Source organism: Amblyomma mixtum, chromosome 9 (assembly GCF_055824585.1).
Source record: "Amblyomma mixtum isolate Tamu chromosome 9, ASM5582458v1, whole genome shotgun sequence".
NCBI classification, from domain to species: Eukaryota; Metazoa; Arthropoda; class Arachnida; order Ixodida; family Ixodidae; genus Amblyomma; species Amblyomma mixtum.
The window spans coordinates 60832630-60949785 of NC_143020.1; the positions used below are offsets into that span (position 1 = coordinate 60832630).

Consider the following 117156-nt stretch of genomic DNA (forward strand, 5'->3'; position numbering starts at 1 on the left):
TTTTGCTCATTTGTTCCTTCGTGCGCCTTTGCAAGGGTGTTTTCATCTTCTGTATCAGCGTTTCCGCCACAGCTACGATCATTTCAGCGGGGTAGCCAGAACTACCTAAACGCTCCACTTGGGTGTGGAAACTTTCTTTTGCTTTATGGTGGCAAGACTTCAAGAGCGCTGCACGAAGACATGATGTAGCTATCCCTCTTTTGACTAACTTGGAGTGAGCTGAGTCAAAAGGAAGCAATGCCTTTTTAGAACGTGCCGTATACGCCCAGCGCACATGTCCAGGGTCATTAAAAAACAAGCGAATGTCTAAAAACTGCAACGACTCAGATTGAGGTAGTGCAAGGGTAAATTTTAGGCTTGTCGAGCACCTGTTAAACACATCTTAAGTCGAGGTAGCCAAGAGGTGTAAAGTGTCCCCCGGCTTCACGTGAACAAGAACAAGAAAGTCATCAACGTACCTATAAACTTTTACAACAGGTAGGTCGTTAAGATTGTCTAGAATCAAGGAATCTAATTTAGCTAGATAAATTTCACATAATACAGGTGCAATACGAGAACCAATGCATATGCCGTCCTTCTGCAAAAAACAAACATCTCGGTACCTCACCAAAGTACAACTTAAGTAACAGTCCAGCAGTTCCAAAAAGGCTTCCGCTGTAATGCCACAGGAGTTCTGGAAATCCACGGTGCCAGTCCTATCAATAACTTCACTGACGGCTGTCAAGAGTTCCCCGCGAGGTACAGAGTAGAAGAGGTCCTCCACATCCACTGAAAAGGCGCAGTTCGCTCCGGGAAGACCTTCCTTGAGCTGTTCAACCAAACGGTCTGCACTTGCAATCGTGTAGGGATCGTCCACATTAAGGGTGTTCAGGTGTGACAAGAGGAACCTGCTGACGTGTTCCTGCCAGCTACCCCTTTCGGACACGATTGCCCTGAAAGGACAAAGCGGTTTGTGCGTCTTGGCAGCGAAAAATAGTTTCAGGACATCAACCTTGGTGGCACGAACACGTTTGGCAAGTGAATCAAGGTTGAGCTCCTCAAACAGAGAGAGTGCTTTTGATTTCGCTCTTCCTGGCCGTATACCTGCTGGCTTGAAATTCTTGCTTACAGCCTGCGTGGCCTTTTCCTCGTATAAGCCCTGCGACATGACAGTAAAGCCGCCCTCCTTGTCAGATAAGAGGAGTGACAAGCCGGAGTCCTGGAAATGGCTAGTAATGTCACGTAGAATAGGACGACCACCTTTCTTCCTGGGGTATGTTCTTGGCAATGCGTCAACGCCCTCTGAAATGCAGCGTGCCTTCTCCTCTACTGGTGCTTTGCTAGCTATATTATGAACAGTTGCTAAAAGAGTCACTTTGTCACCTGGGTCTTCCACGCTGAACTTAGGACCTCTTTCCAGAACGCCGCCGCGGTGGCTCAGTGGCTATGGTGCTCGGCTGCTGGCCCGAAAGACGCGGGTTCGATCCCGGTCGCGGCGGCTGAATTTCTTTGGAGGAGAAATTCGAGGCCCGTGTACTGTGCGATGTCAGTGCACGTTAAAGAATCCCAGGTGGTCGAAATTTTCGGAGCCCACCACTACGGCGTCTCTCATAGCCTTAGTCGCTTTGGGACGTTAAACCCCATAAACCATCCATCCATCCATCTTTCCAGAACGCGTTGAACTTTGTTTGGGAGTGAAATGTCGCCCATGTTGTCCACTGGAACGATGCCAGCTTTCTTCTTGTTTGGCTTAGGCAAACTGCGGATAACTGTCTTCCAAAGGAATTACGTTGCATCTTCAGCCGTTTTCCTGTACTCTCTGAAGCGCTGTTGCCCAGAAAAGCCAAGGCCGCACCACTTGAAGCAAGCCATTCGAAGCCACTCCAGCAAGAACCGCACTTGGCGCCAACATTCAGATTTGATGATTTTGCACATTCTTTTCCAATGCCCGAGTGAAGGTAGCAACACTCCGAACAAAAGAGCGATATCCGGGGGACACTGACCTTTCCTGACGCAGAAGGCGAGGTGGCGGGCGTTGCACGTTGAAGAGGCAATGAGACTAGCACAAACGGAACACTGCTCGCTAGGGCGTAGGGAACACAAAAAAGAGCCCAAAGGAGAAGGAATATAATTCAGCAGAGTAGTAATTTGGGCCTGTTGGTAGTTCATGATGAGGAAGTCGGAGCACAAAAAAAACAAAGACAAAGTGGAGACGTGGACGGGACAAGCGCTAACTTTCAACAACTGCTTTATTGAAGTGCGGGAAGGGAACCTAACGGGGCCGCCGCGTATGCGCTAAACCTCTTGTCTCCCAAACTTGCTGTTGTTAAACCCTGAGGCGAGTGTGCAGAAGGTGGTGAAGGCATACATGGTTCAAAATAGTTAAGATTGTACACATTATGATAACAAAAATTGATGTTCTTTTGGAGTCATGTGCACTGAGGGCGTGCTGATGCATAGATCGTGATGAGCGATCTTAGCGGCTTCAAACAGCTCACGTTCGAGCCTACCTTGATGCCTCCCGATTACCGAGGTGCTTTTCAGCAGCGGTAGACATTTGCAGTCCTTACAATGGGGTGGGAGATTACACCTTTTGGCTACCTCGATTTTAAATGTTTTTAACAGGTGCTCGACAAGCCTAAAATTTACCCTTGAACTACCTCAATCTAAGTCGTTACAGTTTTTAGACATTCGCTTGTTTTTTAATGACCCTGGAGGTATGTGCTGGGCGTACACGCCACGTTCTAAAAAGGCATTGCTTCCTTTTGACTCAGCTCACTCCACGTTAGTCAGACGAGGGATAGCTACATCATGTCTTCGTGCAGCGCTCTTGAAGTCTTGCCACCATAAAACAAAAGAAAGTTTCCACACTCAAGTTGAGCGCTTAAATAGTTCTGGCTACCCCGCTGAAATGATCGTAGCTGTGGCGGAAACGCTGATGCAGAAGATGAAAACACCCTTGCAAAGGCGCACGAAGGAACAAATGAGCAAAAGCTTCGCTGTCATGCCTTACGTGCACCGCGTGTCGCATAATGTGAAGAGAATTGCGGCTAAATTGCAGGTTAATGTTAACTTCAAGGCGCCATGCAAGCTATCCAAGTTATGTCCCATGGTGACTGGTGAGTGTCAAAAGAATCCTGGGTGCAATAAGAAGCACGAAGAAAGATTTGTTTCCTGTTAAGAAGGCGTTATCTATCATATCCCTCTTAGCTGTGGTCAAGTCTATATCAGTCAGACAGGTCGCTGTCTAAACGCCAGATTGACGGAGCACGCCAATTCACTAGATAAAGGCTACGGCTCGAACCTCCCACCCCATTGTAAGGACTGCAAATGTCTACCGCTGCTGAAAAACACCTCGGTAATCAGGAGGCATCAAGGTAGGCTCGAACGTGAGCTGTTAAAAGCCGCTAAGATCGCTCAGAACGATCTATGCATCAGCACGCCCTCAGTGCACATGACTACTAAAGAACATCGATTTTTGTTAGCATAATGTGTATAATCTTAACTATTTTGAACCATGTACGCCTTCACCACGTTCTGCACACTCGCCTCAGGGTTTAACAACAGCAAGTTTGGGAGACAAGAGGTTTAGCGCATGCGCGGCGGCCCCGCCAAGTTCCCTTCCCGCTCATCAATAAAGCAGTTGTTGAAAGTTAGCGCTTGACCCGTCTTCTTCTTGTTTTTCTTCTTCACCTCTTTATAATGGCACATACCCACGTGGGGGGATTGGCCAAGGTATAGTGACCCGTCCACGTCTGCACTTTGTCTTTGTTTTTTTTGTGCTCCAACTTCCTCATCATGAACTACCAACGGGCCCAAATTACTACTCTGCTGAATTATATTCCTTCTCCTTTGGGCTCTTTTTTGTGTTCCCTACGCCCTAGCGAGCAGTGTTCCGTTTGTTCTAGTCTCATTGCCTCTTCAACGTGCAAGGCCCGGAACCTCGCCTTCTGCGTCAGGAAAGGTCAGTGTCCCCCGGATATCGCTCTTTTGTTCGGGGTGTTGCTACCTCCACTCGGGCATTGGAAAAGAATGTGCAAAATCATGAAATCTGAATGTTTGCGCCAAGTGCGGTACTTGCTGGAGTGGCTTCGGATGGCTTGCTTCAAGTGGTGCGGCCTTGGCTTTTCTGGGCAACAGCGCTTCAGAGAGTACAATAAAACGGCTGAAGATGCAACGGAATTCCTTTGGAAGACAGTTATCCGCAATTTGCCTAAGCCAAACAAGAAGAAAGCTGGCATCGTTCCAGTGAACAACATGGGCGACGTTTCACTCCCGAACAAAGTTCAACGCGTTCTGGAAAGAGGTCGTAAGTTCAGCGTGGAAAACCGAAGTGACAAAGTGACTCTTTTAGCAACTGTTCATAACATAGCTAGCAAAGCACCAGTAGAGGAGAAGGCACGCTGCATTTCAGAGGGCGTTGACGCATTGCAAAGAACATACCCCAGTAAGAAAGGTGGTCGGCCGATCCTACGTGACTTTACTAGACATTTCAAGGACTCCGGCTTGTCACTCCTCTTATCTGACAAGGAGGGCGCCTTTACTGTCATGCTGCAGGGCTTATACGAGGAAAAGGCCACGCAGGCAGTAAGCAAGAATTTCAAGCCAGCAGGTTTACGGCCAGGAAGAGCGAAATAAAAAGCGCGTCTCTCTGCTTGAGGAGCTCAACCTTGATTCACTTGCCAAACGTGTTCGTGCCACCAAGGTTGATGTGCTGAAACTATTTTTCGCTGCCAAGACGCACAAACCGCTTTGTCCTTTCGGGTAATCGTGTCCGAAAGGGGCAGCTGGCAGGAACACGTCAGCAGGTTCCTCTTGCCACACCTGAACAGCCTTAATGTAGACGATCCCTACACGATTGCAAGTGCAGACCGTTTGGTTGAACAGCTCAAGGAAGGTCTTCCCGGAGCGAACTGCGCCTTTTCAGTGGATGTGGAGGACCTCTTCTACTCTGTAGCTCGCGGGGAACTCTTGACAGCCGTCAGTGAAGTTATTGATAGGACTGGCATCGTGGATTTCCAGAACTCCTGTTGCATTACAGCGGAAGCCTTTTTGGAACTGCTGGACTGTTACTTAAGTTCTACTTTGGTGAGGTACCGAGATGTTTGTTTTTTGCAGAAGGACGGCATATGCATTGGTTCTCGTATTGCACCTGTATTATGTGAAATTTATCTAGCTAAATTAGATACCTTGATTCTAGACAATCTTAACGACCTACCTGTTGTAAAAGTTTTTAGATACGTTGATGACTTTCTTGTTCTTGTTCACGTGAAGCCGGGGGACACTTTATACCTCTTGGCTACCTCGATTTTAGATGTTTTTAACAGGTGCTCCACAAGCCTAAAATTTACCCTTGGACTAGCTCAATCTGAGTCGTTACAGTTTTTAGACATTCGCTTGTTTTTTAATGACCCTGGACATGTGTGCTGGGCGTACACGCCACGTTCTAAAAAGGCATTGCTTCCTTTTGAATCAGCTCACTCCAAGTTAGTCAAAAGAGGGATAGCTACATCATGTCTTCGTGCAGCGCTCTTGAAGTTTTGCCACCATAAAGCAAAAGAAAGTTTCCACACCCAAGTGGAGCGTTTAGGTAGTTCTGGCTACCCCGCTGAAATGATCGTAGCTGTGGCGGAAACGCTGATATAGAAGATGAAAACACCCTTGCAAAGGCGCACGAAGGAACAAATGAGCAAAAGCTTCGCTGTCATGCCTTGCGTGCACCGCGTGTAGCATAATTTGAAGAGAATTGCGGGTAAATTCCAGGTTAATGTTATCTTCAAGGCGCCATGCAAGCTATCCAAGTTATGTCCCATGGTGACTGGTGAGCGTCAAAAGAATCCTGGGTGCAGTAAGAAGCACGAAGAAAGATTTGTTTCGTGTAAAGAAGGCGTTGTCTATCATATCCCTCTGAGGTGTGGTCAAGTCTATATCGGTCAGACAGGTCGCTGTCTAAACGACAGATTGAGGGAGCATGCCAATTCACTAGATAAAGGCTACTGCTCGAACCTCCCAGCCCATTGTAAGGACTTCAAATGTCTACCGCTGCTGAAAAACACCTTGGTAATCGGGAGGCATCAAGGTAGGCTCGAACGTGAGCTGTTTGAAGCCGCTATGATCGCTCAGAACGATCTATGCATCAGCACGCCCTCAGTGCACATGACTACTGAAGAACATCGATTTTTGTTATCATAATGTTTATAATCTTAACTATTTTGAACCATGTATGCCTTCACCACCTTCTGCACACTCGCCTTAGGGTTTAACAACAGCAAGTTTGGGAGACAAGTGGTTTAGCGCATTTATTTATGAAAGATCTTGAACTGTCAGAACAAGATGTGTTATTGCAGATAACCTCTTGCGAAAATCGCGTTGCACTGGAGACAATAAATTCTAAATTTCCATATAATTTGAGAGACGTTTACAGACTATATGCTTAAGCCGTTTGGAGGAGATGCTCGTAAGAGAAATAGGCCTTTATTTATCTACGTCTGATGTGCTCCCACTTTTGTGAACCGGAATTATTTTGGCTTGTTTCGAGGCTATAAGAAATGTTCCCCGAGTAAGCGAAGATTGAAAGGCTATGGCAAGATATATAGCGACCCATTGAGCATACCTATATAAGAAATTATTCAGGATATTGTTGGGGCCTGTAGATTTCCTAGTGTTAATGCGCTGAAAGAAAGCTGAGGACTCCTTCCTTGTTGGTCAGATTGTCAGCCGCTGAAGAGCGATCATAGCAGTCATAAAAGTATGGAAGTGTATCATCATCTTTGGTGTAGACGGAGGAAAGAGGAATTGAAATTTTCAGTACGCTCTTAGATATTTTTTTTCATCTACAGCTGTATGTTGTTTCTTTGTAGGGCTTACATATATCCAATATTTACCAGGTGCTTCATGAAGGGATTTTTTTCAATGTTGCATTAAAGACTCTCCTTGGATTCCTTGACAAGATGGTCTTAATCTAACCTTATTTTATGAAGTCTTGTTCTGGCCATTTGAAATTCTAGAACAAGCTTGCCGTCTTCTTTTAATCTTCGGTTTGACATAAAATATTTTCCTTGCAATCCATGGGTTTTTCTTTTGCATTTTTTGACGCGCTTAGGTGTAAATCACCGGATACAGTTCATCGTAATGCTGAAAAAAAAATGCCCCAGAGGTCATCACTGCCTCCGTAAATAGACCTGAAGTTATCAAACGACCTTTTAGGGTAATCCAAAACAATAACATCATCAGCAGCTTGAAAGTTTAGATAATGGATGCTTGACTCCTAGGTGCAAGCAGCATGAGGACATGTTCGAGGATAGATTAACCATTTCGTGGTCGTCCCGATCACCCACCATCAACAACACAATCACATACGCTGTCAAAGCACTAGGTTAAAACAAGATCAAGTATTGATCCCCTTGTTGCACACGCCTTAGTAAATTTATGAACCAGCTCAGTTAAATTGCGAGAAAGTATCAAATGCAAAAACACCTCAGAAGAAGCAACAACTATGTCTCAGGCCACATATCAATCCCATTCAATAGCCGGGGGGTTAAAATCACCCTGTAACAATATACTGCCTTGCTCTTTCATGTACGGTTTCGTTTGTTTTGTGGGGGTTTAACGTTCCAAAGTGACTCAGGCTATGAGGGATTTCGGCCACCTGGGGTTCTTTAACGTGCACTGACGTCGCACAGTACAGGGGCGCCTGGAATTTCGCCTCCGTCAAAATTTGACCGCCGAGGCCGGGATCGAACCCGCGTCTTTCGGGTTAGCAGCCGAGCGCCAAAACCACCCAGCCACTGCGGAGGCCCAAGACGTCTAGAATAACAAAGGCTCTCAGAGCTCAGAATGACACTTCTCCTACCCTTTAGAGTGGTCTTGAGGAGCTGGGTCTCGTAGATGCTCCACTACCGTGTTCATAAGCACGCCCCATAGTCTGACAACTTTAGACGCGTCCTGATGGTGACAAGAGTGAGACAATGAGATGGTTGGCTTTTCATGGTGAACATACAATGCAATGCAAAAGTGACAGAAACAGTGAAATACATACACGGAGGCTGACTATTAACTGAATTTTTTTTTCGAAGGCACAAACAGTCATCGTGTACCACGTACGCCCTTCTTCGACTGCACATTGTTTGTGCCTCCGAAATAAAATTCACTTCATCGCCAGTGAACGTGTACGTTTCTCACTGTTTCTCTCACTTGTCCTGAGGTTTTCGTTGTACATTCACCTGTTGCTGGCGTTTCAGCAGTAGTGATTTCAATGCATTGTCCATGAGGAATTAAGTGGACAGTGCACGCTGATGTATACAGGGTGTCCCAGCTAAATGTAACCAAGCTTTTAAAAAAGACGAAGCGCCCTAGCCCAGTGAGGCCAGCTGAGGGTTGTTGGCAGTCGCGTGTCCTAGTCTGCAGAATTTTTTTTATTATGCAAACGTAATTAATTAGCAGAAACTAATTAGCTAACTTTTTAATTAATGCCTTCAGGAAGAAAGTGTCAATGCAGGAATTGTAGATCCCATAGAAAAATAAGCGGTTGCCGTGTTTGCAACCAAGTACCACTGATACAGCTCCTTTTATTTTTAAAAGAAAGCCCGCGAAATACAAAAAGAACCATGTGATAGGGGAGCAGTTTCAGCGCTCCCAGACGACCAATCAAGCAACGACATTCGCTTGTCTTTGCAACGCTCTTCCGAACGGGGTTCGGCGTTTTGCGATGGTTGCGAGATATAAGCCAGCACCTCTCGCATGGCGACCGCGTCTTCAGCGCGTGACGGTGCAAGTTCGGCGGGGGTTTCGCGTGAACAAGCGCTCCATGCGAGCCGCGCTTCACTTCCTTGAAAAGCAGCGCCCGCTTACTTTCCATGACGCATAAGCAGTTCCTGGCGCATATCTCGCCACCACCTCAAAACGCCGAACCCTGTTCGGGACAGCGTTGCAAACATGAGCGGATGTCGTTGCTTGACCGGTCGTTTGGGAGCTCTGAAACTGCTTCCCTATCACGTGGTTGTTTTTGTATTTCGCGGGCTTTCTTTTAGGGCAATAAAAGAAGCTGTATTAGTGGTACTTGGTTGCAAACACGGCAGCTGGTTATCTTACTATGGGATCTACAATTCTTGCATTGACACTTTCTTCTTGAATGCAATAATTAAAAAGTTAGCTAATTATTCTCTGCTAATTAATTAAGTTTGCATAATAAAAAAATACTGCAGACTAGGACACGCGACTGACAACAACCCTCAGTTGGTCTCACTGGACTAGGGCACTTCGCCTTTTTTAAAAGCTTGGTTACATTTAGCTGGGACACCTTGTATATATGTGCCACGAGGGGGACTTTGCTGTTATTAAGCGAAAATAGAATAGAGAGCTGGATATTTTGCGGCTAAACGTAGTTGTTCACGATTTACTATGTTGAGACCATTTAGCAATGCTGAGCTCCAGTTAGTTATGCGGTCGAGAACTTCTGAAGAGCGATGTCTTCGTTAACTGAGCAGATTTTGGGCTAAATAATGCAACTATCAGTGATCAATCTGATGAGCAAGTTAAGTCTTCAAAACTGACGGTGGTGATGGTGAGAACTTTGTTAAAACAAAACTGATGGTTTTGCTTATGGATCTGTGAAAGCATCCTTCAAGCCCCGTATCTGCGTCAATACAGAACCTTCGTCCTCACTTTTCAACGCCTTTCGATGTTTAGAGGTGGCTCAGACGGTTCAAAAGAAAACCACGTTGCTGGAACACTTTCGACCAAGGCTGCTGCTCCAATTTTATCCCTCTACCCTTTACACTGCTACGTCCCGTCCCTTAGGGAATGTCATTGTGCTCCTTTCCTTCCTTGCCTGCTCAATATATGACAGTACAACCGCTCTATCCAGTTGCAGTGTTGCTGATATCGCATTTTCAAGGTGCTGGACAGCATACTAGTTACAACTGGGTTTAAGGCATTCGGATAGGCGGCAGTAGTATTCAGGGGGGGCATTCATTCAGGGGACTATCTTCATAACATTCGCCTCATGCATTCGCATGGTCCGGTGCGTAGTACTTTAGATCTGAAAGCTGCGCACAGGTTCTGAGAGATAACGTTGTGAAGGGCTCCGATTAATTTTGACTACCTGATGTTAAGGTAAGAGTTTCAAAATCCCACTTGCTGCCAAGTTTTCTCAGGATCGCCCAATATTACAGTATTGGACTCCCAATACTAAAATTCCAATTTTCGTCCAATATTTAGGGGAAATCCCAATGTTGGGACTTCCCATACCTTAGTGAATTCCACTAGATATTGAACTAACACAATCCCGACTCAGAGTGATTAATCAGTTCACTCTCGTCCGATCAGATGCTAGCTGTCCCTGTTAACTTCGTTGGTTGAGCGACCGCTCCGGGAAGCCGGAGGTTCTTGGTTCGAACCCCGAACCAGGACAAATTTTCCTGAAAGTACAAGTTTTCTGTGGAAGCTTTATATATTTCTTAGTAGCCGTATGGCTGCGCTGGGGCGGATGTCAGTTAATAATTACTGCCGCATTGATGGTCGCTTCAGGCCAGAGATCACGGCAAGTGGAATAGCCACCAAGACGGATCATACATGTATATGCTTACAGATAAGATGAGGAATGCATCAACCGCGCGTCTAGTCTCGTGAAATTTTCTTGTTCGTGACGATCGAGTTGCTTTCCAGCGATGGGTTTGTGTACGTCGCGCTTGAAGAAGAAAATCCAAACTAAAAAGTTAATGCGTTTCCGGCTTTATGCTTCGAACTTTCATAACACACACACACAGCCCGAAAAAGCAGCAAGATTGTGCAAAATTTTCTTTATTACCCACTTCTTTTCTCAAGTTCAGAGCTTAGCTTAGAGACCATGCTCTATATAGTATAAAGCGCAGAAACGGCTCGATGTCATTAAAGACCGTGTACCCTTTTTCTTACATATTGCTAACAGTTTCATGAAACTAGGGGCTAATTGCTTTATACAGCCTCAGCAAGAGCGGTGTGCCTGACACAAGTGGAAAATAAACATGCGCTAACTGTGGTCGAACATAAAGAAATGATGTTGTTGCTATTGTACGAGATATGTGTCCTGAATTCAGAGTCAAAGATTTGATTGTGATTTGTTAAAGTATTTGACTAGAAGCTCAACGAAACAGGCCCTCACGGAAAAAAATTGGTCGAACTGTTCTCAGTGATTCAGGTTGTGTTCAGGCTGAAGGTTGCATCAATGCCAGCCGATTTATGCGGTGATTAAGTATTCGTCAACGCGCCCTCGTACAAGTGTAGCTCAAGGCCGCACCTCCCACTTAATTCGAAGCTGATCTCCATTGACGTAGCCGTCGCGCGAAAGATTGGCAAGATTAAGCGATGGAAGCAGGAAGACAACTGGTCGGTTTTTCGGCGTTATAGGCTTTTGAAAGTGTTCAGCTGAATGGAAAGGCTCAACTACAAGCTGGCGTTCTGGCTTTCCTCCTGGATGTATGATGCTCAGCTTGATTTTCTGCTTGAATGGCCACTCAACATCGTCGTCCGCGTAACCTTCGTGTAGAACCAACTGCGCACATAGGCTCTGAACCAAACCTGCATTTATCAGTCTAATTCCAGGAGACATGCAGTAGCCACGCAGAACTACCGGCTCGCTCAAGTAGTCAGCGTAGCCAAGCTCCAGCGCCTTTTGTTGGAGGGATTTTCCCCTTTTACATCGAAGACTGTATAGGCTGCTGGTAGCTCAACACGTCGGGGCATTGTACTGACGCAGTCCAGTGTTTTCTGGCTATTTGCTTTGACTTCTTGGATGAATGACGTAACCCGCGAGCAGATGTCAGAGGCTTGTCTTGTTGCGTCCGCCAACTCATCTTTGAAAATCTTTTCCAGCGCATATAAGCTTGTGGAAAGATCATTCCGAGTTATCAAATGCTCTTTCATCCTCCCATTCGCAGTGCTGATTTCGCGTTCACTCTTTGTCAGACTCTCTTGAATGTGCCGCACTGCTCCTGTTAGCTCTTCAGTCAACGCTTCTTTGAAAGTGTTCATGTTGTGAGACATTTCGGCGAGTCTGTCACCATGAGTGCCGACATCGCTAACCAACCGCTGCAGATGCATCCTGATCTCCCCAGCCTGCTCTTCTAGGGCTTCCCCGAGGGACGGTGAGTGTGCTGCGTCTTCTCTGTCACTTGGCTGACGGCCCCGTCCGGATGCCAGAGGCGACGCAGACGCTGCGCAGTTAGATCTCAGGTGCGCGCACACATCGCTGCAGAGAACCGAGGCCGAGCACCTTGGGCAGCGAGCAGGGTGGTGTCCGCACTGACGCTGGAAATGCTGCCAGATCTCGGAGGCAGCCATGACAGCACCGCAACCATGCTCTTCGTTCCAGCAGCGGACCTGAAAAGTAAGAAAATAGGCAGGTGCAACAAAATGGCGCAGATGCATTTGTAACACCACGCTGGCTGAAGTACGGCACGTTTCATTATGTAAACATGTTGGCTAGAAACGGTCAATTTAGAGTGAATTCCAGGGAATATAACTGGAATTTTACTGTTAATTGCATTTTAGGATTACTTATTTATTGTCGTTGAAGACAGCGGCGATTTTATGATCGGATTAAAACAAACTTTCGAGGCTTTGCCTTAACGAATGTGAAGTATATGAGGGGCGCGCTAAGTAAAGAAAAAGCTAACAAAAGCGACAGAGAAAGAAAACGGCCGGGGTACTAGCCTCTGCTGGCAATATACATGTAACACATGGTTTGAAGGCGGTAGTATTTGATTTATTGGGGTTTAACATCCCAAAGCGACTCAGGCTATGAGGGACGCCGTAGTGAAGGGCTGCGGAAATTTCGACCACCTGGGGTTCTTTAACGTGCTCTGATATCGCAACAGTACACGGGCCTCTAGAATTTCGCCTCCATCGAAATTCAGCCGCCGCGGCCGGGATCGAACAAGGCGGTAGTATTGTACACATAAACGTATCGTTCACAGGTCCAGACTTATTGCATGTATATTATAAAAAGTAACAGCATTTACCACATTTTCTTATTCTTTACGTAATGCTGCCGACACTAGCCTTATATATTTCAAGTATTTAATTGTTTACGCCACAGATTTGTTGTATTTGTGTTGTACCATCATGCTCTTATTAGCAATAGACCGCTTTCCTCTTGACTTAACTATGCCTTCCTGCCACAATCCCAAATGTGATGAACAGTATTTATAAATAAATAAATTAATAAATATAGCGTGTGTTGTCGTCACTCAAAGAAATCATTGGATATGCGTCGGCCATATTTGTGAACCGCTAACTCCTGCAATTTGCATGCCGAATATTTTCAGTATTTCTGCGCGAACGTTATTTATTCTCGAGATCGCAGTGACACCCGCTTAATGAATACTTCCAGAAACGAAACTTCCTCTTCTCAGTAGATGTCACAATAGCGAACGAAGTTGCGCTGAATACAAAGTGACGGGGCTTGCGTCCGGCACGCATTAAGAGTTCCAACTTCCACCACGAGAACTCCAAGCTCCGAGTCAGCGACACGCACTTCGTACTTCGACCGCGTGATGGTAGGAAAATAATGAAAGCTTTGTCGCGTAATCATTATCTGCGTTAAAGCGCAGACCACAGCTACGGAACGCGACTGCGGCCCTCCAGATCTTCTTGGGAACAACGCGGAACCTGAAGATACCGTACGCCGCCAGCGTTCAGCGAAAACCGACGCAGAAGGGACAGCGATCCAGCCGTGCGCCGATCGATTCTATCCTTTCGCCGCGGCCGAATATGGAAAGCAACGTTCCACCTAAAGTCTGGAAACTATAAACGAGACAACGATTGCTGGGAGTGCTAAATAAACGCCTGGAGGTAACTGTAACCAGCTCAGAGGGAGATGAATTCAACTCATTCTTCTTTCGCCGGCCACTTTATTCCAGTTCCGATTCTATTCTAATCGCGGCTATGGAGCTGCGCGAAGTGTGCCGCACTGCTAGATCGCGGCGAGTCCTAGTACTACTCTTGGCCCATTGGAACAGCCACTGCCCTCAAAGGTGGCTCTTTCAAACACAGCCACAGGTGGGGATTTTCAGACCTACGAGGTTGCTCTCTCCGAAGAATGCGGGGAGAGAAAGCTCTTCCCCAAGCCTAATTTTTGCAAAGGTAAGTCTTGCTTGGTTAACTCCCTTGTTTGAAGCCCTCCATGATATAAGCAGCCGGCCGCGGCAAGAATGCCAGCGCGGCCGTAACGGCGTGAAGGGCAGGCTTGAAGCCGGCGCCGTGTTAGTGACCGCCGAGCAGGACACTCCTGTATTTTGCCAGCGCATGCGCAGTAAACGGTTATCTGGAGCAGAGGAGCCGACGTGAGATGGCGCTGGCTTACTCCGCAGCGCACCGACGCAGCGCACTAAGCCAGGCTAATCAGTTCTGTGACAAAAATGCTTCACTGTAGAGAAATGACCCGCTCTTAGGAACAACACGCATGAATCTCCTCCAACCCAGGTTTGCACGCTCCACGCTTACCTCTCTTTTAAGCAGATCCACGGCGGCGTATTCCTTCCAGTCGATGTCGTCATCCAGGCATTTCTCGCCGTCCAGAGGACAAACGCGAACGCCTCCCTCTCCGCACTGGTCGTAGCAAGACCCGCACAGGACGTGCATGCACGGAAGCAAGGCGTTCAGCTTTCGCACAAGTCCGCAGGCGCTGCATATTCTGTTCCTGGGAATCGGCCTCACGAAGTGCAGTGGTCTCCAGTCCAGTTCCTCCGCAAAGCCGACCAGCCTGTAAGGCGTGCTTGCAGGAGGCATGCTGCCGCGCGTGCGCTTGCTACGGATCGCTGCAGGAACTGTTGTGCCGCTCAGATAAGGCATGTCCGCCGTATGTCTACCTTTATCTCTTCGTCAAGGGTGCAACGGCTTCCATATCAACTGCACGCTATTGTCTTCGACGCAAGCCGCCGCCTGCGGTGCAAAATACCGGCCGTGAAGCGCCAGATCTCTGGAAGCTTGCATGCAGGCTTGGATAACGTTATAGTGTTTTAGAAGCGGGCTGTGAGTTCAGGGAGCGCTTGCGAGTGAAAAATCTCCTGTCGACGATGGAATATGGCGCCATCAAAGCATGGGCTTTATGAAAGTGTCGATACAAAGTCCATTAGCTGGGCAAAGAAGGCTTCGTGTGCGGCGTGCAGGACAGAAGTTGAGATGTCTACCGCAGTACTGCATATGATACTCCGCATAACTACCTCCGAACCCAAACCGCAAAAAAAGGGGGATATGGTATAGTTGCGGACAAAAGTATGGTCGCGGACAATAGCCGCTATAAACGATGCTGATAGCTCCAGTATTTGGATCGAGACCACACTTGTGGAGGTGAGAGCCATACTCACGTTCCTTACTTTGTAAGGTTGAAATGATGTGATCACTGGCAAACACGGTGTCTGTGGGCCTACATCGCTTTCCGAGCGTCCTTCAGACTTTCGTCCGAGGTGCAGACTTACGTCCAAGGATCTTAATTAATCAACTAATTAAGCCCAATAAAAATATTTTGAGGAGCGCCACATGATGGCGAACAATTATCGTTGGTTTCAGCGGGCTGCGGTTTACCGTTTTTTTTTTAATCCTTGGTTCAGGTTACGTGAAACACCCTGTATATATACAGAAACACTGAAAAGATAGGTGTTAAGGACGGTGTAGCAGTATATTAAAAGTTGGGTTTACATCTTCCAAAGGTCACGTATTCATTTTGAGAGGTAAAATTCTGTTACTGTGATGACGTTTGTGACTCTTACAACAGCTTCTTGAATTTCACTATCTCGTAAACACAAAATGGAGAGAAATAGATTTCACTCACCATCAAAGCAATGTACCTAAGAAAAAGTCGTCTCGTGGCTTCAATTCTTTTCGCATTGCAAAGAGAGACAGCCACATTCTCGGGAAATACTATTAGATTTTTATTTTCGTGTGTAATTTTTTGTGGCCTGTGCATTTCCCAAAAGGTACAGACCCTGTAATTATCAGTACTACCTTGACAGCGCAACAAAATTTGTTGTTTCAGCAGTGAGCACATTTCCCTGCTGATTGCAGCGCAAGACAAAGCCACAATGTATCCGTCACTACAAAAATTGCATGCAGTATATTGTCGCTGTAAAGCTGCTCTTAGTTGAAGCAAACACTGGTAATTTCCTCTGACTACAGTAGTCGCAAACTTTCTTCGGATTGTCAGCTTTACCAGAAAAATCGTAAATCCGAGTTTTTGTGTTTTAGTGCGCAAGTACCCATAGGATCGTCAGAGCTGAGCAAAAGTCTTGCTTGCGCATATTGATTGTGCATCACTTGTCGCCATAGCTACTATGACGCTAAGCGGCAAGAATTTCGCCCAAGTCACCCCCAAAATTTGACCTAGGCAGATTTGGACCAAAATCGATGTCCGACCATAACTGGACGTGCCCGACACGATGGGGATCTCCAAATTTGACCTGGGACATTTCTAAATGTTTGGTCCGGGCCATCCCGAAAAAGCAGTTCACAGCTTTGAGATTTGTGCCATCTCGTTGCTATGGTGTCGCTCACCCAAGGTCGAATCGGGACTTAGTAGATTTCGCTGCTGTCTAGCTATGTGTCTGAATATAGTATATGTCACATGATAAACCATGATTTTGGTCGATTGGTTAATTATGATGTTATATCTACTAATTACTAGGCTAAATTTCTGTATAGTTCAAGAGCGTTCATATTAGTGTTTCCCACACGTTTTTCGGCAAGCTCTCCTCTCCAGTCCTCCCCTCTGCGATCGCGGCGCCACTCCTGACCCTCACCTCGGGTGGCGTGTATCGAAGCAGCGGGCGCAGGTGAACCGTGTTACATTCCTGCGCTCTCGCCGCACTGTCCCGCCTTCTTTTACGGTAAGCACCCTCTGGATGGTGCCCATTGTTACTACTCTCTGGACAACTACGCTCCCGCATTACCCTCCTCCTTTCACGATAATCCTACTCTCCTTTCAGGCCACCTACCCCCTGGGTGGTTCCTGTGGTAACCACCCTCAGTTGAGCCTTTTATGCATTCGTCATATCCTCTTCCGTCCACGGCAGACCCCTCCGGATGGTTCCAGTGTTGACTACACAGGCTATTGGTTATGCACTAATGCACTCAGGGCATATCTTCCTCCTTCCGTGGCACGATGAGCGCCCTCCCAGTTGTTTCCGTGGCAACGATCCCTCGTTTTACGCCAACTACTGCGACTACTACTGCTACTACGACGCGAAACACAGGAACCGGCGCCCGACAGCGGTCCTGTAAAACTGTTCAATGGACAGCGAACCTTTATACTACAGAGGAGTACTCCGGAAGATTCGGTTGGATTCCTGCGTCAGTCATACTTTGATATCTTCAAGGCACTGGAGGTGAGGATTTCTGTAATTTAGTCTTTATCAAAAATAATGAAACCACAGGGTTTGTTTCTAAACCCTGTATTGGTGCTGTTGTAGCGCCTTTGGAAATACTGAGCTCCGGAGTAGTCTGGACGAGAGGACCTCTCACTACCGACAGTTTTGAAACGCGTATACTGTACACAAAAGCGGCTACACTACACTGCCCAGTAGCGACTCGGTGGGCCCCGATGTACACAAAGGCAGTACATAAAAACCGGTAGCGACCGCCAAGGCATATCGGGGGTATCGACCGATCCTTGGACTACCGCTTCGTCGCTAGGGTGCGCTGACCGTGCCGAAATCCACGCGTTCCGTTGTTCGCATTTGTTTTTTATCGCGATGGTATCCTGCGCCCTTTGCCATTTTCCACATTTAACGAACCTTATGAAAGACCAACTTAGTGTTGATATTGATAATGAAACTGAAACGTACATATCATCAGAGATGATGTTATTTTCCACCCGCCATAATCTTTCGTTCGTATGGCAGCGCGGGATTCCAAGATCAACTTGTCCGTAAGTCAGCAGAGCACAATCATGCTAGCCTGCCAGTGTCGAGACGGCGTATGCAAGGAGATCCTTTGCACGGGGCACGAGAAGCCAGATGATGGGTAAAGTACAGAGGGCAAAACACATGTCTAGAACTACCCAACTGTGTGTTCCACAGCTCCTAAAGCTGCTGCCACTAGGAGCACAAAAAAAACGACGATGAAATCCTATGCGTTTAACAGTATTTACTTAAGTACAGACCATTTTTAACCAGACGTTATCGCTAGATATCGCATGTTCCGCCCGAAACAGGCATAGAACGTGTTATGGAAAAGCGTTTTGCCCTCTGTACCTGAATCTTATAGCACCTCTAATTTCAAGGTCTGCGCAATGCAACTTTTGACCAGCAAATGATCTGTGTGTTCGCCACCAGTTCCGTGCGCTAAAAAAGACAACGCACACGCGTCGAAACGTAGTGAGTCACATTTCAAGATGGCAGACAACAAAAGAACTGCATGCTGTCCTTGTGTTAGCCTTGCAAAGCAGTTCAAAGATATAGGCTATCTGGCCCAGCAACCGTCCCCCTTCAAGCGATATCAAAGCGATTGTAAGCTTTACAGTGGTGTGAAGACAAGATATAGCAAATCACGTAGTCCACATCTGCGACCGAGAATTTCGCGCAGCGTCGAGGAGCAGCGAGAAGAGGCGGGTGGTCGATGGCGACTGCGAGTCAGCGGTACACGCTCGTCGGATTTTCAACCGAGTTGGACTGGAGGCCCCTACGCTTCGTGGAGCCAGTTCCTCCGGTCAGGGTGTGTGGCGCCTGCGGACTTGTGCGACCGGTGACCGCCTCTTTTCCGTGCAACCACATCCTGTGCGAGTCCTGTTACGATCAATCCGCCCAGGACAGTGCGCGTGTCTATCCCCTGGATGGCCACCGGTGCTTCGATTATGATGTGTACTTGCAAGAGGTCCCTACCGACGTCCTGCGGAGAACTGCGGTAAGTAGGGAAGAGTTGGGACAAGTGCTGTGTTCATACGTGTTATTAACCGTCTACAAGCGTTTGCAAGACCGTGAACTGGTTTCAAGCGAACGTTCGCTGAAAGTTAACGCTGCTATTTTCCGGTTTGGTACCGAAAGGCGACAGCTTTTTGCAGTATGAGTGGCAGGGATGAAAACAGGAAGGTTGACAGGAAGAGTTGCAGATGTGGTCTTTTATGGATGCAAGAAAATTTAATCTAGCTTCATCAATCACTTCAGGGCAGGATTGATATGATTAACGGAAAGGTGATAAGGATGGCGTTGGAGGTTTGTGAATATAGATGTTATCAGGTCGTGAAGGAGCGGGTGAAAGATGTTTGCGTGGTATGCGTGGTTCCAAGATATGAGTTTTCTCTGGAAGGATTCCAGAGTATGATTAGCCTAACGCTATGCGAGTCATAGAATTTGGCATTTAAGCGGTACAAAAGGTAAATGGGGAATACTGCAAATATGAAGAGACAGTTATGCACATAGCTAGTCTTCGAGTTAAAAAAAATACAACAGCTGGGCTTATACGAAGAAAGCCACAGGAAAGCTCTGCGCTCTCAGCCGACCTTATTTGGCGTTGATCAGAGCTTAATACGCAGTAGCAGAGGTAGGGATGAATATTCAGAGTAAAAAGTACACGAACAGATATTGCTAAATGATCCATGAAAGTTAATTGTCTCCTTTATTATGAAATGTGTGCGTCACGTATGCCGTTTTTCTTTTCTTCGAGGAAAGCGCTGTACAATGAGCAATACTTTCTACTTTACCCTAGCACCTTCACCTGAGCTCTGCCTTTATTTAGGTTGCTTACTGGCAATTGTTGCTCACGCCGCTTCTATAAGGAGAACATTGTTAGAAGAGTCCGTTAGGATAAGCACATTTGGCCGCTGAGAAAAGGTATGGCACGGTACATAGCGATAAACATACCAAAGGGGACCATCTGCTAATAGGGACACCTTAGAGAAGCTCCGGTTTAATTTCGAATATCTTAGGCTTTTCTAACGTGCGCTGATATCGTATTGTACACCTTTCAATTTTTTTATATTAATACCACATAAGCGACGACCGTTCGCTTAATCGGTGCCCTGTGACGGAGCAAATCGGCAAACTCAGCAAGAGTTTTCATGCACAAGTAGCACATGGCCGTGCGATCGTCGTCTCTTGCGATGTTCTTAAGCTGCGCACAGCAGCCCCTTATTCTTTCTTTGTCGTATCGCATTCCTTGTAATGAGCAGGACAAACTACGTAGCCTGAGCTCCTATCAGTATGCTAAGCTCCTCCAGCGAATCTCACATTCAATGATTAGTTTCTTATATTAGCCCCGCCGCGTTGGCTCAGTGGTTACGGCACTCGGCTGCTGGCCCGAAATACGCGGGTTAGATCGCGGCCGCGGCGGTAGAATTTCGATGAAGGCGGAATTCAAGAGGCCCGTGTACCGTGCGATGTCAGTGCACATTAAAGAACCCCAGGTGGTCGAAACTTCCGGAGCCCTTCACCATGGCGTCCCTCATGGCCTGAGTCGCTTCGGGACGTTAAACCCCAATAAACAAAGTTTCTTATATTAGAAAGGCTTAGCGTAGCACGATCCGCTACCACGAACCGGTTCCTGGAGGCGCGAGCTACGCATGCGCAGTTGCCTTTGAGGAGCGTACACTTGCCGCTGCGCAGTCGGAGCTCAGTTCTCGTGTAAACAGATCACCGTAGCAGATCGCGCAATGCTAAGTCTCTTCTTTTGTTTCCAGAGGTTTACAGGATTGTTTCTGGCCTACTTTTTGATAACTGGGTGGTAAAAGCGCGAAGAAAAAATTTAGTAGGAAAATGAGGGCAACTTAATATCTCCGGTGATGTCGTCCTTTTGTTGGCGCTTGTCAAACAGTGCAGGGTAGGCGCTGCTGGCTTGGCATGGATAAGCAATGCTTAAGCTTCACTACGCAGTCTTACAGCCGAGCGGTTGAAATGCAGGGGCGCGGCGGCGCCAAATATGTCCATCTAAACCGTATACAGAAATCACATTTCTGCGCACAGCTGCTAATATAGGAGCTCGCATTGCATGATTGTGTGTAATATATTCCTTGGCCTGTATCTTGCTTATATTGGCAAGGAAGGGAAGTAAACATATCACGATTGCACAAGCGTGCTATTTCTATTTTCGTTGATTATGTACGAAGTAGATCAGTTGCAAGTTCAGCAGTAGTGTGTGTGTGTGTGTGTGTGCGTGCGTGTGCGTGCGTGCGTGTGCGTGTGTCCGTGTGCGTCTGCGCGCGTGTGCGTGTGTGTGCGCGTGTGCGTGCGCGCGCGTGTGTGTTTGCGCGCGCGTGTGTGTGTGCGGGCGTGTGTGTGTGTGTGTGTGTGCTGCATGCTTATTGTTCCCGCCTGTTCTTTCTGCGCCAGTTGTGAACCTTGGCCCAGCATAACACGTTACTGTAGAATAGACGTTTCAACGTATGGTCAAGTTGTTCATGTAGACAAAAAAAAGCCCGAAACGGTCGGCACAAGTGCAAAATGGACATATACCAGTTTGTATGTTGTGTTCCTAATCTTTTACCGCATGTTATGCCTTTCGATCTTTCCTTGGCAGGTCAGATGCTGGAACGAACAAGCTGGCTGCGAAGCCACGGTGGCTGCTTGTGACCTCGGCGACCATTTCCACAACGACTGCCGCCACCACTCGACCTCCTGTCCCAAGTGCTCGGCGTCTGTTCTCTGCACCGACACCCACGCACACCTGACCAGCGACTGCAGCGCCGCCCTTTTGTACGCACCGCCTTCAAACCAGCGGGGGCCGGACCACAACAGCGAGGCGGCAACTTTAGCAGCCTGCATTGAATTGCTGGACCAACGCACGTCTGTCATAAAAGCTGGGCTAGAGCAAATTCTCAATAACCACAGGGTCCACAACCACACACTGAGCGAAGTCCGGAGCGCTATAGGATCGTTGAACGAGGGAATAAGGGGAGAGCTCGCCGAAACTTCACGCCGTGGCAACGGCAGTTTCGTGGGAAGTGCAGCTGACCTGGCCAGCGTTCTTAAACAGGAAGCGACGGAATCCTTAGCCGCGCCCGGCATGGCTCGGAGCGGAGTTCCTGATCAGATAACCAAACTGGAACAAACACTAGGGCAGGAGTTTCAATCCGAGCTGGGTACAATTAGCAGCAAAGTCCAAGAGAACGCGACGAAAATAGACGCCATACACTCTCAATTGATCGAACAGAGCCGAGCGGCCCTTGATCGTATCGGCATAGTGATGTCACAAACGTCACTAGAAAGGGCAGTTTACGGGTTTGCTGTTGAAAGAATCGGCTATCTCCAGGGCATAGCGGCCAGTGACGGATCGGCCGAATTTTTGACTGACCGCGTCTACCTTCGTGGCTACTGCATGTCTCCCGGGCTGCGCCTGATGAAACACGGCAACACAGTGTCGCTGCACGCTCGGGTTCTTTTGCATAGAGGAGAAAGCGATGACTCTCTCGAATGGCCCGTGCGAATGGCTGTCAGGTTCAGCGCCGTACACCCGGACACTGGTGAAGAACGCGTAGATAACTATATTCACCCTGCCTGCGAACTTGTTTGTTTACCAGGAACACCGCAGAACGAGCCAAGATTACGCGGGTTACCGCCCGCTTTTCTAATGAGCGAGCTTCGCCGTGACGGGTTCGTGAAAGACGACCTGCTTCTTCTCAGGTATGAGCTCATTTGCCGAAGGAGACTTAGTACCTAAGCGGCACTTTCGTTTTTGAATGCTTAGTCACGGTGAATCAATTCCAGGTGACAAGAAATTTGTCTTCATCTGAAATGAACTCAATGTCTACTTGATACTAAACCTTTCATAACCTGTGTTTAATAAAATGTTTTAGTAATTTAACCAGCTGTTAGTATGTTTTAGGAATTGTTTTAAAAAGTGACGGACGATTATATCAAATGGCGTATCAGCTGTGACATCAAGTGGTTTGCCTATCGTGAACAACGGTCATTTGCAAGTGATTTAATGTCGAAGATTTGGTCAACAGGTTCTTCGTGACATTTCGGGGATTGGAAGTGCACATATGCTTTATATTTCCACGAATCTTTGCACCGTTTGTTTGTTGTGTTTATTTGTTCATGCTTCAAGGCTGCCGGCACGCCGCTTTATCGCTTCGTTTGTGACGCAAGACGTGCCTATAGAATTATCTCGATTGATCGCATCCAGGCGGAGGCGATTCTACTTTGTGCCAGAATGTTCTAGTAACTTCCCAAGCTTGATATCGAATGTTCGCTGTCAGCTTTAAAAAGAGCTCGGCCGACAGCGGCGGGCATTCTGTCCGACGACCGCCGAGCACGCTTGTTGCTACGCCGCCGCCGAGTGGTTCAGTTCTTTGCGGGCGCAAGTCAGCCCAAATAAAGAGTTTCGATTCGAGGACATTCTCGCTGTTTTCCTGTCGCCGAACTGCAGTCACCACTACGTGACAATATCTATCTGAATGTCCGCGAACACGTTGAAGAAATGAATAGCCCACTCTCGCAAACGTTAAATGAACGCAGCCTTTAAAATTGCAGTGGACACTTAAGCTCCACCTTAAGGGTATGACGCGATAACTTAGTGGGTTAGGCTTCCATTCTTAGCAGTTCGACACCTTTGAACATACTTCTCATTAAAAAGTTTTTTTTTTAATGAATTCGTAAATTACGCACTAAAATTTTTTAATCAGCATCGTCAAGCATTGGCTTTTCATTATGAGAATTTTGATACCTTCGAACCCCTTTTTGCATTTTTTTTTCATTTCTTCAATCACCGAATTACAATGATTTCATTAACTAGCCCCGATTATAGGTCGCCGGTTCGAATGCCCGCTAACCCTGCTAGTACGTTTATGCTGAATCATGTGACCCCTGCTGAATCTGCTGCTGCTGAATTTATGCTTAATCGTGTGACGTCATCCGGAACATTCTGCGGAAAACGGTTCGCATGGTATGTTTTTTTTTAATGCAGTCTCCGATTGTTACCGACGCGTGTTGCCGAGCACGCCGGCGGCTTTTCGATCGAACGAGCTGCATACGCTGTCCCGTAATGTGTATGCTGCTTACATGTTAGTGAGAACTGGAAATTCCGAATGAAAATGTTTTTGTACGCATTGAGATTTGTAGATAATTTGTTGTTGTGCATATTACCCATTTGAAATGCCTTATCGTCGTGTGTCAAAAAATAGCGGACCTTCTGGCTGTGAAGTCATCATGCTCAGATGCTAGTTCTCTTTTTTCGTAGTGAGACAGCAGTCTTTAATGATGTCAGCAGTTTCATAGCCATCTTCCTCGATAATCACTTTCAGAATATTTTGCTTGAACTTTTCCCATAAGCCCAATCTTACTATTCCTACGTGCTCATTGTGGCGTACTTTTTTTTTGCTTTTTCATTGTGTGACCACTGGATTCTTTGTTTCGTTTTGTCTGCATAGGTTTTGATAGCAATAAAGAAAATGGCTCTCCTCGATGCGTTCTAAAAGTCATGCCCAATTTAATGAAAGAGCCCAGCGCTATTCTCACACCATTTCTTTGCCTTATGCCGTTATGTAGAGGCGTAAAATAGCTTATCCTGCTCTGCGCGTGTAGATTTAAATCTTGTCTCGTGTTCTTGTAAAGTAACCTTTTGCTGCGTAACTACTTTGAGTTTCGTATTGTGATTATGAAATAATACATTACAGTTAATTCAATATTACCACTAGTGCTTCTTATGTAAGAAACAATTATACGAGCGGAAGCCCTGTTAACAATGATCTCCACTGTCTCAAATCAAATGTAAAGGGTCAAGGTCACGTACCCAATGGTCACTCGTATGATCACATTGTCATACAACCATACTCGTAGCTTGGGCCATACCACCTCACAGCTCGGTTTGACCGTGTGAGGCACTGACAGCCATTGTCAATGTGGTACCTAGTGTCTCAAATCAAATTTCAAGGTCAAAAAGGTCAAATGTGAAAGTCACTTGTCAAGGTCAGGTACCCAGTGGTCATAGACATATGATCACGTGATCATACTGACATAGCTTAGGTCATGCCAATACGCAGTTAAGTTCGGTCTGACCTTGCGAATCATTGAAGGCGATCGTTTCATCCGAATCGAAATTGGAAGTTGTAACCCGAGGTGTACAGCTCTCGCTCTGAAACTCGATCAAGACATTCCTCTTGGGGCCGATTGCTCCCGAGTGCTCGCACAGAGTCTCCCCTTGAACTGTACCAGTTGGTACGTTCACACCTGACAATTCAGCGCAACAGGTGAGAAGATGACGAAGGGGGACGACCCAACGAGAGCGACAACTTGTAGAATGTCGTGCGCCCACTACAATTTTCCAGCCAAAAACCCTCGTTCGCCTACGGCAATCTTGCACTTTTGTTCTAAAAGAGAGGGAGATGTTCCTTTTTCTGCATGAGAGGGAAGTTGTTGAAAGTACACAATACAGCAGGAGTGCGAACGCGAGGAGCGGGTCGAGACAGGTACTTTTTCCTAAATATAAAATACTTCCGATTGCCAAGCTATATCATTTTCGTTTATGCCACCCTTTAAAGCGCGAAATTAGTAATTATACGAGTTTTCGCCGTGAACTGGCTAACACTGAGCCAAGGTGCAGAGTACACAGTGCAAGAAACGTCAATCAGTGGCATATTAAATCATAGGGAACAACAATGGCTTTCAAACAATAGAAATCATACTACCACGTATGCTGAATGCCCTTTATTTAGTAATGTTACCCTAAGAACCACTTTGTACAAGAACTTCTTAGAATACTTTTTGCTAAATGACCCTCCATTGCGTTTTCAAAGCAAATTAAATCTATCATTTCGCCTATTTACTTCATGTATGTGGCTTCATTTCTATTACGAGATGTACCTGTTGTGATCTTGTGTAATGTTGTTTAGTACATATGTATAGAAAGTTGTGTGACCCACTGTGTCCATGGCGGAGTCAAGCTATCCAAGATGTGGTGAAATAAACATGTTATTATTATTACTCTTGCCAAGAGAATGCATCAATGTAACCTTTCGACAAATTTCTTTCACACTCTCCCTCGAAATCTGGGAGTGACAGTCGGCGCTTCAGGTTCACGCAGTAGGTGGTGAAAAAACATTTATCTTCTAATAAATTGTTACAAGGAGGTGATTGGGGTTGCGCCCTGTATCTCCTCTCAATACTATTTGAAGCCTGTATTCCGGTGCCCCATTGGCAAGCAACCTCGCCCGCGTCCGTTGACCAAAGGGGGCATCTACCCTCACTTTTTCGAAGATGCGCGACTGACTCATTTCCCTGACGCTAACCCCTTCAGTCAGCAGAGCTGGAAGTGAAGAAGCGGTCGGTGACCGAGGGTTTTTGGTTGGAAGAAACCTTCCTGCAAGTCATCTTTCCTGCAATCTACTTGTTCTCTATTCTGTTGATATAGCCACCACCCGTGCCTTTATTCTTCGTCTTTGTCGTGAGTGTCGCGTTCAACTTCGAGATGGTGTCCACTGGCTCACAGGACACCACAATCGCGCTTCGCTCTACGTGGCTGTAGTGAGAGAAATGTGCGCTGCATACATAGGCGTTCTCAACATTTTGGCAGAAACGCGGGCCTAAAGAAAGAGGCCTGTTGCCATAGGCCCGCAGCCATAGGCCGCTGGCTTTTATTGGGTTCATTAGAGACTTTTAGCAGAGCGGCTATGCCAGTGGAGAGCGCCCAACGAGCTGGAGTGCATAAGGCATAATATTCTTTTTTTTTTATCATACAGATGGATTATCATAGCAATCACCTTATGATTAGTAAGTCTGTGGTTGAAGCTCGGTTTTGAAACGCGGCACTGTTACTATCATTAAGGTCAATGCGTGACTTCGATCTGCGCGGAGAGTTCTGAGTAAAGCCCCCGACTCCCCACACGCGCGTCCCCCGCAAAAGATGCACAAAAGCCCGGAAGTCACTGTCCGCTTCGCAGCGTCGCCTTGCCGGCATTGCTCCTAGCATTGCTCACCGCAAGCGTCCGCCGGGGCACCAACAAAGCATGCCGTCGTAGGGCTCGTTTCCGGCCTCTGCCACAATGAGTCAACGGATAACTAGCCCTGTCGATTACCTAGAACTTGTCATCCTTGGAGAGGCGACACGCTTGAAGTGGGGCGGCGAAAGGAGAGAGAATCGATCGGAGAGAGCGCGGGCTTGAAACATGAACGCCCTAAACGCCCGCGGCGGGAAGAAACGTGAACAACGAAGCGCGTAGGCGCCGCCAGTTTGCTCAATTCCTCTGTGTGACTTATGTTTTGCCCTTGCAAATTTTATGAATATATTTCGCCGTCTCGTTTTCATTATCTTCTGCATTCGTCGTCTCCACCTTCATCATGGCCGAACAACCACGTTTGCAGAGGGTTGTGCCCCTCCGAAACAAGTGCAAAAACAGTTTATAATTTACTCCATCGGTTCAGGATTTCCAATAACGGAGAGGCTTCTCTGTGGATCGAATTTACATCCCTTACTGAAAGCTGTGCTTTCATCAACTGCGGTAAGAGTAGGCGTAACTGAAGTCAGATGTCCAAAAGAAAAAATATCTTTTATGTGAACAACATGAATAAGCCACTGTGGGACATTCAATGAAGAGACCCGTGCATACAAGCATACGAGGGCCCGCGCCGCCTGGTGAGGCCCTGTGATACCAAGAGTAATGCCAAACGCACATGGATAAATGGAAATCCTGTACCAATTTATTTATGGTGACATTTGCAAAGAGCACAAGGTAGCCAAAGAAAAAGTACTGTAGATCTGCACATATGCTCAGGGCGGAGGCCTACGTTGATATATAGGTGCGTCGTGACCCGGAGCCGCATCTTACCCAACATGGAGCAGCTGCACAGAGCGGTAGTGGCGTACGGCCGCAGGTGACACCCCACAGCGGCGGGCTCAGAGCGGACTTTCATCAATGGCGTTCCGCTGCATCAAGGAGACGCAGCGGCAGAAAGGCTGCCTGAAATGCCCAAGCGCGAAATTATTGTGAGAGAACGGCAGAATTTTAAAAATCGCCAGCTCAGTATATCCGCCAGGGGATATACATAATTAGCAGCAAAGAGTACAGAACGTTACCAGAGGAGTGGCTAGGGACAAGGTGAGCGCAGGTGCTTTAGCATGCCACATGCATATAGCTGCAACTTTCCTTCAAGCTGGAGACACACGGCGGACCTTTGAAGCAAGGACTAGGCGTCACGTGACGTCCCATTTCCGATCCCTATTGGGCAAAAATGTCCTTAAGCAACGATGACTAATGCCTGTGAGAGTGCCGATAGTGGAACACAACTCAAGAACGCAGCAGCATTTCCCCGACCCTCTTCCAGCCAATGGCGTCGGCCTGTTCTCATGACCCTGCTAGCGTGACACTACAGGCAGCCCTGCCACAGTGGAGTGAGGTGTCTTTCCCTGACCATAGAAGGACGGGATTATCCCCTTTTAACTACTATTCGCTGCTTTGCCACGCTAGCAGGCCGACGCCACTGGCTAGAGGGAAGAGCCCTTTGATAGGGAAAAACCGCTGCTTCCTTGAATTGTATCCGACTATGGCAAGCTTAAAGCCATCTGCAAAGCGGAAGGGGGGAGAAGGGATATACGGACTGGACATGGGAGGGGTCATTCCCCTCCTGGGACCACGGGGGAGCGGCCTTGATCCATAGTGGAACGTCATGCGGAGCCTGTGCCTTGGCCGAACTGTCAATCGTGTGAATCGGCCACACGCCGCAGCCGCTGCATTTTAATTCAGGCAAAATGTCAAAGTAGTAGCTGGGCCGAAGCCAGAGTGCATCAACGAAAACGCAGCTAGTCCAAGCTCTTATTCCTTTCACGGCGCCATGGCGGGCACGATTGCCTCGGTACAGTTTAGGCGCGGAGAAGTACAGGTGGAACATTAACGAGCTTTCCGGAGCCTTCTAGAAAATATGTAGCCTACTCTTCAGAAATATGAACTCAGTAGGTCTGGATCGTCCTGCACTCGCATCCGAGCAAGAGGCAAAGTTACCTGATACGCTTGAATGCTGCTTCCCGCGTTGCCATGGAAATGACCACGGTAACCGAGTACGGAGGCTAGGGACAGTGAGTGAAGCAGTGGCTGCAGCAAAAAAAATAAATAAATACATTCAAAATGGCCATGGAGAATCATAGGGCGCGCTGGGTATCACACCTCGACGCAGCACGTAGTACATGAAGATCATCGTAATGAAAAGCCACTCACCAAACTGGGCGCCCCGGAGTCCTTCGACATCGCCTATGCCGCATAGTAGCGGGCGCTTCTGTATTTAGCCTTTGCGCCCCCGAACAGATCATGCGACCTTGGAATCGGCGGGGTATCTAAGCAGCAAGTGAAGCAATAACCGCGGCTTTTCTAAATCGCATGCTTGAGCTTAACTTGAATACCGCCCGCAAAAATATACTTAAAGCGCAACCATCCGCGTTATATGCGAATGAGGCCTGCGAATCCATGGGCCGTCCAAAGCATTCCCAATGTGTGACTTGTCCGATACTGCTTACGGGGCACGGCGCGGCTTTCGAGACAATGATGTCATCTTGAGCAGCGACGAATAGAAGTTACTTACGGCCCCTTGCGGATGTAGCCACCATGCACGGGCACAGTAATGCTCTCCACGACGGACGACGCAATGGGTGTCTTCGGGACACACAGCGCACTACAAGCAAAAAGGAGAACAGTTTAGTACGAATAAAATACTTGTATGAATCATTCTTCGCATGCACTAAAAGATGCAAAGTACACAAGAAAGTTAAATTAAAGGAAGACCCGGGCAGAGTAAAAGATGCGCGAAAAGCGTAGGGAACAAAAAAAAAATTGCTGTACTACAAGACAAGAAATAAGCGGCGTATCATTTATACATTTTCTTAAAAGAAGGTAAAGAGACATCGCAGCAATACAAAATATAGTCACAAATAGCAAACAGCAGACTTAGAATCACCGACTCAGATTTTTTTAAAAATATAGGAAGATAAATGATTCCAATGGACAGTCCGTTGAAAAAAAGAACGTATGGAAAGGCATGTGCTAGAGTGGAAAGGCGACATGCTAAATCGATGTCAGTGTCTGAAACAACGTGGTGAGAAGTCCAACGGGGACGAGTTCGCCTGCGGGTTGATATTCAGCTTCTTGGAGTAGAGAAGAAAAAAAAGGATCTTAACCTCTCCATTTTTCGGCATACTTCAGCAGTAAGGATACTATTACCAGCTACCACTGCTGACACAGATGCACTAGGCATGTGCTTAATATTTAATGGACGCTCTCCGCGTTTAGCGCAGATATTTGAAAATATGTTGGGCCAAGATGACGCTTTGGTGTTACTAACTCGATGAGACTAATAACTCCTCACTGCATTAGTGAATCTGCCATTGATCCAGTAAGAATAAAGAAACAGGAAATCTTTGTTAGTCACTCGCAGGAACGCAGTTTCTGCAGAATTTAGTTGTATTTCAGGTTTTGTTTGGACCAGTTTGATCAGAGATGCAACCACTGAAAAAGAGCGCAGTTTCACTGTCGTTATATCACCAACATGCATAAATAGGGGACGGAGCCAATACCATTGCATGATTACCAAAGCACGCGCTCTATGCAAAGTGTGAAGCACCAGGTGAACAGAGATGATTCGTGCTGCCCAAAAGTTAAGATACTGGAGAAAAAGTGCAGGCCTCCGCAGAAAAACTATTGGGGCCTGTAGACACAGTTATGCTGACACGCTGAAGTTCCACCGCATTAGGCTGTAGAAACATTGCAAATATCAGGGAGAAAGTCTGCGAATACTGTTATCAAGGAAATTTCTGGGCACAAGACGAAAAACTAGAAGTTCATACCCTCTCGTATTCCTGCATGATGGGCTGTAGTTAGCCGTCCTTCCTTAACCAGTCGGCAGTAAGTGCTTGAAGAGTAGAAGACACGGCGTAGTGTCCTGGCGCTCGTTGAAAGGACACCCTGCTGCCTTAACCTCCATTTTTATAGGGGGAACTCTCGTGACCTTACAGGTTTAGTTCTAGGCTGTTAGGGGAAGTGCAGGATAAAGAATAGAATTTAGGTCAGTGACCTATAATAGGCCGGGTATATTCTGGCCGGCAGCTATAGTTTTTCAGCGCTTATTTGTAGGTTAACTTTTTTTAGAAAGATAGTTATTTCTTTTCTAAGGGTTCGATCGGCATTTGCGGAAGGCAGAATTTTATTTTATTTGTGCACGTGTTTTCAAGTGCTCTTTTTTGTTTTGAGCCTGTAGATATTCTAGCATTTGGTGGTAGCAATAATCGAGTGCTGCTGAGGTGGTTAAGCTACTGAAGGTTAAATGTAAGGAGTGTGAGGCGTCGGTGAATTTAAAAGAAACGCGGCTCGAATCGGTGGATGAGGCCGAAGGCGCAGATTTTATGTGCAAATGCTGCGTAGTAGGTACACGCCTGGACAGGGCTGAGCAGGCGAACACCAAACTAGTGTTACGTACGGATGCTCTAGAAAGAGAGAGGGCAGAAAAGCGCAAGCTTGACGAACAGCTCGGTCAGTTGGAGTCGAAAATGGCTGACACCGCCATTGGAAACCACACTGGCGGACATTCAGCGCCAGCCGCGTGGATGGGGCTTGCACTGGCATGGACAGCGATAAGCAAGTAAGTCAGACAGGTTCAGACAGGAACATCTACGCACAGGTGGCAGCTTGGAAGTGTAGAGGTGATGGAGAGAAGGTGAACAAGCTAAACCCAAAGAATGAGGTCACAGTTACTGATAAGAGGCAGCAAAATCCGGAAGTTAGGAGGGAGGGGGAGAGTACCCTAGTTCTTATCGCTGGTGACTCCAACTTGAGGAGCTGCAAAAGAGCAATAAAGAGAGCGTGTAAAGGTTGATAGACGGGTAGCAGTTGGGGTATTCCCAGGCAGGACAATAGACGAGGTACTGAGAAAGACAAAAAGTGAACTTTCGGAGAATGTTGCAAGGCCTAACTTGGTAGTGGCAGCGGCAGGGCTAAATGATGTCCTGAATGGTGACGCCCCACAAGTAGTGATAAGATTATCTAAAGGAGTGGACTGTATAAGGGCGATAGCACAGCAAGCGCAGATCGTGGTGTGCACAGTGCCCGAGGGGCAAGGAAGGAATGGAGAGGTTGCCAACGACGTTATGGATCTTAATCTAGAGATAAGGCAGTTCAGCCTCGAGAAAGGCTTTGAGGCGGCAGACAAAAACAGGGAAGTGCGCAGAGCAGGCTTGGGAAAAGGCTTTAGACGAGATGGCATTCATTTCAGTGGAAGGGTAGGAGCAGAGATAGGCTGGTGCCTGGCAGGCCGAGCTGTAGCTTTTTTAGGGGGTCCACGGTGGCTCTGGGCGTAGGGGTAGGTAGAAGCGAAGTAGTAAATGTAACAATGCAGGCTGAGCCCAACAAAATGACTACTAGGAGGCCCAGAAATAAAACTACAAAAAAGAAATTGAACGCTAGGATAAGTTACATAAACATGCAAGGGGATAGAAAGAGAGCGAAATGGCTAGAAATAGAACAGCAGTTCAAGGATGAAGCAGTAGGTGTGTACGCTCTATGCGAGACACATCTGAGGGATCTAGAAGATCCACCTTTAGTCGATGGCTATGTCTGGGAAGGGTACAAAAGAACAATAACAGAGAAGTAGGGAGGAGAAGTAGGTATGCTGATACATCAAGGAACAAATTGTCAAAGAATAACACCAACTTGCAAAGAACATGTCTGGGTATCAGGTAGAATTGCAGGTAAAAGTACATGGCCAGGGGTAGTTTATTTAGGGACCGGGGGCAAATGCAAGGCAAATGCAAGGGGGCAAGAAAACAAGGATCTAGTTAAGTGCCTCAATGACGATATAAAGCAGTTTGGAGACGGTGCCGATATTATTCTGCCTGGAGACATGATTGGCCACATCGAGGATCTGGATGGATTGCACAAAACACATCTGACCGGAACCTGTTCACTGTCCAAGCAAAGCCTCAAGCAGGGCCACTCACGTACCCTGCCGACGCAGCGAAGGCTGCCCTGCCGCCTCTTGAAAGCGACCCGCAGGCCATTCAGTCGGTATCCCTTCAAAGCTTTCTTTCACTGGGAGCGGCCTGCACCAATTACGTACTTGTGTTTTCGGCGGATCCCCCGGGCCTCTATTGAGGCGATGCATACAACTCCCAGTTTGCCCGCGTTGCAGCGGTGGCACAGCCCACTTGAGAGCTCAAAAAGAAAAAAAGAAGGCCTCAATAAAACTAGAAACCTAACGTTTTAAGCGTATGCCCCCTACAGCCGTTAAAGGTGCACTGAAGAGGAATCTGAACTCGTCTTTTTGCCGCCGGAACTCGATCTACACGTTCCCAGCATTCTTAGAAACTTCGACTTATTGCCCCGTGTGCCCGATTTCCCTAATTAAATCGGATTAACGTCAGGCTACAGCCTTTATTTTTTGAATTCTCCCCGTACGATGGATGGAGTCGATCAACGCGCAGAGTGCCTTTCAGCCAGCTCCGTGGAGGCTTTGTTTTCTCTTTATTTTGTTTTTTAGGTTTCCGTGAATAAATAGTTTCATTCGCAGATAATATAGCCACAAAATAAGCCCGCAGAAATAAAAATATGTGCGGACTATTTGCTTCTACGGATTACTACGTATTACTTCGCAGATGAGCGGCAAGCAGCCTCGGGACTGGGTGAAAGGCACTCCACGCGTTGGTCGAATACGCCCACCGTACGGGGAGAATTAAAAAAAAAAAGGCGGGAGCCGGACGTTAATTCGATTTAATTAGGAAAATCGGCCACACAGGCCATAAATCGATGTTTATAAGAATGCTCGGAACGTGTAGACTGAGTTCCCGCGGCAAAAAGATGAGTTCAGATTCCTCTTCACTGCACCTTTAAACATGGCGTTGCCAATACAGCGGAACGGTCGCGGAATATAAAAAGCTACAGCTGAAAGAATATTTCCGTTTTTTTAGTTTCTACTATAACTGATAAAGGCATATTAAACACACAAACCACCCAAACTTTGTACCCTCTTTAGATTATCTATGTCTGTATTATAGCACAAGTCCCATATTAGCAACCATGATTTGGCTCACAGTGCAACTAGGACGGGCCACGAGACGAAAGAGTGACACGAACAAGCGCGGACTATACACTGGTTTTTATTGAAGAACGAAAGGTGTATATTTACAAACATTAAAATACTTATCAAGACAATAGAAGTCATCTGGAAGGCACGTGGGTGGTCAGATAGATCCTCTCCGATAATGCAATGAAAGGGCTGCTGATACACATCGTACCCTTGTGGTGAGTACAGATGGCCCCCATTACCTCGCGTGTTAGTTTATCGCTGTGTCGGAACAGGATGCGCGTGTTCTTGCAATCAGGAGCGGATTCGCGCAATGCAAATGCGTTCCTGATTACAAGAACACACTTCGCTAGCAATATAAATCTGCTTGGGCTGGGCATGTGCTGCGATGGCAACATAACCGATGGTCGTTAAGTGTAACAAACTCAATTCCAAGGAAAGGGAAGCGTAGCAGCAGGGGACATCACAATATTGTATGGGTGGTAGAGATTAAGAAGTTTGCGGGGATAGGGTGGCCGCAGCTGGCAAAGGACATGGTTAATTGGAAATATATGGGAGACGCCTTTGTCCTGAACTGAGCTTAGGATGTTGTTGATGATAGTTCAAAATTAGTTTCGGATGAAATTTTATTTTTCTTTTAATCCTGATAATGTAGGCACTGTCGATGTCTTCATGAGGCGACACGGGGTTTCTCGCCGTTTCTCGTGCATGGTCAGACAACGCCGGATTTGTACTGAGGCGTCATATAAAGCTTTTGGCCTTAAAGACCGTTGTGATTGCAGGCTGACTGATGTGATGTCTAGAGTTCTAGTCACACGTCTCCCATGAGCCATAGGACATTTTTGCTTTGTTGTAAAATCTTATGACGCGATTTGAACCAGCAACGGGTTGTGATGCAAAAGAAACCACGGGGGTTTACAGGGTTCTCCAGCTTGTCCGAACGATTTGCCGCCGGGGTAGTGGTTCTGGTTCCATCATCCGATAGTCCGGCGCCTGGGACTGTTTGTGTATGAAGGTGGACCACAGGCGGAGCGATGAGTGCTGCTCGGGCACACTTTTCGGGAGAACACAATTTAATGATTATAACGGAAACATAGGGCTTTCTGGGCGGTTTATGTGCAAACAATACTTTTTCTTAAGGTAATCCTATGTAGATCAGAAGGGCAACGCTGGTAAAATCAGGAACGCTCACTCGGGCTGACTCACAAAACAAAAGCTTGGTCATCCTACGAGCTCACTAAAACTGACTCGTACAGGCACTCGAGGTCATGAAGAAATTTATTTAGGCTCACAACTAGCTAGGGACCACTCAGATTCACCGGTCATCTGGGGCAATCACTCATAACCACTCACGACTCACTTCGACTCAACTCATTTGTGCTCACTCATTTCTACTCTCGACACACATCAGCATGTGTATGTGGTACGTAATATGAGCTAGAGACAGGTAAATGTAACGTGTGTTGCCGAGCTAGTTGGCTTTGGATTTTTGAGAAAGACATTGGGCTAAGTACACACACAGAAAGACGAGGAGACGAAGGACAGGTGCCAACTACCAAATGTTTGTAGCGAAGTTAAGCACACTGAGCGTGATGGCTACTTATTTAATGCCGGATAGGCTTGTTTTTATTAACGGTGCAGTGCACCAGCTGTTGTTGAATTTAGGATTACATTGCCTTGACACATGGCTGTAAATACTGTATACACAGATTTACTTACTCGAAACACTTATCGAGAAAACAAAATGTCGCCTGATTTTCGTTTTCACCGTTTCAATCTGGCCATCCCGGTTAGGGCAGATATTGCAGTGGAAAGGAGTACGGCATGGAGACATGAACGACTTTAGTGACGCCTGTTATGTCACATTTTTTTAAACTTAAAGTGAAGGCTGCGCCGGGCCATTTCTCGTGTCGTGTTCGTCGTTCGGTGCAATTTCACGTGCACCGCATGCGCCGCGATGCCAGGAGAGAATCGCAATCTGAAACGAATACTGAACCAAACTTTTGGAGCTGCTCGTTTGCATGCAAACAAGAGCTTGACTGCCAAAATTGTTAAATGCGACAAGCATTTCAGAGCAAAAAGCAGATAACACGTCTTTTTTCGCGATTTATTGCCCTATCGTTGCACCTGGCAGCCGCCTGTGGCAGCTGCGACTGGACGTCATAGATCCGCACGCCCACTCTTTCCGCAGGAGCATCACTGCCATCGCAACTCAAGGGTTTTGCCAGTTTTGCGTCGGCAGCGTCAGCGGTTCGGAGCCTTATCGCTTGATGTACCCAAACTGCAGTGCGACATCGCGTTTCGAGTGACGCGACCGATTACCTGTCGGACGACGGTGTCATAACGTCACGCTCTCCACCTCATGCCGACCGGGAGGGCTTGGCGCGCCCTCATAAAACATCGAAAATAAGACCACCCGCTGAGAAATCTGCAAAGTGGCGACTAGATTTTGATGTGACCACATTCCGAGAATCTATTTTGAGCGTTTTTGTTCAATTTTAAGACTATGCTTCAGTATCCGTTTAATCTAGCGTCATGCAGGTTGCAGGCATGGCCGACAACTGAAAGGGACTCCAGTGATGCAGATGACGGCGCTGCGCGATGAAGCAGACAATCCTAGTAGTCCTCTCGAAAGCACGCGACTTCTGGCGCGATTTTCATGCGATATACTTTGTAGTCTCATCAGGCAAAAAAAAATATCAGCGGCGTCCTCAGCAAAATTGGCTTTTGAGGAAAAGAAATGACGCAGTAACTATCTCACATACCTCGGGGACAAGGTACTGTGGGGTGGTGGCAGTGTCATGCGGCTGAGTTAAGATTTTGCTTCAGTATCCATTTATTCTCTCGTCGTGCCAGGCCCCAGACATGACCGGCAACTGAAAGAGACTCCAGTGATGCAGATGACGGCGCTGCGCGATGAAGCAAACAATCCTAATACGTGACTTCTGGCACGTGACTAGCACGTGGCACGTGACTAGCACGCAGAAGTCACGTAGCACGTGACTTCTGGCACAATTTTCATGCCATATCCTTTGTAGCCTCATCAGACACTAAAAAAAACACAGCGGCGTTCTGCGCAAAATTGGTTTTTGAGGAAAGGAAATGACGCAGTAACTATCTCACATATCTCGGTGGACACCCGAACCGCGCCGTAAGGGAAGGGATAAAGGAGGGAGTGAAAGAAGAAAAGAAGAAAGACGTGCCGTATGGAGGTCTCCGGAATCGCCCTGTCATGAAATTCCCTGATTCGCCAAAACGGCTACGAGGTGGTGATCTCTTTTATTACTCCCAAAAACAGGGAACCAGTCCATGGACCGGTTGCGATGGCTTAGAGGAGGTCGGCGGAGATCCCTTGGAATGTCGCGGCCTCCACCGCGCGCTGAAAAAGCCGGCGTTGGTCTGCCGGCTCGGAAGTACGCAGGAGAGACTCCCACGTCTCTGGGGTGTTTGAGTTCACATCGTACCGGGCTGTTACATAACTCAATCGAATTAATCATGAGTAGGACTCAAAACCGTAACGGCACAAACAGTAAGCATCGCTTGCCACTGTATTAGACCCCTACGGATCGCCACAGGCTGTATTGCAGTGCCTTTGAAAGTGGGTCGAAAATATTGAGAGCACTAGTCTGCTACGTTGGAGAAATGCGAAGGAACTGAGTTATTGTTGCATGTATTAGGTGCTTCGTTTGGCTGCTAGGCGCTTCGCTTGTGCACTGTCACGGGACTTTAAATGACTTTGGAACTTTTCTGTTTGTTGTCACAGGGCAGTTATCATATGACCCTTGAATGAGGTTACAACTTTTTCAAGTTCGTTGTCACATGACACTGTCGTATGACTCTTAATTCATCGTCGTCCAGTGACCCTTATCACACGACCATCGGGCACCGTCATCACTCTTTTTTAGTTTTCGCAAATCATCCTTGGTTACATCACACTTGTCACATCACCCTTAGATGACGTCATCACTTCAAGCAACGCATCGTTCGTTACATGAAACATCGTTATAACCAGTTTATACATTGGCGTGACTACATACTATACAGTCATTAAATATAACACATGACAGGTACCACTTCCTGTGGACACATTTTACGGACGCGATCTGCGGGCAACTTCCGATGACGGCTTTTTGATCTCATGGGGCGTTAATTCTTTTCACTTTAATAATGCTCAGGTATGCCTGGGATGTTGAAGAACGCCGCTTCACGAACATCCTAAAGCAACATTTTTAAAATTTCTTGCTCCGCTTTGTAGAAGCTCGTTAATATGTAGTAATAATACCTATATCTGTGAATCGCACCTTTCTCTCTGCTCTAGTGACTTTTTGAGCGTTCAAACGCCGTCGGTCTTCAGCCTGCCCCACCGCCGACCGGCGGGGGAATTCCCTGGCGATCGAAGCACCCTGAACGGGCAGAGCGACGCTGCTTATTAGCCGCTGCAACAGCAGCTGCCTGACATCTGAAAGCATCAAATCAACAGTCATCTCTCAACTGGCATACGTAGGAGGATGCGCTATTTCGATCCTTCGCGCGCTATCGTGGGGGTCTATCCTGCATGTATAAATGTAATATTGTGACGAAGACGAAGCTGGCAGTGGCGCGGGACGGAGAGCTCGCGCTAGGCCAGCGGCCATTAAATCATCTCATAGCCATCGTTCACCACGCCTCATTCTTCGGCTGGCCGCCACGTAACAATATTTAGCTCATGTGTTCATGTTAACGCAATGCAGTGATTGAGCGAGTTGATGAGCTCTGCTCAAGAAGTGCTTCAAAGACGTCTCAAACACTATTATTTAGCAATTCAGTTTCGTTAGCCCCACCATAGCACCTCTCTTGCGCTGTACTGTAGATTTCGGCCTCTTGATACTCTTTCCTCCGCTTCCAAGCACACTATGGAAAAAAGGCCCAGGTAATGGCATCTGACGTGCCTTGAGGTAAGCCTAACGGCGGGAGATTTGCAACCACCGCCGCAGGCACGCGCCAAACAAGGAACGCTTAATACACAAAGTGGGTTTGGTTTGGTTTGGTTTATGGGGTTTAACGTCCCAAAGCGACTAAGGCTATGAGAGACGCCGTAGTGGAGGACTCCGGAAATTTCGACCACCTGGAGTTCTTTAACGTGCACTGACATCGCACAGTACACGGGCAGTGCTATCGCAGTCGGTCGCATCAATTGTATTGATTGTCCCCGAATTTTTTCATGCAGCTGGGATAGCGAGCGGCTCTCCCATCCTTCCCTTTGTAAGACAGGCCTTCGGCTCTCGAACTCTCGGCGGCTGGCGCTTAAGGACGACGACGACAAGTGAAAACCATGTCGATGCTCGTGCTTGTGCTGGACTGATCGCCGCCTCTGGTTTGTACCGGGACTGAGCCGCTAGCCGTTCGCGTCGCAGCGCCTTGAAAGACGTCCTGCACTACGTTTGGTGGAGGTGCCAGCGATCCCCTCACCCTGGAGCTTCGCAGAAGTGTTTTGCCTCTCATTTCCGCGATGCCTGAGACCGCCACCCAACCTGCATCACCACTTCCCTCGGTTGTCATCTGTTCCGGCATAGCGCGGCACTTGACCCAGCCTATTTCAGCGGCACGTATGACACTGATGTGGAGGATTGGTTGGCCTCCTATTAACGCGTGAGTGCGTATCATAAGCGGGACGACAGCGTAAAACTCACCAACTCAATGGAGCGTGGTCTCTGTCAGCAATGTCAGTGCTGAAGGGAAGCTAATTTTACTTACCAGATAAAGGATATGTCCCAGAGAATCCTTCAGTATACTTCCAAGTGTGACATTGGCACAACTAAAGGTCCCGCATCTTGTGTCTTCTGCTATTATTCGATATCCATGCAACTCGGCAGTGGCGACATATCAGACACTCACTTGTAGCGTTCGAGAGAAGACATCCAGTCGCAAAGAGGAAAATAAAAAAAAAATCGAACTTTATACAAAGCCCTCAACAACGGTACAGACAATACGTGCGTAGAAAGGCAGACACTGAACACTCAGCTGACACCTGGCTTCACTCCCAGCTCTGTTTTAGACTTTCCGCTGCGAAACATGTCCCAAAGCCAAAATCTTTACACGCTGCACTCATTTTCATGAAAACAAGCACCTGCTTTTTGCTGTTTCAACAAACATTCGATGACTGTGCGTAACGTGCCCTCTTCTTCCTGGTCAGTCTGCAGGCGCGGGGCAAGTGGATGGCCAGAACCTCGATGACCCTGTTGCGCCACTTCAGTTGCTGGAACACAAGGAAACTCTCGCTGCAGCTTGGATGAAGTGTGTCTCCCAAGCCCTTCGGTCTTACTGGAACCACCTTTCAGCATGGCGCGCCGAAAAAGTCACTGATAAAGCAGCACCCGTGCAGGGCGTTGTGGCACGTACTATGCTCTGTTTTCTTCCCAGCGTTTTCTTTGGTTTCTTCCCAAGATAATACGCTCTTCGATGGTTGATGGCCTCGACACCGGTTCACGTTACCTCGAGCGGCTTTGAACTACGGAATCAACTGCTGCTATACTCATGGAGTGAAATTCGTCGAAGCAGTCTTGTTCCTACTTTAGTTAAAGCAGGTATCAGCGCAGCAGCAGAAATACCACCTTTAGCTGATCATCTTCCACGTAGCCGCCACTGATTAAGTCATCGAGGTCAAGGCAAGTATAACAATTCCATCGGCTCTCATATCTTGATTCCATTGGCCTTTGACAAGAAGAAAGAGGGCCGCTGGCCCGTCCTGCAATTTCGCGGTGTGCCTCTTCAGTTGGATGTAGGACGCGCAGTTTCACCGCATTTCTAAATGGCCACTGGACCAAATCGTCTATTTCACCTTTGTGCAAGCGAAACTGCGCGCGCAGCTTAATTCTTCCGTAATCTAAATTCACTAAGATTCCAGGTGACAAGCAGTAGCCTTGAAGGTAGACTTTATCGAATTCAAAACTAGAGCAGTCATCTTGAAGGGCTGCTTCTCGTAGAGATGCGACGCCTTTTACGTAAAACTCACACAACGATCCCTGCCGGTGCGCCCATCTCACAGACTTTTCGATTCTCTTCATAACATCTTCCAAAGTATTCATCTCTTTCTTAGCTTCCGCGATGCCCTCTCCGATCTGGGAAGCCTCTTCAGAACGCTCTTTCGCCTGCTTTAAAACCTCACTTCTCAGTAAATTTTCTAACCTTTGTACGCTGTTAGAAAGCATTTCCAGAGTGTCGCGGCTTGCAGGCAAACATTCTTTCATTTTCTCATGAACTGCAGTGATTTCATGCAAGCATTTTTCTTGAAAGTCACATTGTCCTTTCACTCTTCGGGCCATATCGCAATTCACCGCGCCTTCCAGCCTGTTAAAGCCTGCCCACAATTCACTTAATTGTTCCTGGCAGCTGTTAAGCCTGTAAACAAGTTCGTTGAGTCGCCTACTGGTCATTCCAAAGCCATTGAGCACTCGCTCCATAAGTGCCTTCATTTCTCCAGCCTGCTCTTCTAAGGTGCGTCTGAGCGATGCAAGAAGCGCCGTGTCGTCCTTTGGGTTGGTATATCCTTCGCGTCCGGATGCAAGGGGCGTCGTAGTAGCACAACATTCCGATCTCAAGTGCGCGCAGATGCCGCTGCAAGAAAATGTGCGCGAACACCTTGGGCAGCGAACTAAGTGGTATTCGCATTCACGAGTGAAGTGATCGGCAATTTTTGATGCACTGAGTACTACTCCGCAGCCTCTCCCTTCGTTCCAGCACATGACCTGCAAGAAAAATACCCGTCCCGATTGAAACACATGGCACTTAAACGCGACAAAAAGAAAGTAGTCCTGATTAGGTAACTTATCCACCGATTATACTGCACCAGTTTTGCTGCGACAAATGCGTGCGGTGACCATCAGTCGTACTGAAAATTCGCTAAAATTTTCCAAACACAATAAGAAAATTTAATCTAAGCCCTCTGGAGCATCACAGATATTTGGAAACTCCTTTGAACTTGCATGGCACGTTCGTAGCCACGATAAATGATTTTCCACATTCCACATATATGCTTTTCCACATCTGTATGGCAGCATGCACGATATAGCACGAATTTGTTGCCCTAAGAACTAAGTTCCAAGTTGTGATATTGCCGGCATATGTTGAGCAATGTTTCTTCGAACTCTTACATGCTGAGGGTGACAACCACACGGCGGTACCTTCGACAAATACGCCCTTCCACTCTTGGAGAGATACTTCAGACAGAATCACCTCACTCGGTGCCACTTTAGATGAGCGAGTTTAGCCCAGATAAAAGAAGCATGCCATTGGTACGCGACTGTAGATCTCATATCCACAAACTGAGGGTTTCCATTGGGTGATTCTCGGTCTCCAATCCTCAATTTTCAAATTGATGCACTCTAAGAGCCAGTCAGGGAATTCTATTTTCGCTCAACTTTTAAACCATGGAAATAAAAGTACTGTCTGCTTTATTATTCTCAACGCGAAGTCAGTAACACATGGTTCTTACATTTCCCCCAGGCAAAAAGAACAAAAATTTAAAACCAGTTCTAACCGTTGAAGAGTTTTGTTCCAAAGTTGGTGCGAATTTTTCAATTAAATGACTGCAGCTTCTGCTAGGGTCACGCCCCATTCCGAACACAACTGGATGCTTGCTTACAGCCTTTTACTGGTTTTTCACCATCATTACACGAAAGCTTTTGTTGCAATAGTTAGTCTCGAAAAGAGACAGCTGGATAACCAATTACCAGAGTCTTTTCTAATGCTCATCTTACTCAGGCGCTCCGTCCAATACGTTGAGAGCATTGCAGCTCTCGATTAGCGGAAAACCCGGCGTGGCTCCGTGTCTCGAAAATTCTCATCGAAGAACTTTTGATCACCGAGCCATCTAAATTTCCGTTTCAAGAAAAACTGCATCGTCAAGAGCTCGAACCGAACCTTGGTCCTTTGGGTCGCGAGCCGGCCAAGCTGCCTCTGCATTAGGGAACGTTTGCTGAGTAAGGATAAACGGAGGCCTTGCACGAACACATCGCCTAGAACAGGGTGCATATTGCAGCAACGCGTAGTTCATTAGCATCCCGAATTCGTGGCGCTAATTAATGTCACTCTATAGCGCTGTTGCTCAACTGTCTTAAGGTGGACTGAAGTCTCTCTCCAGTTTACACTACAGAAGTTACGAACATGAAACCGAAGAAATTTCACTTACCTCCCTCCGCAGTAGCTCGTCAGCATCGGTGTCCCTCAGCTCGACGTCACCTTCTTCACATTGCCTGCCATCCAGAGGGCAGACGACGTCACGGCCCTGCGAGCTCAGCGCGCAGCAAGGCTCGCACAGTGAGTGCCTACAGGGAAGCAAGGCGGCCTTTCTGCGAACCAGACCACAGGCGGAGCACACTGCGTATTCCGGTATGGGTTTCACGAAGCACAGGGGTCTCCAGTCGAGTTCCACAGAGAACCCGACCAGGGTGTACTGCTGGTTACCAGGAGGCATCGCTAAACGCGTCCGCTCGCTGCTCGGAGGCTTGTATGAGTAGACTTGCCGCCCCTTAGCAGCGCGCTCTTATCGCTCGGTCTTTTTATGCTCGCCAGTTGCCAAGACAACAATCGGTGCGCTGTCTGGTGCCTTGCGGTCGTCGCTGGAAGAAAGAAGCACATCAGACAAGCGTCAATCTACTGCCTCAGTAAACAGCTCTGCACATCCAGAATCGCTTTCCCATGCACACTGACCAGCAGAATGTTAAATTTCTGTGGCACGGTTTTGTTCGAATAAGGATTATAACATTTTCGACATTGATGTTTAAACCGGCTACAAAAAGTTAAAATTAGTGTTGCGTACTATTTTCACTATATTATGCGTTAGCTGTAGTAAAGTCATTAACTATTCTGTTTTCTCGGCATCATCGTCCAGTCGTCTCGCGCAAATAGCACAACTCAAGCTTTCTGCCAGCACTTATAGTCGCATGCTTATATCTTATGCTTATTTCTTAAGCATAAACATAACCTTAATACTTATTTTTAATTCTGAGTCGCCGCGGTGGCTCAGTGGCTATGCCGCTCGGCAGCTGACCTGAAAGACGTGAGTTCGATACCGGCGACAGTGGGTGAATTTCGATGGAGGCGAAATTCTAGAGGTACGTGTACTGTGCGATGTCAATGCACGTTAAATAACCCCAGGTGGTCGAAATTTCAGCAGCCCTTTACTATGACGTCCCTCATAGCCTGAGCCGGTTTGGGACGTTAAACCCAACTTAACTAAACTCCTTCTAATAGTGACTTGAATCCTGCATTGTAGCCATTCTTCTGTAAAGTAAGTTCTTAGTGGCACTCAGCAAATAACGGTAATCGCTATGATTTACAGTATTCGCAGGCTTCCGACGAAAGTGTGTCGCAAACAATGAGCAAGTACAAATATCTTGTGGCCAGAACAGAGGCTAGGAGCGTACAGATCTATACAAAGAAGGCGGCATTAAGTAAACAAAGGAAAAACTGAATTACGGTGGAGGGCGCACGCAGGGAAAAGAATGCACTGGCGAAGTGACTTTGTTAATCCGGGCTTGACCCACATTTTTTTATTCTTTACTCTGCTACATAGAACAGCGGGGTAGAAATTATCACACACAGGAAAAAAAATGTTCATCGGAAGAAAACTCCAAAATGCCGACCACAACAATCCATTCTGCGAAACAATGAAAGTTCACTTTGTTTGGCGGAAAAATAAATTCTAGGCAGGCGCAACATCTGGTGAAGTAGCTAATTGAATAATGGAATTGAGTGGGCGAGTTGGTTTTCCATCTTGACAGTGAAAGCGCTCAACAGGACAAGGACGACAGAAAAAGAAAGATATACAAAGCGCTTACTTTCAACTGATTTTATTTCGCAATCATCGCCCGCTCGTGCTATCTCAATGATTGCGTAAGCGCTCCGTCAATTTTGTTGTCGGATAAAGAGATGTCCTATCTTACATCGGGCATGCCGGTTGTCTGAAAGAACGTGCCAGCTATCACTCGTTGGTAATGTTCTTGTAAGCATGCGCAGGTGATTACCATAAGTATAAAGTTGCTTTTCGCATGAAATAAAATCAGTTGAAAGTAAGCGCTTTGTATGTCTTTCCTTTTCTGTCGTCCTTGTCCTTTTGAGCGCTTTCACTGTCAAGAAGTAGCTAAGACGTTTTGATGACAGTGGTCTTGCTTAAATACGTGTTTCACCGTCATCCTGGGCTCTGTACTCGTTTCTTGCTGATCTTTAAGATAGATCGCATTTCGTCAAAACACAAAACATTCACAACTGATCGGGAGCACAACAACGCCGACAAAAAAAAAAAGCCAGAAGCAATTGACTGGGAAGGTGCTGATATCATGCACCTGCCCTGAAGTCTTCAACAACGGTACACACAGCACGTGCGTAGAAAGGTACATAACCAACACTCGGCGGCCACCTGAATGAGCTCGCAGCTCACTGTTGCAAATTTCCGCCGCGAAGCACGCCCAAAGGCCAAAGCCTCTACGCGCTGCATTTTTTTTCATCAAAACAAGCACCCGTTCCTTGCTCTTCCAGCAAACAGTCGATGGCTGTGCGTGACGTCGCCTGTGCCTCCTCATCAGTCTGGAGCTACGGGAAAAAGTGGGTGGGTGGAACATATGTGACCCTGCGGCGCCGCTTTACTTGGTGGAACACAAGGAAACTGCCGCTGCAGCCAGCATAAAGTTGCGCCCGTGTTCCAAGCCCTTTAGGCGTTACTGAAACTATCGGGGGCAGAGCACAACGGTAGGTCTAAAAATTAACTTGCAGAAAACTACAGTATTGTTCAACAGCCTAGCAAGGAAACAGCAGTTCGCAATTTTTAGCGAGGTGCTGGAAGTAGTAAGAGAATATGTCTACTTAGGGCTGGTAGTGGCCACTGGTCCTAATCATGAGACGGAAATAACTAGAAGAATAAGAACGGGGTGGAGAGCACATGGCAGGTTCTCTCAGATCATGAATGGCAGTTTACCATTATCCCTCAAGAGAAAAGTATACAACAGCTGTACCTTACCGGTACTCACCTATGGGGCAGAAACGTGGAGGCTAACAAAGAGGGTTCAGCTTATGTGAAGGACAACGCAACGAGCTATGAAAGAAAAAATGGTAGGTGTAACGTTGAGAGATCGGAAGTAGGCGGAGTGCGTGAGGCAACAAACGCGTATTAATGACATCCTAGTCGAAGTCAAGAAGAAGAAATGGGCTTGGGCAGGGCATGTAATGCGAAGCTAAGAGAACCGCTGGTCCTTAAGGGTAATAAAGTGGATTCCAATAGAAGGCAACCATGCCAGGGCACGGCAGAAAGCTAGATGGGCGGATGAGATCAAAGAGCTTGCGGGAATAGGGTGGCCGCAACTGGCAAAGGACAGGGTTAATTGGAGAGACATAGGAGATGCATTTGTCCTGCAGTGGGCGTAGTCACGCTGCTGCTGATGATGATGTAACTATCTTTCAGCACGGTGGGCCGAAACGGTCACTGGTAACGGTTCTCCCGAGCAGACCATTGCGGCTCATAAAATGTGCTACCTTCTTGGCAGCATATTCAGAACCACGCTGCAAAAGATACTTCTCTCTCCGTGGAACGCGCCAACACTTCATGCTAACTGGAGCGGCTGTAAACTATATTGTTTATTTATTTATTATTTATTTATTTATTTATTTATTTATGTATACAAAATACCCCTAAAGGCCCTCGAGAGGGTATTACATAAGGAGAGCCAAAGGCAATTGATCAAAATAAAACAAAACCGCGAATATAAAACAAGAGAGAGAGAGAGAAAAAACTTTATATACACAGGAATTCGGGGCACGCCCCAGGGTCCCCGCACGACCCACTGCACTTAAGTGTTTATGTTCCGAAGGTCCATAACACTGGCAGCACGCCCGGTGGCGATGGTCTGCAAGGCCCGGTCCTCCGAGCGCAGCAGGGTCTCCCAGTCCTCCCAGGTCTTGAGGTTCTCTAGGTCCCGCGGGGGAGGGTCCGCCGGGCAGAGGGAAAGGATGTGGAGGGAAGAAGCGAAGGGTTCTGGGCATAGGGCACATGCGGGAGTGGGAAAGGAGGGATGATAGTGGGCTAGGTTAAGGGGTGAAGGGAGTGTGTGTGTCTGTAGTCTGCGCCAGAGTGTTGCGTGTTTGTTATCTAGGGAGGGGTGGGGCGGGGGGTAGAGCTGGCGAGAGGCTCTGTATGCCTGGGTCAGCTCACTGAATGAGTGCATGCGCTCCTTCGTGAATCCCCGATCCGAGGCCACCTGCGCCCGGCTTAAAGAACCTCGGGCTAAAAGGTTGGCGGCCTCGTTTCCGGGATTCCCAGAGTGCGCAGGCACCCATATCAGCTCCACTTGGCGGGGCGGGGGTGCGTCGGGCGAGTCTAGTATGCCAAAAGCAGGGACATGGACTCGGCCTCTAGCAAAATTTTGTATAGCAGTTTTAGAGTCACTTAAAATATATCGGGCTTCCGTGCGAGTGATAGCAAGTGCAATGGCGGCTTCCTCTGCAGCCTCTGGGGACGTGTCTGGAGGGAGAGGTAGTGTGAGGAGGGTGGATGAAGAGGAGTCCACGACAGCTGCTGTCGCTTCATCACACGTGCAGGCAGCGTCCGCCCATACGGCGTCCAGCTCGGAGCCGTACGCTTGATGGAGTGTCTTCGCACGGGATCTGCGGCGCTGCTCATGGTGGGACGGGTGCACATTCCTCGGGAGCGGCCTGATGAGAAGCTCCCGATGAAGGCGTCGTGGGATGGCGAGGAGGGTTGGGTCGTTGGCCGGTATTCTGATTCCGAGGGTGTCCAGGAACAAAACCGGAAATAAAACACTTAGCATGAAATAAATAAGCAAAAGAATCAAAAGTATGGCAGCTCTGCAAAGAATGAAAATTGCTACAGTATCAGAACTATACAAACTGAACTCTAATGTAAAAATAATGTTAATAACATACCCTGCAAAAAAGGAAACCATGAACAAACAAAATGACAATGTACGCAAAGAGTTAAGCAGTAGTTATTGAAGATATAAGGTTAAAATATTTATCAGGATCAGTGGTGGTTGCGATATGTGAAGGCAGAGTGTTCCAATCAGATATTGTGCGTGGCAAGAATGAATGCGAATAGCCAGATGTTCTGCCCGTGAAACACAGAACTTTAAAGGGATAATCGCGGTGGTCAAAAATCGAAGGAGGAAAAGAAAAAAAGTCGTTATGAAGTGATGGATGATGTTACGGTTTATGAAAAAGTGACAGTCGTGCAACTTTGCGGCGGAGACATAAATCATTAAGACTTGCGCGTTTCTTCAAGGCTGTGATACTGGTATTACGTGAATAATCTGAGTAAATAAAACGAACTGCGCGGTTATGCAATGATTCAGTGGTATAGGCATCGGCACGGAGGTGAGGAGGAGCATGGTCAAAATTATGCTTTAAGAGACCTGATGACCGATTAGCAGGTGCAAGCATTAGGTTAATATGGTGGTTCCATGTTAGGTCTGAATGAAGGTGAAGTCCGAGCTAGTTATACGTGGTGACTAGCTCGAGTGAACTATTATTCAAGGAGTATGCTGTTTGAATTCGAGACATTCGGTTTGTAAAAGACATAAATTTTGTTTTTCCTTACAGCGCCGACCCCAGCGGGCCATGTGCCCGATGTTGCAGCGGGTGCGAGCACGCCTGTTCCAGCAGGCGTGCTGAGACAGGGTGACGCTGCCGGAAGAAGAGTTCCTGGGACGGTGGAGCAGCCGCTTCATCGTCGCAAGCAGGGGCCATGTGACAGTGCGGTTCCTGCCATACTGAGTGTCGCGTGTCAGTGTTGTGCGCCATGTTTGTGCGCGGAATTGGTGCGCTCTCTTTCTCCCGCGTGCTTCCCCCGTGCGTTTGGACCCTCTTGAACTCTTGTACTTTCGGCACTGTGTTTTGGACACTTACGTTGCTTGTGACTGTATGTGTGCGCACCGGGCGGCATCTGTCGCCACCCCTCCCTAGATAACAAACACGCAACACTCTGGCGCAGACTACAGACACACACTCTCCCCTCACCCATTAAGCTAGCCCACTATTATCCATCCTTTCCCACTCCCGCATGTGCCCTATGCCCAGAACCCTTCGCTTCTTCCCTCCACATCCTTTCCCTCTGACCGGCGGACCCTCCCCCGCGGGACCTAGAGAACCTCAAGACCTGGGAGGACTGGGAGACGTACCCTGCTGCGCTCGGAGGACCCGGCCGTGCAGACCACGCCACCGGCCGCGCTGCCAGTGTTATGGACCTCAGGAACATAAACACTTTAGTGCAGTGGGGTCGTGCGGGGACCCTGGGGCGTGCCCCGAATTCCTGTGTAAATAAATTTTTTTTCCTCTCTCTCTCTCTCTCGCCGTAATGTGTTTTTCTGTTCTGTAGAGGGACGGCTGTCCCTTTTACGCTCCTGGGTCCAAATAAACTTCTCTTCAGTGACAATTTTCATTTTCTTCATTACGGCTCCTCTTTCTCTTTGTTGATTCACTCCGAACTCTCACCGGGCTGTTTTCTCCTCCCCACCTGATCAGGAACCCGATTTTATTCCGGTTTATACGTTCAAAACTATCGCAACCTGCTTACCATTACCAAAACCATTACCATTGCCATTACCAAAACCGACACCCGAAGACTTCGTGGTAGTCCTCAAGCCGCGAACTCGAGTATCATTGCAAGAGGTATTCGAGGAGAACGGATACGGGCGGGCGTTCATAGCCTACCTCGGACCGGACTGCTCGCAATTTTTCACAATTCTTCCGGTACGCGACCAAAATTTAATTCTAATTTACACTTCAAAAGCTGAAATTGCAGATAAAATTATCGGGGACTTCGAGATAAATCTGCAAAATAAGAAAGTCCAACTTACAGGCCACCTAAGGCAAGACGGTGGTAACGTCTGTTACGGCGTGGTAACAGTACGAAATACAGACACAGCGGAATCCCTCCGCTCAAGTCTCGAGTGGCGCCATGGCGAGATTCTGGATATACGCAAATTCGGCACGTCAAACAAGGCGCAAATAACATTTTCCGGAAAGCTGAAGCCGCGCTACGTACATTACGAGTGCATGCTCATCCAAGTCCGTGAATACCAGCGCACCATCCCGGCCTGCGGTCACTGCGGTGTTGTCGGTCACCGTATGGACGCCTGCCCCGGCCCAAGACCGGACAAATGTGGTGTGTGCGGCCAAGAAGCCGAGCTCGTTGAGGGGGTGCGGGTCTCTCACGAGTGCGTTCCAAAATGCTCTCTGTGCGGCGGAGCCCATACCACGGGGGCCCGCGGGTGCGTTGCAAAGTATCGAACCCCCCAGCCCCTGCGCCCGGAGCAGGGACCGACGCACAAGAAGGGCCGCCGTAAACGCCGGAAACGGCGGCCCCGCCAAGCCAAGGACAAGGGAGCCAACCAGCCCCCGAGCAAGCCAGGCGGTCCGTCTACCGGCAAGCCAGGCGTTCCATCTACCGGCAAGCCAGGCGGTCCATCTCCCGGAAAGTCAGGCGGTCCATCTACCGACAAGCCGGAGTTGCCTAAGGCAGTACCACCGCCACCCCAAGCCGACGTGGAGAAACGAACGAGTACCCCCCCACCAGGTTCTTCGCGGACATGGGCGCAAGCCGTCATCCAAGGATCCCAGGTGAGCAGCAAGGGCAGGGCAGCCCCTCCTCATACCCCCCTTCCAAACCGCCGACAAAAACGGCCGAGCAATCCCAAATTTCCGCCCTCAAAGAGGAAATCGCTTACCTACAGAAGCGTCTTGCCCTCACTGAGGCGCGCCAAAATTTTCCAACCCAAAGGCCCACTCCACCCGCGGTGGAGGAGATGGATAGCGACACACCGGCGAACGCGCAGACTGCAACCGTTCAGTCTGCGCTTGAGGCGAGGGTTAGCGCACTGGAGACCCAGATGAACTCCGCATTCTCCGCCTTAGAAATGCAAATCGCAACCACCATCAAGGCGGCTCTAGACAAAATTCCCACCATTATAGCCGCACATATGACGAAACAAACTCTAACTACCAGGCGCTCCGGCCAACTCAAGCGTATAAGCAGCCCCAATATTAAGGCTGGTAGACCAAAAGTCGCACATGAGGAACAGGAGCCCGTCCTCAACCTGCCCAGCGTGACGCAACCTGCTGTCATTGGGGCACCCGGCTCAGAGGCGGGCCCCTTCTCAGTAAGCATAAATTCTAATCATAATCATGGCGGACATTCATAAACCGCGATGGTGCTCACGCAGCAATTCGGCCCCTGTCCAAATTTTACAGTGGAACTGCAGAGGTTTCAAGGCCCGTATTAAGCGGGCCGACCTACGGCTTTTCTTAACAACGTTCCCCACTCCTCCTGCTGTAGTGGCCCTCCAAGAGCCGGGGGACGCAGCCACCCTCACAAATTACTCAGTGTATGAGCAGGATGCGCAGAGCTGCCTCTGCGTACATAAAAATTATACGGCCTCCCCGGTGGACCTGGATTACAAGGCGATTTTCTCGTATGCGATGGTGACGATCCTTCCGCTACGCAAACAGGACCCCCCATTACACGTACTCAACGTTTACAGCTCTCCCAAACTTCCAAACGTCACATTTGCAGACTTATTCAGTCGGGCGTTAAAGGTGGCGAACAGGGATCCCCTCATAATCGTTGGGGACTTTAATGCCCCCAGCCCCTTATGGGGATACATACGTGAAGAAAAACGAGGACGCAAGCTGGCGGAACTTGCGTCAACGTTGGGCCTTACTCTTCACACGGACCCTGCACAACCCACTCGCATTGGGAACTCCGTGGCACGCGACACGTGCCCAGATCTCACCTTTACCAAAAATATTAGATATGCAGAATGGCACAACACCGAGGAAACCCTGGGTAGCGACCACTGCATTCTTGCGACCACAATCCGCACCAAACCCCTTACCAGACCTCACATTAAAGCAACCCTTCCAGACTGGACCAAATTCAGATCCAACTACACTAACCCTACCCCTATAGCGGATCAAGGTTACACTACCTGGTCACAACACCTCATCTGCCAACTCAAAGATACCGAACACCACGTTCAGCTCTCAGAGGCGAACCCGGCGGTGGACAACCACCTCCTTCACCTCTGGGAGGCCCGGCACAGCCTCGTCCGCCGGTGGCGCCGACAGAAGTACAATCGGCAACTCAAAATCCGCATCGCGGAACTCACCCAACAAGCGGCAGAGTATGCGGCCCAACTCGCCGACTCGAACTGGGTAGACCGATGCAACACCGCTGCTCGGCAAATGTCGAGCCGGAGCACGTGGCGCCTTTTCCGCGCCCTCATTGATCCGACCCAAACCCGCACCGAAACACAAAAACATCTTCAACGAGCAATTCACACCTTCAACGGAGACAGCCAAACTGGCTGACGCGCTCCGAGACAAATATCTGTACACAGACCAGGATTCGCGTGGTCCGGCGTACTCTTATGCAGGTTCTGAGAACGCAGAGCTGGATCGAACGTTCCAGCTTCACGACCTCAAAGCGGCCCTGGCCAAAATGAAACGAGGGACAGCCCCGGGCAGGGACAAGGTAACTGTGAAACTTCTCGCTAACCTACCAGAACCGGCCTACGAGCGGCTGCTCGAATACTTCAATGCCATCTGGACGGAAGGTACGCCTCTCCCAGTGGATTGGAAGACGGGTCTCGTCACATTCATACCCAAACCAGGCAAACCTCGCAACACTGACAACCTCCGGCCCATATCTCTCACTTCTTGTGTGGGGAAGTTGATGGAGACCATGGTCCGTGACAGACTATCCACCTACCTAGAAACGCACAACGCCTTTGCAGACACCATGTACGGGTTCCGCCCACACCGGTCCGCACAAGATGTGCTGCTGCAACTTCATAGAGAGATTCTTGATCCCGTCGAGCACCCTAGCGATGACAAGGTGGTCCTCGCATTGGACTTGCGGGGGGCTTTCGACAACGTTACTCATGATATCATCCTCTCCCACCTGTCCCAAGTGAACTGTGGATACAACACATTCCAATATATCAAGCAATTCCTCACAGATCGGCAAACATATATCCGACTCCAAGACAGTGGACATGGCCCGTACCAACTTGGTACGCGAGGGACTCCACAGGGAGCAGTCCTCTCGCCTCTTCTCTTCAATCTGGCCATGATGAAGCTCCCTACCCTGCTGGGTGAGGTCCCGGGTGTGCAGCATGCCCTGTACGCGGACGACATCACCCTCTGGGCAACACACGGTTCGGTTGGAGAAATCGAGGCCAACCTGCAGCAAGCGGCGGCTATTGTGGACGATTATGCACACCTCTGCGGCCTTGAGTGCTCCCCGAAGAAATCGGAATTCGTGCACATACGTCCCAATCCAAGGTGCACAACCAAAATTGCCCTCTCCCTGCTTAGTGGCCCGATACCTGAACAAGATGAAATCAGAGTATTGGGACTCTACATACAAAAGAACCGCAAGATTGACACCACGCTGAAGAAACTCCGCAAGGTGGGGGATCAGGTGGGCCGTATGGTCCGCCGGGTATCAAACAAACGAGGGGGGTTGCGATGCAAAGACGCCCTGCGGCTGGCGAATGCATTCGTAACCAGTCGAATCCTGTATTCGTCACCGTACCTCCACCTGCGCAAATGCGATGAGAACGCTTTCGAAGTGATTCTCCGAAAAATCTATAAGAGAGCTCTCGACCTCCCAATTGCAACATCTAACCAACGTCTCCTCGGCCTGGGGATGACGAACACCTTTGGGGAGCTGCGCGAGGCTCATCTCAGCAATCAATACTTGCGGTTAAGCAAAACACGTGCGTGTAGCCGCCTACTGACCCGCCTCCACATCAATTACACAACCCAAGAGGAGAAGCGGGTATCCATGCCCGAGGCCTGGCGCTTCGCACTAAAGGTTCGCCCCCTCCCCAATAACATGACAAAAGATGCCCATGATGGCCGCCGCCTCGCGCGAGCGGAGGCCATTTCCAAGCAGTACGGTGCTCGACCAGGGGTATTTTACACGGACGCGGCAGGTCCACACCATGGGGGTTGGTACACGGCTGCCGTTGTCCACCAAAACAACCCAGTTCAGGGCCTCACCTTCCGTGCCCCCGACATTACATTCGCGGAGGAAGTTGCTATCGCACTTGCAGCTGCGGATCCAGCGTCCCGAGTCATTATCACCGACTCAAGAGAAGCTTGCCGCAATTTTGAACGGGGCCAAATTCCAGATCGTGCTTTCCAAATTTTACACAGTTGTGAGTACCGGGATTTCCCAACCCGGCGTACCATCACCTGGGCCCCAGCACATGCGGGGATAGAGGGAAATAAGGTAGCGGACACTACCGCCCGGCCGCTTAACCATCGGGCATCGCCTCTCTCGCCGCCTGATCCGGCTACTGATTTTAATCCGGCTATTACTTTTCGGGAGATCTCTCTCCTGTATCAAAACGCTCACGGCCGATACCCACCCCCCTGTAAAGGCCTCAATAAGTCAGAGGAGCGTTGGCTACTTCGCCTCTACACCAACACGGTACTGTGCCCGGCAGTGCTCAAACATTTCAATTCGGCCTTTTCGGGCGAGTGTCCACACTGTGGGGAAGTGTTTGCGGACACGTATCACATGGTGTGGGCATGCCCTGCCAATCCTGCTTTCCCACCCCACCCCCACCCCACCCGAGAGGACTGGGAGGCTGCCCTGCTCGGCTGCTCAATTCTCCAGGACCAACGAGCCCTGGTGACAAGAGCCCGGGCCGCCGCGGAGGCCACAGGGGTCCCGGACTAGGGATCCCTCCTAGTGATTGTGAGGGCCGGGCCCTTCAGGCACGGTCCAAGCAATACCTCTCTTGTATATAGTATAAATAAATGTTTTACACCACCACCACCAAACGGGTGGTGGCGTTCAGTGGACTCCCTGGCAGCGCTACAACACGCTGTCGCGTTCTACTCCTAAAAGCGAAGCTTAAGCGTCATTAACTGGCAGTTAATTAGTATTTAGTAATTAATCAGCAATTAGCCAAGAATTAGTAATTTGTCGTTACTTAATAATTTGTACTTAATTATGTGTGACGCCATCCAGTTGCCACGTCACTAGTGCCTCAGAGGCAGTCAAGGTTGTGCTGAAAAGCTTTCGCCTCTACGCACTTTAGACAGTCAAAGTGCCCCTTGAATTTTTGATGGGGCATTTGACATTCAAATCGAGTGAAACCGTATAGTTGAAACTCCGAAATATTGGCGTAGTAATTAATGCACCGCTTGGTTTACAGTCGAGCAACCTCTTTAGAGGCCCGTTAAAGCAGTGTGGCTCCAAAACTTTTGGACAATACACCGGAGTACGTGCTGCAAAATTTCAACCATTGTGTTGGAAATTTATACAGCTTCACCGTGGTGTGACGTTCGTGACGGTGGTGAGCCTTTGAACAGCCGGTGAACAATTTCCTCTCTGGGATCTGGCCGTAGAGTGGCAAATCCAGTTTTTCGTGAGATGTTTGTATGCGCCAGTATGAAACTTCCGCGTATTTTAAAAATCATGCCTGCATTTTTCGTACCCATTTTTCCGCTAGTGAAGTGGTAAGCAGCCGCGCATTAACATGGGTGCACGCGGATTCGGCTTGAAAAAGAAGAAGTACCAAGAAGCCGTGGCGGCTGTGCTTAGCTCTTCGGTCTGCTTTTGACAAGCCTGGTCCTCTTTCTATGGGTGAGTTGGAAATGTTGCCTCTCGACGACAAGCGTTTTTGAGGAGCAGTAATAGGGCAAGGGGGTCTCCGCCGGGTCTTATACGGGCTGGAAAGACCGGCCGGGGCGCCGATCGATGGATGCGATGCATTCGCGGGCTTGTGACTCTCAGATGGCACGGCGACGGAGTAGCAATAGGCACCAAACTGAACAATCATACCGTCTCCTGGTACTAAATGCCAATATAACCCACGTGTGCCTGTAAAATAAGGGGTTAAAGCACCGCAGTAGAGAATTTCCCGTGTGAGTTTCAAAAGCTCCACATGAAGCATGGAATCCATGCACTCAAGATGGATGAGGAGTGGCTCGAAATGTAGTGCTTCAAACAATGCATGTCACACGGTACCTAAACATATTTTAGATATCAACGGTTTCAATGGCTGGTAGCCCCAACAGAACAGTATGCCCAGAATCTACAACGTACAGCGGCTGTCGTGTGGCTTGCTGCTTCCAGGCCATATCCGTGTCAAAAGTTCCCTTCAAGCTTGGGCACTGACTTCTTGCTCCCGTTAATACTGCCCATGGCTGCTATAAGCGCGAAGGTACTCCAGGGAATGCGGGCGGAAAAAGAGATGCTTCTGTTCCGGAGCCGGCCTTAGGCAAGAGCGGCACCCCGTTTAACGTTACTTGCTCACGTCTAGCCTTTGAATCGCTACCCATTCGTAAAAATTAACTTTCTTTTTAAGACTGTAGAGAAAATACCTCTCTTATGGCTGCGAAGGCTGTTCCCGCAGACCTAGGTGCCACGTTTTACAGAAAGCCTCGGTAGTCTTAGGGATGTGCAAAATCTGCCCTTTTGGATGTTGCCTAATCAGCTGAAGTACTCTGGCCTCTTGTTGAAGAGATCGTCCCGGCAGTTGATGCTGAAGGCAATGCTGCTTCCCAAGACTGCGGCAAAGCATGCATCGTGCAGCAAAGAGATTTAGGTATAAGGTATTGATATATCGTTTTGTCCGCTTTAGAAAGTTGAAACTTTATCCTTGCTTTCTTTATGTAACGGGGCTCAGTTATAGGCGCCTATTTCCACTGGAGAAGTGACGTATAACTAAACTGTCTCAAAAGCATTCGGTTCAGCTTGCTTGCCGTCGGTGCCGCGTGCAATGACGATGTTCGACAGGTGGAACCGCAATGGTTACTAACGCCACACAATGTCGACCGATGATTCTGCTGTACGAGGAAACAGAACCCCGTACTCTCTTTTTATTTAGAGCAGGCGGATGTATGTTGTAACGCTTGTTAGCCTTGGCATGAGTTAATGCTGAAGTTATTTCTCTCATTTCTCGATGAAACCTTCCATCCGCAGGACGAGAACTTTGCATTTTGACGTGGTAACAGTAACGGGGCGACGAGAGGCGCTAGTAGGAGAACTCATGTGCTCGCGTTTGAACCATACATCGCACACTGCTTTCCTCTTGTAGGCTCTTTTCTTGCGTACTAATCATTGCCCACACAGGTTAAATGCGTGCGTGGGAAAGAAACCGAGTCTAACTTTCTCACTGACAAAACTCCAGGTCGTTCATTTGGGTTTCCGACACAAATCATCAAACGTGCGAACAAACAGACCATTCGCTAAGCCAGCAACGACTGCAACATATTCCTAATGTCCTTTGCCAGGATAGCCAGTCGGAAGTTCATTAATTTTTATAATTGAAATTAGCTCAACATTGTATATGCCAGACGATTTCCATTATGCCATTTCGCTAAGCCATACAGACAGACCATTCCATACAGACCATACAGACCATACAGACCATTCCATACAGACCATTCGCTAAGCCAGCAACGACTGCAACATATTCCTAATGTCCTTTGCCAGGATAGCCAGTCGGAAGTTCATTAATTTTTATAATTGAAATTAGCTCAACATTGTATATGCCAGACGATTTCCATTATGCCATTTCATCATAACCTTACAGCCTGGGCGTCAGTTATTGCATTTTACTATGAGAGTTCAGGAATTTACAGTTTCAGCGCCGTCATATCGACCTATTTTCGCAAGACCAAAGTGTTGAATTCCTTTAGTTACTAGAGGCATAAATGTATAAATAATTGCGAGATGTTAGCGCAATAATGTTCACGGTCCACGTGCCCCGTAAAATTTTGTTCTACCGGTTACTGGCTATCATTGCTTGCGTTATCGGAGCTGCGGTAACGTAAAAGCTGAAATCCATATTGCGTAACCAGTCCCAAAGCGCTTTCAGTTTAACACATTGTGTACGGGCTCCGGTTATTTTTAATTACTTGTGTAAGGGTGCGCAGTGGTCGAAGCCAGCCTTCTGAGGTTTTGTGCAGGCCACGTTCCTGCTTTGTTCTGGCATTTCCGCAAGCCTCTATTCGTAGCTGATGTTCACTGCACAATTTCACTGGAGAAAATTTCAAAGAATTTTTTTTTTTTGCGGCAGTGAATATGTGTGGACAAACACTTTCTCATTCTCTTCCAGAGCCACAGCTTCAGTCTCCCGTCGATTCCCGCCCTGAAAGCGAGAGGAGAGGTAAGCTTGTGCATGCGCGCATGACCGTCCTTGAAAGTTGTGGTAGGGCTAAAGTTAAGCTCCCTTTTTCTGCAAATCTTGCCATTCCATGATACTATGTTAGGCGCCCGGGGGCTGTGCTCCTATGCAGATATTTTAGCGCACATGTCTTAGGTGTGCGTTTCGGTATTCCCCGTCGTAGTCGCCGTCGGCGTGGAAGGTAGGCCTGCGATGGGACATTGGGGGAGACTATCGCAAGTGGACACGTGATAATTGCTTCAGCGAGATCTTTTGCCACTTTTTAAGCAAGGCTTGTTTACACGCCTTCTTCTAACTTTCTCTCCCTCTCTCATTACGCCTAGTGGCAGACATCTCGAATAAAAGAAAAAGAAGGCGTAATCAGTTTTCTAAGTGAGCAAAACGCCACCTCGAAAGCGGCGGCCAGGTGCCCGTTGACAGGAGACAGGTAGCAGCAGAGCAAAATGCCACATGCCACAGCGAAAGCCGATGAATGGACAACTAGATGGTGGCTACCACGAGAAGATCCCGGCAGGTGGCTCCACTTGTCGGTGGTGGCAGGTGGTGTGGCATGTGGTTCGCAATAGCGGCTATTGCAATCGTCCGCCATTTTTTTGCAGGCTTGCAGGCATGTTTGAGTTGCGCGCTGCTAGAGGCATCCCTGAGGAAAGAGCCAAACATAACCTCCACCAGACGACGTATTCGTGTAGTGAACACATGGGTCGGTTGTCGTGACAGATTAAAAAAAATATACCTTTTCTTTGCATTTCGAAATGCTGTGCCTTTGTCTACACAGCGCTATGAAAGGCAAGACGTTATGGAGAGTTTAGCTATGGGGAAATTTAGGCAGATAAACGATCGTGGGTACCCAGAAAGGAGTTAGCCTGGTTTACGTCCTTTCTTCTTGTGTGGTGTTTATTTGTCGGCTGTATTTCTGGTTAGTCTTAGTGGCTTTCCATTTTAGGCGCACCTTTTTTTTCCTACATGAGCATAATTTTGCACCAACCGATGGGATTCTCGGAATGCTAACTTATGCAAGGAAGCAGACCCAAGAAGCTCTTAATTTTTCTCCCTCACTCCACTGTCGTGACCTTGAAAGCTAGTTAAGACCGACTCTAAGCTATGAGAATTTTCTTGCCTACAATTTCAAAGTAGTCTATATCCCTCTTCACGATTACTATGTGTGAGGGAAAAAAGTTAAGATCTTTACCATCTTGCCTTATCATGACGAACGACGGCGCACTATAGCACATGGACTTCATCATGCAGGCTCAGCCACAACACCTTGCTTAAATCTAAAACGTGTTCATCCGTGCATTATCCCACAGAACTCTTTAGTGCTTAATTTGAGTCGCTTGACTCTCTATTTTTGTGTGCCGCAGAAAAGCAAGCTCTTTTGCTTTTTCGGCTCGCGTGCTTGGGCGCATAAGCTTGAACGACAAATGTGCTTTGCGGGTTCATCCCACTGCACCAGAGGCGGACAGAAGGTAATGAGTGCCGATATTCGCCTGGGTTTATCTGGCTTTGTCGCTGGCGCTATCTGAAGGAAACTGAATGCAGGAAAACTACTATTTTGCCGCGTAACCCTTGTTTCACATGGCGTTGGCGCAATAGGATATTCCTTCTCTTGTGCACTGGGGGATGTCGTTAACGCGAAAGAGTTAGAGGCTCCGCTACCAGGAAAATAAGACGTCGGTGTTTTGAGCGAAAAACCACGAGCATGACTTCGCCAGGTGGCGCCTAGAGAGCAATCTTGGGGCAGGTTGGCCACCTAGGTCACTTCGCCTTGCGGCGTCGCCACAACCTACTCACCGGATTGTGAGCAAACTGCCCAACGAGCCGGGTGGCTGTTAAGGATTGGTCGCTTGTGAAGAGCAACCTGGGACGCACAAGTCCCACCGCTGGGAGCATCTGCCATCGCAGGGCAGTGCACCACGGCGCCTGGAGGGCCATGAGAGATCCTTGGTCGTAAAGTGGAGAATGGCATTCTGCTTACATGAAATTAGCCTATTGCACTATCGCGTCATACCCTTAAGGTGGCGCTTAAGCGTCTGCTCCAGTTTCCTTCTCAGTGATTATGAACTTGGCTCATTCAATTAAATAAGAACTGGCCGTGCCAAAGCGTAAAAAATCAGATGTGTAGGCTTTACCCTTCAAATGCGATCCCATTCTGACATCAGTTGTAACATGCGACTCGCAAGCTTTTTACCGGTGTATGCTTATTAAAAAAAAATGTAAAGGAGAACTTGGTCTGTGGCGCCAAAAAAAATGCAAGGGCATTTTTTGCGTTCGTTAAGCGTTTATGGTTTCGGTACGGGGCAATCTCATTCAATGAAGTTTACAAGTAGGATGGATTTGTATAACGATATGGAAAGACAATGCCCGGAAAGATGACATCCGACAGGCCGTGAAAACTACAGATACAGAACGAAGAGTTCAAATGAAGAGGCTCCTTTCGGAGAGTAAAGTTATTGCCAGGGATGACGATTACGCTGAAAAGAAGGTGAAAAATAGAAGTTTATGGAAGATAAGAAGATGTTCAAAGTAAGGCCCAGGAAATGGTGCTAAGACGATCTAAAGGTGAATCTCAACAGGAGATGGGTTATTGACAGGGTGGAGTAGAGAGCGCCCGTATAAAACATGGATCCATAAGTAATAACACAACTTTTAGGCGCGAAAATACTCAGCACTGCTGCGTCCATTTTTCTCTTTTTTTATTAACACTTAAGTTTTTTTGTTTGGCTGGCAGAGAGGACTGATCTGGGCTATATTTAGCTGTGTTGTCCTTTTTAGCCGTGCAGGCTGGTGCTAAGGGAAGCGATTATGAAATATTTTATAGAAGAGCATACATGGAAAAGATTCCGCATTTTTCCCGGTCTTGTCCTGGAAAGCAGGAATTCTGGTAATTATGCAGGCCACATAAACAAAAAATGTTTTTCGAAAATCCTTTTTTTTTTCACAGACGACGAAGTACGCCAGTAAGTACTACCGTTCTTATTAATCCTCAAATTAACTATTCTCTCGCAGTTCTCTTCCCGCAAGAGTTATAAAGAAAAACACCCGCAGGACATTGCAGCAATTGGCTTTGGCTAAGAAATTGTATGCCACTCTACCTGACAGGCCTGCCATAATGTACCATCTGAGAACAGGAAAAAAACTTGTGCCCATCACTCGGACTGCCACGTGGTTTCTTGTCTATCCCGCTTTCCCGCTTTCTCTTTTTCTTCTTTTTTTTTTGCACGACCGAGAGGTATTTAACCGGTGAACGTGCAATAAAACGTGATTGATAGTCAGCGTCGTGTCCCTCTCTCTGCTTCGTCCCCTTTAACGCTGTTTTTAGCCTCAGATCATGCACCAGCCAGCCCAAATTTCCACCCTTTTGAAGTACTCGGACTAACTACGGAAAACAGAAATTAACTTTCCAGGTACCATTTGTCATCAACCAAACTTCACTAGAACGGGAATTCTTGTCATCAACTAAGGTATTTAAAAAATGTAATGAAAAATATTTGGAAGAGAATCCTGTATAGTTTTGTGGCTTATGCTCGCTAAAATATATGTTATTGACAACAGTCTGTTTCCATGAAAACGTCCTGCTGCATAAAATTTGTCACTGATGCATTCAATTCATCTTTGTTTGTGTTATATTGTTGTCATATTATTTGGTGTCATTGATGTACTCATTTATGCTTGTTTGTGTCATATTGTTATATTATTTGGTGTCATTGTTTGTCCTGCATAGAAGCTAAAGGCGCTAAAGCTGCCGCCTGTATCAGGGAGCCAAGGCCTACCGCCTTTCGCTTTGGCTTCCCCTTTCATTTTGAAAGAAAATAAACACCAAACCAAATCCAACCAAATGCCACGGAATATTTTTAGTTTAGCACGCCATACATTTGTTTTGCTGTATTCTTCCGGCAAGGCGAGGAGTGTCCTGACGACGGCAGAGACTCGCTTCTGCCTTGAAGGGTTGCAGTCGACTACAAATGTTACTGTGAACAAGCAAGCTCATACAGAGTAAATGTGCCACTGGCGCCGCATGTCGTAGCCGAAATTTTTGGCGGGCATGTGTTGGGAAATAAACCTAAACCCCAGGTGTCCCAGCGTAGTGCGAGTATTGCGGCCTGAGACTGGGTGGACTGCCAAATTTTGTACGAGCGGGGTCGCTCGGCATGAAAATGGGCGCCGAATATTTGATGTTAGAAACTGGCGCTAGCACGTTCAAGCTTTTCAATTCACTGGCTCACTATCCTGAGTAATGAGAGAAGCCAACAGCCACAGAAACCAAGGAGCACAGGGAATTTTTTTTTTAATTTTTTTTTGTGGTGTTGATCAAGAAAGAATATTACTGAATATGTTGCCGCTTAAAGCTAATTGATTAGAAAAGCAGAAGAAAAAACAACCACATGCCGCCGGTGGGATCCGAACCCACGACCTCCGAATTACGCGTCCGGTGCTCTACCTCTGAGCTACGGCGACGGCTGTCAAATCTTCTGCTTTCGGGATATTTATGTTTACATGTAACCTAACCTTGAGAGTGTTCATCAGCGCCACCCGCGTTCATAAGCGGCGGACGTAGAACGTCCTGAGTTACCGCTGGTGTGACGTAGAACGCCATCGAGCGGCGAGGGTGGAAGCTGTGTGAGAACCCTCTTATGCTTCCTATGGCGTCAAGGCTGCCAGAACCGAGACCCTCGCTAAGCAATTAAGCAAACAAGGGAAGGGGATGAGGGGCTCGTTATAAATAATTTATAACGAGCCCCTCATCCCCTATCCTGAGTAATGATTGAAAAACTTGCACACTTGCGGTGCCAGAACTGACGTCTGAGCACATCTAGAATGTGGAAATTCACAAAGTGAAGCACAGTGCGAGTTGCAGCTGCAAGCGTCAGTGTGTAAAAGCAAATGTGTCTTGAAATAGAATGTACATACATTTTAGACTAACAAAAGGTTTCGGTATTTAGAATCAAGCGAGGACATTGAGATTTTTTTAGCGTTTGGCCTGAAAATAATAGCCCTTCTACTCACATCCTGGAACCATTTTGATGCGATCATCTCCAACAGTCATTTGCTGTGGCAAGCTCTTCAAACGATGGGAAATGAAATGGGTTAAAATAGATACATTACGCCCTCCATTAATGCATTCGCCTAGCGGACGGTCATCAACGGTTTCTGGCTAGTGCCTTTAGGCGAAGCAATACATCTTCTTGAACTCTCAGAAAACTATTTCGCGTTACTGGCGTTTTTTAGCAGATATGAGCGCATACTCGATTTCAGAATTGAGACCGTAATGAATAAAAAACTTTTCACAAAGGCACGTCCTTCAACGTTGCGCATTGTTTTCAAACGTTTCTTGTATTCATTGCGAACGCTCAGAGCTTTCTCCATATACCGTCCCTTGAAATGTGTACGCAGTTCTTTGCAAAAACGTTGCCTAGCAAGGCTTTTTTAAAAGCTAATTCTAAAGAACCGCAACGCATTTGCGCTAGATGCTTCCTAAGGCTGTTTACTAAGACTGACCCAAATAATCATTTTGTCTGAAATTTGGGCCCTTTTTTGTTGCGATCCACTGAATTCTACTAGTCATTTGTTAGCCTGCCTTTCGCCGCTGCCCTCTGCGAGGTACCGCGTGCATAAAGACGTTACGCTGGTCGCGGGAGAATCACGCCTGTTGTGCCAATTATTTGCCACACCACATCCGGTGCCCGTGTTGCATTGCCGGATGGTTGTTAAGCTGGCGAATAAGGAATCATCTTACGAGATTTATTGGCGCTAAGCAATCCTCGGTGGAGAAACTTCTACCACGAACTTAATTGATTAGGAAACAGCAAAAGAACCATTACATTCCTAAAATTGGGTCCGGAAGCGCGATATTCTTATATCCCTAACTTTGCTCTGCCAACTGGGCATGGTGGAAGGCAGCCTAGCCTTCTATTCTCTAGTGCATTCTTGCGGCATGTATCCTTGCCTTTAGAGTTTTGATGAGTGCCACACAGTAGAAAGCTGGACATGCGCCGCCATGGCTAAGTAGGTAAAGCCCCTTACGCAGCATACGGAGATCATGGGTTTGAATCCTATTGGTGGTATGTATTTCTTTTGCAATTGCATATAACCTTCACCGAAGGAAAAACCCAGCTCCTTCCGGCGTTGTCCAGAAGATCCTGATTGGCTGCCGGCAGCGACGTAATCAATGACGTGTCCAGAGTGGATAAATACCAGTGAAGGAAAGGTGGTCACGTGATCAGGCTGGAAGTGACGTAACAAGGCAAGGAGGGTGTCTGTGACGTCTCCACCTGCAAACCATGGCACGGGGTGTACGGGAAGTACTCGGGAAGAGCAACCTGGGTTCTACAGGCCCTCTAGTCACTCGTTGAAAAGGAATCAGCAGCTTCAAATGCTATAGCATTCTCAACACAACACACAAGTTTGGGTTCTGGTGTTCATTTGTCTAGTTATCCTTCAGGTAAAGAACGGTTAGTCTGCTAATTTCTCATTGACTAACACCACAAAAAAAAAAAACATTCCCCAATGGTTTCTCGGTTTTGGAGGCCGCTCGCTTCCTTTAAATGTTAGTCATAAAGAGTTCCCCATGTTGTACATACACGCTGGCTCGTTAGCTGACCAGTCTCGGAACATCTGCGTTGCCAAGGACGGCCGCAAATTGAGCCAGTAAACAGGTTTTATCAGCGCCAAGGTGACAGTAATCAAACACGCTGCTGAGGGTTGAGAAATTCTGCAGTTTTTCAAATAAATATTTTAGGAAAATAGGAAAATTTCGGCCCGCGATCATTCTTGCTGCCTGCCTTTCAGCTAACACCACTCGGAATCTACTTGAAAACTGCAGGTGGCATGTTGAGGCTGTTTCTCGCGCCTTCAACTGTTTCGGAACCAATGAGCGCACGGCTATCGCAAGTGAAGCCGTGAGAATAGCTAGGAAGGAACGTTAGTAGGCAGCTGCGGATAATCAACAAGGCTAAGGATTCTCTGTCCGGGACGACAAAGCACCAGACAGCTGAAGAGCTGTCACGATGTCGAGCTGCATCCTTTCCTTTAAAATAACGATTCATTTTTAGTTGTTCGTTCCTAAATGTGCATAGCTATCTTGAAACGAGTTTCGTATTCACTGCGATAAACTTGATATAAAAGCTGGTTAATGATGAGCATCTGACCTGTTTTTTCAATAGTGCCTCAGATACGCAGCAAGCATGGACCGTCATCGGAATCACCAGCGTGGTGGTCGCTCTCTTCTTTTTTACCACCATGTTCTACATTGCTCGAGGTGAGTATCTCCGCATCATGTGACTCTCTCAAGTTGTGCAAGAATTGGAATGGTTAGGTTTATGGGGTTTAACGTCCCAAAGCAACTAATACTATGAGAGACGCCGTAGTGGAGGGCTCCGGAAATTTCGACCCCCTGGGGTTCTTTAACGTGCACTGACATCGCACAGTACACGGGCCTCTAGAATTTCTCCTCCAAAGAAATTCAACCGCCTTGGCCGGGATCGAACCGCGTCTTTCGGGTCAGTAGCCGAGCACTATAACCACTGAGCCACCGCGGCGGTAGAATTGGAGTGATAAAACTAAGCAATCCAAGGCATTAGATAACATAATCCAGTCTACTCACTTCCTTCCAGTAAAACACGTTTGCATTAAATTTGACTCATGGTGCAACGTCCTGAGATTTTTTTTTTATCAGTAAGATACATGAAGAATATGCATCGTCCCAGTCACCTTGTGATTCCTTTTCTTCTCATGGCTACACCCCTGTTTCATTCACGTGAAGAAGAAAAAAAAAACCATTATTTAATGGCTGTACCAGTAGCGGATCTGGATGCCCCATTGGGAATGGGAGAGCACCCGACATCCGGCGTATGACTTGGGAGCATTGCCCACACTAGCTAACGATGCATTGCGACTCGCAAGAAGGCATATTCCGACGTACCAATCATTCTGTGAAAGACCTCCATGAGGTACCGTGGAATGGCCTCTTCAAGCGACACTCAGGAATCAATTGCAAGCGAGCTGTCATGCGCTATTATCCTCCGCTTAGAGATGTTTACTGATCGACGCAAATACCCCTGAAGTGCAAAGGTTCATTCTTGAATTGCAGTTGGGTTTCACACTGCGTAGATTGAAGAAACAGAGCACATTGGACGACAGCAAAAATTCCCTGCTTTGTTTTTATTCTTTTATATTTAGATTTTCTACTACGAGAAGTTTTCTCAACGAAATTGTCCTGTCAGTACGGCAGCGACGCAATATTGCGGGTCGCAAAAGAGTGTGCTGTTTGAAGAGGCCTTTAATATTAAATCCCTGTTTGTTTCCTTTATGCAGCTGTGCGCTTTTCGTGCGCATCGCAACTAATAACCCTCTCTTTCGTAGTTCTTCATTTGTGAACAAATGCCGAAGGCTGTTTTTATTCTCCCCGCGGAAGACATACTCTACTGCTTTTTGTGAAAACTTATCAAGTTTTTGCGTGCGTGTGCTTGAGATTTCTGAGTATTACTTTCTTCTACCATCATCACCTGGAGTGGCCTAGCTAGCAAGAGACTTCACCTCCGCTAAAGATTAGCTTTTTTTCTGACCTTTGCCGCTACTAGAAACTGATTTCGAACTGCAGGAGTCGATGTTCCTTTGAAAAATGGTTTTCCTCTTTTTTTTTTTCAGAATTCCTAAGGCTGAAAGCTGCGGCTACACCTGGTGAGGATTTATTACCCATTATCTGTATTCTCTAAACCATGCTTTAACGTCACGATTGGTGCCAAGTGCTCCAATGTTCGTTTTCAGCAGCGCATGGAAGCACAAGGACAAAGCACATAAAAAACGCAACACTGACTAACCCGACAGCTTGACCTTCAACAATAAGTTTTCAACTACTCAGCCAATATATTGGTCCACTTGAGCAGCTTTGACATATTTTTGCCCCTAATCAGACCTTCAATCTTCATATTTCGATTTAACTGCCTCCTCACGGCCATCGCGTTCATGCAAAGAGGTTGACTTCGCCCGTGTGTTAAATTCAACGACACATGCCTAATCTCTGTTTTCAAAGAGTGCGCCTCCAACGATTTTAAACGATTTCTATTTCGGTAGCACATTATTTTCCAACAAAACCTGCTACAAAGCCAACTGCAGTATATATTGTGGATGTTTATATTGAAATCTTGCCACGCTATGACACGCCACGCTATGACGTCACTAGGCATGGCATGACGTCAGAGGTCATTCTAAATGTCACGCGTGGCTACCGGCCGCCGCTGCGGGACGACTCGACTTTGTAGCGCATCATCATCATCATCAAAACGTTTATTTCCACCGAAATGAGACTCTTTTTTGGACCCCCCGGCACGCAGGCCTAAGGGAGCCCTACTTAGGAGCCTCGCAAACTAAGGTCTGGTGAAGACACATTGTCTCTTCACGGCCTCAGCCGCCAGGCGGATGGCTTGTTGCTGCTTAGCGGGGTCCTCGCTCCGCAGCAAGGTCTCCCAGGCTTCTCTATCTTCTATATTTCGCTCGGCGCCCGGGCTTCCAGCACATTCCCATATGACATGGTCGAGATTGCCCCTCTCCCCGCACGTTATACAATATTGGTCTTTCTCCTCTTTGGAGATTGTTATGTATACCCAGAAGGGGCTTATATGATTCCCCCCTTGCAATCTTCTCCACGCAATTGCCTCCTCTTTTGCGAGGGAACGGTCGGGCGGCGGATAGACCCTCCTGCTCAGCTTATAATGTTCCGTGATCTCGTGGTATGAAATTAGGCTATCTTTCATGTCTATGCGGGAGGGCTGCTCTGCGCATCTCCCACCCTGGTATGACGTCACGCTATGGCATCACTAGGCATGGCGTCACGTCAGAGGTCATTCTAAATGTCACACGTGGCTACCGGCCGCCGCTGCGCGACGATTCGACTTGGCAGCCCATCTCTCACCCTGGTATGACGTCAGAGGTCATTCTAAAGGTCAAACGTGGCTACCGGCCGCCGCTACGCGAAAGGCCGTTCATGAGCGTAGTATGGCTTTCGTAATAAAGAACGAAGCCGACTGAGGTGAGACTTCACCTGACTGTCTGTGTAAGAAAATATTTTCACCAGCAGTTCTCAGCCCCGTTGCTACTATTTTAATATCTTCAGTGGCAGCGCTATTTCTTGTGCTTCAGTTTGCTCCTTTGCGGCATGCTGCTTCCCTGCGTGAACTTCCTTCGGCTGAACGTGCAGCTCAGGGTTCTGGTAAGAGTTTTCCCGAAAACGCCTTGGTATACGAATGATAAATTTTTATGTTCGTGTCAGCACATCAGTAAAGCAGTTCGCAAAGAAATCAAAAACAAAACGTGGTTTCAGGCAATTGTTTACCAGTAGAGAAATGAAACTGACAATATCAGCATCGAATAGCTTCTGAAGCATGCGTGCTAAATGTACGAGCCGCCTCGAATGCGGGAGGTGTGGAGTTCGATCCCTAGTCCAGCAGGGTGCTCACCGGTGATACAATGGGTACAAGCTTTCCCCTGGTGTGGTGCTCTGCTTCTATAGGGTGAAGTGCTTGGGAAATGGGTCTTCGGCCCCACCATGACAAGAATGCACCTTGTGCCATGACGCCCTTTAGCCACAAATGCCCTTGCGCCATAAAAATCCACCATCGTCATCATCATCATCTTCTTGTTGATACTACGACTTACATTACTGGAAAAGAAGTAAGAACTCGCGGCAAACTACTCCGCGAAATCCGGGGCAACCCGTCTCGCATCCGGGAGAATAGCAATGAGTGTCCTTTTAAAGCGAAGTCTTTAGTGGCCTAGTCAAGCCAAGGTCAGCGGCGCCGTAATTTGACCTTCAGGTAGAGAAGCGGTGGGGGTGTGGCAGCCACGTAACATCTTTTCTGATTCCCTCCTTTATCTCTTCCCTTAAGGCGTGGTTCAGGTGTCCACCCAGATGTGTGGCAGATACTGCTGCTGCTTTTGTTGTTGTGACTGTCGGAAGGATGAAAGGGAAAGTCCACGGGCCAGCCCAATGACTCGGGCTGAGAGCCACACTCGCTGCCACGTGCAGAAAGCGGAGAATTGAAAAATGTGAGAGTAAAGATCGAAAGAAAAGACGCGCTTCACAACAACCGCGTCAGCAGAAGCGACGCCGCCGGCTGTAACAAATACCCTAAGCTTCCCCCATTTGCTTTTCTTAAATGCCAAACCAACCAAAACAAGTGGGCCACCGGCATTCATTGAGTTCAGTGACGCTGGCGTAGACAACGTTGCAGAGTCCGTTGATTCCTTACGAAATGAAAGGCGCTCAACTGGCTCCCTTCACCAATGGACACCTGAATCTTACTTCCTTATACCAAGCTTTGGGTGCCCACCTGCAAAAACCTGCTTTCGCTCAATATTCCGTGCTTAGCGATGATAAACCACCAGAAATTTTTTCCCCCTTTTTTTTTCTGTGCTGGGTCCGCAACAGAGATCTACAAGGGCTTTGAATTTTGATGCGTGGCACCGTTTATGACTTCATCAGCAAAATAAAAAAGCTTATTAATAGTTTCCTCCTCCAATGCGCTCTCTGCGGTGTGGCGTCGTCCGCTGTGGTCGGCACGGACTCTTTGGAAAGATCATACAAGTGCTTCAAGGGGGCTGTGTGACGTCAGTATGCCGACACCGCCGCTCTTTCTACGGCCCCATGCTTCTAACTCACTCAACTTTGCTCACTCAAGCTGTTTGCCTTTTATGATTCCGTTGTTGCATTTTGAACGCTGTCCCAAACAGATTGAACCTGACAGTGTTGCCAAGACTTAGTTTCCGCGATGATAGAAATAAAATCTGTGCTTGTAAAGACATCAAACTGTTTCTTTTTGTTATTGTCCATTTTCACTGGAGCTTGTTAGGTTCCGTTTTGTAGTTGTTAAGCTTTGTGGCCACACGATGTTGAAGTTGCAAGTGACGGATGCTCATTCGCCTTCTATGGATGGCGGATACCATCGCTGCGTGGTGAGGTTATTGTTGTAGGTGTACATGTGTTTTCAGTTTCGATCTCCATTACTCGCCTCTGCCATATTAGCTCCCGATAGCCCTCAAGTTACATTGCTAGGAATTGTCCATTGTCCATTAAAGAGCAGGTCTACCCCAGACGGCCGGGTCTAGTTAAGGGGAAACTAATTGTATACTGTATTTTCAGAAACAGAAAATACATATTGCACATGTTTTATTGAGCGCTTCTCTCTTTCTCTTGATGTTTCCAGAGCCCCTGAAGCAGAGCCCAGCGACTACATCCGGTGATGATTTATATTTATGTAGCTGAAAACTTTAGTATAAGGTTGGGCACTGCGACTGCGGCAAGGTTTCCCTATGCAGTCGCAAGTGCTTTGCAGACACACTTGCGCGCCTGTCGAAGTTTTCCTTTAAAATTTATTTGCTCTTGCAAATGCATTTTTCACGCCGAAGAAATTAACTATTTTTGTTGAAATGATAAAAGACTTTTCTACTGCATCCATGCTGCCAATCCGCATGCAAAAATTTTAGGGAATTGTAATTTCTATTTCGACTCCTTTCTAAGAAACGCTATATGTTGTCGCACAAATATCTGCTTTTAAATGCGCTTGCAAAAACAAAAAGCAATGCTAGATAAATGTAGAAATTGAGATTTCCAAATTCTCTCGGTGAACATAACGCTGTTATCGCAGTACTGAGTTAGTCGGTTTGTTGAGAATACCCAGTGGGTCACCAGAATTCTATTTTGTCCATCAGTGTAAAGTACGCTGCTATTTGTACGTTCTGGAAAGGTTCTTTTCGATTCCATTTTTTAAACCTGTGTGAATAATTGGCAGAAAGAAAAGTTGATAATGCCGTTGCGACGCTGAATTTAATGAGAAATCGAGGTATTTAACATTATGCTAATTCTTTGCTCCTGACATTTACGAAGCAAACTCTTGGATATGCGGATATTCCGCCGAATTGCTTCACCTTTGGTTTCCACTTTTAGGAATATTGCACAAACAGAAACGCCAAGAGTATCTGCACCGAAGCGTGACTGAAAAGGTTGTAATTTGGGTTCAGATATGTGGCTTTAAATCTTGTGTAGGGGAGCGTTTGTTAGGCGTCCTCAAGAGACCGAACCGCCGTGCAGGATCTGGCAGCGTAGACGGTCGTAGCCAGCATCAAGAGAGCGGGGCAACTTCGTCGTCGTCAGGTGCAGCGCAGTGTCGGCGCATGGCGGTAGCGGAACCTGTCACAGTTGGCACACTACACTTGTATTATTGTATGAATGTTCTAGCCCCAAAATTATCCCAGCTGTTACGGTCGTTTTTATTTTTAAAGAATATTTATTGGCATATTACGTGACCCTGCAAAAGAGCTTTCCTTCAAACGTCCAGCCCTCCTGCAACCTGAGATAACGAACGTAAAAAATGGTTTCACAACTCAGCACCAGTAAGTTTCATGAGTATTCATGAGGCGTCGGAGGCCTGCCTCAGTATTGATTGTACAGAGTGTGCAAAAACCGGAGCTGAATGCACCCAACCATTGCATTAATCGAGTAGGGCATTTGTGAGCAGGATGCCTTGCTCAATTATTGGTTGTTGATTACAAGATGGGCAAGAGGACTCTGATTTCCTGCTCATGTTTTGGAGGCATTGGCCATCCTAGCTTACAATGCAATCCCGCCTGTAAGGAGTCAGTTGCAGTTCGCATATTAAGGCGAAAGCATTTAATGCCTCATCGTTGTCGACCGAAGGTTGTCAGCAGAGGTGTCACGCTCTTCTAGTCAGACCAGAAAAAAATCTTTGAGCACGGTGGGATTGCAACAACCATCCTTCCGTTCCGCAGCCGAGCGTGCTAATGGCTACGCTACTTCCTGCCAACGCATATGTAGTTCTCCTTGTCTAGGAGGCTGGAGTGGGTTTGCAAAGAGGTGTCCATTCAGGCAGCTGCCTCCCAAGCACCCTCCAGTGTCTCCAGCATTTAAGATTTACAAATAATTGTGTACTTAATTAACATCTTAACCACCCACCAGTGACACAAGCAGCAACACCGCGCTAAAGGCTTCCGCCTCACCACACTTTAGGTCAACAGAGTGCAGCCCTGAATTTTTTTAAAAACTGCGCGAGCTTTCCATAGGCAGATTTGAATGACCCTTCTGACGACACTCTATGCGACTTCTCTGAATGTCCAGCTGCTCCGAAGTCGATGTTCGTAAATGCTCAGAAAAATCTTGGACTCCGAACGGTTACTCCTTTTGTCTCTTTCGCGTTTCTAAGAGGTGAAAGTTAATGGTCCGATTTTGCCACTAGGAATCCGAAATTGCCGGCTTCACAGGTATTATTAATTTTATAAGGAAAGTTTATTTTCTGAAATCTAAAATATGATTTAACCTGGCGAGGCTGCAATGTCGCAGGTTTGTAATTTTACGTCTACTGATACGTAAAGACCTCCGGCTTATGGTTTCGATTTCAGTAGTTTGTAGTTTCTCGACTTTTGAGAGCCTCAGGACCTGTAGCTTGAAAGTTTGTATCATTTGGACGTTGGGGTGGCATGGAGTTAGTGTTGAATGCGATGTGAGCCTTATGAACTTATGCGTAGCTGCTTCGTAATCTTGTGTTTACCTGTGTGCGCAATAGATTTGTTTATATGACTTCTATGGTCTTCTCCTTCGGCAGCTTGACAGTTCCATAGCTGAAAATAAAACTCCATTGTAAATTAAGAAGGAGCCCCTTCGTAAGCCGTCGTCCCTTTGGCCACTCTCAAGAAGTGCGTCGTAACTATCTTCCGTTCAGAGAGAGAGGGTTATATCTTATGCTGAAATATTTTTTCCATCTCTTTGTGTTTTCAGGTACCTCGACAAAGCCTAATCAGACTAGAACAGGTGAGGATGAATTAATTTTATTTATGGGGACGGGGGGGGGGGCATTGAATTGGCACCAAGCTTTGGAATGGATTTTTGAAAAGAGCGGTAACTTCAGTTTGTCTGAGCATTTTTTGTCAAGTTGTTATCTGAATAAAATCTTTCTGTTTAAATACAGGGTCTAAGTTATTATCACAGTTTTTATGCACTACAAGAAATTTCGACCTATCAGCGGCGTTTTAATAAACTTATCAGCGATGTCCGATTACCCTGTAAAGAGCGCGGTTTATAACTTTTTTTTTTCATTGTGCAGAGCCTCGACTCCCTCCGTATTCGGTCATCTGTACGATCGGCGATCACCTCAAGCCGAAAGACATCTGGCTTCCGCAAGATGGGCTCTGCACCATTATTTTCTACGACTCGCTGTACAAGCCAGGCGGAAGCACACTGAGCGAGCCCTTCGAAGCAAACTTCCAGGGCTTCCTTAACGCCACTAGGTACCACGATGACACTGTATTTGGGATTGGCTTCGACTACGGGTGAGTTGCATGGCTGGTACCCAAGCATCACAGAAACAGTGGCCCGACATTGGCAAAACGTAGGCGGAAATTATCACGAATATCGGTCCGACATCGGCTTTCGGAGAATCTGAAACTTTCTCCGACAATAGCCTATCATTCATGCCAAGACTGGGCCTATGCTCAGCCTGTCAGACTATCGGCAGTGGCCCGTCGTCCACGCCTAGGCTGGACCTATGTTAAGATAGACTGACCAATGACCCGACATTCGGGCCAAGCGTATGCACTTGTTCAGTCAGGCTATCGACAATGGACCGACATTCGCCCCACAACATGTCCATAACCAGTCGGTCTGTTAAAATTGGCCCGAGATTAGCGCTGAGAGTAATATCATATTCAGCCGGTCTGTCCATCCTGGCCCTGACATTACCGCCAAGACTAGACCTATGTGCCAGTTTTTCCATCCTGGTACAACATTCATCCCTAATGCATTGCCAATATCACTTAAGGGTAGCTTATGAATTGCAAGGCCAGTGGGAAAATATATCCGATGGGGGGCGCCCCTTAATTTTATAACACACCGCTTGCTATGCATTATGCTTTACCTAATATTTTACACAATTTTTAAAAACAGGCTTTTTGAGTTAGTCCCGCCGCGGTGGCTCAGTGGTTACGGCGCTCGGCTGCTGACCCGAAAGACGCGGGTTCGAACCCGGCCGCGGCGGCTGAATTTCGATGGAGGCGAAATTCTAGAGGCCCGTGTGCTGTGCGATGTCAGTGCACGTTAAAGAACCCCAGGTGGTCGAAATTTCTGAAGCCCTTCAATACTGCGCCTCTCATAGCCTGAGTCGCTTCGGGACGTTAAACCCCAACAAACAAACCTTTTTGAGCTAAAAGAGCGCAATTTCCGGCATCGCATTGTCAGTGGTGTGGTACATCAGAAATCAGCGTTGACGTGCCAGCTATCAGGCTGCTTAACTAATATTAACTACTTAACTTTTTAACTAATACTATTCGGCTCCTTAATTACTTGAAAGCGAGTAGCCCATCGTAATTAATATCTATATCTGCTTTTAGAATTTCAAAAACGCGGTTAGCCTAAGCGATGTGCCATCTTTATTTCTGCGCGATGTTGCCAAAATTCGTTAGGCCACAGAGCCGACGGTAACGGCGTATCCGGAATTCTAAAAACTGATATGGATATTAATTACGGTGAGCTACATGCTTTTCAGTAATTAAGCAGTTTAATATTGTTAGTAAAAAGTTAACTATTCAATATCAGTCGACCAGCTGCTTGTGCTGGCACGCTTTTTCTGTATAATGAATTACTATACCACCGAAAATAATATACAAAAAAAAAACGGTATTCGAACAGAAAAAGCCTGTTTTTAAGACTTGTTTAAAGTCTTAGCTGAAACGCCCTGTACATTCTGCAATCTGTTTTTGGCCACAGTGGCCAAGCTTTCAAGCCAGACTACAAGCAGCTGCTTGATACATGCGGACTGGTCAACAACAATGCAGGTTTGTGCTGGTTAAAAATAGAAGCAGCTGCAGCTTGTGTGTTTAACCTTTTGCCTATATAAACAGGCAGCGGACATGCAAGAGAGAAGGGCGTAAAGGATTAAATGAACAGAATTTGTTGAATTTACGCTCCCACTTGGTCGCGAGATGCACGGCACCTGGAGCCGCTGAACTGATTAGTCTTTTCGGTACTAATCGTTGCTCTCTTATTGTAAGAGAACTGTTGCACTGCCTTCAAACAAATTCCTCGCCACGCTCTTGCACGTGGTCTCACAATGCGTCGAAGCTTCAGAGAGGTGCACGGCGTGATCGAATGAAGTACGACCATCGCAGGAAAAAGACAAAAAAAGAAACTAAATAAAAATGAATTTTGAAGCTCACTTGTGCAAGAAGGTGGTCCCAGAACATTTTAGTACTACAATTCGCAGATGATGCTTGATAACTACAGGCAGATTAATTGCAAAATGGGGAATGAAATTTACTAACAAGTTTGCCTTGCACCGAACAGATAATTCCTAAACCAGATATGCCGTGTCCCACACTAAAATACTCATATTAAGTCACAATTGGAGATTAATGTGATATTTGATAGAAATACGTATGATTAGATTTAATATTACAATTACATATTTCCAAATCGCGAGCTGCTCTTTCGCCTTTTCATTCAAGCAAAGTTACCGCACAGGTGGCGGCACCTCCTCCCTGTGGACGTCAATAGAACTTCGAACAAAGTTTTTTTTCTCTCTATGGCATAAAATATTTAATGCAAAAATGGCATGCATAGTTTTGCCAAATGCGCTGAGTGCAGGAGACTGAGGGCAACTTTCTTCTGAAAGAAAAGCAGTTTATCTACTGTGGCTCGTGGCTACGGTGCTCGGCTGCTGACCCGAAAGACGCGGGTTCGATCCATGGCCTCGGCGGTTGACTTTCTTTGGAGGAGAAATTCTAGAGGCATGTGTACTGTGCGATGTCAGTGCACGTTAAAGAACCCCAGGTGGTCGAAATTCCCGGAGCCCTCCATTACGGCGTCTCTCATAGGCTTAGTCGCTTTGGGACGTTAAACCCCATAAACCAAACCAACCAAACCAGTTTATCTACTCCACTGCAGATAACATGCGAGATTTAACTCCCACTTGAAAACCACATGAAAATACTCCTCTGATAGTCCATGGGTTTTCAATTCGGACACAGTTTGAGACGAAGTTCGCCGGGCATTGTGTGTCATAGGCATTTGACAATGCGAAGACAGGCGAGGAAACGACGGCACGAAGATGCCAAACTATTGTCTGAGTGCGAGAGGAAAAGAGAGGATGGAGAGCGAGCCTCATGTTCGACGCTCCAAACGTTGGAAGCGGAAAACGTGGAGCTGCTCATCGATTTCGCCAAAACGGCTTCAAAGGTTCACCTAATGTCTGCTCTCGTGTGCCTCTTTGGTTCCAGCTGGGAGAAAAGTGTTGTTACGAAAATGGCAAAAAAGAAGCAATAGCATTAGCGTGCACAATGCGCGCTGCTAAAGTGTTTCATATATGATACATGTGGCAAACAATGTAGGATAACGCACGTCCAAGCAACACCACTCATCAGCACATACAAGCAGCGAGAAATCCTCTATGATTTATTCACAAGGTACACAAGATAGAGATTCAACAAGGTAGATAGGTCAGCCTGCGCTACGCTCGTAGCCCGCTCGTGCCTGTCTGCGCCAGCTCGAAATGACGCGGCACGCTACCTCAGCAATGCACCAATTCTCATTGTTTGGTATTGGAGCTTCGCGCAATGAAAAAGTAACAAAAATGCGCAGAATTGCCGCCCGTAAAAACTTCCGATCTTTTAATAAAGGTCATGTTTGTAAGCAACACCGCATGCAACAGCCATCAATGCAAAACACCCAAATGAACAGTAACATACAAAACTATTTACAGCATTAAAAAGCTGGCATTCTTTGCTTCGCGGTTTGAAAAGGCAGAGGCATTTTCTGCTTATTACAATCTAGGCTATATCTCCACTTTCTTTCTCTTATCCTGTCTCCTCACGCAGCAATTGTACAGCAAGTTGTTCACATTTGCTATCGTTTATTTGTGATAAACCTATACCACTCCAATCACATCTTCTCTTGTATGCAAATGCGCCATGCATATATTTGTGACTTGTTAAACTTTCGTAACGCATAAATAGCCAATTTATTTCTTGTTTTTAGGGTGATAATTCAATATGTAGCATTGTATCGCGACAATGCTCGTCTCTGTCTGCCGAGCAAGGGAGCTAAAAGCACATATCTTGCAAGCCTATGAATATAAATAAATGGGCTCAAACATTCCACGCAGCTATCTTTTACCCGACAACTATTAAACTGCGGTATGGGCTGCCGACAGCATCTGGAAACTTCTCAATGAACTACGGCTGGTTCCAGACAGTAACATCGTATCATTATTTATGAGTATATGTTTAAGCTGCGGACAAGACGGCGTAGTGACTGCTGTTTCTCTAGACCACCATTCTTTTCTGCCTACCTTGCTATCTCTGACGATGGAGCTGAAAAGTAGCCTTGGTGTGATGTTGACCACGTTTTTAGTTACACGAAGGTAATTACATGCTTAAAAATTTTGAATTCTAGTGTGTCTAATGGTCAGCATTTGAGGGTAGAAGCATTAAATAAACTGCAAGAAAAGCGTATAGCAACCACTCTGGCAACATTTCATTTTTTAAATTACTCTTCAACCGACATTATGAGTCTGAGCCTGGTAGCATTTATAACCCAGCAGACCAGCAGCGCTATCTGCGCCTCTCATGAGAAACTCTTGGGAGTGCACAAGGCTGCTCGAAAGCTCGCATGTATACTACCTTGGTGTAAAGTAGGTAAACGATGTCAGATTGTTGATACCGATCTTCATGTAAAAGTTGCATCTCTATCCACTGAGTATTGCTTGCGGCACAAGGAACTACCATCGCATGGGTAGGCACTCTGCTTTATTTACAATTTTGGAAAGATCAGCGCATGTTGAGGGTATCTTGCCCCAGGTTTATAGAAAAACCAGCATGCAAAAAATGGTGACGAAAGCATCTGAAGGGCCTCCGTGCAGCCGGCGATGAGCCTTAAACCATCGCTACACTTCTGAATTCGAAAACATAATCCGCCCACATGACGAGTCACACAACTGTAAAATTCATGTGCCGACACTGTTTTTAAGACACTTAAGATGACCGAATATTTCTCGGAAAAAAAGATGATCGTACTACGCTTTAAAATACGTGATATACGGTGCCTCTTTTATGCCACATGTTCCTGAGTAAATGCCGTCAATTCGCAGGAAGGAATCACCTGTGTTCAGAGCAATCTCGTTTCAGACATCGAACTGTGTTGTCATACCTCTAAACTGTTCCAGATGCATCCCCCCTCTGAACGCGAAAAAAACACCTTGAGCGACGATGTTCCAAATTTATCCTGGGATTAACCCAGAGGGCATTTTATTTTTGCGGCGGCCTAGCCTTTTCTATAATTCCCAACACTACCCTATTCCTTCAATGCATGGCATTATGCCATGCCACTGTACACTTGGATATCTAATGGCACATTGAATCATTACTCCTTAATGGACGCTTAATGCTGTTAGTTAAGAGCTCACAAGTGCCACTGCGGAAGTGGAAGAATTTTAAAATGAACCAGGCACTGTATACGTTAGTTCAACCCGGTTTTATATGAACTCTCACAGGAAGAGTCTGCTGCAGTAATGCGCGGTTACAGGCGCATCATTTCTAAATGGCTTTGCCTGATTGGTGCTGGCGCCAGAACGTGCACTGATGTTGTGATCTGAGCTAAAAGCCACTGTGCTAAACACAGCTTGCTACACTGGGCGGCTTCTCGAGAAAATATGATGCCTCTTTTAGGCTAGAGCAGGCGCCACGCTACACGGTCCTAAAATACAAACCCTATGCATCTCTAATACGAAGGTAAATAAATGTCTTAGCAGTTTGGGTCACGTCCCAGGCGCCTCACCACATAAAGTGCATATTGCAATAAAGAAGGAGCTTAAAGAAATGCGACAAGTAATGTCGACAAACAAACCAGTTTTGTACTGAGAAGAATGCGAAGAAGTGTGATCGCTCGTAAGTGAAGCTTGAAGCAAACCGGCAGTTTGATGTACTACGTCGAGCTTCTTTCGCTGTATATACCGCGCTCATATGTGCCATAACCGTTGTTCATCATGGGACTGCCGAAAGCATTCGAGCCACAAGGGCTGCTTCGGTGCGACAGTGCTCAAAGGACCTGATACATGCCATTAGAGGCACATATGAAAGAGCATGAAGCTGCAAATATAACCCCATTTAAATAATTTTGCCTGCATGGAATCGCCATCAAGATCATTGAAATAAATTTTAAAAGAATAAGACAGCCGTTTGGAGCGCCCCTATTTATATAAAATAAAAATGAATTTGCCATTTTTTGCAGCCGTGCACAATGGCGCCGATCTGATCGTTGATTTACAAATGCAGGACAGACAAAGGAGCGCACAAAATACGAACGCGTACGTTATATGGGAAGGAGACGAGCGCTTTAGTGGACAAAGAGCGTTGATAAACACCTATGCCAAAGCACACTAAGCGCTAAGTAACAGACCTCTTACATTCACGTCACCAATAAAGTTAGTTGAAATTACAGCGTTCGTCTTTTTTTTCACTATGTCCGTTTTAGTATTTTTTGCGTTCACGTGTTTTTTTTTTCTGGATACGTAACAACGCACCAAGCTACAAGTACTTCTGTGTTGCAAGTTCTTTCAGAATGCACATGAACATGCAGTACCCACTTTAATCAAACATATACAACTATACACACCATAAACATACCAAACAAATGCATACATACGCGCACAGCTGGATCTCAGTGTATACTTCGTTGAGCACCAGTTCGGTTAAAAACAACGTGTGCAATACGAGAGAGAAACACGCTCTTCTAAGAGCGAACTACACAGAAAGCCGAATACGCCCCGCCATGCCGTGCAGCTATAGATATAACAGAAATGAATTAACTGCTAGGACTTACATTTATACTTGTGGTACGCCGAGCAGTTTGCAACAAAAAATTACGTACATACTGTACACCAGCGGAAAAGAAAATTATTCGTTTCTTAGCTCGTTGGTGGCTCATGATGCAAAGGATTTACAGCCGCCAAATAAACGCCACGCAGTATGAAAGACACGCACAAAAGGCTCGTGTACATACGTGTCTTCTTTACTGTGTGCGGCAGAAAACAGCACTCAATGGAGATAGCCAACAGTGATGACATTCTGTCAGCATTGAATACACTAAGCGAGTACTCTTAGAGTTATGAACACACTTCAAAGTGTCGTTGGATTCACATTTTCTCTGGATTAACTACGCAGGCCCCGGCTACACGTTAGCCCTACTTATAGAACAGAAGCCAGACCAAGTTGTTTGCGCAGAACGATGACGCACAAGCATCTTAAGTGTTCCCTACTTCTTGTTCGTTCTAAAGTTTTATACGTTGCCTTCGTTAGTTCCGCGGTTTGTCCTGCTTACGATTGTTACGTGATTGTTTTTTACATTTTGTTCTGTCAGGCTGCGCAAACATACCACGGCTGTTGTTAACAATCCTGCTACCAGGAAGCAATTGGAGAGCCTTTGGCAGAAGCGGATTTACCACTACGGCCACGTTAATACCCCGGCATTTGATGTCCACTTAAGCGATATGGCCGACTTGATTAAAAGCGTACAGGTAAGTTTCGCGGCTCACATTCAATTTCTTGCTAACTGACTACGCTAACAATCGCCTCTTTGTCGCACAAACTTTAAGGGACACTGATTACCGAAAATAACTGGTGGCGGCCAGTTTGAAGTGAATGCAGTTTAAGGTAACCTCTGAGATCCGCACAACTAAATAACTGGGTAAACGCCCTCATTTTATTGGTAAAATCTGCCTTTGATGGAGACCCCGTATTTAGCGTTTTGCCGTTGTCTTGCGCATAAAAGCTCCGCTTTCGGTTAGAGTTGTGTCTCTGTGATAAAAACGCGGCACTCTGTCGATAGAGATAAAATACTATATCTTTTTATTCTTAGTTTGTTCACTTGAACACTAATAGTATTATTCAGTCTTGGCAGCGAAAGCCCCGATTTCTATTCGACGAACTCAAGAAAGTCAATGTTCGGTCTTTGCAGTTCAAGGCGATAAATCCAGGGTAGTGTGTTAGGACCCTTCTCTCGAAGAGCGCCGACCGTATAGTCGGCAGCGTTGCTGTCACACATATTTCTAGGCCAATAATGACACAAAGTAACTGATGTCATTCATCGTCGACACCCTAACAGCCTATCGCGGCTATGCCAAAATACATGACATGACAACTTACGTAGCCCGGCGCATACCCAGGCACAGTTCAGAGAACAGAAATATTCAGGCAATTTGAGCGATGTGGGCAAATGACGCCTTTCGATGTTTCCTCGTATATTAGAGCGAGAGCCCTTATCCTCGGAGTACCCTTTCCGATTTTGATGTGGATCGGACAATTACCCTCAGTGCTTCACGAGGTCAAACCGAACCTAACTGAGTGGCGATATTGCCCAAGTTATGGTAGTATGACCGCGTGAACATATACATGTATATGACTGTGACTATTGGGCACCTTACCTTGACCTTTGAATCTGACCCTTGAACTTGACCTTTCATCTGAGATACTGGAGATCACGCTTAACAGAGCTTTTTCTCGTGTAGCAAAGTTCAAGCCATGTTGAACACCAGCCGTTTCTTTCCCACAGGCTATTGCTTCACTGATGAGCGACAAGGACATGAATGAGAGAGCGGTATTCACAGCAGTCGTACTGCCAGTCCTCAGCCTATCTGTGGCCGACTTTATCGTCGAGCAGTTGAGGTGAGAGCAATTGAGATCGAATTAAGCAAGCTCCCCTTTTCGGAGCGAATAGTAATCACTTGGATACCTCCTTCACTTTCGAATACTGTCTTTTATTTAATTCCGCGTCAGAGTGCGACTGCGGCCCCGTCGCTTGCTGCGTGAAGAATTAAGCGCAAACACCGGCGGTGCTGCATCCGTTATCCGTCAGAATAGGCCTAGTGAACTGACGCGTTCTCAACGCTCCCATTCGGTCAGTGATTTAATGCGTACTCGCTGTCATTCCCTAACAAAAATTTTGGGGGGCACCCAATAGATTGTCTAAAACTTTTGTCTTAAGGTTTATAGACTTTCTATAGACAAATCTTATAGACTAAGAGATAGGCAAAACATAACGAAAGTCTATAGAAAATCTATAGATTTATGTCTTAAGGTTTATAGGCTTTCTATAGACAAATCTTATAGACTAAGCGATAAGCAAAACATAACGACAGTCTTAGAAAATCTATTGATTTATAGTCATAGGCTTTAGCGGACTTTTGTCTATAGATAGTGGATGTGCTATGAATAGACCAAAGCAAATGTATATAGGAAGGCAATAAGTCTGTAAGAAATCTATAGCTGTTCTATGTACTATTTTGCTGAGGGTTGTTCGTAAAAGCCATAAAATTTGATAGAATCAGGGGCTATTTAGAAGATTTACTGTGATCTATGCCTAGTGTACGAGGAAGAGACAGAATAGTCTGATCAGCTGAAAGGGGAAAAGTTCGGCCAGCGCCAACGTTGCCCTAACTTGGGATTCAATACGGAGAAGGTGGAGAGGGGATAAGGAGGTTTAGAGAGCGAATTCAGGTTTAGATATGATAAGAGAATAAATTCTGAAATGTCATATTACTGCAGGAATGCCCCTCTGGATATCCTGATTGGCTTGGCACATCAAGTGGCAGAAGATAAAGATAATCCCAACTGCCTAATGATGCCACCATCGTTTATAGAGAGCCCCAGCCACGATTATCCACTCTCACTGGTATGTGCTGGAACGTGAGAGATACCGTTTCTTCTCAGCCACATTAAAAGAATCAATGTCATTATGAAATGAAACGGTAAATAAACAGGACACGTATAATATTCCGGACATTTTCCGGACATACCAAATCGCTTTCAAAGTTCTTGGATTACATAGAGCATCCTTACAAACTGGGAAATTGTCAGTTGAGTGAAATACTGCTCAAATTGTGCCCGTACATACGAGAGCCAACAGTTTAGTGCTATAAAACTGCTTCCTGATCTCTAACAAGACGACGTAGAAAACTGCTCCAGCGGATTACTCCTATCGCGCAAATGAAACTTTAAAATGAAAAGCTAGTGTCAAAGAACTTCAACACAGTTTTCTTTAGGGCTCTAACTAGCAACAACGATTTATTCAATTACTTTGTTCCTCAAAAGTAATGTTGAAGCTGACTTAATATTTCTGAATTTTAGTAAACACGTAACTAGAGTTCGCAATCATAAATTATTTCTAATAGTTCAATCTAAAAGTTTTGTTTAGATACTGGATTTCTAGATTTGTGTCCAGTTACAAACTCCAAGAATACAATTTTAGTTGAAAGAGAACAATCGGAACGCATTTAAGTGGCTCACGGAGTAGCTCAAAAAAGTGTAGTTTGACGCCTTACATTTCTGCACAACCTAATGACATTCTTCGAGCAGTTGTTCCAGGTTCACTGATTCTTTTGTTTGTGGATAGATGCTTGTTGGTCAAATTTTTTAGGAGAATCCCTCAAGGTGGAGTAGATTTGTAATAAGGGAGTAATTACTCATTGACATCCACCTGAGCGCAGCCAAACGGCTACAAAGGAGAGCTATACAGCTTCCTCAGAAACTGTAAAGAAAGAATTTTTCTTTAACAACGGTTTCTGAGAAAGCTGTATAGCTTTCCTTTAGCCGTTTGGCTGCGCTCAGGTGGATATCAATAAGTAATATTCCCTTATTGCAAATCTACTCCATCTTGGGGGATGCCCCCCAAAACTTTGACCAGCACTGTACCCACTTCGACTTATTGATCAATTCGCTCTCGCCCTACCATAAGCTTGCCGTCCCGGTTAGCTCAATTGGTATAGCGACTGCTCCGGTGAAGCGGTGGTCCCGGGTTCGAACCCCGGACCAGGATGAATTTTAACTACGAAGTTTCTGAGAAAGCTGTATAGCTTTCCTTTCTAGCCGTTTGGCTGCGCTCACGTGGATGTCAATGAGTAATTACTTCCTTATTATAGATGCTTGTAATATCTTAATATTAGATGTTCACATCATCAAAGCGGCCACAATATTTTGGTAATTTTTCTCACGGCGCAAGAAATGAGGCATGCTCTCTAATACAGAGAAAAGAAACTACCCTCACATGACAAGTAAAAAGAATTCATTTTCTCCAGAATGTAACCCGGAGCAATGCGGTTGCATGAAGCCACCAGCAATTTTCTCTAATTTTGGAGCTTACTAGCAATATCGCGGATCATCCGATTTCCAAAAACTGTGTTTTTAAAGAAAACTCTGGAAAACTCACTCTAAGGTTCAGCTACCATGCAATATTTCACTAATGGGGCTTATGGTAGAATATGCGTACATCTTGTGGAACGTCTATCAAAGATAATATTTATCGCCATGAAAGAATCCAAACTAAAACTGCAATGTTCTTTCTTCTTAGTTTCCATCGCAAGATTCTCCAACAGAGGTAATCAATTGTAATGGTATCCAAGAAATTTAATTAAGTTGAAAACATCTTCGGCACGAATTTCATTGTTAACAAATTTCCTTTATTAACATTATTACCCCTTATTAACATTCTTGCCTTTCATGACACGACACATTTGGTACCACATTCGCTGTTCTCTAAGCCCCTGCTTTGCCCGCGCTGGTAAATTCGTTTTCATTCTCCCTAAGGGAAATAAGTGAGTGAAATTAGTGGGAACAGCTATAATATTCAGCGCGTAGTGATGTTCGAATCTTGTTTTATTGTTTAGTCGTCTTGTTGCCCTCATGTTCGAACTTGTAAATCTATCTCCAATGTTTAAAAAATTAAAATAAAACGCTGGAGCGCAGCACAAAATGATGCCATTATCGCTGTGAACCAGGATTCTGTGTCTCACTCACGCTCATCCTTGCCCCATCTCAGGCGCATTGTGCTCATGCGAATTGCACCTCCTGTTCGAAATAACAGTAGCGCAATGGAATTCTTTCGAATTAATGCCACATGCACACCATAATATAGTATGCATGTTCTGCGCAACCGGGCCGGTTCTCCAATCAATTCTATCCTTTGAACTAAGAGCTCTCGAAATAACGAGGTTTAAATATCCCACATTCCACGCTTTTACAACAAAGTACTGGCAGGAACTAACTAACCACACTCCCAGATATCGAAGTTTCAGATTATTACAATTGACGGCCACCTTTCCCGCATAATACGTGGTGCAATATGGCGACCACACGCACCGTTGGATGTTCCCCCCTGGCACCGTCCGAGACCCTGCCGTAGGCGTACGAGGAATATTCGTCATGAGTAAAGCTCAACTAATGGCTTGTAGTGGGATTTGCTCCGTGAACGTCCAAACGGTCTATGCGTAATTTCTTGCTTGAATATGTCGGTAAAGAATATCAGGAACACAGGCAGAAACTGAGTTCTTTTCTAAGCTATCGCCGGTGCTTATCCCTCGTTTTCTGTCTTTCGCGCGTCCTGAATAACCACACAGCGTCTCTGGCACGAGATGTTCGAGACTATTGCTCACGCACGGCTTCCCACGACGCTGGCTTTGTCTGTGGGGATCGCGCTTCGTCGCTACAGACCCCGCTACCCGGATCCGTACGTTGAGGGCGACAGCGAGCCGCGGAACTACTCGATCATGCATCAATGCACGAGCTTCGAGAAACCTCAACTGGTGGACGTTCTAGAGGTAAGACCCGGAGAAAGAAAAAAATTCCACTTGTTCGCTGGTATAAACGTACGTATACAGACAAGCACGGATATCAGCACGGATATGTGGTGTGTTTTCTACGTTTTGTCCTTGTCTGCCGCGCCGAAGCATTTCTTGAAGTAGATAGAGACCTGCAAAACACTCCGTTTTGTGGATGTAATGCAACTCCCTCCTTGTGTGCGGTGTACGCAGTACTTGGGCAGTTTCCAGAGGATAATATGCTTAAAACCAGTGACAAAACAACAATTAATAAAAGTAAGCTGGAAACCTATACGGTACTTACAAAGTAGAGTATCATCGTAGCGTTATATGGTCCATTATTCCCTTCGCATTCTCATCTTTAAATTCACTGAAGGATTACATCCCATTCCGATTATTAATGGTATCCAGTTTCCTAGCTAAAGTTTCACTCCCTTGTCATGCCAAAACAATTTCTTACTACAGAAGCCTAGAACTAATATGGTAAATACACAGTAAACTTCTCTGCCTCATTTTTGTGCAATTCATTGCCGTTTTGTATAAAGCAACCATCAAACATTCATGCTTTCAAACGTACCATAAAATTAGAAGCAAGCGCCCCCACCACCGCAAGTCCAAATTGCAGGCAATGTGGGGGAGGGGGGGGGGGGCACTTTGCCGGAGCGGCAGCAGGCGACAGCATTTTCCCGCCAGAAAAAAAAAGCGCAGTGCACATGTATTTAAAATTTTATTTCTCTCTAAGAACATGAACTTTATTTAGCGAAAGATTTATGACTGCTATGTTAGTCACTCAGAACCATCAAAAGAATCCTCCGAGTCAGTCGCAAAAAACCTTGACAGCATTCCGCTTGAAGTCCACCCCGGTCTTCTGGCGCCAGGGCTCCATCTACCAGTCCGCCATGCAGGTCGCCGTCCTCCGATCTATCGAGTGCGTTTGTAATGGCGCATCCCTCGAAGGAGCGTGTCCAGTCCCCTCGGATACAGCCGCCCACGTCTCGGCAACAAAATCAAGAACACGGTGGTGCGACGGCTTCTTCAGGCTTCCTTTCTGTGTCATCTCTTCTTAGCGCATATATTAAGGCGAAAACCTTTAATGCCTCATACTGTCGTGACCAAGGAATGTTAGCAAATGTGTCCGCGTTTCGGCTTCACAACTTGAGAAAAGAAACTGCATAGAGGCTGGGAATCGAACCTGGGCCTTTGGCATTAAATGTGGAGACGCTACCAATCCGCCTCAGGGTTCCAGCATGAATAAAGGCGCATCTATTGAATGCGTGGGTTTCATCAATCGAACAAAAGGGGTGAGAAGAATAAGAAAACAAAAAAGTTTTAAGAAATAAAATAAAAATAAAGAAAGAAAAAAATACGAAAAAAATCAAAAACAATGCGGCAGGAAACACTTTCGCCTTGCAGCACTTTAGAGAGCCAAAGTGCCCCTTGGATTTTTCCTCCCACAAACGCCGTAGGGTGGACTTAAAAGGCCTGTTCCAGTAGACGTTAGTCGGCTGCAGGATCCTCGTGCACCCCGAGGGTACATGCAGCCTTTCGGTTTCGCACTCCTAGAAAGCATTCCTGACAGCTTGTGTTTATGAGTGGGCGCCTGGTCCAGTACCAGTAGACGCCGCACATCGTCGACGTTTGGCCCCAGATTCTTGACAGCCACTCCTTGCATCTTTTGTCGTGTCATCCAGCCATTTTTTTGTGGTGGTGAGACGAACATTTGCCGGGACGGCGCGGAAGTGTGGAATTAACAGTGAAGTTAAGGAGTGCATGAGTGGAGCCGCTTGTTCGGAATTTTACGATAGTTTTCGGGCTTTTCTTCAATCGCGATAAACAGTTTTTTTTCATAGATGTAGCATACGGAGCATAAATGGTTTACTCAAAGCATTTATATACATTTACCCACATTATGTTTCGTTTATAGATGCATCATCTTGCATTTCTGCGTGCTTTGCCAGTTACTCTATGTAACCAGTTTGTTTTTTCCGCTTTTTGTATGTAATCATATTTTTGTTCGTTTCTTTGCTTGCATTAATTGCTTTATGCAAAACAACACCAGCACAATTTTCGTGCAAACCTTGGCCAACTAGAAATCAAAGAGCCTGCGGGTTTAAATGCGCAAAAGTAATTATAATGGAAAGTAAACGCTTCTCACACAAACTATGCAGCACAATCTTTAAAATATCATATACCAGCTCTTCTCGATAGTTTTCGAAGTCAAAATGATGATATCCTCAATCTGGATCATCAGACACCTGAAATAAGTTTGTCTTTGTTAGTAGTAGACAACACTTCGCATTGTAATGGCCTACTTCAATTTATGTTTCAGTTGGTCTGCAGATGATGATGCATATCTTTGCCCGTCATTTTTCCCCTTCGTGTTGTCAGGAAATGAGGTTCCTTAAAGCGTTCCATTTTTGTAACATGCCGTGCTGGTCATTTTATGTACCGTCTTTGACAGAAGTGATCAGGCTGACCAATTTGCTACTCACTCGTATAGTGGAGCACCTAGGACTTCGCTTAACATAAAAAGCCCTTTAAAGTGGGGGACATTTGGTTCTCTTTACTTGCATAAATTTAGAGCTTAATAGGAGGCATCAGTGCAAAAACTTTAGGCGACACTTAAGGTTCGCCTTAAGAATATGGCGTGACAGTGTATGAGTCCCAAATATTCACAATTGATCACTCTTAACATTCTAGACCCACGGGTGTCTTCATGCTACTCCCGGCGTAGTGGTGCAGCGGGGAAGCGGTTAAGCGATGCACCACTGCCCTACAGTGGCAGGTGCTGCCAGTGGTGGGCCTTGTGCGACCCAGGTTGCTCTTCCCTAGGACCACCTTAAATTTACTGCCACCTCCCACTGTGGGCAGTTTGCTCACTATCCAGTTGGCAGGTTGCGATGAAACCACAAGGACACGTGACTATAGGCTTACTGAGCTGCTGGCCATTCATGCTCGGACACATACAACCCGTTGGGAGCGCTTTGGAAGAGGCTCTGCTTATTATCACAAAACTCTTAAACCATACAAATGTGCGTGCCCTCTGCGCAGGTCTGCCAGGACTCAGAGCGCAATTTTACGTGGGACGCTGCCACCATGAGCGAATTCGATTTCGACAAGAAGGCGGGCTGGCTCTACACTAACGACGGAGTACTCTCACTTCGACACAAGGTGAGGTTGCCTCCCTCGAGACGCAGGCTTCCGCCACTTCTAACACATGCAAGCATTCGCTCGGTCTGCCCCACTGCTGTTGTTGGCTGGGCGCATCTGTCAGCGCTCCTCTGTCTTTGCAAGTTTTTTACAGGACTTTAAGCCTTCAAGGCAGTCGCTAGATTTACCCCTCTTTGAACTGAAATAAAAAAGGTCGCGCGCTTGTTTTTTATGTGCCAAATGTCTAACCGGCATTTGCACATCAATGCACCTTAAAACTATTATTTCCAATGCTTAGTAGAGCGATACTCACTCTTTCCACCTAAAAGCTTAATAAAGGACAGTTAACATCGGACTGGCAGAAGTGCTGTGCTTGTTTTTATGTATGTAGGCTAAGCCTTTCACTGTCACAATTATAGAGTCATTCAGTGCCTTTCTTTCGTCATGCAGCTTCGACAGTAGCTTCAAACAGGAAGAACAAAGTGCCACTGGGAGCGCAATGGCAGAACGAGGCGCTTTAACAAGCCCAGCTTTATTGGGCATTACTAAGTAGAGTATAGGTAGCAAGTGACAAAGCCTGTTTAACACAACTGGCTAACTTTCGTTTAGAGTTTTGGAAAGACCGCAGAATGTAGTGAGACCCTGCACAAACATGTCAGTGATTCAGGCGGTTGGTCACGTGGTGCTGAGGAGATGTAGCTGCTCGGCGCCGCCGCGCCACCGGCACAGGTGCGCGCATGCGCCGTGTCGAGTGCGTGTGTGTGTGTGTGCGAGGGGGAGGGGAGATGGGGAGAGGTATCGCAGCTGCATAAGTAGGCGGCTCGACGGAGCTCTTGAGTCACTCCTGGTTTAAGGAGAGCTAAACCAAAGCCAATTTTTTTTCCAAGTCCCGTTACGAATAGGCATACGAGTGTATGCCTATTCATCTTGCAAAAAAAAAAAAAAAACAGGACACGTTGCCCTGTTTGTGACACAGGCACACCCGAAAGGGCATGTGCGTTAAAAAAAACACGAAATACCATTCGTACCCGACGGTGAAAGTAAACGGCTTAAGACGCTTGTACCGAAGCCGAGGGTTTTCTTTATTTCGCTAAGTTGACGAAGAATACGCTTGCTGTTACACTTCCCTGCTTATCAATCGTCAAATTTTCCAGACGTCTCGAATATCTCCTGCGTAGATTGTTCTATGTACCCACCTAACGCGGTACAAGATAAAAGACATGGCTCTCATAAGGCACTGGGCCTGTTGAAAAAGGGTCGATATTGAAGCGGCACTTTCTTATGCTTTAGCTCAACAATCTAAAATCTTGCCCGGCAATGTTTGTCGGAACAGGGGAACTTTCTGAATCTCTGCTGTTATGTGTTAATGTGGCTCCCGCGTGCTGCTCGACAGTAGCCATACTGAGCTTGAAAGCAGAAATCGGGTCCCATTGTTGCCTGGTAGATGGCTTTGTTACCAATACCCTCATATTTGTAGCCTTTTGTCGGAGAGATCATTCAATGACACTAACTGCAACGCATTCCTCTTCTCCCATAAGTTCTCGCTCATACCTGCACCCAAAGGAAACAAGCGCCATGTCGGGGAGTCCTTCCCCTCTGTGGTCTCTGTGGCACTTCTGGCTCCGGTCACCTCTGCGAGCAGCAACACTGGCCAGCAGTGACACACGCCTCAATTTTGTTTCGCCGTTTTGTAGCGGAAGCTACATTGGCCTCGAACTTGCGATATGGCTGTGGCGGTTCTCCGAAGAGGCACAGATACCGACCTTGAACTGTTGCCTAGCAACCGCCGCAGCTGGCGGACTCCGCGCGCTCGCCGCGCCATCTGGCATGACGTCACACCGCGCGCCTCGCCGCGGAGCTACCGCCGCCGTTTGGTATGACGTCACACCGCTTGCCTCGTCGTTGCGCTCGCCTCCGCTCGCCTCGCCAGCTGCGTCGCATGCCTGAAAACATGTCGGGGGATTGAAAAGGAGAGCTCGCGTGCGCCGCAACCACAGTTGAGGCGGCAGTATGGCGGAGTATCTCAAGCGGGAAAGGGAGGCGGATGCTGCCACCGTCTCCGCGTTGACGCCGGCCACTGGTTCGGTTGCCTTTCTCTCCGTATAACCCGGCCCAACCGAGCTGAGCCACAGCCATTTTGCGATCTCCAAGCTGACCCCCACAGGCAGTTCCTCTTGGAGCTCTTTGCAATAGTGACTAGTGTCTTAGCGTTTGCCGTTGAGTAGAGTGATAGCTAATATCCTCTTTTTTTTTCTGCTTCAACAGCTACGCGAAGTCCGGAAGAACTACGCGTCGCTGAGGTACATCATAGCCGCCATGGACGTCGACTACTCGCACCCGCGGTTCTACAAACTGCACTCGCTGAGACAGCTGAACAAGTGCTTCGAAGACACTTCCACCGTTCCAGATATGATAGATTGTTTCGAGGCATCACCTACCTATCCATCATGTCCAAAATTCTCTGGATGAGTTTTGTGCAGTGCATGCGTCACTGAGTAAAGTAGAATTCCTCATATCAAACGCGCTCGTTGCCTTTACAACTTATGAAAAATACACTGTGATAAAAAATAATACTAGAGTAGGCTATTAATTTAGATGCAGACTGGTGGATTAGGCAGTCTGGCATTAGGTCTTGCTTGGCTAAATCTTGATCCCATTTGATATTATTGTTCTGGTTTGCGTGATGTCAAAGAAGATGCCGATGCCACTCACCTAAACCCAGCGCCCAAGCGGCTTACGGCGGATAGGTCAGTTCGAAATAAACATTAATGGAGTGGTTCCGTGTTGTCGTTTGTTTTTTTTCACTGTCAGCGTACGCTTGCGTTAGCACCGTGTGTATTAACTACCGTGTGGAACCTGCAATTAAACCGAAGATCCGGCGTTAATATTCTGTACCGCTGTCTGTGTCACTTTTCATTTATTGCGTTTCTTGCACGACTGGTGCCAGCTACAAAATTCCTATCAGATGCAAACAGGTATACGTCTCATTTACGGGGTAGTTTGTCTGACGTATACCCGCTCAGAAAGTTGAACACGTACAGACCACGAATTACTTGGAAGGGAAGGGGGTGGGGGGTTCACGTAAGATCGAACAAAGGATGGCTGGTCAACCTCTTCAATTCATTTGACATTTTTATCTACAGTTTCCTAACCACTAGAAAGGAGCGATCTGCAATTGGTTCTGCTTTAAAGAAATTTTTTCGAATCACGCTAAATTATTTATGACGGAGAAGTGGAGTTCCACGCTTCAGTGCTCTACTGTTCTGGCTAAATTTGGTTATGAATTACATAAAACTATTTCAATTGAGGCACCTGAAAACAGTTTGAGCAAATATTTTTGCTTCGTTATATTTGTCTGTCTGGAAGCTAAAGATGTTCTTATAAAAAAATTTTTAAACCCCCAAAGAACGTTTCTTTTTATCTATTATGCGGGTCGTTATAACAAAAACGGCTCAGGAGAAGGGCAGCAATTGAGCTTTATCATGTATGCAAATAGACCTATCACTGTGCTGAAGTTGTTATCTATGTGTTATTTCAACAGGAATATGATCGCGCTAAATTCAAGAAAACAGAAAAAGAAAATCTCTTGCGACAATTGAAAAAAACATTTTTTTTATATTATAAACTTTGTCCACAGATTCTTCTGTATAATCAATAAACAACACTCTTACCACAGTTTCTTCATTTCTCCCACGAGAGTTTCGTCGGAGTGTCACAGTTTGTCTACACCTTTTACTTCTCTGCTGCCGTTGTACAACGGTACGTTGGCGAATTACATGAAACGCTTCCATTACGCAGTAACCACGGCTGGTACCCCTCCCATAGCATGTAGGTTATGTCGCGCCTGTGTTCATCGACCTTTTTTTTTCAAGCGTCTAAGATGTCGCTACGTGTTTTGTAGTTTCTTGTGGTTTAACGTCCCAAAGCGACACAGGCTAGAGGGACACCATAGTGGAGGGCTCCAGAAATTTCGACCACCTGAGAGGTGCTTTAACATGCACTGGCATCAAAATAGAGGAGCCCCTACATAAAACTGCTTAAAAAGTAATAATATATATTTCTTTCTGCATAAAATCTTCCCTTTTGTAATCGAGTTTAATTTTCTTTGTTTTGCATTGGGTTTTAATCAAGTTTTTACACTTTCTGCGCCAGTCTTGTGCGTTCTTCCTCTGTGCGCACTCAACAGAGAACCTATCTAACCGATATATTGTAAAACAAGATTTACGGCGTTAGTGAATTCAGAACCAGAGAATCTATTCAGAGTGCCGGGAAAAAGACATGTTGCTCTAAAATGTTGCCACCTAGGTCTACTTTATTTTGAAAACGAGGTACATTTTATTTGCACTGGTCGCCGTGCACGGTATTCGGTAAATGGAAGCGCTCTACAACGAAGCTATGAAGACCATAACTGATTAGGCAAAAATTAAAGCTAAGATCGGACCTATGTTGCCTTTGCGGATCACTACCACGCCATGGAAACTTGCGCTCTGTGCTACTTGAAAACAAGACGTCGGCAGCACGGGTGATAACTCTTCATCTCGTTCGAAGCCCACAGCATGGAACAATGTTTGGTCGTTATAGATTGCACTCAGTTGGTTGCTTGTTTTTTTCTGCACACTTTCTCATGTTTGTAACTCTATCGCTTATCTTCTGTGCACAAATCGTCGACGCATTTTTTCAACCACTGGAGAGCCCCGCATAGGTGCAACCAACTTCGCTGCTTCCATTTAAACCTTCGGTTCACACACAGTGATTACCACACTGATAGTACGCCGTAATCATCCTGCTTATTCTGTGGCTTAGCAAAACGACTGCAAGGCGGCATCACAGTCTTCTCGTGTCATCCTGTTACTGATACTATCAAAACACAGGAATACTGAAATTCAGTACGAAGATATGATGCATATCTACTTTGCTGCGGGTCAAGCTTTTTTATGTGCCCTAAAACCTGAAAACGAACATTTTGCGAAGCAAAGAGAAAAATTGGGGCGGATTCTTAGAGCAATTCTACCATAAGGTGGGTTGGCTGCGCCGTTACAAATGTCGATAAGTTAATTCCTTGCTAGAAATTAAGTGCATCATGATTTCAGGCGCCACATGGTGTACAATCGCGGCGAGCTGCTTTCTGTTAAGATTTTAGAGCCCGTTATAAATTTTTTTTCCAGTGTGATTAGACAAGGCCAGATGCACGGCTCTTTAAATCGCAGGACAAAATTCTTGGGGTACGGAGGTCGCTTTCGATTCTATTCGACATTTTTATTCTGCATCGCTCATTCCTAGCTTACTCGACAAGGAAACAGGCGTGACATGCGCTTCTGCAGTGCATAGAGAACCCATGGTTCTTGGTGGACGACGTACCGAACGGCATCGTGTCTTACGGAATGACATACTCGGGGTAGAGATGTAAAATTTCATGAAATTTTGAATGGCATGAAAAAAACCCTGAAAAGAATGGTTTTTTTCATGAAAAATTGGAAATTTTGCAAAACGTGACAAAAACAGATTTATTTGCAACAGCACCACGATCATTAATAATGCTCCGAAGTTCAATCGAATATGCAATTATAGATGTCATATTGTGAAACGAACTTCTTCTATTGCACCGAGAAGATTAATAATGATTTGCACTTCAGGCGAATATGGAGATATAAATATCATATTTTTTGAACGAACTTCTTGTTCTATTCCATCGAGAAAGGGAACATGAAAATTGATCTATAAGTCACTCCATATCGGACTCAGAGTCACTGTCGCTGGATGCGGCACTACGCGCAGCAGCATGGATTGAAGCTGTGTCCACAGCTAGGTTCGTCTGCATATACACAAGCTTTCGAACGCGTTCCCCTGAAAGCCTGTTGCGAATCCTTGTACGGACGTTTCCGAAACGTGACCAGTTTCGTTCGCAACTGCCGGATGATGGTGATATGTGCAGCAGTCGGCAAGCCAGAGGAGTTAGCGGCTGGCTGGTGCAAAGGCCTTGCCACCAGGTAGATGGGGCCACGTGCTTCGCTGAAGACCCCTGTCCTGGACCAAATTTCTGCGGATGTCCTGTACTTTGCTACGTTAGAAATCAAGAAGCTAGGCTGGTATTTGGCTAAAACCGCTTACGTGCCCAGCAGCCTGTGTTACGTATGCCGTGTGTGTCACACTGTAGAATTTGTAGCCATTTGGTTTTCATCAGTCGTGAGTTCAAGTATTAGTGCATTTTTAAGTCAAGCCTGGATCTTAGTGACTTGGCCTTCAACCCGCGTACTCGCAGCACGAACGGTTTAAAAGCACTACCGCGCACTACAGGAAAATGATAGGTGTAACGTTAAGAGATCGGAAGAGGGCGGAATGGGTGAGGGAACAAACGCGGGTTAATGACATCTTAGTTGAAATCAAGAGGAAGAAATGGACTTTGGCAGGGCATGCAATGCGAAGGCAAGATAACCGCTGTTCCTTAAGGGTAACGGAGTGGATTCCAAGAGAAGGCAAGCGTAGCAGGGGACGGCAGAAAGTTAGGTGGGCGGATGAGATTAAGAAGTTTGCGGGGATACAGTGGCGGCAACTGACAAAGGACCGGGTTAATTGGAGAGACATGGGATAGCCCTTTGCCCTTCAGTGGGTGTAGTCAGGCTGATGATGATGATGATGATTGGGCACCGGCGATGACGACTGCTCTCCAATCGTTCAACGATGCACGCTGTAATGGTTTTCAAAGCAAAAACAAAAACCTAAACTAAAACCAAGCCATCATAAAACCTTGAAATTGCATTGTGAAATTTTCGATGTTTCTTTCCATTTTTGCTCGTCTGAAAAAAACGAAAAAAAAACGTTTTTTTTTTTCCAAAATTGCAGTGTTTTTTCCAGGCCTTCACATCTCTAACTCGGGGTCATGTTTTTTTTTTTTTTCTAATGAACAGTATCTGTGAATCGTTTTACAAAAGCCATAAATATTGAAGCCTTTTTAAAGGAGATAATTAAAATTGGCAAGAGAAAATTTATACGCATTTAAAAGCAAATTCCTTTGATCATCTGGCCATCCGCCGTTTTTTAAGAGGTTTAGCTCTTACTCATCACGTTTCGAGATTTCGTGGGGTCTGCTACCACACTGAGATCACAGCGCCATCTGTGGCAGCAACTAGAAAACAGCACATTGTGACGTTCCCGCCTGTCGGGGATCAGTCACAAAGCAACATAAAATTTGTTGCTATCTACGGGTTCTGCTGAAGCGAGGAGAATTGAGCCAACACACAACGCCTCCGAGACAACCTTTTTTATTCACTCTCTGCCTGAAGGTGAAACTGCGAGTTCCGCTCACCGCTGTCTTGTATTAGGCGTCGGTGCAGTCCGGCCAACAGGTGCCTCGCTCTCCTCTGCTCTGGCGGGGTGGCGCTCAGCCTGGTGACGGTCCCACGTTTCGACGAATTGGCACTGCGACCGCTAACTGGGGCTTCCATCTTGACACTGCCGGATCTTCCCGGGCGTCTCGGCTAGCGGTACTATGACGGGTTGTGGCGTCAGGCTTCTTGGGCGTCTCGGCTGGCGGTCAGTTTGCTGCGGATGCCCTCAGGTACGGCCTCGCCGACTACAGACCAGCGCGATCTGCTTCCGTTCACTTCGCCCGTCTCTGCTCGTTCTGTCCTTTGTCTCTTATGTCACCAACGCATCTCCCTGAGGATTCTCTTTCTTTCCTTCGGTGTCCTCCTCGCCCAACGGTTTTTCGCCGTCGCTGCTCATGCAGCCGACCAAGGGCGCCCGCCGATTTTTCCACGAAGCCGCGGCCGTTAGGACGCGAAGGCCGGCGGCCCCGTTGGGGATGTGTCGAAGGGGATCAGGTGTCCCTCGGAGGGCAACGGTTCCCATAAACCAGCGTCTCGCCTCCTTTGCTGGGAGCCCTACTGGTGCTAGCTTGCCGGCCTCCCCCGCCACCTCAAGCCGTTAGTAAGGCCGTTGCGTTGCAAGACACTGCTGGCCTGTGGGCCCGCGAACTCCGGGAAAGCGTTTGTGCCGCGAGCGCTCCGGCCCACCATCGGCTCCACAGGGAGCCGGCCTCACCGCGAACGCGGGGCTCATGTTCAGCCGAAGACAGACGCCCCTCCCGAGCTTGACATGTCCATGAGGGTCACGGCCGTCCTGTCTCCTCTTTAGCCCTCTGGCTACTTTGCACGTCTTTCTGTTGCGGCCGCCGGATTCCACACAACCGCCTTCGCTGACGGGGCAGGGCGATAATTTTGAAGTCAGACACAGTGGCTCTGGTGCTAGTCGGGGGGGTGAGTTCTTTTGGGCCATGCCTAGGCCTCCCGTACACAGTCCTTCACAACATCTCGCAGTGACACTTGTAGCGCCATCTACAATAGCATTCTTGAAACAACCACCTGCCCCGTGCCAATGATGACGTCATGGTTCAATATGGTGGACAGAGGTGGAACTAGGTGAGTATGACGTCAGGGGACGAAATGGCGGCATAGTTTCAGCTAAAGCTCGTTACTTCAACGTCTTCCAGACGGTGGTGGCCTTTTTTTTACCTTGTTGCTCGGAATGTACAGCACTAGGGGACAGCGCCTGCTTGTCCTCATGGATACATAATTAGAATTTGCACTTCTCGGTTTCACCCAAAAAACGTTCACAAAAGCACGCCAAATTCACTTTTTAAATTTGGTTGGGATCAAATAAGAACAGAATAAGAAATAAGAATAACAAATTCGGTTGGCCCGAAATGACGTGCCTAACGTGCACGTCACATCTAACTCGCTATTCAGCACCATTTTGCAATAGGTAACATGAAAAAAAAATTATAAGAAAGCAATATAGGCCGGAACAAAATGCGACAAAAGTATGTTTGGAATTTAACGGCGTATATTTGTGCGTTTTGAGGCATTTGTCGTCTAACTAGAAAATTCTTTTGCAAATTGCGAGGCTCCGTGTCCTAAAAAGGTACTCACTGTCTGCGAGCGTAACGCCACCCGCTAAGACTTATCAACGGTTTACGGTCGTCGCTTGTTTAAGCACGTATATAGATTGATTGATTGATTGATTGATGATTGATTACTTTGGGTTATTCTTGGGAGGGGGTACTGGTCCCGACGTTTGTTGGCCAGTTGGTGGCATCACTGTTGGGGACAAGGGAAAGGGGTAAGGGGATGTAGGGAGGGGAGAACGGAGGGGGGATGGTCGTCGCAGCGACAGGAGCGGTCCGTGTCCGTGCAGGGGGAGGGATCTTGGAGTAGCGCCGCCGCCGCAACAACAGCTCGCGGGGGGGAAGCCTCGGTGCACTTGGATAGTGTGCAAGCACCGGGCTGGGGGGGGGGAGCTACGATGCACTGGGACGGCGTGCAAGCATCGGGCAGGGGGAGGCAGACTCCTAGACTTTCATGTGGCTGGGGGGAGCCGAAGGTCTAGAAGGGTCCCGGTCCGAGGCTGCAGGTCCAGGAGGCCGCAGGCCTTGGGCTGCAGGTCCATGCTCCTCGGGCTAGAGGAGGATGTCCAGGCCGGTCTCCTTGAGGTAGGCCAGCAGGAGCCGGCAGGCGGACAGGAGGTTCCGGGCCGGGAACACTAGCTGGTCCTCCGTGTCTGCCGGCAGGCCGAGGGCACGGTAGCCTGCAAAGAGACGGCTACGAGGCAGAGCAAAAGTAGGACAAGCACCCAACAGGTGACCCAGGGTGCCTGTATCCTCGCACGATGGACAGGCAGGGGAGGAGGCCATTCCAACTACGAACTTGCGTGTCGGCGTCCATGAGCATCCGATCCGAAGTCGGAGCAGGAGGGCACGTTCTCTGCGGGGGATCTTGTCTGGGAGCCGGTGGAAGCCCCTGCACGCAGAGATACGCCTGTCAGGGTGCTTTGTCCTTACCGCTCGTCTTAGTAGCTGCCGGGCAAAGTCATGCGGGCCACTTTGGTGGTCACTGGCGACCCATCGTTGTGAGCAGCCTTGGCGAGGCAGTCGGCGTCCTCGTTACCCTGTACGCCGGTGTGGCCAGGGACCCAGTGAAGGGACACCTGGTAGCCTGCATCCTCAAGTGCGTGCAGGTGGACACGCAGGACACTCGCCGATGTCTGCGAGATGTGGGGCCTGCTCATGAGCTGGAGGGCAGGCCGGGAGTCACACAGGACAGCGACAGGGCCAGGTGATGTGGTGGACCCGATGAATTCTGCTGCCAGGTGGAGACCTGCCAGCTCAGCTGCCGTGGAGCTGCCCGGGAAGGAAAGTCTGCAGGACTGGGTCTGCTGCAGTTGGGGCACTGCCAGAGCCGCCGCTGCTTGCCCTGTGGCTGGCAGGACCAAGCCATCGGTGAAGAGGTGGGTGGTCCCTTTGCACTCTTCCAGGAAGGCAGCAGTGGTCTGGCGGAGTGCTGCAGCAGGGGAGTGGCGCTTGGTCACGCCGTAAAGGTCCAGGGTGACCTGCAGAGGAGGTCGGGTTGGGAGGGGGGGAGGACTGGGAGGCCCTTGGGAGGGCCAGGTATCTCCACGTAGGTGACGTGGAGCTTCCCCATCCTAGAGTTGGCGTTGGCCTGCAGGCGAGCACGGAGGGCACCGCCAACACGAACGTGGGCGAGCCGGTCCGTGTGGGTCAGGCCCATCTGCAGGAGCAAGAGGTCCAGCGGGAAGATGCCCGCCTCTGCCAGCGTGGCCGGGACCTGCGATCGCGGTGGAACCCCCAGGAAGCGGCGGATCCATTTCCTGCGAGAGAGTTCCATGCGATTAAGGCGGGTGCTCCGGAGCGTAACTAGGGGGAGGGCGTAAAGGGTGGCTGATGTCGCCGCTGCCTCGAAGAGTCGGATAGCCCAAGTGGGGGTGCAGCCGTTGCCTCGGGCGACGATGGAAAGTACTGCTCGGCCGACTCGGCCCATGTGGGACAGGAGGGCCTTGTCAGCAGGAATCCAGGAGAGCCGGTGGTCGATGGTGAGACCAAGGTACTTCACCTGCGATTTCCAAGGGAGCTTAGTGCCGTCAATCTTGAGGGTAGCAATCTGAGCCGTGGCTCGTGCTCCCCTCGGATGGATAAACAAAGCCTCAGATTTCGTGGCTGAGAGAGACAGCCCCTTGGTCGCCAGGAACTGCTGCACCCCGTTGAGGGTACGCTGGAGGGCCTGTCTGGCAGAGATGATCTGCCTCCTCGGAGCTCGGACCCAGAGGGCGACATCGTCCGCGTATACAGAGCAGAGAACTCTGTGGCGGCGGTCCTGCTGGATGGAGCGAGGGAGGCCTGCCATGACCAGGTTGAAGAGGAAAGGGCTGAGGACAGACCCCTGAGGGACCCCGGTGGTGATAGGGCGAGGACTGCTCAGAGTGCGGCCAACCCGAACCTGCATAGAACGGTTGGACAGGAAGGAGGTTATAAACCGCCGGAGGTTACCTGTCACCCCCAGCTCGTCCAAGGCCATCTCGATGGTGCTATGGGGCAGACCGTCGAAGGCCGACTGGACGTCCAGGAGGACAAGGATGGCAACGTCTCCGTGGAACTTCGCTTCCTCGAGGGATGACACCACGTCCGCGATGGATTCTGCGGTACAGCGGTGCCTGCGAAAACCTGTCAAGTTCTCGGGGAGAAAGTTAGTAGCCTCAGCAATCCAGGTGAGGTGTTGGAGTGCCACCGACTCCATGGTCTTACAGGCAGCTGAGGTCAGCGAGACGGGTCGGTAGGACGACAGCTCCTTGGAGGGCTTGCGGGGTTTGAGGATAGGGACCACGATGGCCGTGGTCCAGCTCTCCGGAAGGATCCCGCTCGACCAGATGTCGTTAAACACGGTCAGCAGGCGGGCCTTTTCCGGGGCATCCAAGTTCCGCAGCATCTGCAATGTGAGCCCGTCTGCCCCAGGAGCGCTCTTCTTTTTGGACCGATGGAGGGCCCTGTACAGCTCGTGTGGGCTGATCGGGACAGTGCAGAGGGAGGCCACGCCAACAGCACCTGCAAGGACAGGAGGAAGTTGGGTTGGACACTGGGACGGAGGTCCCAGTGGGGGGCCTGGACTCGGGTGGACAGCCTTGGTGAGGTGGTCGGCCAGCTGCTCCGCCAGTGCCTGGTACGATACCCCCCGGGCAATGGCGGCACCGAGGACTGGGTGTCGGTTTGCTGTGACCTGGAGGAGGGACCGCAGGAGCCGCCAGGCCGTCGCCGACTGCCGTGCCGAGCGGATGGACTGGCAGACGCCAGCCCAGCCCTCCCTAGCCCGACGGTTCGCCTGGCGACGGCAGACAGCATGAATCCGCCGGTAGGCCGTCCAGTCCTCTGGGAGCGACGTGCTCTCCGCCTTCCGCTCGGCTCGTCTCCTGGCAGCTCGGAGTCCCAGGAGGCGAAAGTCGGGGACAGGGGCCTGCACTGGGGTAGAGCAGGACACAGTAGCACTTTGTGCACACTTGCCCAGCAGGGTCAGGAAGTCCTCTGCATGGGGGATGTCCTTTGCGAGTTCCCTGAACGTGGGCCACTTAGTGATTTTGTACACTTTTTCCTTCCTGCGCCTTCAGGAGGAAGGGTTCAGAAGGATGGGGAAATGGTCCGAGCCCAGGGAATCCGGAGCTCTATTCCAGGTGTAGTGGCAGGCATCCGACAGCAAGGCTAGGTCGATGATGGACGAACGGCCCAGTCGGATGAAGGTAGGGGCCCTGGGCTGCAGGACCCTGAAATTGGCTGCAGTGATGGCATCCAGAAGCTTCCTGCCTCTGGCGGACGTGGTACGGCTGCCCCAATCCCTGTGGTGAAAATTAAAATCTCCACAGATTAGAACGTCCTTACCAAGGACTACAGCGAAACCATTACAAAGAACCGTCGTCGCGAAAACATGCATAAATCGTACGAAAGTGTTAAATTCTGGCTTCTGCGAAGGTTACAAAGCAGTTATATCGTGTTCCTAAGCACGTGTGTTACATCATATACGGCATTCTCGTTCAGCCTACAGTGCAAGTCTTACGTTTTCGCCTCAGAGCCTGATAACGTAACTCCAAACATTTTATTTTTTTTTCTTACGACTGTACGCCTTCATTCTCTATGTATATTTCTATGTTATTACTACACATGAGCGGCTGGTGCTAAAATCAAAGGGCTACAGTAAAGAGTTCGCAGCTTTCGAAGCACAGAGATGTGATATGTTTCACCTCTGCTCCCTACAAACAAAAAAAATCACTTTACAAATTGTATTCTCAGAGAAAACAGATTAATGCGTTCACAAAGCGATGCTAAAAAAAAGGACCGACTTAATTAAATCTAAGGGTGAAAATATAACCCCTCTATATATAATCATGATCAGTCATAAAGTAGAAAATTTATCGTTTCTAAAAGATACGACCCCACACGTAAAAAGTGGCACAACGCTGGCAGTGCCAGAGGAGGTATGTGATATTGAATTCAGGGTTCGCTATAACAAAACCAAGGCACACGAAGTGATATGTGAAACAAAGATACTAACCAGATATTCTTGCAAGAATGCAAGAAAAATATTACCGTGGTGGGGTTGATATATATTTTTTCTTTTCTTGTAGTGGAGTCCAAAAGCGTTGATTTGTAATTCCGGTCTGCTCCCACAAGATAAATTATTGATAGCTGCAAAGCTGTTCATGCTCAACGTGTCGTCATAGATCGGGCTGAGATATTTTTCTGTTCAAAGGCATTTCCTAATATCCCGCTTGCATGTTTTTTTTTCAGTTTGTAGAATACGCTCAATCAATTGAATTTTTATTTGCGGAAAATCTTAACGCAGGTAAGATTCCTAGGAATACCATTGTTCTTTTAGAATGCGCCGCCTCAACCAAATCAAGGCCGACCTTGTTGAATCCCGCATTCCGCGCTAATCTCTTGAAACGTAAACGTAATTGTATAAACGCATTTTGATAGAAACGTGCACCCTAAAAGCGCGCTGCGCTTCTTTTTTCTTCATGCGAAAAACTTTACTTCTCCGATTGTTGAAGAGCTTCAAGTTCGGGTATCAGTCACTATCAAAAAAATAACAAGTAAGTCGCGTGGTTGATGCTACAGGATTGATTGGCCACAATGGGCGGAGTATGCACTGAACCAATTCGTAGCATAGGCAGTGTAGATATAACCGCGATTGTCGTCCTGACGACGACAAAAAAAAAATAAAGATAAGTGCGGGATGTCAAGGGCCGTTCGCGAGTGTGCATTCACTCCTACGTGCAGCAAGCTTGCGTGTCGAACGATGCCGTCTCAAAGTCACACGTACACGCTGGTTGGGTTCCGCGCGGAACTCGACTGGAGGCCCCTGCGGTTTGTTCAGCCTCTGCCACCGAACAGTGTGTGCGACACCTGCGGACTGGTGCGGTCCATCAACGCTGTGCTTCCGTGCGGACACACCCTGTGCGAATGTTGCTACGAGCAGTGCGCTGTCGACGGAATGCGCGTCTGCCCACACGACGGCTGCGAGTGCCAGGACGAGGACGTGGGCTGGAGCGACCTGCCTGTCGAAGAGCTGCTCACCAGAAAGGTGAGCTAGAATTCAACGAAGCGGTCGCCTTCCTTTCGCGGAGATAGTAGGGAAGCTGTATTGATCACCAGGCCAATGGCGCCCGCTGAAGGATAAGGCCTCACACATCGATCTGCATTCAGAGGCTGTTCAATACTACCATACAATTGGAACGATGACTCGACCCGCCAGGGTGGCTCAGTGGTTATGGTGCTCGGCTCCTGACCCGAAGGGCGCCGATTCGATCCCGGCTGTGACGGCCGAATTTCGATGAAGGCAATATTCTAGAGGCCCGTGTACTGTGCGATGTCAGTGCACGTTAAAGAACCCCAGGTGGTCGAAATTTCCGGAGCCCTCCACTACGGCGTCTCTTATAGCCTGAGTTGCTTTGAGACGTTAAACCCCAATAAACCAAAACAAGCCAAACCAAACCTAGAACGGTGACTCAAGGGCAATGTAGTGTTTTTTTTTTCATTGTAGTACAGGTAATTCTAGTCGAGAAGTCCACCCCTAGGTCAGAACACGTGTCACGGCTATAGTGCTGATGCTTCGTATACTAATAATGAACAAACTAGCCAAGAGAAGTTGTGACTTCAAACAACTTTCTTTTTATTTCAACTGCATCTCATGTTCCATGTTTCCATACTAAGTATTGAAACGATGGCCACATCTAACTTTGTCCAAAGCACCTGCTGCCGCAGTGGGAAAGTAAAACTCTAGTTTGGGCGAGTTGGTTCGTGTTGATAGAAAAAACTGGTAATGGCATAAGAAACGAGGACACGGAAGGCACACAAAAGACAGGACTGACGCCAGGAATGGGAAAAGGCGCTTTCAATGACACATCAGTAGGCGTTCCGATATGGCCTAAACAACATATCGAAGTTCGCACTGTCACCACGCCTGCAAATGTGTACAGTGCTCAAGAAAATAAATTACCACAAAAAAACGCGTGGCAGCATTCCTAAAAAAAAAAAAAACGCGAGTGCTTCAGACTTTCAGAATGCACTGCGCTGCTTCTGAAGTAGCTTACGCTTGGTTGCAAGAAGAAAGCTGTTCGCAGAGCGCCAATTTCATACACGCTTGAAAATTCGCATCTTTGGGCACAGGCGCATGAATTCAGACGTATACTTGTGTTGTCCGAAGTAAACGGAAGGCGCGACAGCATGGAAAATCGTGTCGCAGCGCTTTCTAACGCCGGCTCGTATAACTGATTAGCTCTGTCGCCAGGAAGCGGCGTGCGCTATCAGCTGACTCTTATCTTGTGTGTCCGGCTGTCACTCTCGGCGGCTCGAGCGGGTGGTTGTTGCTTTTAAATTGCAACACGGGGCGTTTTCTTGGCGCTAGCTGCGATGCGTTGGAAGAGCAATTCGCACTGTCGGCAGCTGGCCGGTGCGGCCTCCGGCAATGCGCACACGCCGCTGTCAGCGGTTTGCATTGGTAGTTCAATTTAGTCATGATGCAGTCGTAAAGCGTCGTGTCGGCGACTTGTGCTCAAGTCGAAAGGCTTCCTGTTGGCTCCTCCTCGCGCAGAAGCCGCGCTCAGAATTGGCATCCTTCATAAGATGGCGACAGAAGGAACGTCTTCACGTACTATCGCGATCAAAAGTTTACGGGACATTAGTGCGCAGGAAAGCAATTTTTTTCTCGGTGCATTCACGTAATCCAGCCGCCTTAAATGTATCACGTTATGAGCCAATAAGTATACCCTGTCTGCTGACAATACCATGCGACTGTGTCGCGAGGTACAGCTGCAATAGGCATTTTTGCGAGAACGCGCGTGTCGTAATATTTTATGCGAAGCATACTAAAATAGCCCAACCCAGCTCCTCGAGCGCGGCGGTGTCGTTACCATTGACCTTTCGTGACCTCCATGTCATACCAAGTGATGCGCGACGTCACAGCAGATGAAAAACGGGGGCCCAACTCGCGCCATCGCGCGAGGCGTCGTGACCAAGGATGACCACGTGGTGCGTGACGTCACAGCAGATGAGAAACGGGGCCCAGCTCGCGCCGTCGCGCGAGGCGTCGCGACCAATGTGTTTCCTGCTTCTGCCCCTAGGTGCGCTGTAGTGAACACGTGATGCTGGAGCGGCGGTATACAAGGGGTTGCGCCTGCCTCTGCTAGGCGTACACGGGATAGAGATGCCTCCTGGAGACAGGGCTGCTCGTTGGAATGAGAAGCAAAAGTTGTGGCGTGCTACAGAGACTGATGAAGAGCGTGAAGAACGTCTAGCCAAGCGGCGTGCTCGATATGCAACTCGGCGACAATATGCTTCGCATCTGACTAGGCTTAACCTAAGCTAAGCCTCAGCCATTTTTTTATCCCGATAGTACTTGGACTTTTTACGTGCGTGCAACTAAAACTTCCTAATGCTTGACTATAGAGCGACCGGCGTTCCCGCGTAGATCGTGGCGTGCTGCGCGTTTCTAAGATGTGCTTCTGTTTTTGCTGAACTAATTATGCTGTTAGTGAGAAGCAGTGTTCGAGATCTCTTATATATTATTTTCCAGGAAGATGACGGTCGTCTTTGCAAAAGCGTTAGCTCTTGGGCCAGTTTGTGCATGTTGAACTTCAAGAAGGGAGTACCAGCGCAAATGCAGAGGCGCGTACGTAAGACATATTTTGTACACGTACGGCCATGTGGTTGTTTAGCTGAAAAAGCTAGACGTCAGAGTAGCCACCACTGACACTGGTCTAGCGTTTTATTCTTAACTGGCCAACTTCACCAGATCCCCCCACCGTTTGTCGCCGGCTTTTGTCTTGTCTCAGTGAAAGCATTAAGGAAAATCTCAGCCCGTGCTGCCTCAGTCGTCTCCACTGCAATCGTTTGCAATCAGTATTTGCGGATGGCGCAAGAACAAGTAGAATATTGGACGCTCGAATGCGCAAGATCATTATGGCTGAATCTGTTACCTATAGAGTTAGCATTTTATTCCTTTCACCCTCGACTATAAGGTGCTGCAAAAAACTTAAACAAGTTGAGATAAAAATAAATGTACAAATTTTTTTCTGTAGCTTTCAAAAGCTCTACTTCGGCTCTTCTGGAAATAGTACAAACCATTGAAATGAGGCTGCAACGTTCAATAATTATCTAAACGGTAAAACGCAATTCGAAGTACAGAATACCCTAAGAAGTGGCAACCGCTGCACTGTCTTCTCGAGATATAATTATTTTTCTGTAACTAAAAGCTGCTTTATTTTTGCAGGTGCAGTGCTGGAACGCACCGAGCGGCTGCGAGTACGTGGCGGAAGCTTCGAAGATCGTCCGTCACTTCAGTCTGGAATGTGGACACCACTCCATATCCTGTCCCAAGTGCACTAGCACGGTTGTTTGTTCCGGTGTGATAGAGCATGTGAAATCGGCATTGTGCCGCCCTGCGCCGCCTCATAGAATTGACAGCGATCGGCAATCGCAGCGCGATTACGAGAGAGCTTTCCTTGCTTCTTTCAGTGCGACGTTTGAAAAGAAGGCGAATGAAATTAAAGAATTCCTCGGGCGAATGGTTTCCGATATTCAGTCGTACGGTGATCGACTGAACGAAATCTGTCACGGCTTAAACTGCGTTAGAGAAACCGTTAGACAAGAACTCACAGTTGGAGCGAGGCATAATCGGGACATGATGACGCCCAACGAGCCCGGAATCACTGCGCATATCGAGAGTGCCAACGAATGTTTGTCCGCAGCAGTGAAGATATTTCATGACCTTTCTGAAAGCATAAGCAGGTTACAGCAAACACTGAAGGAGGCAGTGGCTAGTGCTGCAAGCCAAAATCGGGACAGCTTCACGCATATAGCATATGCTATCAAGGACGTGAAAGCTACCGCAAAAAGAAGCAACCGGGAAGCACTGGACCGCATTAGAAGTATTCAGCGACGGACTGAGCTAGGAATATCGCAGTGCGTATTTTTTGTGCGAAATGTTGAATCGCTTCAGAAAACCGCAATGAAGAAAGGTAGCGCCACGTATGAAAGCGACAAGGTATACCTCCGCGGCTACTGCGTGACACCTGGCGTGGAGTTGAAGAAAACCGCTCAATCCCTCAACCTTCACGCGACGTTATGCCTGCACAAGGGCGAGCTTGACGGCGTGGTTGATTGGCCATTCGAAAATACAATCAGGCTGGCAGTGATTCATCCCAAACAAGGCGCGGAACAAGGGTTTCGAGTGAAAACTAGTCGTTGTCTTGAATTCTATCAAAGGCCGACAGAAGAAAGTAACTCACCTGTTTGTATGAGTAAACATTGGCTTAATCTCGCAGATCTTGCCAACGCAGGCTACGTTGAAGATAACCAGCTTCGCATAAAATATGAGCTGCTCTTCTAATCAACTCTGGAAAGGAAGCAAGTTTTATAGGCTTCATATTCCTTCTTGGCCACCGTGTGTAACGGAACCGTACTCTCGCAATAGTTCGTATCATTCAATCGTGTTTGGCGTTTTTAGCACTTTAGTGCTTTGTGTGTAACATATTGACCAAAAATGTTTTATTCCTGTTGTACGTAAGTCCTGCTACGACACGGGCTGTAATACCATGAATAAAATGTGCTGCAAGACAGATGCCTGTTTTTTTAACCGCAGTGAACAAATTTTTTAGCAACCGCATGGGCCAGCCTAAATAGAAGCTCTTGAATGTCCGGAGCACATTACAGAACACATTTTGCAATGCGCTGCGTTTGTAGCTGGATCAAAACGCGCGTTGCGCTCTCTTTTCGCTAATGCCTTAATTAGGTTTCGTTTATTAGGGCTATGATTATGGCAAATTGGTGATGATTATTGTCAGTTCATGTTGTCTTCCCCTACGTCAAAACTATGAATGAGATTCGGGAAGGAATACGATGTGCGCAACAACGCAATCGTTGTTGCCTTTGCTCATATTTGCGACGTTGCCTAGCGAAGGACAGTAGTAAGAACAGCAAGAATATGAAGAATAACTAAAGGAAACTCGAGCATTCATTGAGACAGTCATTTGCATGAGAGCCCGATACGCTTCTTAAAGAACAGTGAGCAATTAAAGCATACAAGAGTGTGGGCAGGCACAATTTCATGGATGAACCAGCAAGGATTGTTTGGTAATAAAAGGGGAAGTGAGATTAAAGTTTAGCACAAATTCACTTGACGGTGTTCATTGCGCTGTAAACGACGAAGCGCTGACTACGCAATACTATGCTCATTGATATGCATGCCCACCATGGAATAATTTAGAGAATGCGATTGTAGGACAGAGGAGTGCGACGATCCCCTTGAAGATAAATCTTACATACAAAACCCGCGTTAGCCTCACGAATTGCGTAGCGCAGACAAAACCTCGCGACCCACGCCCCCCTTAATAAAGACATCGCCAACTGAAAAATTGCAGCAGCTGTCTGTAACAAATGCGTGTACAGCCGGCCAAATCTTTAGCTGGCTTGCGCGACGGCCGCTTTTTCTGTGCTCCTGCGCTTTGGGACGAATCAAACTTGCGGAAAGCTCAATATTAAGCACGGGCTTAGTGAGCCTGTGCTTAAATTTGATATTTTCGCAAGTTTGCTGAAGCATAAGCTACAGGAGCACGGAAAACGTGGCTGTCAGGCACGCCAGCTAAAGATTTGGCCGACTGTACTTCAGTTGCTTTGAAATACGCGGAGAAAGAGAATACCCTTTCAGTACGATGCAGGCATGCAAGATTAGTCAGAATCTTTACTCAGACCAGGTTAGCACTCGGCAAAATTTATTTCTCAGCATTGCTGAAGAATCTATAGCAGCTGCACTTGCAAGTACGCCAGCGAAAATTATAGTTCTCGACTCTATGGTCGCGACGATTAACTTCACCAAAGGAAGAATGTCTCCCAAGCCGAAGAGATTCTTGCAGACAAGAAGGGATAGGAGATAAATTCTATATAATCTGGACAATTGCACACGCCTCAGTCGCTGGGAACGAGCCGGCCTAGGAGTTAGCTCGAGGGCTTAGTTCCCGAGCTCGTGCAGTCGTCGAGAGGTACACGGGGCGCTACCGCTTAGTGTCTTACAGGGAGATCGCACAACACTACAGTCTAGGGCGGGTTAAATATCCGCCAGCCGATACATCCTTACACAAGAGCCAGGCCGCCACTTGACGTCGCTTGCAAACCAACTCATTTCCGAACCCAGTGTTGGGCAGCCTCTACTACCCGGACCAGTGCTGTAGCCAGTGTACGCTATGTAAAGCCAGAGGTCATCTCAGTCACGTCCTCTAGGAAAGACCTCAGGCTCCCTCTGAGGGACGAAGCATAAAGTCTTTAGACGAATGGGAGACCCTACTCCTCTGCTCCGGAGATTCAACTGATCACTGTCTGACTGGCCGAAGCCGCCGCTAGGTTCCAAGGACTCCTGGCCGTCGTCTAGGCGGGAAGGCTAAAACCTTCCCTACATCTGTTTCACAAATGAAGCTGTGCAGTCCAATCTCAGCATACCGCATTTCCAGCATGACTAGATGAAAGGTGCCTTCTCGTGCTATTCTATGACGCTTCAGATAGGTATGGCAAAAGTGATGTGGGGCTGCTTCATTTCGACGTTTTTTTTCTTCTTGTTCGAACAACAGACGCTCAAAGGATTGATTACGATGTAAATCGTGGGTCTGATAGCGTAGTAAGTCTTAATATAAAATCTGCACCCGTCTGTCTATCCGTTTCATCTCTCTACTGTATAAAGTCTCGTTTCTGGCGGGACGACAGGGACAATGCTGATATCAGTGAAGATGCTGGCATCGAAAATGATGATAACGTTGCTGATGTTAGCTGCTGGTATCTGTTTTTTTTCTTCTGCTTTCAACTGAGTTATCGTTAAGCCATAAATTAATTACGCTATAAATCTCCCGACGATGAACAACTTGAAACATCCCTTATGCTCCATGGTTTCGGTGCTGCTGGCCCCCTTCACATCGCCGCGAATCTTTGTAGTGTTTGTTTATTCATTCTTGAAAGCTACCGGCATGTGGCTTTAACAGCTTGTTTGTGATGGAAGACGCGCCCCAATTTATCTCGATTGATAACATCCAGGCAGAGCGGGTTCCACGTTGTTCCAGAAGGCTGTAGTAACCTTGCACATTGTATCTCGAAAGTTAAATATCAGCTTTGAATTGAACAGGGCCGACAGCGGCGTGCTCGACGACCGCCGAGCTCGCCTGTTGCTACGCCGCCGCCGAGTCATTCAGTTCTTTGCGGGTGCAAGTCAGCCCAAATACAGTCGTTTGATAGCCCTTTCCGCTGTCTTCCTGCTCATTGGACGGCAGTCACTACAACGTGACAATGTATGACCCGTTAAGTGTGAACATCTGAAGCCTTGCACGTACGGCTCCACTCTCTGAAGACCTAATGGAAACAGATTGGTTAGGAGCAATTGAGATCCAAGATTTGTGGTACGGTTGGCGTCATAATTCGGGCGGTCCAGATTGGCACCGTCTGGCCTGTATTTAGGCGCCGGCCGCCCCAAGAACGCCCGACGAAGTTCAACGTTTCGTCTTCCGATTTTTTTTAATATGGGTCCTCCTTAAGGCGTAGACCTCACCGCCATCTCACAACTGTAATATCCTGCCTTCCATGAATCCGCTATGTCCTCCACATATCCTTTTTGCCTCTAGCCCTACCATCAGGCACATCAAACCAATCAGACGCGACGGCAGTAACTGTAGGCACATGATGAGGCACGCTTGAAGACATCCTTGCCTTCGTGAGAATGTTTTGATGCGCCTACATTTTATGTTCGCTTCCCAGGGTTTCTCGGCCCCAAATACCAAGGAGATATTTCAGAACAGACCCAACAATTGTGGACAACAGCGTTTCGAGCGGGAAACCTTTTATGAACGCTATTTTTTCATATAATGTAAGGTCTCACAATAGTAATCAATAAACCCCGAAATCTCGCGATGGCTTCTTGCATTTTTTTTTTCTGTTAACGTTTTTGCTACCGTCAAAAGCGTTCTCCATTGGTTTTATATGGCTGTCTTAACTGTTCGATGCGATTGATGGAAACAATCTAAAAGAAAGATTTTGCTACATATCAGAAGAATAGATCATTACGTTCAATATTTCCATAACAGCATATCACAATTTTCTAGTGTTCAAAATTTTTCTCCCACAATGTTGAACCTGAATGTGCGCATTGCCAGCCATAATAATTAATTTAGGAAACGTAGAAACTTTATTTGATACCTAAATTTGTACAAGTCGCTATCCAGCGTTACATTTTTTTAAATCGCTATCCTTTCTACAGCTTTCTTGGAATTACTTTAAAATGCTATTGTACAATTTTGCAGCAGAAATTATTTATGGTCTCCAATTAATTGACCTTATGCTTAGTAAAGTAAAAACACTTAGGTATACGTTATGGGCATCTCATTAACTTACTTTCTTCTGACTATTTAACATCCTAATTCGTAAACTAATAATCAGGCATAACGTTGGTTAGGAAATTATGCATTGCACCGTTCTAGAGCCGAATACGTAGAAGACGAGAACACTTTAAGTAGCTATAATAAATACTATAAATTTTCCTAAGAGGTCGCATTTCATACCTCAAAAAGTTCAGATATTACCGCTAACTTAACTCGCAAGGTTTATTACACCATGTCACATTACTTTATCACTTGAGTCGAGACGGCGTGGTTAGAGTGATGGTGCATTGTCGAGGCCCTCATGAGATGCACTGGCGGGAACCCTCCCCACTGCAGCGTACTAAGCGAGTCACAGGCAAGGTGATAGACTATGAATTGTTCTTTTTTTCTACCTCTGTTGAAATGGCACGTACCCACGGCGAAGGACTGTCCAAGGTGTTCCTGGAGACGCAAACAATTAAGGGAATAGGAGAATACCGGTGCTCAGTTAAGCCTAACGGCAACATGGTTGGATGCTTTCTCCTGTATTTTTGTCCTCTTCCCCCTCCTACTTTGTATCCCCCCTTCTTCCCGCCGCTGGGTAGCTAGCGGCCCACTTCGGGCTTCCATCGAGAACCAGTTTACATATCTGAGTTTCAATATGACAGATTGGAATGAATTGGTATGACAGATTGACAGTATGACAGATTGGAAGCGGACAGATTCCGTGACAGCGTGGCTGGAGTCAATCTGACTGCATGTTTTTTGCCTGTTTATTTTCGATGCGTTTCGCTGCTTATCGTGCGTAGGAAGTTCCGTGTTTGAGACCGTTGCTCACGCGGGTACTGATAACCCAGAGCGCATGATCGTCGAGTACACGGTCGCCCCGACAACTCGGTGTGTGACACATGAAATAGAGTACGTGCGTCGGACATGTTTGCATATGGAGGTGTCTGCTGACGCCGACTCCCCTGAGCGTCTTGTGATTCAGTGATAACCCAGAGTGAAAGCATCTGTCCGCCTTCGAGAGTGTTTCACCATCCACAGTCAACTTTGCGGCACTGCCTTGTGAGGACATCGCACGAGTGGTGCTACTGGACGAAGAAGACATTTTGGTATAGAAGTGCTGTGAAAAGGAATCTGAGCGCACAACATTTCGTTGAGAGGACTGAGGTGAGATACAAGACGCAATAGATGTAAGCTTCTGTTTCTGCTGTGCAGGGCCTAGTTAGCGAGGAACTGTTGGCGGCTCTTAAAGGTGTAGTGAAGAGGAATCTCAACTCGTCTTTTTGCCGCGGGAACTCGATCTACACGTTCCGAGCATTCTTAGAAACATCGATTTATTGCCCTGTGCGTTCGATTTCCCTAATTAAATCGAATTAACGTCCGGATCCCGCCTTTTTTTTTAATTCTCCCCGTACGGTGGGCTGAGTCGACCAACGCTTGGAGTGCCTTTCACCCAGTCCTGTGGCGGCTTTGCGCTCTGCCATCGGTGGAGTAATACGTAGTAATCCGCAGAAGCAAATAGTCCGCGCGTATTTCTATTTCTGTGGGCTTATTGCGGCTATGTTATCTGCGAATAAAACTATTTATTCACGGAAACATAGAAAACAAAATAAAGCGAAAGCAAAGCCTCCACGGAGCTGGCTGGAAGGCACTCCACATGTTGGTCGACTCCGCCCACCGAACGGGGAGACTACAAAAAATAAAGGCCGGAGCGGACGTTAATTAAATTAAATTAGTGAAATCGGCCACACAGGGCAATAAGTCGAGGTTTCTAAGAATGCTCGGAACGTGTAGGTCGAGTTCCCGCGGCAAAAAGACGAGTTCAAATTCCTCTTCAGTGCACCTTTAATGCGTGAAAAAAGAAACGGGATAGGTCGGTAGGTGGCGCGTTCAAGACATGGTGGCCTATTCTTCGCATTGGTGGAATGAACAATTTTTCGGTATTCTTTCCCTATACAGTTTTGTGAGCAACTTCGACAGATGAGGAAATAAGTGGCGCCTCTTTGTTACGTGTATGTTGTACTCGAAAACTATCCTAATCGTTGCTGACTATTTGAAGTGCTAAGGTCGAAGAGTAGAGTCTTTCGTTGCCTACTGGTAAAGACGAGCGCAGGTTAAGGAAATCAAGCACTGTACTATCTCTTCGTTCTCGATAGTGATGGTATTATTTTTGCGTCCTCTCGTGATATTACAACTAGAAAATAATAACTTTTTACATTTAGTATGCAGGCGTGTCACGAAGGGCGGCAATTTGTAATTACTTGCAATAAGGGAGCACAATTCTCCGAGAATTACGGAGTGGTAAATTTATGCTATGTAAATGCGGAGCGTATTTACATAGTATGAATTTACCGGTATTGCAGACCGGTATGAAATATATATATATATCAATTTAGCGCAGTGATTGATGGACTAGATGGCCTATTGACTGCAATAAGATATCCGTATTGACCTCTCATAGATACGCTGCAAAATAATGTTGAGCAACTTAAGAAAAGATAAATTATACGAGACTCTTGTTTCGAACCAGCATTATAGCATCATCAGAAGGCTCTCAATAACATTTTCTGTTCGTTTTCTGCATCAGAAATGAATGCAGTTAAATGTTCACATGAGCTTCAATCTTCTCGTACAGATCAAGAAGGCAAATGTTTTCCTGTAGCACTGCGTCTTAAGCAGTTGCGTTTAGTAAGAAAATACAAAAATTAACTGTATTCAGAAGACAGTAAAAACAACGCTTTAACCTAACCCACCTGTAGTGTTGTCAATGCAAGCAATGCAATTGCGCGTGTAAGTTGCAAATAGTCTGTCTCGCACGCAAGAAACGTAGTGTTACACTTACATACGGCGTACCTGGTGATCTAGTTTTGTTTGTTACAGGTTGAGCACAGTGACAAATGAAGGAGTAACAAGACCACCACCAGAATTTAAAGCATATTAAACTTCTTTACGGACAGCACCTTCTATTAGGGCTGAAACCACAACTGCCTTCAAGTGTATTTCCCTCGACTCTAAATCACGCCTTTGATAAAACACCAGTGCACCCATTGCTTCGAAGGCATCGGGAGTGTTCCGGTATGAAATCAAATGATTGGACACTGGCCCAAATCAGTGCGGTCCCTGTGACATAGGAACAACCATGGAAAAGTGTGCAGGACGAAACTCGTGCTTAGAATCCCGGATCACACCGCTCCTGGAGCCGGAAGTTCAGGACCACTTTTCCGAATACGCCGAGGCACAGTTAAAACAGATGTGGTATGGACTGGAAACGGCATCAACGGAGCTGAGGGACAGCATCCAAAAATACGAAAAACAGGAAATTATGTCGGAGTGGTTGAAGGAAAACTGGAAAGATCAACTGAGCAAAATCACATTTGCAGTTACAAAACGCATCAAAGATGATGATCCGCATAGGGAGGAGAAAATCGAGATGGAAGGTTGTCGACAACACACCAGCTGCCACTTACTGACAGAAACGCGATTCATTGCGGAAGATAATCTGTCTCCTGGAACAAGACTCAGTCGAGAATTGGGGCCACATGATGAGAAGAACAAAGTCGTAATGAACGACTTGCCACATCAATGCGACAATTTTGCCCGCGAGCACATGGTCGAAGAAGGCCGCCAAAACGTTGAGGAAGAGCCGCAGCACTTACAGACATGTTCCACGCCGGCAGTCCCAACGTTGAGGAACCCCAACAAAGGGCCACCTAAAAGGCTAAAAACTGCACATTTACCCATTGCAAACATTCCTCAAAAGGGGCCTTCAGCTTGTAGCTCAACCAGGTGGCTTTTGAAAGGATACAGATCACTGACCACAACTGCCTTGTCCCGTGGCTGGGCTCTATACGAGACAGAGTGTGTATATGTGAGAGATCACTTCTTCACACCGGGGGTATACCTCAAAAAAAGGGGTTACTCACTGGGCCTGCATTTGTACATCAAAGTGCAAAACTGGCAGGAGCACGCCCCATGTCCATTCCAGGATGGGATGAGGCTTAGCCTGGTCCATCCGATGAAGAACGAGGATTGCACGTTGGAAACAAGGGAAGAAAACAGTTTGCAGCGACTCCGTTCGGTAACAGAAACCGCTACTGGTACGTGTAGTTATGTCTCAAAGGCGTGCTTTTCCGTGAGGGATATAGAAGACCGCAGGTACGTCAGGAACAACGAGCTAACATTCGTGCTTGAACTCCTCTAATGAAATGAAAAGACGTGAAAAATTGCTTCCGCGCTCACCAATCGCTGGCCGTAGTTCCCAAGTAATAAATAATAAACAGTTCTTATACACATCAATGCGGAGTTGCCTTTTCTGTACCGAATTTGCCCCATGCATTGCAGCAATCATGATTTCGCGCTCTGCAATCCTTCACATACTTCGTACGGTCGAAGCTTGCCGAGTCATGACATCTTATGGCGAGCTTTGTCTAGCTCCACGCGTTCATACCTGTTAGAGCGAAAGTCTTAAGGGGAACTTTTATGGAGCAAACCACGCTCATATCCACGAAGCGTTGGTTGCCGGCAGTTCACAGCGTGAGTACTCATCTTCTGAGGCCACTGACGGCGTGAACACGTCACCATAATAGCCCTTCTGGTTTCGGCAGCAGAACCAAGATGAGTAACCCATCAGCAGGCTTTTATAAAGTTGCGAGACCTGGTACAGAGCGCACGTAGCTTTCTCCAACACACCACAAACCGTACGTGGTACGCGCTTGTATCCGTTTATCACACCCCACATGCCCCCTTCCTCGCAAAGCGGTTCAAGTCAGGAACTAGTGAGAGATACCACCTTCCTATCTCTTAGAACCTTCCATTCTCTCCTTTCACTTTCCCTTTCCCCGCTCCCCTGTGTGGAGTAGCAGGCCAGGGTGACTTTACCACCGGCTGGCCTCTTCACTTTTCCTTTCATTAAATTACTTTCGCAATAGTAGCAGTGGATGGCGGCAGGTATTTTAATTCGAAAGTCGAGAGGATACATTAGTGCTGCAGACGCTTTGCCTTACATTAGTAAGCACTGTCCACTTTTATCTCTACGCGATTTGTCCCATCGGCTCGCAACTGTTGATAAACCTATCAGTTTGTCAGATATTCGTCCTCACCTTTCTCTTTTCTACAGCATTACCCCTTTCCTGCGCCATTTTCCTTTTCATCAAGTGAAATATTTTACACCCAAGTAGTATATTCGGGCTGTTTATTTTTCAGAGCAAAATACTAACGGGTGATTTTTTGCAGGGCTGCGCAAAAGATCATAACAAGTTTCATAATTGATGAAAGTAGATACAGCGAAATTCTGCGACTTATCCTGAAGAAGAGAGTCTACTCATTGAGCCTGCGCATGCACACTGAAATGCAAAGTGACCACAAGTCCACCTCGTGGCCAGTGAAGGAAGGTATTAACAGTTCTATAACTTGCACAGCGTGTTTACTTCTCAGGGGTTGAAAGAACAGTTGATAAGGTAGTACCCGACTCCTTCGTCGCCCCTCGGCGGCTTGCGGCGCGGCGGAGGCGCCCAG

At 47.3% G+C, this 117156-nt stretch overlaps 2 protein-coding genes, 4 long non-coding RNA genes and 2 pseudogenes across 7 annotated transcripts; 4 read left to right on the forward strand and 4 right to left on the reverse strand.

Moving 5' to 3' along the window:
- Positions 1–11212: 11212 nt before the first annotated feature.
- Positions 11213–14769, reverse strand: LOC149329248 (TNF receptor-associated factor 6-like; annotated as a pseudogene). Its single transcript, XR_016285848.1, has 2 exons — positions 14461–14769; positions 11213–12336 (listed from the first exon to the last, which is right to left on the reverse strand). The product of XR_016285848.1 is annotated as a TNF receptor-associated factor 6-like (transcript).
- Positions 14770–18160: 3391 nt separating this feature from the next.
- Positions 18161–21754, forward strand: LOC149329249 (uncharacterized). Its single transcript, XR_016285849.1, has 2 exons — positions 18161–18852; positions 21460–21754. It is a non-coding gene; the product is annotated as an uncharacterized LOC149329249 (long non-coding RNA).
- Positions 21755–39848: 18094 nt separating this feature from the next.
- Positions 39849–43415, reverse strand: LOC149329250 (uncharacterized). The gene is made up of 2 exons (XR_016285850.1): positions 43099–43415; positions 39849–41656 (listed from the first exon to the last, which is right to left on the reverse strand). It is a non-coding gene; the product is annotated as an uncharacterized LOC149329250 (long non-coding RNA).
- A 29431-nt stretch (positions 43416–72846) lies between these two features.
- LOC149329251 (uncharacterized) lies at positions 72847–91383 on the forward strand. The gene is made up of 8 exons (XM_089559214.1): positions 72847–72941; positions 73234–73459; positions 80535–80691; positions 81726–81838; positions 82718–82844; positions 85564–85764; positions 88816–88935; positions 91180–91383. Exons 1-8 carry the CDS (start codon positions 72872–72874, stop codon positions 91381–91383), a joined length of 1218 nt encoding a protein of 405 aa, XP_089415340.1. The 5' UTR covers positions 72847–72871.
- Positions 86551–88717, reverse strand: LOC149329252 (uncharacterized; annotated as a pseudogene).
- A 7374-nt stretch (positions 91384–98757) lies between the features above and the next one.
- On the reverse strand, positions 98758–101876 carry LOC149329253 (uncharacterized). Its single transcript, XM_089559215.1, has 4 exons — positions 101861–101876; positions 99814–101278; positions 99444–99576; positions 98758–99297 (listed from the first exon to the last, which is right to left on the reverse strand). The coding sequence occupies exons 1-4, from the start codon at positions 101874–101876 to the stop codon at positions 98758–98760; spliced, it is 2154 nt and encodes a 717-aa protein (XP_089415341.1).
- Positions 101877–103018: 1142 nt separating this feature from the next.
- LOC149329254 (uncharacterized) lies at positions 103019–107871 on the forward strand. Its single transcript, XR_016285852.1, has 2 exons — positions 103019–103331; positions 106518–107871. It is a non-coding gene; the product is annotated as an uncharacterized LOC149329254 (long non-coding RNA).
- A 4639-nt stretch (positions 107872–112510) lies between these two features.
- Positions 112511–115938, forward strand: LOC149329255 (uncharacterized). Its single transcript, XR_016285557.1, has 2 exons — positions 112511–112809; positions 114523–115938. It is a non-coding gene; the product is annotated as an uncharacterized LOC149329255 (long non-coding RNA).
- The last annotated feature ends 1218 nt before the right edge of the window (positions 115939–117156 follow it).

Coding starts and splice junctions, on each gene's coding strand:
- LOC149329251 (XM_089559214.1), top strand. CDS start 72,872: ATGCTGAAATATTTTTTCCATCTCTTTGTGTTTTCAGGTACCTCGACA. Junction 73,460..80,534: donor GGGATTGGCTTCGACTACGG/GTGAGTTGCATG, acceptor TTGTTCTGTCAG/GCTGCGCAAACATACCACGG. Junction 85,765..88,815: donor AACTGGTGGACGTTCTAGAG/GTAAGACCCGGA, acceptor CCCTCTGCGCAG/GTCTGCCAGGACTCAGAGCG.
- LOC149329253 (XM_089559215.1), bottom strand. Junction 99,577..99,813: donor CCTTGGAAATCGCAGGTGAA/GTACCTTGGTCT, acceptor ACTCTCTCGCAG/GAAATGGATCCGCCGCTTCC. Junction 99,298..99,443: donor ACACGGACCGGCTCGCCCAC/GTTCGTGTTGGC, acceptor CCTCCTCTGCAG/GTCACCCTGGACCTTTACGG.